The sequence below is a fragment of the Lethenteron reissneri genome, chromosome 32, assembly GCF_015708825.2.
Source record: "Lethenteron reissneri isolate LAM-NWPU_2019-01 chromosome 32, ASM1570882v1, whole genome shotgun sequence".
Lineage (NCBI taxonomy): Eukaryota > Metazoa > Chordata > Hyperoartia > Petromyzontiformes > Petromyzontidae > Lethenteron > Lethenteron reissneri.
In genome coordinates this window covers 9616628-9750312 of record NC_083810.1, presented here as the reverse complement: position 1 = coordinate 9750312, position 133685 = coordinate 9616628, and the positions used below count along the sequence as shown (strand labels likewise).

The following is a 133685-nucleotide window of genomic DNA, read 5'->3' as shown; positions in this document are numbered from 1 at the left end:
GGCTGACAACAGTTTCATCCAGCAGCGGACAGACCACGGCCGACGCTGATGATGCATGATGTTGGGCATGGTCGTCACTTGGAGGTGTTGATGTAGTCACTTGGAGGTTTTGTTGATGCTATTATTGGCGGAGTGGAGGCTATGACTTTGAAAGCACCAACGCGCGTTCCACCAGACATCAAACACACAGTTGCAATTACTGGCGAAACGTCACGGTACTCAGATTGTAAATGTTGTGGACTTGGCTCTCCAACACACCAGTGCGCTGTAACAGGAACGAATTGGCCACGTTCTGGTTACGTGACAACTCTAACTGCATATATTATCAGAGTTATGTTTTTGTTTGCATTATGGCCTGCAGGTATTGTGGTCTATGCAAACATGACTCCTTGTAAAAAAGGTGTCAGTTTTGTTGCCAGATAGAAGGGTGAAAAAATCAATGATCATATTTTTTACTGGCAAATGAGGTTCCAATGGTGATTGGCTGTGTCGGGTGGTCGCGGGTTTAACGAAACATTAATATATTTACGCGATCTAACAAAAAATACCTGTATTATGGATACACAGTTCTGCTGCTGCTGTTGTTTTTTGTTTCCTTATGAGATGTAATAACAATTACACTTCACACGGGAAGGACATTGTGCGCTTGTGCCACTGCACTATAAATAAATAGTGAATAGATAGTGCAAGTGGGGTACAGTGGCGAGGGCGCCACGGTGGCTAGGAGATGTTAACTACCTCGCCTGGTATGCAGGAGGTCGTGGGTGCGATCCCGACCCTGACGCCTGCTGTATATTTGGAGTTTGCGTGTCTCTCTCTCATCATCATCACGGTGGCTAGGAGATGTTAACTACCTCGCCTGGTATACAGGAGGTCGTGGGTGCGATCCCGACCCTGACGCCTGCTGTATATTTGGAGTTTGTGTGTGTCTCTCTCATCATCATCACGGTGGCTAGGAGATGTTAACTACCTCGCCTGGTATGCAGGAGGTCGTGGGTTCGATCCCGACCCTGACGCCTGCTGTATATTTGGAGTTTGTGTGTCTCTCTCTCATCATCATCACGGTGGCTAGGAGATGTTAACTACCCCGCCTGGTATGCAGGAGGTCGTGGGTGCGATCTCGACCCTGACGCCTGCTGTAAATTTGGAGTTTGCGTGTCTCTCTCTCATCATCATAACGGTGGCTAGGAGATGTTAACTACCTCGCCTGGTATGCAGGAGGTCGTGGGTGCGATCCCGACCCTGACGCCTGCTGTCTATTTAGAGTTTGCGTGTCTCTCTCTCATCATCATCACGGTGGCTAGGAGATGTTAACTACCTCGCCTGGTATGCAGGAGGTCGTGGGTTCGATCCCGACCCTGACGCCTGCTGTATATTTGGAGTTTGTGTGTCTCTCTCTCATCATCATCACGGTGGCTAGGAGATGTTAACTACCTCGCCTGGTATGCAGGAGGTCGTGGGTTCGATCCCGACCCTGACGCCTGCTGTATATTTGGAGTTTGCGTGTCTCTCTCTCATCATCATCACGGTGGCTAGGAGATGTTAACTACCTCGCCTGGTATGCAGGAGGTCGTGGGTTCGATCCCGACCCTGACGCCTGCTGTATATTTGGAGTTTGCGTGTCTCTCTCTCATCATCATCATGGTGGCTAGGAGATGTTAACTACCTCGCCTGGTATGCAGGAGGTCGTGGGTGCGATCCCGACCCTGACGCCTGCTGTCTATTTAGAGTTTGCGTGTCCCTCTCTCATCATCGTCACGGTGGCTAGGAGATGTTAACTACCTCGCCTGGTATGCAGGAGGTCGTGAGTTCGATCCAGACCCTGACGCCTGCTGTAAATTTGGAGTTTGCGTGTCTCTCTCTCATCATCATAACGGTGGCTAGGAGATGTTAACTACCTCGCCTGGTGTGCAGGAGGTCTTGGGTTCGATCCCGACCCTGACGCCAGCTGCTGTATATTTAGAGTTTGCGTGTCTCTCTCATCATCATCACGGTGGCTAGGAGATGTTAACTACCTCGCCCGGTATGCAGGAGGTCATGGGTTCGATCCCGACCCTGACGCCTGCTGTATATTTGGAGTTTGCGTGTCTCTCTCTCATCATCATCACGGTGGCTAGGAGATGTTAACTACCTCGCCTGGTATGCAGGAGGTCATGGGTTCGATCCCGACCCTGACGCCTGCTGTATATTTGGAGTTTGCGTGTCTCTCTCTCATCATCATCACGGTGGCTAGGAGATGTTAACTACCTCGCCTGGTGTGCAGGAGGTCTTGGGTTCGATCCCGACCCTGACGCCTGCTGTCTATTTAGAGTTTGCGTGTCCCTCTCTCATCATCGTCACGGTGGCTAGGAGATGTTAACTACCTCGCCTGGTATGCAGGAGGTCGTGAGTTCGATCCAGACCCTGACGCCTGCTGTAAATTTGGAGTTTGCGTGTCTCTCTCTCATCATCATAACGGTGGCTAGGAGATGTTAACTACCTCGCCTGGTGTGCAGGAGGTCTTGGGTTCGATCCCGACCCTGACGCCTGCTGTATATTTGGAGTTTGTGTGTCTCTCTCTCATCATCATCACGGTGGCTAGGAGATGTTAACTACCTCGCCTGGTATGCAGGAGGTCGTGGGTTCGATCCCGACCCTGACGCCTGCTGTCTATTTAGAGTTTGCGTGTCCCTCTCTCATCATCGTCACGGTGGCTAGGAGATGTTAACTACCTCGCCTGGTATGCAGGAGGTCGTGAGTTCGATCCAGACCCTGACGCCTGCTGTAAATTTGGAGTTTGCGTGTCTCTCTCTCATCATCATAACGGTGGCTAGGAGATGTTAACTACCTCGCCTGGTGTGCAGGAGGTCTTGGGTTCGATCCCGACCCTGACGCCTGCTGTCTATTTAGACTTTGCGTGTGTCTCTCCCCGTGGTCGCGTGGATTCTTCTCCGGGCCCACCGGTTTTTCCCACCACATTTAGAAACAACATCACGCGTTTAGAGTTGCTTTGGCTGATTGTTAAGCAAGCCTTCTCAAGCCACTCGGATTTACACTGAAAAGCGAATCGCTCATCAGTAGATTTAGCCAAACGTGTATCAATGCAGACCCTTTGGAAGATGTCTCGAGACTCTATGAGGCCTTCCTGGGTCAACAGGCCTTGTTAATGAATAAATAAATGCGTGCTTTTTGGAAACGAAGTTAATATATTTGGCTGCTATAAATGTCCGCACGATAAGCCACTTTGTTGAGCTATCATTTGTGCCCAGGGCTGTTTTAAAAAAATATATAAAGCTCAGTGGGCCTCACCTGGTAAAATGGATAAAACAAATGTGTTGAGTAGTTTCATAGTTTAAATTAACACGATGGTGGAGAGGCAGATAAGGGAAGCGCTGCATCAGGCTTGCCTTTCATCTCCGCCCTTTTAAGAATTGGCTCCCACTTTCCGTGGTGTGAGAAATTCCTTATTTTGTTGTTTTAGCAAAATGCAGTTTGACTCCTCTTTTAATAGATGGATGTTATTCGATTGAAATCTTTACTTTGGTGTTTTAGTTAGTATTTGTATGTGTTTACTATATATTTGCATTATATTATACCAGGTTTCTTTTGGTGTTTTGCTGTTCGGTGGGTTTTTTTTGGCTGTGCCCTGTAGAAAGAAAACAAAATATATTCATTATGATGAAAATGAATGGGACCTCCCCTGCCAGCACCAAAATATGAGAATATGTCGATGCTCACCCCGAGCTCTCATTACTCTGATAGTGCATTGTATTTGTGCTGTGCGCCTTTTGGCGTCCTCTGGTCTAACACCGTTTGAGACGAGGCTCAAAAGAAAGCTGTCTCTGGTGTGGACCAATCAGTTTCAAAGACAATGCAGATACTATCAGATTATGTTTTTTGTTTGCATTCTGACCACAAGTATTGTGGTTAATGCAGACATGATTCCTTGTAAAAGGTTTGTTTTGTTGCCAGAAAAAAGAGGAAAAACCCTATTCTCAGATGATAATGAAATTAGGAACGAGTACAACGATGATTGGGGGAGGTGGGGGCGGCAGGGGGAGGGGAGGGGGCAGGGGGGTGTCTGATTGGCGCAATCAGATCCCTGGATGAATTGCACTTCATACGTGCAAATTTTCATTATTGCATTCGATTACAAGGCCACATTTTTCATGGATTTTTTTTCCAGCAACCTCATCTCCCCCTGTGTCCCATCTCTCCCTCTCCCTCTGTGTCCCATCTCCCTCCCCTTCCTCTCCCCAGTGTTCCACGTCTAACTCACCCATCTCCCCCAGTGTCCCACGTCTCTCTCACCCATCTCCCCCAGTGTCCCATGTCTCCCTCACCCATCTCCCCAGTGTCCCATGTCTCCCTCACCATCTCTCCCAGTGTCCCACGTCTCTCTCACCCATCTCCCCAGTGTCCCATGTCTCCCTCACATCTCTCCAGTGTCCCACGTCTCCCTCACCATCTCCCCCAGCGTCCCACGTCTCCCTCACCCATCTCCCCCAGTGTCCCCACGTCTCCCTCACCCATCTCCCCCAGTGTCCCACGTCTCCCTCACCCATCTCCCCCAGTGTCCCACGTCTCCCTCACCCATCTCCCCCAGTGTCCCATGTCTCCCTCACCATCTCCCCCAGTGTCCCACGTCTTCCTCACCCATCTCCCCCCCAGTGTCCCACAGTCGTCTCCCTCACCCATCTCCCCCAGTGTCCCACGTCTCCCTCACCCATCTCCCCCAGTGTCCCACGTCTCCCTCACCCATCTCCCCCAGTGTCCCATGTCTCCCTCACCATCTCCCCCAGTGTCCCACGTCTCCTCACCATCTCCCCCAGTGTCCCACGTCTCCCTCACCATCTCCCCCAGTGTCCCACGTCTCCCTCACCCATCTCCCCCAGTGTCCCATGTCTCCCTCACCATCTCCCCCAGTGTCCCACGTCTCCCTCACCATCTCCCCCAGTGTCCCATGTCTCCCTCACCATCTCCCCCTAGTCTCTCCCTCTCCTCTGTGTCGCACGCCTCCCCCCTTCCTACCCGCCTGCTCCCCGACCCCGAAAATCAGGGGAAGTTTGGATGGGAGGGTAGCGTGTGGCGAGTCTCTGCAGTGGCTGCCACCGTCAAGCTCATGATGATAACGATAATGACGACGACGGCGATGATGATTTATGATAACGATGATGACAACGACGATCACGATTATTCATAACCACGATGACAACGACAATGGTGACCGCAGTGGTCACGCTGACAATGTTGATGATCGTGACGATTATCATCATCATCATGATAACGATCGTGATCTCTGCATGATCCAGCAAGCCTGTCATCACCAAACCTTTGCGTTAGGTAATGAGGCGTGCACAGTAGCACCTGCCCACACCAAACTTAATTGAATAGGGCTGGCGATGATGATGGCGGTGGTGATGATGATGATGCCATTGTCACAATGACATTCACTCTCCTTTTAAAGGCTGCATGCGACGGCTTCTGCCAAACCCCGGGGGCGAATTCCTCCGGCTGCCAAAGTCGGCGTTCTGATCACAGCCATCATCACGCCGCGATGTTTGCACGAACGCCCCCATCTATTGCATCCCCTCTGGCGGTACGCAACAAAACAACACTTTCCCCACCAGCCTGTTAGGGTTATACGGGGGATCATTGTGAACTTTGATGACAATGATGCACCAGCACTGGGCTCCCACCAGATCAGCTCCCCTGGGAAGCTGAGAGGGCTCAGTTCGGGCGTCAGGAGGGGCTCGTTAGCAGACCGCGGCGGCTCCCCCCCAAACAGGCGAAGCGGTCGAGTGAAGCGTTCTGTTCGGAGTTGTCAGCGCGCGCGCGCGCGCGTCTCGTGTGCGCGCGCTGCTTGCCACGTGCCCGGCGAGGGAAGAGACGGAACAGGCGCGGGCACTCTTCTTTGGGCGCTTCCACCGTCGTCTCTTCACGAGTAGAAGCGAATTAAGCCCCTTGCCGTTGTGCAGCACGGCTGCCTCTCGCGTCCGTTTCGCGTGCCAGCACGCACGCGCGCGCGTGCCTGTGTTTGGGGGGGAGCGGTAGTGCATCGGTTAGCGCTACGCTGCCCTACGAACCCGGCGACCCGGGTTCAATTCCCGCTCATGGCCAACACCCAGTGACGGTTATTTTAACCGATCCTGGGCCTCCCCTAAATGAGTACCCGGTGCGATGTGTAAACATCGCCGTTGGGGATACAAAGGCGGCCGGGCGTGGTGTTGGCCACCCACCCCCTCGTGCTGTGCCGACCTTCATAGTTGCTCGCTAACAGCACTTGCCCCAACAGTCTGTTACAGGCTACACGGGGGATCTTTGTATTTGTTAAGCCAAAATGTGGGGGAGTGGTGGCGCAGCGGTTAGCGCACCGTACTGAAAATCAAGCACCCCCCCCAACCCGAGTTCGATTCTCATTCAATGCTAACATCAGTAGCGAATATCTTAACCGCATCATGGGCCTCCTCCAGGTCGACTCAGCCTTAAACGAGTACTGGCACTGCAATGTAAAATATCAGCGCTGGCGAGACGAGAGCTGACCCAGGCGTGGGTGCTGTCCCACACTGCTGCCTTCAAGGGCAGGTCGGTGATCGCCAATAGCGCTTACCCCCTTGTGCAGCTTGCTTTGGGTTACACCGGGGGATCTCTCTGTCTTTTGCGTGTTTACCGCACTTCAGACGCGCACGCGCAAACTCCCTCGCGGGCGCAGTAATTTATGCAAGCGTTCTCATTTCGATGCCAAAGGGTTTATTTTTTTTCTTTCTCTCTTTCACTCTTCCAGATTTCATCTTGCGGGGCTCACATCTCAATTCTGGTCTCATTGGCTTTTAACTGTCGCCTTTGATGTACGCTGCGGTGTAATTAGATTTTTCGTTTTCCCGAGGTCCTCGCAGCGAAGTCTGTGTGCGTGCACGTTATGCAACATTTTATACCCACCACCTCCCCCAAATAAATACATAATTCAGCCCTCGTAATTATTTCGTAATACCCTCGCTTTGATGAGGACACAATGAGGAATCGTCGTCGTCGGCGGCGACAGCTCTGATATATCCACTGCTTGACGGATCCCACTCAAGCTGTGAGCGTGGTGACTGTGCACGCGGCTGCCTCTGATCCACTGCCACTCTGTGGAGGCAACAGCAGCAGCAGCAGCAGCGAGGGTTAGTGGATCACCACCGCACACACAGATGTTGCGAACACTCCCTGCCCGTGGGCGTCGAGGAGGTGGCCGTACCCCTGGCTCACCCGGGAGTGGACTCTTCGACATCCGTGTATTGCATCTGAAACAAGTCCAACGTGCATACGAACGGGGATAGAGTGTTGCTCCCTCGCGCAAGGCAATGGTTTTCTCGGGGTGCACCGCTTTCCTCCCCCCCCCCCCCCCCCGTGAATAATAAACACAACTCATCTTTAATCGACTGAAAACGTAAAAAGAAACGCAATATAATGGAATCCTCCTGAAACAGATTCCTACAAAATGAGTGTGACATTCCTGGATAATTAGGTGAATCATCTTTATTGTGATTATACATCTCTCACGGTCTTGCGGAGCAATCGTTAATCGAGCTCCTGCTGCACGCGAGCCGATCGGATGACTCCATCTCCACAGTGGACGTGCTCTCGTATGTATGTGTATGTATGTTGAACTTCTTTCGCACCGTACGTAGCCAACCGTCCTAATCGGAGGTGCGGTGGAAGGACAATTAAACTAAATACAAAAGCAGTTCTAAAAAAATTGTCTTCAATGTAGATTTAAAAGTCCACAGTCTCCAGTAACGTCCGAATATAAAATACAGGGTGCTTCAAAAAAATGTTAACGCTTACATGGGACTATCGTTTTTAATGAAAAAATAACTGATAATACACTGTAACATGATAACAAATGTACGTTAATAGCCTTCAAAAAGTCACAGAGTCTCCACTCGTCCGCCACCATTGTCAACGCACGCCTGGAAATTTCGCCAGGTGGTCTCCAAATCCTGAAGGCGCATTTCTCGTGGTAACGATTGCAAATTCTCAGAAGTGTTAAAAACATTTTTAAGCACCCTGTATTATCTCAACCGATCCTGGGTGTGTTTGCCATTTTATTTTCAAGCTGGCATCACGGCTCGTGGTCTTCTTCAGGTGGCATGGCCTGCAAAAAAATCCCTAAAGTATGTATTTATTTGTATACTCAAAACATTATACGCGGCACTGTGATTACAATAAATCCATGAAAGTATAATGTTGGCAATTAAAACCAGAGCTTCATCACCGTGTGGATTTACTCCCAGTTACGTGCGGAAATTAAAACAGTTTTGTTCGTGTTGAAGCGCATTTCCCTTTGCAAGTCGTAATATGTCACGTTTTAAAAAAATCCGCGTTTTTAAATAACTGGGGGTGGAGAGCAGTGACGTGTTTATTGGCATCGGCCACTGAGTGGTTGGCGGTGAAGAGTTAAGGGGGGCGGGGAGGGGGATTGAATCTAAGAGGGGGGAAGGGGGGGGGCAATAAGCAAGGGCGGTGAGGGGGGCAAGGCAAATACCCTCACTCCCAATTCCCAACCCCGAACATTGTTGACACCAGATAACACACTTTTTTGGTTTTTTTTTAGTAACGTAGGGGCGCTATGGAGAAAAAAAGGTCTTGGGATTTCTGGACCACCCCTGCCTCCCCCTTGCATGGGAAGTTTCTCGATCAGTCTCAGGCTCTGCAAACAATGCCCCCCCCCCCCCAGTAGTGTAACAAGTGTGTGGACAGGGGGTGCCTTGCCCCCCCCCCCCCATCCTGGTGGCCAAAGCTACGAGTTGGGGCTTCCTTGACAACCACAATTAGAGATGGTTTCAACAACAGTGTCAAAGAACAAAAAAATTAACCCGTAAAAACAAATCTTAACTTTTTTTCACTATAAATCCTTTATATGCGTGGCATCGGTTTTATTTTATTATTCATTTCTGTTTTTCTTGAGTAAGAGTTTCATTTTTATCACATTGGTATTTTAAATTAAACATGAAAAAAATTCCTAAAAAGTGGAAAATTTTCGAAATTTTTTAACGAAAATACATTGTCACACACAACGAGTCTGTGTGAAAAATGTCAGCTCGATTGGATCACGGGAAATGGGTTAAAAAACGACCGAAAGATTTGCACGGTCGTAAGCGCGCAAGCAAGCAAGCAAGTGAAGTTAATATAAGTATAACCCGTAAAAACAAAGTTTTTCACTATAAATCCTTTATATGCGTGGCGGCTAGAGTCCTCTCGTCCTCTGGCTTGAGATGGCTGCCACCTATGGGTCAGATGATTGTCTGCCAGTATTAAGCAATTGGTAATTAAATATTTAATTTGTTTTCCCTAAACAGTGTAAAATTTTGGAAAAAGATTTTCACGAACATTAATTGTCTCGCACAACGAGTCTGTGTGCAAAATGTCAGCTCGATTGGATCACGGGAAGTGGGTTAAAAAACGACCGAAAGATTTGCACGGTCGTAAGCAAGCAAGCACGCAAGCAAGCAAGCAAGCGAACTTAATATAAAGGATTTAATAAAGGATTTTAAAAAAACTGGCTTCAAACGCGGTTCAATTTTTTTTTATTCACTTGGTAGTGGCTGCATTTTGCGAAGACGGAGCGACCCTACAGCGTTAAATGTTTGCGATTGTGAGCGCAACCTGGCCGAACGCTTCCACCAGGATATACTGGACTTTGAACGCCGCTACCAAGGACAGTATAATGAGAACATGATGGGAAACTACATTTGGGGATTGATTCGTGAAAGCGATTTACAGTATAATCGTAAATCTCGAAAAACTACTCACTTCGAAATCTTTGTAGTCATTTTTGTATTACTTTAGTATGAATACATGTACATTTTTATTAATATGTTGTTGTTTTTTTGACTTTGTGAACGAAAAGACACAAATTCGCCCGTTTTCTCATTGTAAATAGGTAAATTTCAAAATACCACTGTCCTGGTCACAAAAGCAAAGTTTGTGGGGAATAATAGCCATTTTCTATACTTTTTCGGCATAAGCAATTACGAAATAACACTTACTACCCAGGAACAATAAAATTGTTACAGTGTTATCAGTAGTGTAGTAACTACATTATTAGTAGTTACACTGGTAATGTAGTTATTACGCCACTGATAATGTATCTTCTTGATTCTTTCGGTAAAGTTACGGAAAAGGGAAATAATAAAATAATAAAAATAAAACATTATAAAAAATTCTCACAACGTTTCGGCCACAATGCAAGCAGCCGTCCTCAGGTGAAGACCAGGTCTGTCGGGGAGACAGCGTCTGACTTTACCGAAAGAACCAAGAAGATGAATCCCTGCAGTCACGAAAGCTTTAAATCGAAACTGATCATGTAGTTACTACGCCCCCATCCCCCATGCCACCCCCATGTGTCCCTGTCCCAGGCGCGCGCTGTTTGTCTGCTGATGTGGCCACGACACGAGGCAGCCGCAGTGCCGGATAAAGCTGTTGTGGAGAATGTAGCATGTGATGTTATAACGGGGCCCTAAATAAAAAAAAAACACGTAAATATTACACGAATTGTTTTACTTGCATAGTAAAGTAATTGTATTTTTTTAATTTGCTATACAGGCCAGATAATACGACAAATCGTTAACCTTAAATACCCAGTCTTCGTAAAAGTTGAAGGCGGTATAGTACTATAGTAATAGAGCAAATGCAGAATCGCTGAACCGGAATTGATAGCTTTAACGCATTTAGCGCAGAGTCCTTGAAAGTGCGGGGCCCGTAGCATTATGTAGCTCCTCTTGCTACTGGGATAATCCGGTACTGGGCAGGCGAAGTTACGGGAGACGAAGCCAATGAGGCTTGCCAAGGAACGACAAAGCCATTGGCGACAATCACCCCCCCCCCCCTTCGTTATTTTTATTCCATCAATGAGCGCGCAGTCGTCCATCGCTTGCCGTTCAAACTGCAGGCGGCAAGAGAAGGCGCTGTGGTGCGCCTAATGGGTGGGTGGTGGGGTGGTAAGCACGCATTGCCGGTGCTTATTGTGAAATTGAACCCATAATCAAGGGAGATTAAAGTTTACATTAGGGGAATGTCCGTGTCCAGACACTGGGCCGAATGCTCAGAGATGGCTTTGTGTCTAATCTAGATGAATTAAAACAACTAACGACTCCTTTTAACGTACCTACTCGAGTACATGATTCAAGATTCGTTTGTGTCGATCGATACATTCATTGATCAATTGGAAGAGCGGCGTGCGATCTACGTTGATAGCGCTGGTATGGAAAAAACATACGTGCAGCACGTGGACGCAGACACACACACACAAGACAGACCCACACACACACAAGACACACACACAGACAAGACACACACACAAGACAGACCCGCACACACACACAAGATAGACCCACACACACACACAAGACACACACAAGACACACACACAAGACACACACACACACGACAGACCCACACACACAGACAAGACACACACACAAGACATACACACACAAGACACACACACACAAGACACACACACAAGACAGACCCACACACACACAAGACAGACACACACACGACAGACACACACACAAGACAGACCCACACACACACAAGACAGACCCACACACACACACAGACAACACACACACAAGACAGACCCACACACACACAGACAAGACACACACAAGACACACACACAAGACACACACACACACACGACAGACCCACACACACACACAAGACAGACCCACACACACACACAACACACACACACACACACACAAGACACACACACACAAGACACACACACAAGACACACACACACACACAAGACACACACAAGACAGACCCGCACACACACACAAGACAGACCCACACACACAAGACAGACACACACACACAGAGACAAGACACACACACACAAGACAGACCCCCACACACACAAGACAGACACACACACACACAAGACAGACACACACACAAGACAGACAAACACACACAAGACAGACCCACACACACACAAGACAGACCCACACACACACACAAGACAGACCCACACACACACAGACAAGACACACACAAGACACACACACAGACAAGACACACACACGCGCGCGCGTGAACTTCACGCCAAGAGGCAGGCACCGTGACTCCTTCAAGGCAGTGAATGGCTCCCGCCTTGCCCCATTAACGTTGGGAGCGGCTCTCTCGCAGCGTGAAATGTGCCTTCTTATTCAAACAAACAGCCTCTCGGATGCGACAAGAGGAGACGCACCACGCACACCACACACAGACAGGGAGGGGGCAGAAATGTTTTACACAAATCTCGTGCGCTCTGCGGAGTGCCGGCGATGTATTTAAGGACACTGCCCAGGGGACTAAAAGCGGCAAATAAAAAACAATGTCCATAATCGGGTTTTTAGTTTGTGTCGTTAAACCCGACACCACCCGACGATTGAAACCAATAAACCTCAACGCCATCATTTTTGGAGGCCCAATAAAAAATCCATTTTAATTTGACTGCATTTGTTACATGTGTCAGATTATTAGCACTTGTAGAGCATAATTAGAATTTACATCACCCACTCAGTCACTGACATCCCCATGCACTGGATATGTAATACCGGGGCTAGGCGGTGTGCTGCAGAGAAAAACATCCATAAGAGATTTTTATGGATCAGATCGCGTAAATATAAATGCGTCGTTAAACCCGCCAACACTCGACACAGCCAACTAGTAAGGTTTGTCACGTAAACAGAACGTGGCCAATTCGTTACTAGTACAGCACAGGCGTGTTGGAGAGGAAATCCACAACATTTACAATATGAGTACGACGTCTCGCAGTAATTACATCCGGCATCATCAGGCGACAGCCAGATATGTGGAGAAGTCCTCCCGTTTCGTTCCTTAAATAGAAGCGTAGATGTGATGATTGCACTTGTGAGCCCTTCGCGTACGAAGTGGGGGGGGGGGGGGGTTAATAAATGCATATACATTACAGTGAGTATTCTTAAAATAAACATATCTGCTCACAATTTTATTTCGATTTAAAGCTTTCATGACTGCAGGAATTCATCTTCTTGGTTCTTTCGGTAAAGTCACGTAGAAGGGAAATAATAAAATAATGAAGATAAAACATAAATAAAAATTCTCACGACGTTTCGGCCACAACACAAGCAGCCGTCCTCAGGTGAAGAAACAGAGCTGTCGGAATTTTTTATTTTATTATGTTTCTTTTTATTATTTTATTATTTCCCTTCTACGTGATATTACCGAAAGAACCAAGAAGATGCTCACAATTACTTTCTTTTTTTAATTCTTCTTCTTATTGAAGATGCGACCGTCCTATTATTCTGCCACTGCTTGCTGTGTCGGTTGTTGTATACCGACGACTTTGGACATCAATGGCACTGCCTTCGAGTTAACAGTGCAAAAGTAACGAGCGGTTCGCCGCGCTATCTGTGCCCGTCACGACACCGCTTTTGATATCCAGCCACGGCCGATATCATCACGGTGACGAGAGTGCGTGAACAGCGGTGCGGATACCTCTCTGCGCGCCGCGAAACTTATTCACAACAAGGTGAGCTGGAATAAACGGGCACGCCATCGAACATTTGGCAGCTCAGCCATCGATCAAAGACGACGGTCACAGCGCATCACGCTGCGCTTTCAGACGCCCCTTCTGCGGCCGTCTGGAACGCTCTTCCTCCCGACATTAGGACGCCGCTGCGAGCTGCGCACTTTAAAATAGTCTCGAGTGAAAACTTTATTTCTTTAGAACTGAGTTTTTTGTGTTTAGTTTCTCGTCCATTTGCCTCCCCCCGCACCTGAAATGAGCGTGGTTGGCTCCGTACCGCGCGGAAGAAGCTCGGCATGCATCCTGGCACACGGCGCGCCCAGCCGCACTCCCGCTGTCTGATGTTCGTACGATTGCGAGGCACGGAGAGGCACTTATTATATAGCATGGCAATGTAATGGAGCACTTCACTCGCGTTTTCCCCGGCCGCTCGCTGTGTGGTGCCCGTGGCTCTGCACGACCGCTCTCTGTGCTCGTTGCAGAGGTCCCCACTGCTCCTTGCAGACATCCCATTTGAAGGTTTATAAGATGCGCCGTCACACTTGAGCTGGTAATGTTGATGCGATACGCACAGCCCTCTCTCGTTTGGATCAAGTCACCCGGGGTGGAACGAAGGATTTGCGAGGGCACGCGGGAGGAGGTGAAGGTGGGGGGTGAGAAATAGGGGGTATTGGGGGGTAGAGAGCAGGTGAGGGAAGCTTTGGAGAGGGGGGAGAGTGGAAGAAAAGTGAATCCGTGTCTGATAAAAAAAAAGAAACCCGCTTTTCCAAGAGGATTTATAAACCCTCATCTGAAAATGAAATGCACATTTGGTGAAGGCGAGCCCCTGTGTGGTTAAAGCTTAATAGAGTTTTGTTGTTGTTGGTGTTGTGGGTTAGATCGCGTAAATATAAATGTGTCGTTAAACCCGCCACCACCCGACACAGCCACTCAGTAAGGTTTGTCACGTAAACGGGTTCAACGGGACATTTATATTTACACGATCTCACCCAAAAACCTCTATTATGGATAATACTGGGCGCGAAAGCCTCGTCCGTGTTAGACTGGTTAAACCTTTTTGATTTAAAGCTTTCGTGACTGCAGCAATTAATATTCTTGGTTCTTTCGGTAAAGTCACGTAGAAGGGAAATAATAAAATAAAAGCATTTCTTGCTGTGGATTTCACACCTGATGATGATTGCTTGTGTTGCAGTCGAAACGTCGTGAGAATTTCATTGTTTAATATTTTTATTATTTTATTATTTCCCTTCTACGTGACTTTACCGAAAGAACCAAGAATATGGTTAAACCTTGTTTCTTCAAACGTATGCAGAGGCTCGACGTAGTGTTAACAAATGTCAAGCATTTGTATTATACATCAATTCGACGCGTGTGTGTGTGTGTTAATGCTTATGAAACGCGTAATTACCCTTCAAGAATCCTTTGTGATTTTTTTCGTTTTACACATATTTGTAATCTGTTACTTTTATGAAGTTCTTCTTGGTTTTATTTTTATTATTTTATTACTTCCCTTCTACGTGACTTTACCGAAAGAACCAAGAAGATGAATCCCTGCAGTCAGGAAAGCTTTAAATCGAAATGTAATATTTTATTATGTTTTATTTTTATTATTTTATTACTTCCCTTCTACGTGACTTTACCGAAAGAACCAAGAAGATGAATCCCTGCAGTCACGAAAGCTTTAAATCGAAATGTAATATTTTATTATGTTTTATTTTTATTATTTTATTACTTCTCTTCTACGTGACTTTACCGAAAGAACCAAGAAGATGAATCCCTGCAGTCGCGAAAGCTTTAAATCGAAATTTAATGAAGTTCTCATTACAACTACCTCGGATTCAATTCACCCTTGGGGAAGTGAGGCGGCTGGTTCACGGCAACTTCGGCTGGCCGTCGCTGGGTACAGCCTCGCAGCACGTGGGACTGGGTATCGGCAAAAAACGGCATCAGTCTTCTGCTCGTTCTATAAAGGACAGGGGTGGCCCTTTTGAGGTCACGCTCTATTTCATTCGCAGAATCCTCCGTTTTAGTTGCAGCCTGAAAATTCGCGTTGCCGCGTAGCGTTAATGTATTTCGTGTTCGTGCTGTGTTTGTGTGTTTGTGTGTGTAATTCGGCATTTCCCATTTGCGGCACTCTGAGTGTGTGTGTGTGTGGCCGTGCGCGACAAGTTCGCTGCACGATTGACGAGAACTCGACGTATTGCACGTTCCATTGTAACGCCTCATATTCAATCACTTTTTAAATCCTTTATATTAAGTTCATTTGCTTGCTTGCTTGCGCGCTTACGACCGTGCAAATCTTTCGGTCGTTTTTTAACCCACTTCCCGTGATCCAATCGAGCTGACATTTTGCACACGGACTCGTTGTGCGTGACAATTTATTTTCGTGAAAATTTGTTTCCTAAATTTTCCACTTTTTAGGAATTTTTTTTTTCATATTTAATTAAAAATACCAATGTGATAAAAATGAAACTCTTACTCAAGAAAAACAGAAATGAATAATAAAATAAAACCGATGCCACGCATATAAAGGATTTATAGTGAAAAACTTTGTTTTTACGGGTTAATTTTTTGCATCGTGCTCTCTGATTTCCATTCTCGTTCTTTTCCTAATAGTTCTACATAGTTCTACGGAGATAGAAAATAAAAAAAATCCCTCTCTTTTCTCTCCGCCTGATGAAGACCGCTTATTGTTGCGATCGAAACGTCGTGGGTTTTTTGCTTTTATTTTGAATTTTATTTTTTATCTACGTGACTTTACCGAAAGAACCAAAGAAAACAGTTCCAAGTCTTCATTTTTTGTTTGACATTTCCATCCCATTTCACGTCACGCCTTTTTTGCTGCTGTGGTTTGAAACGGTTTCTTCCCCACGACTGCTGGTGTCACTTCATCGCCAGTTGTTCTCCTTCAGTTCCTCTCCTGCCAACTGTTCTCCTGCTGTTGCTGCTGCTGCTACACAAGCATAGCTATCAACCCACACGGTTTACCCACCCCTATTCTTCTACAGGGAAATCGAGTTTTCAGGTCCATACGGCGCACAGCCGTTTAAATACGGGCAAGAAAATGTGTTTGTCTCTTTCTTTGTGTTTCTCCCTTGCGATGGGACATTGTAGATGAACGTTGAGATGTATAAGAGGCACGGGGTGACCAATACGGTCTGAATTGGTCTGTAATACGGTAGGGCACTGAGAAGGGGTTGACAGGTATGTCGTGGTGAGTGTAGGGGTGAGTGTACTCGTGGTGAGTGTAGTGGTGAGTGTGCTAGTGGTGAGTGTACTAGTGATGAGTGCAGTGGTGAGTGTACTAGTGGTGAGTTTCGTGGTGAGGTCACTAGTGATGAGTGTGGTAGTGGTGATTGTCTACGTGTTTGTGTTTCTCCCTTGCGATGGGACTTTGCAGAATGAACGTTGAGAATTACAAGTGGCACGGGGTGACACCAATACGGTCTGAATTGGTCTGTAATAAGGTAGGGCACTGAGAAGGGGTTGACATGGTATGCAGAAGCCACCCATGTCTACAGCAAGCGGTTGGGAGAGAGTCGAAAATGTGTGAGCCCTGCAGCTGCTCTCACCACTGGTAACATTGACAAGCCCTCTTCTTGGTTCTTTCGGCAAAGTCACGTAGAAGGGAAGTAATAAAATAATAAAAATAAAACATAATACAATTATTCTCACGACGTGTCGGCCACAACGCAAGCAGCCGTCCTCAGGTGAAGACCAGGTCTGTCGGGGAAACCTGGTCTTCACCTGAGGACGCTGTCTCCCCGACAGACCTGGTCTTCACCTGAGGACGCTGTCTCCCCGACAGACCTGGTCTTCACCTGAGGACGGCTGCTTACGTTGTGGCCGAAACGTCGTGAGAATTATTTTATTATTTTTATTTGTATTATTGTATTACTTCCCTTCTACGTGACTTTACCGAAAGAACCAAGAAGATGAATCCCTGCAGTCACGAAAGCTTTAAATCGGAAAATTGACAAGCCCGTTAAGCCACTTACTCCAAGATCTCTCTTTTTGGTCTTTTAGTCCATGGGCTGGAGCAGAATTGGGGGGTAGCGCCGGAGGTCGCAAAAGGTGAGGAGTGCTGCGGTGTCTAAGCGTCTAATACGAGTGGATCATTTCAATGGATTATCAAATACAGGTAATCCACATTTCGAATGGTTGTCACAAAATCTGTTGTAATTGTCCACGTCAAGATAACGACAATAAAAAACATAGAGGCCAGAGAGGGAGGGACATCTGTGACCTCTCTGTTTATTTGCTCTGAGGAAGGATTGTTGCCCAAAACGTCGGCTATTATAGATATTTTTTTCAAGGTCGTGCTATTGACGAATATCATGAGTTTTTTTTTATAAGCTTATGATCGGCGTTGCCTTCTCTTTGGCATGTGTTTAAGTATAATTCGCAATGCGCAACCCTGTAATTAGTTCCTGACGAGAGACATCTCTGACAGTCTGCGGGTTTGTCCATGAGAATCAGAGCATCTCATTTGAAATTTCCCCATTTGGGCCCTTCCATGGCGATTGGTTCCTAGATTCTTCATTTTAAAAGGCGTTCACTATTTTTACGACCCTGCTGGCTGAAATTTTTTTCAGATATTCTTAGGTTTTTTTCGGTAAAGTCACGTAGGTAAAAAATTAAATTAAAATTAATAAAAGTAAAATAAAATAAAAATAAAAAATCACGACGTTTCCGAGGCAACATAAGCTTGTGTTGCCTCCGAAACGTCGTGATTTTTATTTTATTTAACTTTTATTAATTTAAATTTTTTTACCTACGTGACTTTACCGAAAAAACCTAAGAATATGAATCCTTGCAGTCACGAAAGCTTCAAATCTAGAATTTTTTCAGATGTTTACTGTGTGCCATGCAGTTGGACGTGTGCATTTCCTCATTACCTAGTTTAGATGGTCGCATGCCCAGGTGTGTCTATTAGCTCATTACCGCGTTGAAACGGCCTCACGACCAGGTGTGCCTATTACCCCCGTTGGATATCTATCGTCTTCAAACGATGCGGCCAACAAGTCGTGGAGGATGGTGTGGATTCTAGATTTGAAGCTTTTGTGACTGCAAGGATTCATACTCTTAGGTTTTTTAGGTAAAGTCACGTAGGTACAAAATTAAATTAATAAAAGTAATAATAGGAGTAAAATAATAAATCATGACGTTTCGGAGGCAACATATGTCTCCGTCATCGGGTGGGACCGTCACAGCTAGATTTACTGTATCAAGTGAGGTAAAAATTCCAAGATACAAGTTCTTAAATACAAGTTAAGGGGGGGAGGAGGGGGGCAGGGGCTTATCTGAATGTGGTAGCCAATGAATGGAACGTATGCGGGGGGTGTGGATGTGATGGGGCCACATTGATCATCTGCTGCTGCTGCTGCTCATCGTCAAGCTGCGTGCGTCTGCTTTTCTGTCACTTTCACATTCATTCCCACCATTTGTGTTCCTCGTAATTTTGGAAATGTCAGTAATTTCAGCGCCAGAGGTCCGTGAGCCCAAAAGGAAGGGCGAGTGAGGTGTCACCAGTCCTGTCCTAATCACCCCGAGCCCTGCCCGCGTGTGGACGTTTTTATTTTTTTGGGGTAGATATGGGAGCGTCACACTCGGTTGAACGTTACCCGCGAGTGAAAAGGTTTCCATTTTTCAAACGGATGAAATTGCTTCATTTTCTCACCTCGCTTAGACCAATTACTTTCCAATTTATTTCTCTCGGTTCTGTCTCCAGGTCTAAAAGGTTCGAGTTCACTTGTTGTATATAAAGGTCACGTGCGCCAGCGTCTTGCTCAAATCAGGCGGCCATTATCGTGACAGTTCGATCCATAACTGCTGCGGACGAAGGGCTGTGATTCTATATTATTGACCATGGGGGTGTCGTCAAACCGGACCATACTTCGCCACACTGGTCCATGGGGGTTGGCGAACGATACCCACCTGACCTCAGGAACCCAGCACGAGCACACAGGGAGCCCCCCCGCCCCCCCCACCCCCCCCCGCCCCCCTCACCCCCGCCCCCCTCACCCCCACCCCCCTCACCCCCACCCCCCTCACTCCCGCCCCCCTCACCCCCGCCCCCCTCACTCCCGCCCCCCTCACCCCCGCCCCCCTCACCCCCGCCCCCCTCACCCCCGCCCCCCTCACCCCCACCCCCCTCACTCCCACCCCCCTCACCCCCACCCCCCTCACTCCCATCCCCCTCACCCCCGCCCCCCTCACCCCCACCCCCCTCACCCCCGCCCCCCTCACTCCCGCCCCCCTCACCCCCGCCCCCCTCACCCCCGCCCCCCTCACCCCCACCCCCCTCACTCCCACCCCCCTCACCCCCACCCCCCTCACTCCCATCCCCCTCACCCCCGCCCCCCTCACCCCCACCCCCCTCACCCCCGCCCCCCTCACTCCCGCCCCCCTCACCCCCGCCCCCCTCACCCCCGCCCCCCTCACCGCCACCCCCCTCACCCCCACCCCCCTCACCCCCGCCCCCCTCACCCCCACCCCCCTCACCCCCACCCCCCTCACTCCCACCCCCCTCACCCCCACCCCCCTCACTCCCACCCCCTTCACTCCCGCCCCCCTCCCCCCACCCCCCTCACTCCCCCCCCTCACCCCCACCCCCCTCACTCCCACCCCCTCACCCCCGCCCCTCATCCCCTCCTCAATTAGTTTGGTAAAACAAAGTGTGGGTAACTCACTGCCAGTTGAAATAATAATAATAATCAGAATGTATACTTTCATTTTATCGCGTAATTCATGCTCGTAGCACGTCCCGTAAAGCTGTACATTAATGCATAGCCTTTAACCCGTCCAAGGACGGGTGTATTGCAGTAAATCTGAAACTTGCAAGCGAAAAGCACAGACCTTGACATGATATTCATTGCATCAATTCGTGTGCACTTTGTAAGGGCGCGGTGACACAGACTTAGCTCATTTAAAGGTTATAATCCCTTGTTCATCACAACGTCCTTTTTACTTCTATGTCTCAACAGCGTTACGGAGATCGCGTGACGTGAGGGTTCTCTGCCTTTGTAGTGAGGGTTGTGAGTTGACGCCGAGGAGGGGGTAGGAGGCGCCTCGCCCCCCATGTGGAGTGACGTCAGCCACTAATTATTATGAATGGATGGGGGGCTGTTCGATGTGGAGTGACGCCACCTGCTCATGATTATTAATGAGGGGGGGGGTCCATGTGGAGTGACGCAACCTGTTCATGATTATTAATGAGGGGGGCTGTCCGACGTGGAGTGACGTCACGCACGGGACACACAGACATTCTTGGCTCATTATAGTATTAATGATAAGGGCCAAATCCCATATATAGCCACTACCTTGCAAATGAAACCCCTACTTTTCGATTTAAAGCTTTCGTGACTGCAGGGATCCATCTTCTTGGTTCTTTCGGTAAAGTCACGTAGAAGGGAAGTAATAAAATAATAAAAATAAAACATAATACAATATATTATTTTATTTTATTATGTTTTATTTTTATTATTTTATTACTTTCCTTCTACGTGACTTTACCGAAAGAACCAAGAAGATGAATCCCTACTACCAAGCAAAATCTAAAGTTAATAAACAAATAAAGAAACTGAACCATAGTGCAGGTTTCTTAAATCTGCCCTCCCACATCCCCGACCACCTCTGTGCACCCATCAGTCTCAATCGGCGGTGCACCGCAGTCGATTGGCGTGTCGCGTGTGGGGTGAAGCGTGGTTACTCCCATCTCTTTCAAGGCAAATGACCAGTGTGCAAGTGGAGGCCAAATACCCAAATACCCCCAGAGGAACTCTCTAAAGCAGTGGTTCTTAATCTGGGGTGTACGCACCCCCTGGGGGTGCGAGATGCCCTTTCTGGGGGTGCGGGACATGGGCAGATTTTTTTTTGAAGGCAAATAATCGAAAACACAAATTAAGCAGGGGCACGTAAGTACAACTACTTTGTTGAATCAAATCCTATGTATAACATTATACACTTTTCTTGGTTCTTTCGGTAAAGTCACGTAGAAGGGAAATAATAAAATAAAATAAATATATTTTTTCCTTTCTACGTGACTTAACCGAAAGAACCAAGAATACGAATCCCTGCAGTCACGAAAGCTTTCAATCAAAATAATACATTTTGTAACGATTGAGGACCAAAGGGGGTGCAATGCTGCAGGGAAGGTTAAGAACCACTGCTCTAGAGAGGCCCCTCCAGAGTGGAGGCCCATCCACCAGCAGTGGCTTGAGCAAAAAATTTCAGGGCTGCGCCTGTCCTTTTTTCGACAGCAGAGGACCCCCCCCCCCCCCCACCAATCTACTGTAATAACAAGTCAAATAGCATACTGCCTCTACAGCCGCACCCAACAGCTGTAGCTGTAATTGATTTAACTTATTAGTTTTGAGTGGCTATAATGTATAAATATCACAAGGTGAGCCATCTGCCATCACCTGCCTTTCCAAATTGTCGTCAGCAGCAGCATCGCGCCGTTGACTTGGATTACGCGCACCCTGACTGCTTAGTACAGAGACACCCCGTAGGAGCTCACTTGAGCCAATCGGAGAACTGGATTTACATTTTTCATGCGGCGCCTCCATAATAATAATTAATATCAACTTGCAGCGTGCTGCCACCTCATGGTATTCACTCGCTCTCGTAGCTAGAGAGAGAGAGAGAACGACTCGGAGGGGCGACAAGGACACACGGACGAGCGGGAAGGGCAGCAGCAGCAAACAAACGGTGAGCTGGAGCAACCAACAATTGCCCGAGCTCTGCAGTTCCTCTATATACCAAGGTGGTATCGGTGAATTCATGAGTGTTTAAGTCGTTGGAGGAAACCGGAGCACCGGGAGGGAACCCACACGTGGCGAGGGGAGTAACACTTTATCCCCATCCAGACGGAACAGGTGGAGTCCACATTTTACTACGCCGCCTACTCCTGGCGAGCCAGGGTATTGCACCTTGATGGCCACGGGAAGGGAGTTTGACGACATTTGTGTGATCAACCAACCCTCATGTAATCACACGATCTCATTGGTCAGCCTCCTCGTTGTTGGCCACAGCACGGGAGGCCAATTAGTACGCAGTTAGATATTGACGATTCGGTTCGTAACCATTCAGCCCCACGCTCTCCAAATCACTGGACTGCCCTGACTCTGGATCACAATTCGATTTTAAGAATTACAAAAAAAAATGTTTACATCGTTCGCACACCCCTTGCCACCCTTGGAAAAAAAAAGTTAACAAACGGATCAAACGCCGCGGTGTGAGATGTTGCGGCCTCTTAAGTGGCTGCCGAGGGTGACGTGAATCCATTGCATGCGACACACAAATAAAACACATTGTTACGCGCGTGATTCAATGCGTGCATCGTCCGTCATGAGCTCCGGAATCGATATTAATTGAGGGATCAATGCATTGTTCCATCCCTCTTCATCATCCCTCCTCTCTTAACAGAGTTCAATGCACACGGTTCATATTTTTGGAACAGAAATAATGTGTTCATTTGCAGCGCGGAGTATGCCAATTAAATTTTCTCCCGCATTAATATTACAAGGCCACTGTTATATTGCCGGCCGTGGTAAGAACTGAAGACCGATGATGACCCGGATTTGGTTATGGAAAAAAACCTGCAATTTAGTCGATTGCCCATGTCAAATGTAATTTGTGAAAATTGCAATTAAAACAACACAATTATAACGGTCTTCAGACAGTACCGTGGCCGTTTGTTGTTCACGCACGCACGTGAACAAATACGCTTCGGTGGCGAGGGTTGATAGATCACACCGATTTTTGTGGGATTTCCGAACCCCCCACTGGGCTGCAGAGATGACATCACAGCGAATGGGTCCATGAGCCCCATCTGGGCGGAACTATTGAGTATTATCCCTTTGCAAGCGTGGTGGATTTTTGTTTTGTTGTTTCCCGGTTGTTGCCAATCGAAGCAAAGCAACTCCGTGTTTAAGAAAAAATGGAAGTGGACAAACATCCCGATGTAGCAGGAACCTGAAAATTCGCGAGGCTTTCCTGGATTAACGGACTATGTCTTCGTTATTAATAACCAGCAGTGGGCTTTGCAACTACCTTTCAGCTTTAGAGTTACACTGCATGAGAGTACAATTATCTGGTTCATTAATGATGGCGATCGCATAATTTTTTTACACATTTAGCACGAGAATTGGAGAAATGTAGGACTTCAGGTTGACCCTGCCCTATGATTGAAACCAATAAACCTCAAAGCCATCATTTTTGGAGGCCCAATTAAAAATCTATATTAATTTGACTGTATTTGTTCCATATATCAGCTTTTTAGCACTTGTAGAGCATAATTAGAATTTACATCACCCACTCAGTCACTGACACCTCCATGCACTGGATATGTAATACCGGGGCTAGGCGGTGTGCAGCAGAGCAAAACATCCATAATACAGATTTTTTTTGTGGGGTTAGATCCCCTAAATATGAATGTAAGGTTTGTCACGTAAACAAAACGTGCCAAATTCGTTACTAGTACAGCACACCGGTGTGTTGGAGAGCAAATCCACAACATTTACAATCTTGAACAACACACCGTTGCACTGTTCTTATATGCTTCATGCGTCTATGCCGCCCGCCGCCTTTCAACAGCCCACGCTGGTCATCGTGGTGACCCTCTCCAACTCGCAAGGGTCGCGTCGGGGAGGCTCTCATCCAGCAGCGGACTGAGCAAAGGGTGGCACGTGCACAACGTCCCGCGGCGAGATTCCCGGCGCTTGCCTGCCGACGCATCCAAGGTGGGCAAGGCACCTGAGAGGCAGTGGTGGATTATCCCAGTAGTAGCAAAAGTAGCTACAGATGCTACGGGCCCCGCACTTTCAAGGGCCCCGCGCTAAACGCTTTCAAGCTATCGATTCCGGTTCAGTGATTCTGCACTTGCTCTATTACTATAGTACTATACCGCCTTCAACTTTTACGAACGACTGGATGTTTAAGGTTAGAGATTTGTCGTATTGTCTGGCTGTGTAGCAAATGAAAAAATACAATTACTTTACTAGGCAAGTAAAAAAAATTGTGTTTTAATATTCATGTTTTTTTTATTCAGGACCCCTTTATAACATATGCTACAGGCCCCGCACTAGCTTAATCCGGCACTGCCTGAGAGGTAAACTTTTCCCGGGTTGATGGACGTGAAATATTACGGTCGCAGATACGTCCACGTCTATCGGAGCGCCGGCGTGAAATGAGCGCCTGGGCAGATGTGAAGTGCCAAAAAAACTCGACACGGACGATCTGTCAACATTACCCGGCGCGACGAGTTGAGCGCACGCGGGGCGAGTCTCGGTTGACGGTAAAAAAAAAACATCTCAGCACGGCCCACTTTCAGTGCCGGATGAACCTGGTGCGAGGCCTGTAGCATATGTTATAAAGGAGCCCTGAATTTAAAAAAATTGAAATATTAAAACGCACATTTTTTACTTGCATAGTAAAGTAATTGTATTTTTCATTTGCTATACAGCCAGAGAATACGACAAATCGCAAACCTTTAACAAAAGTTGAAGGCGGTATAGTACTATAGTAATAGAGCAAGTGCAGAATCACCGAACCGGAATCGATAGCTTGAAAGCGTTTAGCGGGGGGCACCTTGAAAGTGTGGGGCCCGTAGCTACGACATATGTAGCCACTACATATGTAGTAGTAGCTACATATGTAGCTACTACTACATATATAACTACATATGTAGCTATTCGTGCTACTGGGTTTATCCGGCACTGGCGACTTTTCCATGCCCGCCGCATGTTAAACCGGCAGCCGGTCGCGGTGCCCTGCCGCGCACTTTTCTATCGGCCTTTATGTCGCGCTCCACTCGAAAGGCGAAATTATTTTGTTCGCTCATGATGTAGACCGCGTGTTTGTAAGTGTTTTGCGCGAGATTTAGAACAGCGTGAGACTTTGGGATGGCCGTGCCGCCATAGCCCAGGTTGTTTATAAAAGATTTGGCTTTTTTTACATTTTTCACATTAAAGCTTATACTTGTTGATATTGCCGTGAAAATGTCTGTCTTCTAGGACATCATTATACGTCGCATTTTAGACGCTGGGTCGGGACACATTTACAGGCGCTGTCCCATACACAGACTGGCCCCACATCATTCGAATTTCCAGAGACGAGTGCTACTCCAATGCTTACTGTGAGCATGGAGACATGTTGACCTGAGCATTACTTCACATGTATAAATATCCTCGATAAATATCCTTTGTAAACATCCATTAATTAACCCATGGGCTGAGAAACCTCTTGTCTCGATAAGATAAATTGCTGTCGGCTGTACAGTCAATCGTGTTGAATTCTTTATTTGTTTTCAGTAATCGCTTACAATTAAGCGCCTCCGATTAGCATGGTTGGCTAACGTACGTTGCGAAAGATGTTCAACATACACGTGCGTACATACATCCGTGGTGTTACCCACGTTGTACCCATGAGTGGGACAGAGGCAATGGGATGAAGGGGGAAGGAGGATCTCAGAGCCTTGACGCTTGCACACAAGCACCGTAGAAGCTTGTAGTAGTGCACGGCAAGAGAGAATTGTAGCTGTGGTCCGGGCGGGATAGGAGGTTGTGATGTGGGTGGAGGAGAATAGGGGATCAAGACGGGCATTGGAGTGACACCCAGAGGTCAGTAATCAAGGGGAAGCCAGATGACACTGCAAGAGATGCTCTTGCAGGACATATGAACCGTGGAACAAGAGACAGACTCAAAGCCACATGGTTGTGATGATGAGACTGTGAGAGCGATTCTTGGAGGTCAGATGTTGACTTCGCAACAAAGACAAGATCTATCAGAGGGAGTGAGGGAAGTGATGGCGAGGTATGGGGGCATCAACTGCATTGGTCCAGAAGACCTCTTTGACCGGACGTGCCTTTCACTACAATTCATATGAGACCTTTAGGCTGAGTCAACATAGGGGAGAGCCCATTCAATACCAAATTATGTCAGAAAACACTGAGTTTGTGAGTCCAGGGATTGGTGACCACTAGGCATGTAATGATGCATTGATGTAATCGGTTATAATTGATTCCTACACTTGGTATCATACGTGGCGAGAATCGATTATTCGCATTGCCTACGTGCGATATGTGAATGTTAGAATTACGCCGACTGAAGGAACTACAAGGTAGAAAATCAGACCAACAAAATATATGAGGAAATATAAACGACACAAAAATGTAATAGATTGTTAAATCCGACCACGACCCAGAATTGTTACAATTCATCGAATGGTCGTAACATTAACAAACATGAGGATATAATAATTATCATCTCAATTTCGAATCAGTGAATAATATTCCATTTTACATCGAATCTACCTGAATATAGGAATGGAAACCAATCAATCCTTACGTACGTGATTCTAATGCGTTTATTTTGAAGTTAACAATCGATGTCAAATGATTAATCGACGCATCAGTATGCCCCATGACTAACCAACAGCAAAGGCAACGATCCCCCGTATCGTCTTAATAGGCTGTTGGGGCTAGTGCTGTTAGCAAAGACCTATTAAGGCTGGCATGGCACACAAAGGCCAGCGCCATACCCAGCCACCTTTGTCTCCCCCAGTGCTGATGTTTGCACATTTCAACAGGTACTAATTTTAAGGCTGAGTCGACATAGGGGAGGCCCACCTCCGTGCTAATATGGAGTCAACCGTGGTAATCGGTAGCCAACCGATTAGCACGGTTGGCTACGTACAGTGCGAAAGAAGTTCTACATACGTACGTGCCCAAGACCGTGTCATATATATATTAGCCGTGGCAGGGAATCGAACTCGGGTCAGCAGGCTCGTAGCGCCATGCGCTAACCCAGTGATCCACCACCACCACCACGACACATTATTGTATTGTGTGACCCATCAAGATTGAATTGTGATTTTTCGACGTCTTTTTTGTTCAACACAAAGGGACACATTTTTCATAAAAGTTGTGTGGGTAAAACACAATGGGCATGGGTTCGCTGCCCCGCGTAGATCGATCACGCGTGCTCACAATTTCCCATCCATATATTCGCAGTCACGAAGCCAATTTTCTCAAGACATATAATTCTGTGGTGGGTGGTGGTGGTGTTGGGTGGGGGGTGGGGTGAGCGGAGAAGTGGGGATCTGTACAAAACAGTGGGAAAGGAACCCTAGGATGGAGAGATGAAGAGAGACAGACACAGCCGGATGAGCAAACAGAGGAGACAGATACGGAGTCAGACACGGGGACAAACGCACCGACACACATGGAGATATCCAGAGGCTGAGACATGCATATAACCATGGAGAGAAAGAGAAACAGAGATGGATGGAGCTCAGCGAGTGAGATATGAAGGCATCGGAGACAGGCATAGAAATACACAGATACAAAAGCATTCAGACATGGGCATAGAGAGACAAAGCCGCAAAGAAAGCCATGCAGAGGGATATGTAGACAACCAAATAAACATATAGACACAGATACAAAAAGAACGACAGACAGACATAGAAGCCTCGAACAATTCATAGAGACCAGGAGAGAGACGTGCAGAGAAGAGGATAAGCCAGAGGCAGAGACACAGACAAAACGGCAGTGAGAAAGACAGACGTGGAGAGACAGAAAGAGAGGGGTGTGGAGTGCTTCGTGAAGTGGCTTAACGGGACGGATTAACCCCGAGACCCCCTCATATTTTGTAGGCCCTACTTTAGGCGCTCCATTCCACATTGAAGTTACAGCCTCTCAGAAATGTTTGGCCTTTGAAATACGATGAAACACACATCCCTCACTTTGCCGCGCCTCGAAGCGAGGAATGTTTCGTTTGTTCAAAGGAATGAGTGTGGCGAACGATTTATGCGCAATGCATTTACGTCGAGTCAAACACATTCGTAAATTTTACACGGGTAAACAAAAACAAAGTTTGATGACTTCATATACATATTTTTGTCCAATTATGTAATTCATACTTCGACCCTTCCCTCGTTTTCGCCTTGGGCACCCTCAAACTCTTAATACGGCCCTGGTTGCATAGCATGGTTTGAATATACTCTGGTGCACGGGATGTAACTGGGAGCCCGACCAAAGCTCATAATTCTAGATTTGAAGCTTTCGTGACTGCGAGGATTCACAACAAAGGCTCATTCCTAACAGCGTGCTTCAGCCGCACAGAACCTCACAAAAATAATATCCAGGGCCTACTTTGGCTCCTCCCACCCTCAACCAGTATATATACAAATACTGTTTCCTTGGTATTTCTCTCACTTGATACAGCTATCGTGCTGTGACGGTTCCACCTGAAGACGGAAGCTTGTGTTGCCTCCGAAGCGTCGTGATTTATTTATTATTATTTATTTTACTTTTATTAATTTTAATTTTTTTACCTACGTGACTTTACCGAAAAAACCTAAGAAAAAGCTCATAATATCGAGCTGGAAGGGAATGGGCCTTGGTGCAGTTGCACCGCCTACACTCCTCAATAGCCACGCCACTGCTGACGAAGTAAAGGGGGGGGGCGCAGGGAGGGGGGGCGAGTGATGATGAAGGGTAGGTGCTGGTGGTGGCTGGGGGGACTGTTGGGCAACTATTAAACAATGTCAGCGAGTGAAATACAAGTGCACGCAGTGCACGGTAATTGCACAGGTCCCGCGGTGATTTATAGGAGAGAATGAGCGGCGCACATTACACAGTCACGCACCCTCCACCATTCGAGGCTCGCAGACATTTTCGGGTCAAGTGTTTCCTGGCTAGCAAGCACCCATTCAAGAAAGTGGCACTGCAGCGATAAAATTTGTTATGGAAAAAATGTATCGATGCAAATATCCACACGAAAATATTACGAAAAAATCCACTTAATAAACATTGCAGGGCAGTGGAACATGCGTGTCATGGAATCCCTGAAAAATATACTTTTCACAGGAATTCTGAAAAACCCTGGCAATGGCTTATTTATTATTTTACATAGTAGGGGCGGAGGGGGTCGCACTTTCCCATACACTTTGCTGGGATCGGCGTTTGTTGCATGACAGTCAGAGTTGCTGTATTTTAGCTGTGTCTCAGAGCTTGGGATTGCCGGATTAAGTGCAACGTCTATAACTTAATTGCTTTGTGAAGCAGCCACTGGTGACGAAGCTGAGACGATAAACTTCCTGGCCTGGAGAACCCCGTTTCAGCGAGGGTAGCTGCCCGCAACTCAAACTCAGGACCTCAGTGCTTAAATCTATCTGTGTGGAGCTCTGAGTGTGACCTCCACCCTCCCTTGTATGCAATGTGGGTTTTCTCTGGGAACTCCGGCTTCTTTCCATGTGTACAAAAAAAAATCCCCGTCATTAATGGAATTGGCCAAACATCCCAGCGAGACACACAGATAGTAACAAAGACAAGGGGACACAGACATAGATAGAGAGACGGGGAAACAAGACAGAGGCTGAAACACAAATAGATACAGAGAGCGACTGATACAGAGAGGAGGAGAGACACGGATATTTTAAAATCACGGTTGCTGAGCACAGGGCACAAACGCCCAAATTTACAAGCGGCCAGCAACAAGCAGCACTCCGAAGGTGTAACAGATAAACATTAATACATGAAATAAGATTTAGCCTCACACGGAGGGCATGTGCACACATCGACAAAGACCCCCCTTAACATGCTGGGAAATTGCTGTTAGCGAGCACCTATGTAGGCGTTGTGTTCGTGGGAAGATTAGGTTTGGGCTAGGATTAGGGTCGGGGTAGGATTAGGGTTGCAGTAGGATTTAGGGGTCTGGTCAGTGCAAGGGGTAGGGATAGGGGGGCACGGTTAATGTTAAGAGTCGCCAGAATTGTGACTTGCAATCGTGGCTGACAAATCTCCCGATGAAGCTGGTGGTTGTTGTTGTTGTGTAATCACCAGCGAAACTTCACAGTACTCGAATTGTAAACGTTGTGGGTTTACTCCTCGCCAAAACACACCTGGAGTGCTGAAGTAGTAACTAATTTACTGACAAACTTTACTAATTGGCTGTGTCGGGTGGTGGCGGGTTAACAACACATGTAGTGCACACACACACACATTCATGTGCACACACACACACACACCCACGTACACACACACACGTGCACACACAGACACACCCACGTCCACACACTTCATTGCGTACACACACCCACGTGCACACACACACCCACGTGCACACACACCCATGTGAACGCACACACACACACACGTGCACACACACCCACGTGCACAGACACACCCACGTGCACACACACACACACACCCACGTGCACACACACACACGTCCACACATACTTCATTGCGTACACACACGTACACACACACACCCACGTGCACACACACATTACGTACACACACACCCACGTGCACACACCCTTCATTGCATACACACACACCCACGTGCACACACACATTGCGTACACACACAAACACACCCACGTGCACAAACACTCCATTGCGCGCTCGCTCTGCATGTCCGCCCGGTGGCCACGGTTGCTAGGAGACTAATTGGATGTCCGGGTGAATGCCGAGGGAGGTGAGGACGCCGAGCGGAAGGACATTAATCGATTAATTGCAATCACCCCGCGCGGACGAGCCGCGTTCCGTAGCATTACCCCCCAACACGGACACAGACCACGCACCCGACTGCTCCCATCGACACGACCACTTCCCCTAACACATAAAAAACACAATATCCCCACTAACGCCTCCGCTAATACTGCTCCTATCAATAGCACCGACATTATCCCGAACACTAAAAAAGACGTGAACACTACCAAAAACACTATCACCCTTTACACTAACACTATCCTTTACACTTCCTAACACTTTCCCTACAACTAAAACTACCCTTAATATTAGCAATACAATTCACCCCACCCCATCAGAATCAGTCTTTATTCATACTGGAGGAATCCGATCAACTCTACAGCTCTTTTCCTATCTCTAATCCTCATACTACCCCCAACTCGACCTCGAACACAGGATAACAAGTGTAGCACTACGAGGCAACCTGTCCCTTTCCAGGGATGTACAGCAAGTAGGTTGTTCCATCTTGATTTGAGGCTTTCGTGACTGCAGGAATCCATACTTTTTGGTTCTTTCGGTAAATTCACGTAGGTAGAAAAAAACCTGCTTAAGTAGGCGCATACTTCAGCAGTTTTTCTTGCTGTGGTTGTCCCACCTGATGACGATTGCTTGTGTTGCGATCGAAACGTCGTGATCTATTATTTTTCTACCTACGTGACTTTACCGAAAGAACCAAAGAGTAAGTAGGTTGTTATGTATTTGTGTATGTTTGAGTGTAATTCCATAATCAGCAGCAGCACCCTGTCCCTATCCAGGGATGTAGAGCAAGTAGGTTGTTGTTATGTATTTGTGTATGTTGGAGTGTAGTCCCATAATCATCAAGAGCACCAGCACCATCACAAGTCTCATGAGAATCCCCGTACAATTGAAAGTTCTTGGTCTTAGGAGAGAATGGTTACTGTTGTAGACACGTGAATTGTTTTCAATACACGCTGAAAATCAGCACGCTAGATTAGCCAGTGTGTGTCAGTGTCATAATCAAATTACTCACTTGTATTATTATTCAGAATAAGAAGGCACAGACGAACAGCTTTTTAAAATTACCATTACAAATACAGTAGTTTATTTTGCAAGTGCTTTGACATTAGTCGCTTAGCAAATTTAAAACGCGGTTAGTTTCACTGTTTCCCCAACTTTCGATTTAAAGCTTTCGTGACTGCAGGGATTCATCTTCTTGGTTCTTTCGGTAAAGTCACGTAGAAGGGAAGTAATAAAATAATAATCTTTTATTTTATTATGTTTTATTTTCATTATTTTATTACTTCCCTTCTACTTGACTTTACCGAAAGAACCAAGAAGATGTTTCCCCAACCTCAGATTTCCCAACACGTTCATCGTGTTCATGCGAAGCCGGCAGCCTACGCCTCAGTTTGGTGGAACGTCAGAGGCTCCTGATCGTGAGATTGTAAATTCAAATCTTCATCAGGGCCAAACAACTGCCATCATCATCATCATCTTCTTCGCTAACAATGGAATTGGTCAAATGAGTGCCAGCAAGTTAGACTGCACCACTTTGTGCCAAGTCAACTGTGGCTGCCTTGTGGACCATACTTTCCCATGCCATAGTAATGTAGAATTGGCCTCAGAATGCCAACAGCGATGAGTGCCACTTGAACCTATGTAAACGATACGTACTTAGAAATGCGAGTGTGCTAGGGCAGCACGCGTCGCTAGAAGCGACGATGGCCGGCGGCTGAGACTAACGACGGAGTCACAGCCAAAGGAGGGAGCATGCCCCCGAGAGGACGTCTCACCGTGGAGATGGAGCGATGAGATCGCCTCATGTCCTGTTGTTACAGACGAATTGTTTTGCATCACGAGACCAACGGGGTTGGCCGACATCTTGGGGAGGCCTTCATCCAGCCGCGGATTAAACAGGGCTGATTGTGGCGGTGAAACGTAACAATTACAACTCACAACGATCTGTATAAACGTGATTTGAATGAGGCAGTCAGCATTAAGTATCGGTGGCCACGTTAACCCATGGAAAGATTCTTTCAAACAGACTCCTCAAGTCTGGTGGCACCTTCCTGCATCTCCTGTTAAACTGCTCTTCCATGCATGCACACACACACACGCAGCTGTGTATCACCACATAGCTCTACTATCGAGAGCAGCAGTGGCACGATGGTCCGCACTGTGATCCTAGTGACTTGAGTGCGATTCCTAGCCACAGACAATATCAGTGGCAAGTGGTACCAGAAGTTGCCCTGGGCTTCCCATAGGTCGACTCAGCTTTAAATGAGTTCTGGGCGGAGTCAGTAAAAGCACGAGGAATGGTGAGACAAAGGTGGCCAAGCGCGGTGATGGCCGCAGTGCTCAATTGTGACGATGAAGAGCTGCCGACTGACAGCCCTTGCCCCCTCTTCTTGGTTCTTTCGGTAAAGTCACGTGACTTTACCGAAAGAACCAAGAAGATGAATCCCTGCAGTCACGAAAGCTTTAAATCGAAAGCCCTTGCCCCATCAATCTGTGTGTGCAAGACACAGTCAAGAGGGGAACAGAAAGCCACCTAGGATAGGAGGGCACCCAAAGCCACACCCTCGGAACTGCATAAGATGAATGAGACATCAGAGCTGACCTCGGAGACCAGATGTCAACTTGGAGACCAGATGTCAACTTGGAGACCAGATGTCAACTTGGAGACCAGATGTCAACTTGGAGACCAGATGCTTCAATATCTGAAGGCAGGAAAGGCTGAAAAGTGCAAAACTTGTAGTCCAGCGATTTTGGAGGAAAGGTTCTATAAAACTCCTAAACCCGATGGGCTGTAATCTGGCTTAGACTCCAGTACAGCAAGAGGCTCTGCGTATACATCTGTGCACATCTTTGGGTTCTATCCTGTTGTACGTGCGGTGGGTATTCTCCAAGCGCTTCAAGTTTTCTCCAACAGACAAAACACTCCTTTTTAAAGGCATTTGGTCAAACATTCCGATGCAGGTTGCTCATGTAAAAAAAAGCCTTTAGACTCGGTCAGAATTGTTATTGTCACATTACAGTATTATTGCAAAGAAGTGACGGCGAGATGTGGTGGCACGATGGATTTCTAAAACCAGAAACTCCTACGTAGTCACCCTGAGGATCTGCCTCTGAATAGGAATGGATGAGGGGTGGGGCAGGGTGCAGACCAGGGCTGTTGTTCATAAGTGGGGAGGTTCACTGGCATGGCGTCATTGGCATGGGGCCCTGGTACGAGGAATGATATTGCGGCCCTCTGTCCAATTTCCCTCCTCATATTAGCTCACCGCCTGGGCCCTTTTGGCATGTAGAGCCCGGTGCAATTGCATCGCCTGCACCCTCAATAGCTACTACACCACTAGGAAGGGCAACATGCCTCTCCCCCTCCTCTCCCCCGCCCCACTTCCTAGTTAATCTACTGGTCCCGAATCGTATCCTTACTGTTGTAGGGGTAAGTACCTTTAAATCGGCCCCTATCTGGGGGGAGATTTAGTCAAGAGGTTACGGCTGGGCCGAGAAATGTTGTGCACACGCGGAATGTATTCCTCCCCTCTGTGACTCCTGTTCTTTGTGTTCAGTCATGAAAGAAAAAAAACAACCAAGGGCAACACATGCCCCACTTGGTCCCCTCCTTCTGCCCGACGGGAGTTCACCGCACGCAGGTGGCTCCACTCGTGGCACCGTGGAGCATCAGGCAGGCGGAGAGGTGATCTTCGGCGAGCGTGCTCCGGTAGCGTTCCCGTACGCACGACTCGCCCGCGCCGGATTCCAGCAACCCGCACACCTCTCCGAACAGCTCGGGCCCCAGCGCGTCTGTTAAGTGGGGGAAACAAGGCGATGGAGCACGCAGTCAGTGCAAAGACCGCACGCCCGGGTGGCCGGGCAGCCAGATCGGTAACCAATCGACCGGATTGGCAACGGTCGACCGAACAAGCAACCTGATGGCCAGACACGACTAGTCAGCCAGACAGGCAACCATTTCACTAAGACTCGACAAACAGCTAGTCAGCCAAACATGCCATCTGATGACCAGACAGGCAACCATTCAACCATATACACAACTAGTCAGCCAGACAGAAAATCATTCAACCAAGGGCATACCTAGTCAGCCACAGAGGCAACCGGTCAACCGTGGGCACAATGCACGACGCACCACAGAGTGAATGAATGCCATGCCCCACAATGTAAATTAATGAATGAGACCACAGTATACGCCAAGTCCCCGTGCGTGAACAGCGCGTGGTCCACGCACGACCGCGACGCGGCGCGTTAATCGTGAACGACGCCGCGCCCTGGCGAGCCGGCGAACGAATGACGCGTCGCCTAACGCGAAGGAAAGACGAGCGGGCGGAAACCCGTCTCCCGGGCATCAGCTCGGAGGCGACACGACACAGCTCATTACCACCTGCCCAATCAATGTTCCGCGCTCGGTGACCCGCTGCGTCCTCCGTGACCGCGGCGAGGCTTTGCTTGCTTGCTTTTTTTTAAGGTTTGCCTTTTCGAGTTTAATTAATTCATTACTTTGTATCCTTTCCGCTCCGGTTTTGTTAATGCGTAAATCGCGACCCCCCCCCCCACGTCCCATCCATCACGGCCGCGCAGAACTCCAGACATCGATCCGCGAGCGCTGAGCCTTCCAAACATTGATTCGGCTAAAATACGAGGGGGTGGGGGGGGGGGGGGGTGGGAGGCATGGGGGGGGGGGGAAAGGGGATTAAAAAAGTTTTATCTTGACCGAAATGAAAAATCATATTCAGAGTAACTTGGTTTAGGTCAGCTCGAAAGCTAAAAACGTGCCCTGTGACTGGTATTGAGCAAACATCCCAATGCTGAAAAATCACCTGCAAGTTACGTGCAAAATGAGAATTACAGATAGCAACATCGCCACCATTACTGTGAAAATTTGGCACGACGCTCCTGAGTCGTGAGACTCGGCGAGGCCTTCCTGGCGAAACAAGCTTAACAACAATGAAATAGGTAAACGGTTAAGACAGAATAAGGAATTATTCTTCGTCTTCTTCGTATGGCTGACGTTGATGTAGAACTATAATTTTACGTTGAGGTGGTTGAGCCAGATGATCGTTTCAGGAGTGATGGAGCATATCTTTGGAATAACAAATGAAGACGTAAGAAGGAACTTGAAAATGGGACGACGACTGTAGAGAATTGAAGATTGTGAGCCGCCATGGTGCGGCCATGTTGAAAGATTGGCACCAAACAGGAATCCAGCAATGGTAGAGGACGACTAATACAAAGATGGACTGATGGAGTGGAGGAGGCACCAGATCGGAGAGGTATGACATGGAAACATCAGCAGCAGGTGAGATATTACGAATTTGGCAATTTGACACCAACACACAATGGCCTACACTTTTCAAATAACGTCACTGGAGTACAGTATTTAAAATCCATTATTATGGTTAGTACACCCACAGTATTAACCAGAGCGGTCTGCCGGATTCAAACCGTGAACCTCTGCAACGATTGGCGAACGCACTATCACTAGGCCACGTCACCACCCCATGGTCAGTGGAAAACCACCCGTGCTTTGAGGGCTCTATGATGGCTCGACTCGGATGTGCCAGTGGAAAAGGAGTATTATGTATGTATGTTGAACTTATTTCGCACCGTACGTAGCCAACCGCGCTAATCGTATTAGCTGCATAACGCATACATGGCTTCGACGTGTTGGTGCACGCCGATGATTCAGCGCGTTGTAGGCGAGGGTTAGTAGATCGCATCGGGAGTTGCTAGATTCCCAAACCCACTGGGCACTGAGTTGGCCATGAAACAGGCGGTACAGCAAGTGGGTTTGTGAGCCCACTCTCTGCTTGTACGCGTAGTGGGTTTTCTCTGGGTACTCTGGAGTCCTCCTACATTGGAATCGGTCAAAGGTAACAATGCAGGGCCCTATTGAAGTAGAGCCTTGAGACTCAAATTCGGCATTCCCGGCTAAATGAAGCGCATTTCTCGAAGATGATTGTACAATTCCTGCTCTCGTATTACAAATGATGTGCACACAGAGTTACCATTCTGAGCTCATGTATCACTTTGGGCAGGAAATGCACGTCACTTCTGTTGAGATATAATCATTCGTTTATGCTGTAGAGCCTCGCGGAATCTCAAGACTATTTAAGGAGGGTCCTGCATTGGGGATGAACACTCAAAAGAGCGAACTTATGGGTTTCACAAACCAACTTGCCGTACCGCCATCTCCTTGCCACCTCACGGCCAAAGTGGATTTAAGTCACCAATTTACACGATCCACCAACTCTTGCCTCCCAAATCGCCACATCACAAGCGTGCGGCCCCCACCCCGCCAGCTCATCACCTATGTGTCCACCCACAAGAGCAAATGTAGCAAGTGCCACCACCACCATCATCACCGCCGCCACCACCACCACCAGCCCCACACACCAACAGCCGGCTCTGCTGCAATTTCGCCACATTTGATACATCGCCTTAATTTCCTGCGGCGTCGTATTGATAGACACCTGAATCGATGTCCGAGTGTATCTGGGCGCAAATCCAATTATTTTGACTGATATGTTTTGCCCGCAGTCAATGCGATGCAACTCAATACGTGAGTCGGAGCCGGCGACGTTGCACCGCTGCGGGATCCACGGGCCCGTGTAAACACAACGGCGACGACAACAACAACAACAGTGACGACCAGGACACACACGGGGGGTGGGAGAGGAATGATATAACGTCGCCCGCAGGACCGTTCGTTTTTTTCACGGGCTAAAATGAAATCGAGACACGCGACGCCTCCGTTGGTGTGACATCCGCACGCGTCCCAGCAGAAGTTCCTCGTGGAAGAAAGAAAAAATCCGACTCGTTTTTGGAAGGCAAATATTGCCTCACTACTAGCCTCACCCGAGAGATTTCAACACATCATTACAATTCAGAGTCACGGTGCGATGCAAGTACTGCATATATGTTCTCTCGAGTCTCGCTTTTACCATCACGTTTGTATTGTTTACGGTTAAATTAGCTTATCCCGTAAGTTGACATGTAATGTGATCGTATCGTTTGCAGTGGCTATAATTTGCTTACATTGAGAATAATAGTTTGTTTTATGCTCACAATATCACGCATGCTCTCCGAGAGTAAGAACCGATTCTTATTGGTGAATGGGCGCATCCTTAGATGCTTACAGTTTAGCGCAAAATAAGACACCCGTGGCCAGAGCTGCGAGATCAAGCGGAGTCTGTTGTTGTCACTGTTTCCTATTGTCAGGGTTCTCGAAGACTTTTATCTTGACTTTGTGGGTGAAGCCACTTCACCGTGTGTCTAATAACAGCAGCCTTGCGTTGCATGCTGCTCTCTAGTTTATGCTAAACACCATTTCTTGGACACTTTAACTACTTATAAAACCTCTGTCAAACCACTGCTGTATTAAGGCCTCCCCATGTCATGCCAGTCATGATCATACATTGATCATTGTCGGTTGGTGGAGGGGGGAAGGCTCAGGGCCGGTGCAGATATCACTCCACACTTTCTTTATCTGTGGCCAGAAATCAAACTGAGGTTACTGGGTTCATAGCGCAGTGCATAAACCACTGCACCACCGCTCCACCAACATTATCAATAACCTGCCTATCTTCGCCCTACCAGCGCTGATGATTACGTAACACACCACGTACACTTTTATGGTTGAGTCAACCTAGAGGTGGCCCAGGAATGGTTCAGATATAATTTGCCACTGACGCTAGCCACGGCTGGGAGTTTAATTCAGTTCGGCGGGTTTGTCGTGAAAGGCGCGCTAGCCCACTGAGTCACCGCTCCCCTCTCACAGACGAACATTTTCATTTTCTCGTCTCACTCTCTGACCCGCACGTCAATCTGCGATCAGTAGCCACGTTGAGCCCTCTCGCGTGCAAAATGAAAGGTGAAGCGTTCTTACTGACAGCATCAACCTTCGCACATAAACGTGTTCAGTAGCAGGCAAGTAGAAAGGCACCGAGTCATAGATTACGTCCAATGTTTACACTCCCAATACACAATCGAATTTGCGAATTATCTGCAGGCGACATTTGCTAATTTTTTACGTTTGGGCGAGCGGAGCGAATGGGGTTATAAATAAATAGACAAAGCAAATGATGATACAAAAAGAATGAAGCAAGACGGTTAAAACGAGATGAAAATCTATTCACTCATTTCAAATCACACACCAAAATCTTGACAAATCTGGCCCGTTGTGGCACTTACACAGAGATCAGCGCTTTATAACTCAGTGGGCCTTACCAGGTAACGTAAAAAATAGTTTAGTTTAACAGCAGAATCTGTTTGTGCCCCAGGGTGCTGGAGCAGGAGACATCTCCCCCACCTCAGTCCTCTTCCACGATACGCGTCTCTCCGTACTTAACGGGAATTCAGTTTCCCATTGCCATCGCTCGGTTGCGTCACTTGACTTTGGAAGTTCGATGGGGGGGGGGGGGGGGGGGGGAGGAGCGAGCTGACTCGTGAGTTACCGGTGCGATACGGGAGGGCTTAATCTTTGTCAGCTGGGGAAAAAATAGGAAGATGAAATGAAAAACAGCCCAATTAAACGGCACTTGATCAAGGTAGTATTGTTTATATTGTTGGTATTAAAATGATAATGCAGGTTTTAGTAAATTGTTGTGGCTCCCTCTGGCATTCCAAACTAAATTAAACTATATTTATTCGACCTGGTAAGGCCCACTGAGCTATATAGCTCTTTTTTTCAGAAGCGACCTGGCCACAAATGACAACTCAACGAAGTGGCTTATCACGTGGAAATGAACAGCAGCCAGATACTCTAAATACACGCTGATTATAAATGCGGAGGGGAAAAAACCGAAGGACCCGGAGAAAAACCCACGCGACCACGGGCAGAACAAGCAAACTTCAAATATACAGCAGGTGTCAGCGTCGGGATCGAACCCACGACCTCCTGTTTGGGATGTTGGGTCAATTCCACTGATGACAGCTTGAAGGAAAGCGGAGTGCCTGCGAGGTGCTGGGGTGATTCCGAATTCCGCAACAGATTGAAGCAATAACCATCTGTCGTGCTGCCATTGCATTTGGTAAAGCAGACAAACTCTGCACCGTGAGCTCCTGCATACCAGGCGAGGGAGATAACATCTCTCCACCGTGACGCCTTGGACACAGCTAACGTTGACTCCTCCACCGCCCACGTCATGTAAATCCAGCCCTGGGTACGAACCTTGTAACCCCCCCCACCGCATTCCCCTCCACCCACCATTTATTTGTCATAAGGTGAAGTTTGCGATTCAAGAATGTATTATTTTTTGTCACATTTGCTCATCTCGTTTGTACTGTTTGTGATTGTTTTGACCTTTTTGAAATGTTTTCTTCATTATGCATCTCTCGAAAGAATAAAAACCTGAGACATTCGTGGAAGGCGCCTTACAAATGAATGTAAATTATTATAATTGTTACTTGATTTCAAGGGCTGTATTGATTATGCATCATTCATTCACGATAACGTGGTGTGTCATTCAATATAAAGTGTTGTGTACCGTAGTGGAAACAATGCCAGTGAACACGCAACAAACTTTATGAAGCAGAGATGAACAAAAGGAATAATTTTGCCAATGGATATCCATTATTAACCCTACGAAGCGTGTATCGTATCGCGTCTATGAGAACCGTTTTTCTATTCATATATCTTTTATTTAATGGGTTTGTGTGATCGCGCCAACCACTAGAGGCTGCTACATTAACGACAATGTAGAAAACAAAAAATCGAGTGGTAAATGTCGACCTCGGAATCGCAAAAATTAATAGAATCACCGAAAGGGCCGAGGAGAAAAGCAAGTAAATCATTACACACCGATTCCATAACCGGGAGCAGACTGTGCATTCACTGAAGGCCCCCGTGTGTACATACCGTGTGTGTAACGCAACAGAGGGCATCGGATTTATATCCAAAAACGGTACACGGGGGACCCCGAGTCACGATTGCATCCACGGATACAGACGCCCGGTGCGTCTTTAATGGGAAGGGACGGCGTCGCGAACGAACGCTCTTGGCATCGCCCTCCCGAGCGAGACGCGCACCACCACCACCCCACCCCCCCAACAAAAAAAAGAAGTGTCCTGCAGCTTCGTCCCGTTAACAGAGGCTGCCGCCGCTGCCACTGCTGCCGTCACGTCCGCTTGACACGCTCAATTGATTGCGGGTCATCAAATTAGGCGTTTGTTATTGCTATTGATTCGGTCCCAAATTGAGATTCGTGGCGTGCGGAAAAAAATATATATTGCGCGCGCGTGCGTTCAGGGAGGCGCGCATCAAAAAACGCACACGCGCGTGGGGAAACGCGCGAATGAGAGTTCAAAGGAAGATGTGACCCAAGAAAAACACAAACGCCTCTTGTCTTGCACCTACATAATTAGGCTCTGTGTCTTGATCTATCTCACGTGCGCTTAAAGCTTCACTAGAAATAAACCCACGAGCGCTGGTCATTTCACAGACTCGAGCCCTACTCTTAACCCTGAGCAACCAACCAACCGGCTACTAATACCAGCAACTCCCTCTGACCTGAAGGCCTGTGTTCTTAGTCACTCGGTTACAGCTCAGCTCAGGCATGGCTCTGGCTCTTGTGAGCTGGCTCAGAGCCACACCTAACTTGATCCAGCTGTAAGCATTGCCACAGCCGTGCTCAGGATTTCCCCACGAGCTGAACCTCTAACAGAGCCGTGGCTGAGCCGCTCAATGTGTGTTCCAAATCAAACTGAGTGGGCTCCAGGCTGGGCCACGACTAAGCAAACGAACCATCATAAGCCTGCTCCTAAACCTATCTCCAGTGCTGGCCAATGCCATTTTACCTCTCTATTCTATTTACAGCTCATCCCTGGGGGTCATCATTTCAGCGGATGACTCGTGTTCCACTACACGTGTATATAACTCAATTCGATCAATGTCGTCAATTCCGTGTCCTTTATTTAAACCAGGTGAGAGTCCATCGGAAATCCAATCTCCCTTTATTGCCGTGGCCGCATCCGCGATGGCGGGATGGTCAGCCCGCACGTCCTTAGGCCCGTCTTCTGTGATGGCGTCGATGGTTCGAGTCCCGCTGCTGACGATGGAAAGTGTACACAGAGAATGGTCAATTTCGCTTCCTGCCATGAACACGATCATTAAAAAGTCTGTGTGTGTGACTTCAGATTTGTTTTAAACATATATTAGAGCATTTTTCATAACTGATGCCATAACTAGACTTCCAACACGGCGTAACTAAAGTATCTACCCAGCATGCTGTGCTGGCCATGGGGGTTGTTTGATCATACTTTACCTCGCTGGTCAGTGTACGTTGGTGAAGGGGATGGGTCGGCCAAATTTTATTAATATATTATTTAGGAAAATTGTATGGTATGTCCAGTTAGCCTAATGGGGTGAACAAAATTGTCCAAATGAGGTGGATAAAACAGAAAGCAATACAAAGAACATGGTTTTAAAAAGAGAGAAAATAGCACTGGTTAAGCACCGATTTCTTGAGTTAAAACCAAAACAACTCTTTATAGATTGCGGGACTAGTGGGAAATTGGCGGAGTGAATTGTCGCACATGGCTACTGCCCTACACGCACTTGAGCATGGATACACTTTTCAACTTCATTTACCAAGGGGAACCACTTCATCTTACACCTGGGCAATGCTAAGTCCCTAACAGTCCCTTCACTGGCCTGCACATCCCATAATGGTGACATTCAAAATCCCGACATAAAAAAAAAAGGCCGTAAAAAAATGTGCCCGCCCGGCCTCCCCACGTCGTCTCGTTTGTATGCGCGCGCGCGAAGGCGGTGGCTGGCAGATGTCAGATTTTCATTTGCACCGTCCGCCGAATCCCGTGGCAGGGTTAACCGTTTAAAATGGCACACGGGCCATTTCCAATGTCCTTCAGCGCTCGCCGTTATATTTCATCTCTTTTTTTTGTTGTTGTTGGTTAAAGCGGGCCACCGCCAGCGGCGGATGAAGTTCCAGTCCGTGGGGGCACGGTAAGTGACTCACGCGGCTTTGTTTTGGCGGTGGTGCCACCTCCACCTAGGGTTGCCACCTGCGTCCTAGTTTCACCAGGACGTTCTCTTTTAGAGTTAGCTCTTCCTCCCGTAAGTCTTCCCGGGGAGATTACAGCTCCCGGCTTATGTCAGTTGCCAAATAATGCAACACTCGAAGGCAACACATTTACATGCGGTTTATCTATCTCTCTCTCTCTCCTCTTGCGCTATTGCGACATATTCATGTCCCCATGATATGTTTCGGTCTTTTGTACCACAGAGGAGGCGACCAAACCTCGAGTGCTCCCTCGCCCACCATCACTCGTGCGCGTATTCATGCTCGCTCAGAGCCATAGGTAGAGTGCTCTGGAAGAAATACGTGAATTTTTTTCCCGTGAATAACAGACCGGGATGGCATGGTCAACCATTTGATGTCGATACCAGCTTCCAGGTGGTAAATATACATATATACAACGAGCGTGAAGGATGTTGGTGTCGCGTCGTAAGTCGTGATACACATTTTTCACAATGCAATTCCCCATCTTGACGGCAGTCGACCCAGGAGGTACAGGGCCCACCTTAATGGTCACCATCTCAACTACTGTCACCGTCCGATCATACTCAGCTTTTAATTATAAAATGTCCATTCGAGGTGTGTGTGTGTGTGACATTGGACTAGGATACAAATTAAAACAAAACACCCTAACGCTCCTGTCGACCCTACCCCACTGGTTCAGGGTTGTGACACATGGGTGAGAATGTACACATTTTAACATGTCCCTTTTAAATTGATTAATTCGACCTTGAAGATAATAAGGCCAAAATGGATGTGTTTGTCCTATTTAATGATCACTATAGGAGCCGTGCGCTGTGATAACTGACAAACCCTTATCATTCCACTGCTGGTGAAGTCCTCCCCACGGCCGTGTGAGTCTTGGGGGTTGTTTGACCATACTTCACCACACTGGTCCGAGAAAGACGACATTTTTCACTCACCCCGCACACGAACGCTCCTCAAACACCAGCTCAACCGTCGCACGCGCTCAAACAAAAGACAAAGATCCCCCGTACAGCCTTAACAGACTGTTGGGGCAAGTGCTGTTAACGAGCACCTATGAAGGCCGGAACGATACACGAGGCGGTGGGTGGCCAACACCACGCCCGGCCGCCTTTGTCTCCCCAGTGGCGATGTTTACGCACCGCACCAGGTACTCATTTGATGCTGAGTCGACCTCAAACACACGCACGCACACGCGCTCGCCCCTTCCCTACCACCGCTCGTCCTCCCGTCTCCCTCGAGCCCCGAGCATTTGTTTTATTTCCACTGAACCATAATAATCCGGACACGCTTCAGGGGGCGTCTGATGGGCGCCCGGGGGTGGGGAGAGGTTGTGGCGGTGGTGGCGGTGGTGGTTAAAAGGGCGAGTGACGGGGCCACGCGGAGCCGAGCCTTGCAAAGTAGCCGGCGCGCGCCGCCGCCGCCATCCGCTCCTCATAATCCTTCCCGACTGTTTTTTTTTTTAAAACCCCCGCACAGCCAAGAGCGCAGCGGGCACGCCGCAGACACGGGCAGCCGTTGCGTATTAGCTCCCTTCACATCACATTAAAATGCTTGTCGCAGTTAATAAGGCTCTCATAATCATCATTATCGCCATCATTAGCATCAAAGTCACTTTCACCACCCCCCTCTCTAGCCCCCCAACCATAATCTCTCGCTCTTCCCCTCGAGGCCATGTCGGGTGCAGGCTAAGTGGGTTGCTGCGCCTCTGCGCAGGACGACCGCCGCCGGGTCGTCTGAGGATTTGGAGGGTGTCTGGAACTCGCCTGGGGCGCTACACGAGTTATCTGTAATTGCGAATGAATTTGTGCAAACACGTGTTTAAAGAGGTGCCTGCTGATTTAAAGTTTAGTCACACGTGTTGGGAGAGGAAGCGGTGGGCCCGTGGGTGGGTAGTTGTCATAATCCGGCGGGGCTTATATTAGTACCGCATGAAACTAGCCCGATGCCATCATTCGTCTGCTCTGTAGAGCCTCCAAAATGAGGAGTCTTCAAAAAGGCTTTGGTATTGATGCTCCCCTTGTAAATATCCCTATGAAGCTCCGGTATTTTATAATACAAAACAGCAGCCCTTTTGTCAATCCGTCACACAATGAGAGCCTTCCCGCGTAGGGTACAGACCATGCGGGCTCTTTGAGTGCGGGTTGATTGCATGCAGGGAGCATATTCATGGGAGGCTCAGTACGGGACAACAATGGATTTTGCCGCACTCTCCTCTGCTGCCGACAGCGTAGCCCCTACCGCCGCCGCCTGTAACCCCCTGCGCTCCTTGCACGGAGGGTCGCTTCCTTGGGCCACTCGTCAGGTGGAAAAAAAAGAGACGACCATGTCGGCAGGGTGACGGCACCAAGATGCGAGCGCACAGAGCGGGGGAGGGAGAGGGGGGCGATGGGTACCGCTCTTGTTCTACTTTGGCGTCTGCTCACAACTGAAGTGACGAGGATGAATGCGAAAGTGGTGGTGCCCCCATGGCAGAGAGGCTAAAAGGAAGTCACGACTCAGGTGGCTGGGACACGTCGGCGAGAGTCAACGGATGCCAGTACCTATCTCAGGCAAAGCTGAAAGAAATTAGACTCGGATAACTAGGACGTGTTATATAAGGAGAGGAAAGAGGACACTGGAAGAAAGCAAGGGTGATGAACACGGAAGCACCAGCGCGGAGACTGAAATGGAGGGACTAGAATGATAATTGGTTTTTTACCCTTCTATCTGGCAACAAAACTGACACCTTTTTACAAGGAGTCATGTTTGCATAGACCACAATACCTGCAGTCATAATGCAAACAAAAAACATAACTCTGATAATGTGCACTGTCCTTGAAGTTGATTGGTCCACACCCGAGACAGCTTTCCTTAGAGCCTAGTCTCACATGGGTTGGACTAGATGACGCCAAAAAGAATGAGTTAGTTGTCAGCGGTGAGCCAGGATATGAATGACTGTGAAGTGGACGTGGAGATGATGGCCCAGTATAGGAGTGAGTGGAGAAAGAGGAGCAGGAAGAGCAGATCCCAGCATTGAGTGGGGAATATCCAAGAACAAGAAGAGAGGATTTGATATCTCACGCAGTCTCTGCTTGAACGCACATGGAGGTCTTGCGCTGAAACCCACGCGATTCACGTGCAGAGGGGTTATGGGTCTGGGTGGAGATGCGTGGAGTGACAACAGATACTATGCACGGCAGGTTGCTGCGGGGGTGGGGGGGAGGGGGTTTCCTTCTTCATTTTATTTTTTGTAAATCGCTTGAGCCAGCCGGTTCCTATTTAATAAGACAAAGATAATCCGATGGAATAACTGAACACGGGTCGAGTGTCAACGACAGGGCAATACTCTGCGGGGAGAAGCGTGGGTGTGGGAAAATAAAATAAAGATGACGACGATGAAACGGATTCGTTCGTGTAAGCGGAGGTTCGGTTAAAGGGGTGCGCTGGCCTCAGCGGTAATTGCAGCTGTCGCGTCGGCGTTTCTTGAGCAGCGCTGAAGACGCAGCCGAATTTAAATGACTGTGAGAATTTAAACCAAAACAACAACAAGGCAGTCAATACTTGGGCTGATAGGAATTTATCAGGACACATATTGGCATGCGTCACTCCATCACGGGGGATAGTGGTGGTGGGAGGAGGGGCGGGAGGGAGGGAGGGAGGGAGCGAGGGAGGGAGGGAGAGGATGAGGTGACTTCTCGCCCATGTCCCTCGCGGGTTTTCCAATCTCCACATTGATTCTCCATGCGACGATCGGATTGGGGCGCAAAATTACGCACGCGCGTGCATTTTACTCAAGGAAAGCAATACGTGGGGAGGAAAGGCGCTTGCAGCTGCAGGGCAGGAGTACATTCATTAACAATTGCATTTTTTGGGAAATTAATGCACCTTTTATTTAAGCCTCCTGATGCTAATTCGGCCATTGGGGGGGGTTTGTTTGACCATACTTTGCCAGAGCTGGTCAGTGTGCGAGTTGATGAAAGTGGGTGCCCAGGACCGGTTCAGATAACAACAACGTACATTTATAACGTTGCAGGAGGGAATGGAAGGGAGCGAGAAAGGGAAGGAGGAAAAGGAATCCAACGGCACGGGGTTGAAAATCATTCATATTGAGGAGAGACTTGAAAGCAAAGAGAGAGAGGGGACCAGGCGGAGTTGCCTTGGGGCTGGGAGTTCCAGAGGGCGGGGGGGGGGGCACAGCACCACTCGCCACTGATGTTAGCCGTGGTCGGGTATCCAACTCTGGTCACCAGAATTTGTGCGGTAAGTCCAACAGACTCTGGCTGGCACACACCTGTGATTCAGGAGAAACAGAAGACTGGGCATCAGACTTTGATGATGGAACAAGCGGGAGATCGAGAAAGGTCTGACACGTACATTTCATCCGGCTTTGCCTCATTCCGTATTCTTTAGCTCGGCTGCTGGGCCAGTCAATTGCACTTGTGAAGTGAACGGACCTATTACTTTATGAGCGGCAGAATCACAGTCAATTACGCTGTTTTAGAGACAAAGTGCTAATGACTTTCTGAGGCTTTTTCTAATTTCGTACTCGGCTGCTGCGCTCGTGCCCACGGAGTGTGAGGAGGGCTGATGATGATGTTCAACTTTTTCTGCCACAAGTTTCCAGCCTTTGGGAGTGAAACTAAACCGCGAGCCCGAAAAGGCAATTAAGCCAAAATCGCAATGGGGGGGGGGGGGGGGCGCAGACAAAAGAAAAGCGAGCAGAGACTACGAACGGCGCAGACTCAGACCGAGATTCACTCCGCGAAACCGAGCGCTGGAAATAAAGGTGCAAATGAATCGAACGACGACAAAACAAAGAGTCCCGAGGGGCAACACCCCGGAAAAGCCCCCCCCCCCACCCCCGAGGATACGACGATGTACAGTTTTTGCAACTGCGTTGAAGATCGTGCGTAACAAAAAAATATTTAGAAAAACAGCCGCGTGCCACGCGAAACGGAGCGCGACACTCGAAGTGCCACTTTAAATTTAACGTGCGCCCAATAAATAATGATCTTTGTTACCCGCCTTTAATTAAAATTCATGACACCGTCGTCGCAGTAATTTTTCGCCGTTTGCTCAGGTTGCTCATTCGCCCATCGCGGGGTGAGGGCGACTTTTGCCTTGCGGAAGGAGGAGACGGGCAGGGATGGGAGGAGGTAGAGGAGAGACAGGAGGCAGGGAAAGTAAGCAGTAATTAAAAAAAATTAGCGGAGAGAGATGGATAAAAAAAGTGACAACAGAAGGCAAACTAATGAATGCAATTATGGGCAATATGTTGAAATTATAGAGAACACAGAGAAGATGTGCAAAAGTGCACACCGGGTACGTGAGAGAGATAACAATGATTGATCATCCCTCGTATTAAACCGGCCGACCCATTTGATTACATTAAAAAAATCATCATAACTCTCTCGCCAGATTCATAATTTCTCATTAATGACCCCATAAACATTTGCATTTTATTTAGAAGATGGCATTTTCCATTTGAACGGATGTAACTGGAGAACAACCTGCAAAGGAGGTCCATGACGTATCAATCAAGTCGCCATAACTAGTTTGCAACCATTTGCATCTGTTGGGTTTTTACCAGTGCAATGTTACGTGCTTTATTTAACCAGATGTGTGCAGAAATGGGTTTCGTTATACGTTTTAAAGGGGTTACTTGGTTAAATCATACAAAAGGTAAGTGGGAACTGCATTTGTAGTGGCACAAAAAAACACATCATCTTGATGACTAACATCAGTTAATAAGAGACGAAATATACGCAAAGGTAATGTGTAATATTTTGGTCAGGAATGGAACAGTGACCTGAGTTTGATTCCTGACCACGGTGAGCATCAATGGCCAGTGATATCTGTACTGTTCCTGGGTGCCCCCAGACCAGCATGGTCAAGTATGGTCAAACAACCCCCACTACTGACACGCCATAGTGGGGAGGCTTTCATCCAGTAGTGGATTGACAAACGACTGTAAACTAATGTTTGGGCAGTGTCCCATCTTCAGAGTGGAGAGAAAGGGCGGCGAGATTTACTGGCTTCAAATTGCAGTCCCCCAACTCATAGTGTGGCCTCCAACTACAATTTATAGTTGAGGGGCACAATTCACACGTTTTGGCTTATCTTTGGCAGATCGATTATAAAAAAAAACGCACGGTGCAAAGTGGATATACCCTGTGAAGCGTGCTCCATCCTATTCACATCTCCAGATGATTAGATCATATTATGCAGATGAAGAAAGAGCAAGCTGGAGTGCCTTGGGAAAACTGAACTTGGTTATGAAAGTCAAAGTACCAGTGTGCCTCAACAAAAAGTACTTAATCACTGCACGTTACTTTATAAATTCGAACTATACGTAGCAATCATCGCCCCCTATCAGCAGACAAATGCCCCAGGTCACACCTGCAGATGACCCATCCCGGTCTCCTGAGTTCTCACCTGGTTAAACAAAATAAACTTGAAACCTACAATGACACAGTAGATCAGAAATGTAGACATTTGCAAAGAAACGTATTTTTAATTACACGTTGAAAGCACGTGATACTTAGTGACGCTGCATTTGGCGGTGGTGCACATGCACAAATAACAAAACAACTCAACTCAACACACTCATCGCTGACACTGACTGAGAAAGAAAACGTATATCATAGGTGACAATTTGGGCATTGGGCCTTCTTCATAGCACACACAGAGAAGCCAGGGTTTGTCTCCACTCCTATGTTTGACCATACTTCACCACGAAGCTGCCTTAATCTTGATAATTGTTTTTTTACCTTTTTATCTGGCAACAAAACTGACACCTTTTTTTACAAGGAGTCATGTTTGCATAGACCACAATACCTACAGTCGTAATGCAAACAAGAAACATAACTCTGATAATATATGCACTGTCCTTGAAATTGATTGGTCCACACCCGAGACAGCTTTCCTTAGAGCCTAGTCTCACATGGTGTTGGACCAGATGACGCCAAAAGGCATACATTATCAGAGTTATGTTTTTTGTTTGCATTACGAATGCAGGTATTGTGGTCTATGCAAACATGACTCCTTGTAAAAAAAAAAGGTGTCAGTTTTGTTGCCAGATAAAAGGGTAAAAAAACCAATTATCATATTTTTTCTTCTGGCAAATGAGGTTCCAATGGTGCCTTAATCTTGCTCTAAGGCAGCTTCGCGGTGAAGTATGGTCAAACAAGCCCTATAAACGACACAGCGTGGTAAGTCCTCCAATCGGCAGCAGATACAAATGAGTACCACTTTGTGGGGAAGTCATCAGTGGTTGTCCAATGGATAGGGTCATCTTGCCATAGAAATGTGGAATGTCCACTTCTGGCTGTAAAGATGAGCAATGCCTCAATGCTTATTTGAGTAGGAAAGCGCTTTAAATTATGCTGATAAATTTGTTTTTATTATTTTACCGGCTAAAAATGTTTTTTTTACTTAAGCTTTATTTTCAACATCACCATAAAGCCAGCAAATTCAAGGAAATACAAAAGGCGAAAAGCTGACATTCGGAGAGATTCGGGTTCAATATAAAAGTAATAAAAAGGAAGTAATGTGTGGCACAGCTCCCTAAATGACATTAGATCCACAGCAGATACTGGAGTCAGCCGCAACCTCTGGGTTCGGGAGAAAAAAAAAATCCACACTTTGCTTTTACAATATTTAGAAAATGGATTTTAATAATGAATGCATTAATTTTGCATTGTACATTGGTTTTCATTTTTGTTCCGCTCTCCCTACCCAATTCAGCACCGCAGCAGTAAATATTTTATGTTGTGGAGTGGCAGCAAAATAAATGAGGAAAAAATTACATTTGTGCTCAGTTATTTATATATATTTTTATTTAAAATCCAAATTTATTTTTGTTCCCTTTAGCAGATCCCATTGTGTCTTGCCACTCATCCTTGAAAAACAGAGGGTGGGGTGAAGACGGGTGGTGGTGGTGGGGGGGGCGATGTGGGGTGGAAGGGAGGCGGCGGTGGGGGGTGTGGGGGCGGGGGAGGAAGGGGAGGGGTATTTCGTTTTTGTTGTTCGCCTTTTGTTGAGGACGGCGTGAACGGGACGGAGGATTCGTCACAAACGGGAAGACAATAAGAGACCGAGGTCACGGGAGAATTTTCAGAAGTGAGCGCGAAAGCAATAAAGTCATCAAGCAGAATCCATTCCCATCTGCTGTCGCCTAAAGACATGACATGCGTTTAAATTATGAAAGCACCGGCACCATTACGATACTCTGGGGGTATTTTTTTTCAAGACATTATTACATATTGCATTGTCTGGACATGCCCGGAGGCTTGTTTATAAGAAGAACTGCTGTGAGTAAAGGTAATTTGTACAAAAGCAATGTAAAAATAAAGCATTAAAAAGAGAAAATCGCCTGTTGAGATGACAATGCCGAGAAGACTACAATAGCTCATGCTCGGATGAAATAATCTGCTGTAATATCACCCAGGACTGAGAGTGCCATACAAAACAATCGACGACGGCTCTTTTTTTTGTTGTTTTCAAAATGCTTCAAATTCGTGCAAAATTGCAGGACGAGGAGAATAAAGAGGCAATTACGGCCGACACAAAGTCGGAAGACTGTGAACAAGGCTCCGTTATACACGGCGGGACTCCCGAGCCTGCCTGTCTGCCTGCCATTCAGCCTGCCTGCCTGCCTGAACAAGCCGATTCGTGGCTCGGGGCAATTGTCCTGTCCCTTTCGGAGGCTCCCTAATTGCAATGTAACGTCAGATCGGAGCGACAAGCATCGAGGAGTGGCTTACCAGCGGGGATGTGGGGGGGGGGGGGCTCAGCGCTGTCCCTCAGACAGCCAGGGCAGAGGGAAATGAGACGAGAAAGAGGAGGAAGGGGGTGGGGGGCACCAACATGTCTGTGTCCGGTAATTTGACGAAAGCTACCCGGGCGCAATTGAGGTCGGCGAAATCCATCAGGAGCGACGGCTCGTAATGCAGAAGCCCACGCAACACTTAGTGTTGAACTGATGGGCGCGTTAAGCGATGCTGACCTATTCCAGACGCGCCGTGAAGTACATTCTTGCGAGAAACGTCCTCCAAATGTGTTCGCAAGGAACATACTGTGCACGTGCGGTTGAGGCTAAGCATATGACCGTGCCGGTCTATTTTAGAAATAAATTACCTGCAACTACATTTTTTTAAGTTGATGTTGCTTTCAACCTCCAGTGATGGTGAAATGGAGGCCTCTCATTGGCGATACAATGCGCAGTGTAATTTGTATATTTACTGCATGCGTGGTCATGATACAGCTCATTTGGTAGACCGGCATGTTTTAAAGCATTGTCATCATAATCATCAGCCCTCTGCGGTTGAGAACATGAACACAACCTGGTGTGCAACACCTCTCTTGGTGGGACATCAATAATGATGTCGTCTTTAATAATGAGGCTGGTGCCCACCATAAGAACATGGAATTTCCAACACTGGCTGAGGACCACCAACATATTGATGTCCCGCAAACCTCCGATTAGGACGGTTGCCAATACTCACATACAATACTCACATACGTGAGTATTGGCAAACACTTGTTTGAGCCTTGTAACACTTAGACATTTTGCCTATGACTAAATCATGTAAATAATAATAATGACAAGGTCTACAGTGCCGTAACATGGCAAGCAAGCCATGGCATTGGCGCTGAACAAATGAGGTAAACATTAAGCAACAGTCTTTGATCCATTCCAGTGAGAATGTAATGTCACGTCACTTGTGGCTATTGACAAGGCGAGCAGGTTTGAGTGAGATTCTGAATGGCGGCAGCTACTCGGACATTCAGACGTGCGGGGGCAAGGACCGTTGCAGGCACGTGGGCCGGCAACTGCAAATAGGCGATCGCTGAACATTGCTAGGAACATGCAAGTCAACGTGCGCCCGGTCTCATCGGATTTTGAAAGCCGAGCTAACGTGGTTCGTGCTTGGATAGGTGACCACTAGGGATGTCCAGGTGTTGTGACCAGGATATGGTAATGTTGAGTGTTGCCCACCTCGTGTAATGCACAGGCGGGTTTTCTCTGCAAAATGGCCATCGATGAAGCTGTAAAATAAGTATAACCCGTAAAAACAAAGTTTTTCACTATAAATCCTTTATATGCGTGGCGGCTAGAGTCCTCTCGTCCTCTGGCTTGAGATGGCTGCCACCTATGGGTCAGACGATTGTGTGCCAGCATTAACCAATTGGTAAGTAAATATTTAAAAAAAATTCCTAAACAGTGTAAAATTTTGGAAAAAAATTTTCACGAAAATTCATTGTCACGCACAACGAGTCTGTGTGCAAAATGTCAGCTCCATTGGATCACGGGAAGTGGGTTAAAAAACGACCGAAAGATTTGCACGGTCCTAAGCAAGCAAGCAAGCGAATTTAATATAAAGGATTTTAAAAATGCTCAATTCAAGGCGCTACTGAAAAAAGAGTCTTGATAATAGGCGAGGCTTTTCTTGGGTTAAGTTATTGACTTCTGAGATACATTGTTATTTGTTGGCAAGTGCCCATTTCAGCTTGTATACTTTGATATTTAGTTTTTTTACATCTCCACATTTGTTAATGAAAAATAAATTGACAAGCGTGTCATGAAACTTCATGAACTATTTCTTGTTGCCCATTCATGTTAGCAAAGGCATAAAAATGTAAAGGTGCCAAAACTTCTAACGTCCTTTGAGCTTGTTAGAACTTTAGTAGCGATCACATTTTAAATCAATGAATAAATGCTCACCATCTGTGCCACAGGGGAAGGGCGCCGATTATTATTGACCCGCACGACTGCGCACTTAATAACCAAAACCCGTCGGATTTCACACATCTCACTTCGCAGGCAGGCGGGCATATATCTCTAATCTCAAGTCATTTAAAATAAACTGAGATGCTGGAGGTGGCTCGCTCAGGGGTCAGAGTGATGTGCCGGGACTGCTGGAATATTGCACGCTTCAAAGCTGGATTTCGGTTGCCTCTGATTAAAAAATAGTTCTCACCTGTTCGCTAATGACCTCAGCCCAGTCACTGATGAGTATTTTTTTTAAACATCACGTAACATTTGGTTTTGCACTTGATTTGGATAAATTGCAATGAAAAATATTGTTTTTACTTTCTGTAAAAAAAATATCTGTTTAAACTAAACTATTTTTTATTTCACCAGGTAAGGGGCCGTCCATAAATGACGTCACGCGATTTTGGATGATTTTTTACCCCCCCCCCCTCGTCACACGGCATCACAAAAAGTCAGACCCCCCCTCAAATATGACGTCACAAAGCTCTGCCCCCCCCCCCAAATAAAACATGCTTCAAATCGCTGTAAACTATTGTCATTGTAGTGCGTATTTAATGTGGCACTGTACTCTGATGTTGTAGGAGAAAATATGTATCAAAAAGTCTATTTAATTAATTAGAACGTGTTGTCCATATTTATTTAAAGTTGCGCATTTTGATGTGACGTCACATTTCTCAACCCCCCCCCCCCCTCGTCACACATCGTCACAAATGTCTGACCCCCCCCCCCCAGGTGCGTGACGTCATTTATGGACGGCCCCTAAGGCCCACTGAGCTATACAGCTCTTTTTCAGAAGCGACCTGGCCACAAATGATAGCTCAACGAAGTGGCTCGTCATGCGGAAATTTATCGCAGCCAAATTACTCTAAACGTATGTTGATTCTAAATGTGGAGGATGCGGAGAAAAATTAATGTCACCGCGGTGAGAGAGAAAGACACACAAACTCCACATATAGAGGGCATCAGGGTTGGGATCGAACCCACGACCTCCTGTATACCAGATGAGGTAGTTAACATCTGGCCACTATGGCACCCACAGTAACAGGTTGCATGGAAAGGTACCACCCACTACTCTGTGGACCAGGCATCACTGCAAAGAAGTCAGAGGTAGCTTTGTGACATCTACTTCAGTGGGTTTTTCTCGTCTGGAAAAAGGTTGCATCACTCTGCTAAAGTTTCAAATAAACGTTGTCTCATGACGTGACACCGATAGGACCATTCAGATAAAATTGTGGAAAAGGACTCAGAATATTTAATGGTTTTAAAATTACAAAATAACTGAGATGTGGCAAGGGCTGAATGACCTATAGTCTGTGTGCTGTTGAGTGACTGGTGAAGGAGAGAACAGATGAAATTTGGTGATATTTTGGCTCATTAGGGGTTCTGTACTGGTGCAGTGTTATAACCGGATCGCCAATAGTTCACGAGTGTGGCTGTGTATGGGGAGCAGCAGTGGAGCGGTTAGCGTGCTCTGCTACGAACCCATCGATCTGAGTTCGATTCCCGCTCACAGCCAACACCGGTGACAATGATCGGAGCTGGTCTTTGACCTCCCATAGGTCGACTCAGCCTCAAATGAGTACCTGGTGTGGTGTGAAAACGTCACCAATGGAGAGACAAAGGCGGCCAGGCGTGGTGCTGACCAACCAACCCCCTTCATGTGCCGTGCCGGCCTACAAAGGTGCCCGCTAACAGCACTTGCCCCGATAGTCTGCTGAGGCTATATGGGGGATCTTTGTCTTTTGTGTTAGAGGTTATGGTTGGCAGCTATAGCAGTGATGCATGCAGTGCGATACAATCAGTCATCTGAGTTTAGATTTTTGAACATGATAACCATTCGGCGAGTAGCCATGCGTCGTCTCATCGATTAAAACCGATTCGTGCGATCATAATACATACTTCCAACCGAGCACCGCACGATCTATGCAAATGATATGCAACATCTAAATCAATGCTAATGTTACCATTTAGGCAAACAAAACAGCACAGACAACACAAATACAAACAGGAAGCAATATAAGCGAGATGACAACTCATTGACTAGCTTAATAAACATCACCGCTACCAGCTGTTATCTAACACCGGTCTGATGCTCCCCTAGGTGGACTCAAACCAAAATAAATACCTGGTGCAGTGTGAGATTAGTAATTGCGTGAGAAAGTTAGGTAGGCCTGTTGCGGCGCTGGCCATACCACAGCAACAGCAGCCGCCATTCGCCACTAAGTGGCGGTTATGTCACCACAGCGATTGTGCCAGGCTAGGTGCACTTTTAGGCCATGCGTCAAAGACTCACTGACAGGAGGTCAGGAGACAGGTCCAGGCTCCATGGTTTGACTTACAGGTGGCACTACCTGTGCTCCCTTCTGTGCTAACTTGCTGTGTTTTAGCCGCCCGGCGCTCTACTCATTGTTGTGAGCGTCACTCCGTCTGCCCTCCGCTGTTGTTGCAGGTCGATTTCCGCCAACTGCCCATTAGCGTACTTCATGAGCCTCCTCCACAGAGGCCGATCTTTAAATGGCTGGTACCAGTCTTTGGCAAGGCCTCTCAGCTCCACATCCTCCTGTATCGCATTAGTCCACCTCTTCTGTCGCCTGTTTAACCCCCTCTATTCAGCCAGACAGAAGCTGCTTGGGATTGCAACACCATATTCATAGTCACATCACGAATAGGTGCTGACTAACATCACTTACACAAACATGCTCAAATCTTTGTCACTGGAGTTTTACAAAAGCCAAAGTATAAAAGTGGAAGTCCCCAGCAACAAAATAATGTCGATCACCATTGAAAAAAAAAACATACTTAATCTTGATTTAAAAACATGGTTAAAAACATTTGGTGATACTGTGTTGGCAGTAGTGCACAAGAACGAATAACAAAAACAACTCAATACATTCGTCAATAACAGTGCCTTAAAATAAATATATATATAATAGGCGACATTGTAGTACACAGAAAGGCCATTAACAGCCTCTCTATGTGCCGTGAATAAGAAGGGCCATTGCTTGAAACGTCGGCTATTGTATACATCTCCTTCTTAAAGCAGTGTTATTGACGTGATGAGTAGTTTTTTTGTGAAATAAAGAAGATCAAGGTATAGCAGAACACAGCCATTGCAACATTTCACAGCCAAAATCACGTTATTTGTGCTGTGCTGACAACTGTGTATTACATCCTGTAAAAGCAAACTCTCTCGACCAGCATAAAACTATTGCGGGGGTGGAGGGGTGGTGCAGCGGTTATCAAACTGTACTGTGAACCCATTGAGCCTAAGTTGGATTGCCGACTATGGCTAACATGAGTGGTCAGTGATATCTTCACCGGTCACCTTCGCCGGCTCACACCGAGCAGTGCGGTGTAGTACGATCAAACATCCCGGCAGTGGAATTGACATATACCTCTTCTTGGTTCTTTCGGTAAAGTCACGTAGAAGGGAAATAATAAAATAATAAAAATAAAACATAATAAAATAATCTCACGACGTTTCGGCCACAATGCAAGCAGCACTCCTCAGGTGAAGAACAGGTCTGTCAGAAAGACAGCGTCATTCAGACAGACCTGTTCTTCACCTGAGGATGGCAGGGATTTATCTTCTTGGTTCTTTCGGTAAAGTCACGTAGAAGGGAAATAATAAAATAATAAAACATAATAAAATAATTCTCACGACGTTTCGGCCACAACGCAAGCAGCCTTCCTCGGGTGAAGACCAGTTCTGTCGGAAAGACAGCGTCATTCAGACAGACCTGTTCTTCACCTGAGGATGGCTGCTTGCGTTGTGGCCGAAACGTCGTCCTCAGGTGAAGAACAGGTCTGTCGGAAAGACAGCGTCATTCAGACAGACCTGTTCTTCACCTGAGGATGGCTGCTTGCGTTGTGGCCGAAACGTCGTGAGAATTATTTTATAATGTTTTATTTTTATTATTTTATTATTTCCCTTCTACGTGACTTTACCGAAAGAACCAAGAAGACGAATCCCTGCAGTCACGAAAGCTTTAAAGTGACATATACCTGTCAAATATAACTGCTATACTATAAAGGTTTTATGTGCCAGGGAAACATATTTTTGGAACAGGGCCCGCCGACGTTTCAAGCCATCATCCTTTATCACAGACACCCCTCCTGTATCAGCACCGGCTGTCAGAATACTGCCAGAGTCACCGTGATCTGAGAGCACAAAAGCCACATCAGCACACCTACGTGTGCCAAGGGGGGTCTACGGAGAGCTTCGTGCAAAAGCAGTCGGCTTTGTCGTGCCTGCATTTATTTCGCTGCGATTGCAATCGCGCTTCCCTCCGAGCTGTCAATTAGGCTGACAGCGTTGGGTGTTTTTTATTTCCTTTTTATACCGCAGATATTCTCGTCTTTCCGCCTTTTGTTGTTGTTGTTACTTGCCCTTGCTGCCGTCTCTGACACGCGTGCGCAAAATGCGGCCGGGTAAGATCGGGAGTAAATTAAGTGGTTTTTGTTGTTGCTTTCTTCTTCTTCCTCGTCCAATTATGCTGTGATTGTGCTATGAGCAACATGTCTCGGGATGAATACATTTCTGTAAGGAACTCTCGAGAAAAAAGCGGCGTAACATTGTGCCGTTTTGGGAAATGGTCTTTGGAGGATGACATCAACAAAACATACTTCTTCGGTCCATTCAATGGCCTCCCTTGTCCACGCTAGGTGGTGCATATTTTCATATGCTCTGCTATAAATGTGTTTGTCGCACGCCACTCAAACCATAAGGTAAGTAGTCCTCGGTGCTGGAATTCGTAGATGACAGTGACAAATCGGCGCGGCGATCATCGAACTGCACTAACGAATCCAGCGACCAGAGTTCAATTCCCGGCCGTGGCCAACATCGGTAGCGAGTGATGTTGGAACCAGTCCTGGGCTTCTCTGTCTCTCGCCAGCCCACACTAGCGTGGTTATGAATTGGTCAAACAAACCCCATGACCGCCTTGACACTCACAAAGGGCCGTAAATATACATTATTTTTGTATTTAGTGACAGACCAAACTAAACTTATGGGACACTTTTGCCATTATGAAGATAGAAATACTGATATAAAGCTTTCGTGACTGCAGGGATTCATCTTCTTGGTTCTTTCGCTAAAGTCATGCAGAAGGGAAATAATAAAATAATAAAAATAAAACATAATAAAATGCAATTCTCACGACGTTTCGGCCACAACGCAAGCAGCCGTCCTCAGGTGAAGAACAGGTCTGTCGGAAAGACAGACCTGTTTAACCCGGGCTATAAATGTCTTGGTGTTTGCATTGTCCTTGTGCTGTTCAACTTTTGGCAGCCTTTGGTCGAGCACTGATGAGACAAAGCCATACAAGAGGCTGTCTCTGATGTGGGCCATTTAGTTTAAACGACAGTGCATACATTAAACTACGTAACACAATTTTTGTTCCTGGGTAGTAAGTGTTATTTCGTAATTGCTTATGCCTAAAAAGTATAGCAAATGGCTATTATTCCCCACAAACTTTGCTCAGCACTGAATCCATCTGGAATGTTCTGGAAAATAGGTACATTTCAAAATATCACTGTCCTGGTCACAAAAGCAAAGTTTTTGTGGGAATAATAGCAATTTTCTGTACTTTTGAGGCATAAGCAATTAGTAAATAACACTTACTACCCAGGAACAAAATAAATTGTGACACAGTGTTATCAAAGCATATTTGTTTTTTGCATTTTTTTACAAGTATGTGTGGTTAATGCAGACTTTATGCCTTGTAATAGATGTCTATTTCTTAATTGAACATCTTGTATTCATGCCAGAAAGGCTAAAGCCTTTTTTATGATTCAAACTAAACCTAATGGCGTTTTTAATGTTTTTACTGGGCTATGATCGTCTACTCATTTGACTTTAAAAAACTCAGTTTAACCAAGGTCAGCGAAAACCCAAATTCGAATTCTTGACAATGGCAGCTCATCGCACTGACACAGACCTCTGAGCCAGACAACCACCTTTGTGTGTTTTTTTACTTATCCACGCATATGGAAGGCACATGCTGGCTCTGCACACATTAAACATAGATTGAATGTCTCTCTCCTTTCCTCCGCATTGATGTTTGGTTCTGGTGCTGGCTGTCTGAGATGTCAGCTCAGCAAAACCTTCCCTGGATGCAAAGGGCATCACGTGAAGCAACGCACACTTGCAATCCAAGCTTTGGATTATACAAACTAAAATGGCAGCAGTTTTAATGTTTCGAATAGTTGAAACCAGTTTTTTTCATCTTTCGAATAGACCTGTACTTTTCTTAAAGTCAGTGTATCTTCTTGGTTCTTTCGGTAAAGTCACGTAGAAGGGAAGTAATAAAATAATAAAAATAAAACATAATAAAATAAAATAATTCTCACGACGTTTCGGCTACAACGCAAGCAGCCGTCTTCAGGTGAAGAATGAGACAATGCCAAGCTAGGAGCTTATATATAAGCTGCGTTGGAGGTGGAAGAAAGAGCGCCTTAACAAAAGAATGTGCATATGAAGAGGAATTTAGCATATTCATGGAAAATGCGTAGGAGGTGGGCGGGGGGGTTTCAAAGTCATATTATGCCCATGCATTATGCAGGATCAACAGCACCAAGGGGGGGTGCAGGGATTAGCAGTAACAAAGGAAAGGAATGTTAATGATATGTAGCTGCAGTTACTCAACAACCACGTAGAAAACTAAAGTATAAACTACATAAAAACTAAAGTATAAATAGCATAGCACCATCAGTATACTTACTATACTCTACACTAAGCTGAGTTACTAACAGCAAGTAATACATTACAATTCTACGTCGTAAAAATTATATAATATGCTTCCATCTAAACTTTATTCTATTGCATCACACGAGCATATACCGTACTATATACTGCCAACATTAAATTATATACTGTATTGCTGTAAACCAACCTATATCTTATACATTTAATATAACACTATGTATTATTCTACCCACCCTAATGTGTGTCGAAATGGTTTATTACGTCCTTCCAATGATTGCTAAGCCAGAATCCATCTTCTCGGTTAAAATTGTCTATGTGTTTGTATATGTGGATCGCCTCATGAACGAATCTCTCATGATAGCCAGATGGCTTGCAGAGAACCTCTGTCTTGGAGAAGTCAATATCATGTGAACCCACTGAGTTGTAACAGTGATCTGCCACGGCTGAGGTGTTTGTCCTACCGTGTTTCAGGTCAGCTTTATGTTCACGGATGCGGTCCGAGACATGTCGTTTGGTTTCCCCAATGTAACTGCTACCACAGAGGCAACTTAGTTTGTAGATGCCAGGGTACTGTATGTCTGGAACCACATCTTTTACAGACGGTACCAGATCACGGATTTTATGTACTGTGTTGAATCGGACCTGGATCTTGTGTTTAATCAGGATTTTGGAGATCTTTTTTGTGACCCCAGCAATGTAGGGTAAGGTGATGGTCTTGAAAGGCTCCTCAACAGGATCCTTCTTGATGGTTGGAGTGATGGCTTTGCGGATTGTGTAGTCGGAGTAACCATTAGCCTTAAGAGCTTGGCGTACGTGTTTTGAGTTCACTGGCAATGTGTTCATGGTCGGAGATGCATTGGGCTCTATGATATAGAGTCTTGATGAGGGAATTCTTCTGGGATGGATGGTGGTGGGAATCCGGTTTTAGATAAGCATCCGTATGGGTGGCTTTCCTGTAGACAGAGTGGCTCACTGAACCATCAGGTCTCCTTTTGATTAGGACATCCAAAAAGGGTAGCTTGCCATCTTTTTCGACTTCCATGGTGAATCTGATGGCTGGGTGTATAGAGTTGATGTGGTCGAGAAATTGGTCTAGAGCAGCACGGCCATGTGGCCAGATGACAAAAGTGTCATCTACGTACCTCTTCCATAAGGTCGGGCGTAGAGTGGCAGTCTGGATGGCGTCCGTCTCAAATTTCTCCATGAAGATGTTGGCTACAACCGGAGATAGGGGGGAGCCCATTGGGGTGCCCTCAGTTTGCTTGTAGAAAGTTTCATTCCAGGTGAAGTATGTATTGGTTAAGCAGTGTCTCACCAGGGGGGGTACCCCAGCATTCAGTCCATGATGAACCAAGTCTTCAATGATTGCGATGGTATCAGGTACAGGAACCTTGGTGAATAAGGAAACCACATCAAAACTGACAAGCAGGTCGTCTGGGGACAGGGCAATCCCCTTGATTGTCGATACCAGATCAGTAGAGTTTAGTACCGCAGAGGTGGTTTTTCCAGTGAAAGGCCGTAGGATTTCAGACAAAAAACGAGCCAATTTATAGGTGGGGGAGTTGATAGTAGAGACAATGGGACGAAGAGGTGTATCTTCTTTATGTATCTTTGGCAAGCCGTATAATCTTGGTGGCCTGGCTGCAGAAGGTTTCAACGAGAACTGTTTGGTCTGATCAAATAATGCGGTTGAATCAGAAATGATTTTGTTGGTTTTAGTGACGAGGCTGTTGGTGGGGTCTCTTTTTATTTTTGTATAGCTGCCATCGTTGAGTAGTTCTTGAATTTTGTTGTTGTATTCTATTTTGTCCATGATGACAGTGGCATTACCTTTGTCGGCTGAGAGGATGACAATGTCATCCCTCTTTTTTAATTGAGCTAATTCAAAACGCTCATCTTTGCTGATGTTGCTAGCTGGCATCTTAGCGTTTTTGAGGGTTGCAGAGATTTCAGATCTGAAATCTCTGCGATCTGAAATCTCTGCAACCCTCAAAAACGCTAAGATGCCAGCTAGCAACATCAGCAAAGATGAGCGTTTTGAATTAGCTCAATTAAAAAAGAGGGATGACATTGTCATCCTCTCAGCCGACAAAGGCAATGCCACTGTCATCATGGACAAAATAGAATACAACAACAAAATTCAAGAACTACTCAACGATGGCAGCTATACAAAAATAAAAAGAGACCCCACCAACAGCCTCGTCACTAAAACCAACAAAATCATTTCTGATTCAACCGCATTATTTGATCAGACCAAACAGTTCTCGTTGAAACCTTCTGCAGCCAGGCCACCAAGATTATACGGCTTGCCAAAGATACATAAAGAAGATACACCTCTTCGTCCCATTGTCTCTACTATCAACTCCCCCACCTATAAATTGGCTCGTTTTTTGTCTGAAATCCTACGGCCTTTCACTGGAAAAACCACCTCTGCGGTACTAAACTCTACTGACCTGGTATCGACAATCAAGGGGATTGCCCTGTCCCCAGACGACCTGCTTGTCAGTTTTGATGTGGTTTCCTTATTCACCAAGGTTCCTGTACCTGATACCATCGCAATCATTGAAGACTTGGTTCATCATGGACTGAATGCTGGGGTACCCCCCCTGGTGAGACACTGCTTAACCAATACATACTTCACCTGGAATGAAACTTTCTACAAGCAAACTGAGGGCACCCCAATGGGCTCCCCCCTATCTCTGGTTGTAGCCAACATCTTCATGGAGAAATTTGAGACGGACGCCATCCAGACTGCCACTCTACGCCCGACCTTATGGAAGAGGTACGTAGACGACACTTTTGTCATCTGGCCACATGGCCGTGCTGCTCTAGACCAATTTCTCGACCACATCAACTCTATACACCCAGCCATCAGATTCACCATGGAAGTCAAAAAAGATGGCAAGCTACCCTTTTTGGATGTCCTAATCAAAAGGAGACCTGATGGTTCAGTGAGCCACTCTGTCTACAGGAAAGCCACCCATACGGATGCTTATCTAAAACCGGATTCCCACCACCATCCATCCCAGAAGAATTCCCTCATCAAGACTCTATATCATAGAGCCCAATGCATCTCCGACCATGAACACATTGCCAGTGAACTCAAAACACGTACGCCAAGCTCTTAAGGCTAATGGTTACTCCGACTACACAATCCGCAAAGCCATCACTCCAACCATCAAGAAGGATCCTGTTGAGGAGCCTTTCAAGACCATCACCTTACCCTACATTGCTGGGGTCACAAAAAAGATCTCCAAAATCCTGATTAAACACAAGATCCAGGTCCGATTCAACACAGTACATAAAATCCGTGATCTGGTACCGTCTGTAAAAGATGTGGTTCCAGACATACAGTACCCTGGCATCTACAAACTAAGTTGCCTCTGTGGTAGCAGTTACATTGGGGAAACCAAACGACATGTCTCGGACCGCATCCGTGAACATAAAGCTGACCTGAAACACGGTAGGACAAACACCTCAGCCGTGGCAGATCACTGTTACAACTCAGTGGGCTCACATGATATTGACTTCTCCAAGACAGAGGTTCTCTGCAAGCCATCTGGCTATCATGAGAGATTCGTTCATGAGGCGATCCACATATACAAACACAGAGACAATTTTAACCGAGAAGATGGATTCTGGCTTAGCAATCATTGGAAGGACGTAATAAACCATTTCGACACACATTATGGTGGGTAGAATAATACATAGTGTTATATTAAATGTATAAGATATAGGTTGGTTTACAGCAATACAGTATATAATTTAATGTTGGCAGTATATAGTACGGTATATGCTCGTGTGATGCAATAGAATAAAGTTTAGATGGAAGCATATTATATAATTTTTACGACGTAGAATTGTAATGTATTACTTGCTGTTAGTAACTCAGCTTAGTGTAGAGTATAGTAAGTATACTGATGGTGCTATGCTATTTATACTTTAGTTTTTATGTAGTTTATACTTTAGTTTTCTACGTGGTTGTTGAGTAACTGCAGCTACATATCATTAACATTCCTTTCCTTTGTTACTGCTAATCCCTGCACCCCCCCCTTGGTGCTGTTGATCCTGCATAATGCATGGACATAATATGACTTTGAAACCCCCCCCCGCCCACCTCCTACGCATTTTCCATGAATATGCTAAATTCCTCTTCATATGCACATTCTTTTGTTAAGGCGCTCTTTCTTCCACCTCCAACGCAGCTTATATATAAGCTCCTAGCTTGGCATTGTCTCATTCTTCACCTGAAGACGGCTGCTTGCGTTGTAGCCGAAACGTCGTGAGAATTATTTTATTTTATTATGTTTTATTTTTATTATTTTATTACTTCCCTTCTACGTGACTTTACCGAAAGAACCAAGAAGATGAATCCCTGCAGTCACGAAAGCTTTAAATCGAAAATTAAAGTCAGTGTAGTTAAGTAAAATATGCATTTTTGTACCAGGCTGGCTTTTTAACAGAACTCATAGGATGGCTTTTTATGAGACACATTCTATCCCATAAAAAAATGAAATACCAATGCCGTTTTTAAATAAGAATTTTTTAATGATGGTTCAATCAGGGGGGAGGAGGGGGGGTTGTTTGACCATACGTCATCACTCTGATCAATGCGGGATGATAACAGGTGGCGGGGGGAGGAGAAGGGGGACGGGGTAGGACAGGTTCAGATATCACTCACCACTAATATTAACCATCACTTGGAATCAAACTCAGGTCAAATGTGTCATCAATTACTCTGATTTGTGGACAGAGAATTCAGTAGAGAAAACGCGACCTCTCAGCGCCGAGTGTGAGCGAGCTGTTCTCACGTCAGGGCTTTTTCTCCGTGAACTCTGTTTTTTCTCCCACATGCACACCACATTCTCAAACAAGCCATTGGTACAACAGCTGAGCGGCGGTGGCGCCCGCCTATAATCCGACACTGTGCGGGCAAGCATTGGTGGATCACTGCACAGATGTTGTGAAACTCCCTTGACACGGCTGGACGTCGAGATGCCATGAGAATGTGCTTCAGCAAGTGTTGACTCCACCTGTTCCATTTGTATGGGATAGAGCGTTTCCCCCTTGCACGTGTAGTCTTTCTCCAGGTGCTGCAGTATCCTCCCACATGTTAACACTCAATAGTTGGCCGAAATTACCTTCATATATCGAGCAACACAGAGCTTGCGCAATTGTTGTTGCCTGGCTTGCCTCCCTGGATGCCTTTCCCGCTTGTCTGTGATTCCTCACACACCTCTCTCTTCAAGAGTGAACGAGTACCGTGTGCCGTGTTACAAGTTATAATTATTCTTCAAAGTTGGATCCTCCTCAAGTAGTATTGAGACTCTGTGAGGCTATGCTTTGTAAATAAATAATGACGAAAACAAATAATAGGCTTGTAACACTACTCAATGACCTGCCAAGAATCTTGGTAGTGATTCAAGAATTGATTATGTGGTCCAAAGTAGTTACTCTAGTAGCTGCTAAAGTAATGAGAATTACAGCGAATATTAACTGAATATAATCCATTCCGACATCCACAATTCGATGCATTATTCAAGAACATTCAAATAGATTTAAGGAGTTAACAGATGCATCATTACACTTCCACCTACAATTATTTTTTTAAGTGCAAAATAAATGTAGTTATGCTTAATTACCTAGGTCACACGAAATGTAAAAGATCATTGGATTTGTACACATACAGCATATTGGTACATTTTTCTCATAATTTCTTACTAATGCAGACTATTTACAACAGGGATGTGAATTACAATCCGAGTAACATTTGCGTGTCAATTTCCACCGACCGTCATCCATATTTCTTAGCGCACGTTAAGAAATTGGTAGCCAAGTTACAGATAATTCGAGCGTAGAATTGAAGAAAAGGGGGTTTGGGGGAGGGGGAAACCCAACAATAATGGAAACCCCGCGAATTAAATGAAGAAATTGAATTTCGGTGGCAGCTAAAAAGGAAAGGCTCGCGTTTTTAATGTACCTGTCTGCTTGACAGCAAAGCTATTCATCAAAAAGGGATTTTGAGGCGCGTTGTGATGGTGTGCAGCCTGCTCCCGTGCCTCTCGGAGCTCAGCGATTTGGAGAAACGATTTAATTTGCAGCCAGCCGCCCTCCCCGAGCCGATTTGCCCGCAACGCCAGAGTTTTGTGTCTCCCCCTTCCTCCAACGCCTCCTCTGCCTCCACCTCGTCCTGTCTCCCTCACGGTCGCGTAATTGACTGTGTCACAGGAGAAGGGTCACGGTGGGCCCTGACCCTCCTCACTCCACCGAGTCGGCGAGCTCTTGATGAGCCACCGTCGCTAGCGGTGAACGCTTGCCACCCATGGCCAGTGAGTGGGTTCAGGCGAGGCCTCCACGATATGCCACGGCGGAAGGAAATGTTGGACGCTTTCTCTCAGCCGAAGCCGACACCTCCCAGGATAAAAAAGTGCTGCCCCTGTCCGTCCCTCACCACCCCCATCCTCGATTCCTCTCGATGTGCTATCTGGGATTTGACAAAGTACTGCTCACTGGTGCCACGATGGAAACCAAGCAGACGTTTAGCTTTCATCGTAAAGGTCCATCGTGGGCCCAGCAGCTCTACAAAGAGTTACTCGTTATTTTTCAATATAAAGTTCAGTGTCGGTTCAGCTCTGGTTTATATTTATTCTTCGCTGGCTGTTTTTAATATCTTGCGGTTATCGGCAGTGTTCATACAAAAACAGTCAGAGGTCGCAGTTCCTTCGCATAATGTGCCCACAAACTTAATATTCCCTGATAAGATGAACGCCTAGATACGGTGAGGAAGAAGAGGCTGTACGTCCATGACCTTGTGCACGAACCTCAACTTCGCACGACAGAATGTGGGCATTACTTCAAAGGTGTGGTAGAGAAATTTTCTCATTTAACATCTCAAACCACTTCCCTTTTGAATAAACATGTAATCTGGTTTACTGTTTTTATTAAGATTTTTGTCAATTACCATTCCATTTCAATCACTGGGACATTTTCCCACTTTCGGTCAAACACCGCCGAGCATCTTAGCTGCACTGACTGATCCATCGGAAACATGGGAACTGACAAAGACATTGAAGCAAAATCTCAAAAGTGAAAAAAGCAGCGTGGAAAGGTGCATGCTTGGAATTACACTAATGCAAAACAGAGACAAGGCATTGGCTGTGAGTGGGCATGGGCATGACATATCACGAGAAGGGATGAGGGCTGATTTCAAACAAACAAAACTAACTTTTTTATTTTATTTTACCCAGGTAAGGCCCACTGAGCTATATAGCTCTTTTTCAGAAGCGACCTGACCACAAATGATAGCTCAACGAAGTGGCTTGTCAAGTGGACATTGCCAGCAGCTAAATGCTCGAAACGCGTGATGACGTTGATTCTAAATGTGGGGGGGGGGGGGGAAACCGGAGGACCTGGAGAAAAAATCCACATGGCCACGAAGAGAACATACAAACTCAAAATATACAGTAGGCATCAGGGTCGGGATTGAGCCCACGGCCTCCTGTAAACCAGATGAGGTAGTTAACATCTGGCCACCATGGCACCCACGGTGACAGGTTGCATGGACAGGTACCACCCACTACTCTGTGGACCAGGCATCACTGCAAAGAAGTCAGAGGTAGCGTTGTGACATCTACTTCAGTGGGGTTTTCTCTTCTGGAAAAAGGTTGCATCACTCTGCTAAAGTTTCAAATGAACGTTGTCTCATGATGTGCCACCGATAGGACCATTCAGATAGAATTGGGGAAAAGGACACAGACTATTTAATGGCCACGAAGAGAACATACAAACTCCAAATATATAGTAGGCATCAGGGTAGGGATCGAGCCCACGACCTCCTGTATACTAGGCGAGGTAGTTAACATCTCCCCACTGTGGCACCCATGGTGGAGACTCGTGACATAATGACAGCCAAAGGAAGAAACACGCCCGAGAGTATGACGATTTTGGAGAGTAAGCGATGAAATCAGCACTCATGCAGGAGCTGGACAGATTTTAGCATCGCGCGGCCATGAAAGAAGACGCTGACTTGGGAAGGCCTTCTTCCAGCAGTAGAAATATTTATGGTTGACGACGACAACGATGATGATGACGACCACCATGTGCGTGTCTATGAGGCCCAACCGAGTGGCGTGTCTCTTACAGGCAGACACAGCCCGCATAAACAAAGAGCTATTGTCTTGCAAGGGCCCCTCGCCGCACAAAGAGGGCACTGGAGGGGAATATCTTTGACGTGGCGACATCGCGTTCCTAACTTTAGCACGCGCGTCGGTCACTCCTGTCACCGCAATGCGCCACGGTGGTGAGATGTTAATTCCCTCGCCTGGAATGCAGGAGTTTGTGGGTTTGATCGCAACCCCTGATGCCTGCTGTATATTTGGAATAGGCGTGCTCTCCCCATGGTCACGTGGATTTTTCTTCGGGTCCTCCGGTTTTTCCCTCCACATTTAGAAACGTGCGTTTAGAGTATTTGGCTGCTGTCAATTTTCTCATGATGATGACAAGCCACTTCGTTGAGCAATCATTTGTGATAGCCAGGTCGCTTCTGAAAAAAACAACTATACAGCTCAGGGAGCCTTACGTGGTAAAATAAACAAAAATAGTTTGTTTCGTTTAATTATACCCTTACTGTCACGCTGCGTGACACCCCTCCCCACGTCACGCTGTGTGACCCCCCCCCCCACGTCACGCAGCGTGACCCCCCCCCCCACGTCACGCAGCATGACCCCCCCCCACGTTACGCTGTGACCCCTCCCCACGTCACGCAGCGTGACCCCCCCACGTTACGCTGTGACCCCTCCCCACGTCACGCAGTGTGACCCCCCCACGTACCGCTGTGACCCCCCCCCCCCCCACGTGTCACGCCGCTTGCTGCACCATTCCGAGCAAGCCTGCCGTTGCTTATTTGTGGGCCACGACGAGACGCGGAGGGGGGGAACAACAATGATTTGCTATTATATCAAACGTTCGTGGCGTCCCATCGTCGGCGGCGCGACATCGTCGTACGCCGTGCCCGGGGGGCGTGGGAGACGAAAGTCAAAATCGAGATGCGGGCGGTGAGGGGGGACAGGAAGGAAAGAGAAATGCAACAATCAAGGACCCCCCCCCCCACGCACAATCCGCTGTGTCAAATGGACACTTAATGCCTCTGCTCTTTCTGCCATTATGTGTACTTGTTTGTAATTATATATGTTTTCATTGTTTACTTGGTAAAGTGCTGCAGTCACTTAACATATACGGCCTTTCGAGAATAAAAAATGACTTATGAAGGATTATTCTTAACCGCCGCTTTTATTCTCGTGCCTAAAATACACTTTTGGTTCCTCTGTATTTATTTTTGAAGCCAAAATCGCAGTTTATTCCCTTTTACATAATCGTAATCCTCGTAGCAGTAGACTCTGGCATGCTTTTTTGAAAGCAGATTGTCTGTCAGGACACAAGTCATGAGCACACGCAAGTGGAACGGCGAAGACGATGGACAAATCAAGTGGGAAGGACACTGTATTATACCGGCAGAAGATAACACAATGCAATTACAATTGCACAATATGTATACACAAGCCATGCAAATGCAACTGCATCTCAAAATGCAGGACAAAGAGGGAACATTTTGTATTTATTTTGCAATTTATTGTTCGCTTTTCAATACCCCCCTACCCTCCCCCACCACCAATTGCGCTCTAAGTGCATCGTGATGAGACGAAGAAAATTACAATTCATAATTCTCGCAGTGTGCAGTGTATCTTGTGTTGTCTTCAGCCATCCTCAATCCGAGGGTTGTCCGCACCATGGGCAATCCTTCGCCACTGACTTCTGTCTTCCATTATCCTCACTGTCTGTTCCAGCGTGAGCCTCGTCCATGCTCTGATGGTATCTATCCACGTCATCCTTGGCCTTCCTCGCGCACGTGAACCGGGTATTGTTCCTTGCACAATCTGCTTTTACAAACGAGTTCCATTTTTTCTCATAACATGACCATAGTAGGCTAAGCTTTCTTGATTGTATCACCTCTAACCAGTGGCGGCTCCTGCAAAATCTCTCAGGGGGGGCAAATGTCTGGATGATTGATAAGGATAAGGTCCACCCATGCAATGGATAAATTAACAGCTTAAGCATGTAAAGGCAACTTCACTACTTTAATATTAATGAAAAATAAAGTGACTCTTACAATACATCTCCTTATTTGTTTCTAAACTCACTATTATTACAATTCACTCAGTTTCTTTAATTAAAGATTTCACTTGGTGGCGACAAATAATATTGTTGACTGAAACATGCTTACGTATGATGACGTAAGCACGTTAGTGCGAGCCCTCCCGGAAGCCATAGAGAATGCATTGCAGCGCCCGCCGTTCGAAAAAAAACATCTTTGAATGTAAGTCTATGGGAACACTCTGGGCGATTCTCAGCCAGGGTGAAATCGTCCAAAAAGAGGCGGTACTCCACAGAACGTGACATGACGCTAATTGGACTATATCCAGAGGCACAGTAACGGCTAGCGTAACTCTGTGGTTGAATGAGATTTTGAATGTGATTGAAAAAGTCCCTTTCACACTTTGGTGGTGCGTCGGCCAATCGCCCTAATGAAGAAACCGCCCCTGCCTCTAACAGTTCTCTCGCAACACCAGCTTTCTCCAGAACCCATTCATTTGTTTTCTTTTCAGTCCACGATGCACGCGGTAATATCCGCCTGAGTCATTTAATTTTAAAGGCGTTTATTCGTGCCTCGTCATTCTTCTTGATTGTCCAACTTTCACAACCATACGTAGCAACTGGCCACACGATGGCATGCAGAAGTCTGATCTTTGCTCCAATGGGGATGCTGTGACTCCTCCAAATTGTCTTCAGGGATGACCCAATCGCCTTACTCAGTGTAGCTCGAATTTATTTTGAACACTTTGCATCTTCAGTGATAACCAAAGGTGTCCACTTGCTCCAGCTATCCAGATGTTGCAGGCTGCTCCATCACTGCCCATCACTTTGGTCTTGTCCACATTGATGAGGAGGTTAAACTTGTAACTGACCCAATCTAAGCGATGTGTCAACTCCTGCAGCTCCACCTCGGAACCGGCAAGCAAAATGTCATCGGCATACCGAAAGTTTGTGACCCGTCGCCCTCCAATGTGGATTCCTCATAAGAAACCATCAAGCGTCTCTCTCATTACCGTTTCAGCCAGGATGTTAAATAAGTACGGAGAAAGAAAATAAATCTCTGTCTAACTCCCTTTCTGGCACGGAACTATTCTGATAGTGTCCCCGCCACTTTGACTCTAGCAAGTTGTTCCTGATAAAAGTTTTGGCCAGTAAGTCAATCAGATGTAGCGGGAATCCCACGTCCGTCGTGGTCCGCCGGAGATCATCATGCGAGACCGAGTCAAACACTTTCTGAAATCCACAAAGCACGTGTATATATAATGGCCCATGATGTTCTCTTGCCTTGTGCATGAAGCTCCTGAGATTGGTGACTTGGTCTCTGGTCCCTCTCCCTTGCAGGAACCCAACTTGCTCGTCTGTAATCTCGTATTCTGTTTTTAAGCGGATCTGTTCCAGGATGATCCTAAGAAGGACTTTGCTAGCATGAGAAACCAGTGCTGTTGTCCTGTAATTTGTACTCTGTTTAGAATCATCCTTCTGCAGTGGGATGAATGTAGAGTATGTCCAATCCTCTGGCCATTCACCAGTTTCCCAGATTGCCACACATAGTCTGTGCATCCTGTCAAGTACCATCTCCCATCCTTCTTTAAAACAATTCCACAGCAACGTCATCTGGACTCGTAGATATAGGACTGACTGTCTGACGAATGGCTCAAGCAAGCTATGAATGAAGGGGAGGAGGCTCGCGCTCCTGGTAATCTCGTTCGAGACTTCCCCCCCCCCGCCCCACTCCATTATTATCATATAGGTCTTCACAATACTCTCGCCACCGCTGAACAATTTGTGAAGCTTCCGTGAGATTTTCCCCCAGTCGCATTTTGGATGCATTGCAGTCACGGTCGAAATTTCATTGTGATTGACCTGGCTGCCTGGAAAAGTTTCCTCTTGTTTCTTTTTCGGTTTGCTGCTTCCAGTTCCTCACACATACCATCCAACTGCTTCCGCTTATCCATTCGTAGCTTCCGCTAGTGCTTCGGCCTTCAACTCCTGATATTGTTTGAGGTATTTGCTCTTCGGTTTCCTTTTCTCTTCGATAAAGAAGAAGGTCTCATAAAAAAAATCCAGGTTTTCTGTCTCCTAGCCTTGATGGATCTGAGTGTTTCCTTCGTAACATCCAAGAGGACAGGTGTTGTGCTTTTCCAAAGCTCTTGAGGTGTTTCGTCCTCTTTCAACAACTCTAGAGCTTAAAACCTGTTAGCCACTTCTACCGTGTACTGTGCTGCTTTCTTCGTTAAGTTCCTCAAGGTTCAGTGGTGGGATATGACTTTGTCTTTATTCCTTCTTCAGTTTATAACTTTCAGGGCTGCCACCAACAAGTGATGGTCTAAGTCACAATCGGCCTCTAGATATGTTTTGAAGTTCATCAGGCTGGATTTCCATCGCTGTGCTATCACAATATAATCAATCTGATTTCTTGTTTGTCCATCTGGAGAGGTCCAGGTGCACAACCCACCTCGGATGATGCTTGAAGAATATATTGGCCAATACCAGGTCATGTTCTGAACAAAGATCCTGCAGTTTTTCACCAGCCTCATTGATCTCTCTGAGTCCATATGGTCCCACTACAGCTGTGAGTCAACACGGCTCCTTTCCCCTACTTTGGCATTGAAGTCGCCAATTACCAGTTACATGTCTCCTTTGGGAGTCCGTTTTAGTGCCCTGGACAGGTTTTGATAGAAGCCATCCTCTTCTTCCTCCTTGGCAGCTGGTGTAGGCCCATAGACTTGAATCAGAGTGATGTTTCGCGACTTAGCACTCAGTCACACAGCTATAATTCTGTCACTGATTGGTTCATATCCAATGAGGGATCCGGCAATTTTCCTGTGAATTCAAATGCCCCCCCCCCCCCCCCCGGACATGCCCTGCACATAGCGGCCAGAGTAAACGATGTCATGTCCCCCCAATGTTGTGAAATGTCCTTGACCTTCCCAGCGCACTTCAGACACTCCACACAAGTCCACTGCCAATCTATCTAACTCACGTCCAAGCAGCTGAACTTTACCAAGTTGCAGCATATTGCGAATATTCCATGTGCCCAGTCTCAGTTTCTTGTGCATCTGAAGCGGTTTGCATTGCCCTTGTGACAACATCAGTGTCCTTGTTTCCTTTCCATTGGTACATTTTCCAACCCTGCCCTGGTTACTCAGCAGGGATAGTGGACCTTGTTTAACCGGGCGACGTCTGAGTAAAAAAAAACGGCCATGGAATATGACACCGCAGAACTACTTCTGAAGTCGCTTCGGTAGAACTCTCAATGCGCATTAGGTGATGTGCATTTTGATGCTCCACAAAAGAGCGTTCGTCGCATGTCAATCAAATCTAACACTTTTCAGCTTCAGGACTGAAATGTGTCAAATTAAATTTAATGATGGGGTTTTTTTTGTGTGCAGTCACTGGTTAATGGAGACTTTTTCCAATGAGAAAACTTAGGGGAACATTAACTCAGAGGAGATACGGAGGAAGGATAGAGGCCAGAGATGAAAGATGACATTTTGGTAAAGGTGCAAATGGAGACTTCCCATAGAGGCACGGTCAGTCATAGGCAAAGGCTTATTTTTAATATATTCTAAAAAGTGTTTCCGTATAATTGCGTCGCAAGGATTTCTCAAATTTATATATTTAACTGTGACAGTCCAAGCAGAACCACTTGAAAGGGATTTTAAAAAGGCATTTAAATAAATAAATACTGAATGATCCATTGACCTTCTCCTGTGATTTGCGATGTTAGAAAAGTTAACATTAACTTTCCAGCACTGGTGGATACAAGATTTCTAGGCAGGGGAGCTGTTAATTTCCATAATGAGATTGTGAAATCGCCATATGGTATTGTACAATCACACAATCTTGGGCTATTACTGGGATCGTGATTAACGCACATTTCTTTAACAGTAGCACCCTGATTAGATTTGTCTTTAATTAGATATAATTCGTCACGTGTAGCTTTGTAATTAATGGTAAAAAATTAACAATTATTTTTAAATACAATGCATCAATAAAGGCCTCCCCCATGCCACGGGTGTTGTTCGACCATCATCCCACCGAGAAAGTGAGTGTGGGGTTTTTGAAGGGTGGTGGCTAGGAGTTGAACTCAAGCCATCGGGTTCATAATGCAGTATGCTAACCAATGCATCACCTCCCCCCCCCCTTCCTCATATGTACACAGCCATGCACATGGCTGTTCCAATATACAACGAAATTGCTCATCCAGTCACAAGGCCCTTAAAAAATGCATATTTCAATTACGGATTGTAAATCACACATTATTCTAGATACACGGGGCCGTACGTACATTGGTTGTGTTTTGTTAATCAAGCCCGTGCGAGGCTTATAATGCAATCATGAAATGCGGATTGCTTCGAGGGCCGAGCGACTGGATATGATCGTCCCCACCTCTAAGATCCCAGCGAGGATGCGACAGGAGCCGCGTCTCAGCCGCCACCGTCTCCCAAGGCAGCTGGCATGAAGGGACAACAAAATTCCCTCGGCTAAGCGTGGCACGTGTCACTCGCTGGTGTGTGTGCCCACAAGAGCGTTGCCCCCCCCCCGCCCAGCCCCCCCCCGTTAATATTTCGTGGCGTTTTGCCAACCCCGAGGGTTATTACGACAAAAAATCCCCCCCCCCCCCCGTGACACCTTAGGCGTGCAGCCAGCCACTTCACCTTAAGTGTTAACGTCATCTTCAATATTAATGTCACCATCGTGCAGGGGTGAGAGTAAGAGGTGAGGTTGAGTTATGAATGGCGCGATAATTGGTGTGTGTGTCTGTATGTGTTTGTGTGTATGTGTGTCTCTGCGTGTGTGTATGCAGGAGGGGTGGTGTAGCGGCTAGCGCGCTGCGCTACGAACCTGGCTACGCGGGTTCGATTCCCGCTCGCGGCCAACACCAGTGACGATTATCTGAACTGGTCCTGGGCCTCCCTTAGGTTGACTCAGCCTCAATTGAAAACCTGGCTGCGGTGTGTAAACATCGCCACTGGGTAGACAAACGCAGCCGGGCATGGTCCTGGTTACCCACCCGCGAACAGCACTCACCCCAAATGTCTGTTGAGGCTACACTGGGATCTTTGTCTTTGTATAATTTTTTGTTGTTAAATTAAGAATATCCATAATTATGTTATTGGGTGTGTGTGTGAATTGTTTGTGTATAGGGAACAGCGAGTGCGTGTAGTTGGTTAGCACACTGCATTACAGTCCTCAAAAACTCTGTGTGGTTCCAGGCCACAGCTGACACCAGTGATGATTATCTAAACCAGTCGTGGGCCTTCCCGAGGTATGATTCAGCCATATATGAGTATTGTAACGGGTGCAGTCAGTGCATGATCATTCGCAATGGGAATTGAATGTGGGTGGGTGGGTGTGGTGAAAGCCACACAGCTCGGCGAACAACACTTGTGCCCACAGCGTGTCAAGATAAACAATCGATCTTTGTCCAGAAATGTGTTTTGTGTGAGAGAAAGAAGCGGACCTGTATTTAGGTCGCAGTTTTAATCTGGTCGTGCACACGTGTGTGTGAATCGTGGGGAGCGGTAGTGTAGCGGTTAGCATGCCGCGCTACGAACCTGGCGCCCCGAGTTCGATTCCTGCTCACGGACAACACCGGCGACGATAATCTGAACTGGTCATGGGCCTCCCCTAGGTCGACTCAGCCTCAAATTAGTACCTAGTGCGATGTGTAAACATTGCCACTAGGGAAACAAAGGCGGCCGGGCGTGGTGCTAGCCACCCACCCCCTCGTGTGCCATTCCGGCCTTCATAGGTGCTCGCGAACAGCACCTGCCCCAACAGTCTGTTACAGGCTATAATGGGAATCTTTGTCTTTATGTTCGTCGTGGTGATACAGAGGTGAGCGGACTACGTCATAATTGCGGTGACCCAGGGACAACCAGGCCTGGGCCACTTTAGGAGCACAAACTGCACTGTGAGAAGAATTACAGAGCAGTGGCAACAGCAGTACCTGTCTCCTACTTTACTCACAGACACACCACAATCAACCACTCTCAAGTAAACAGCATCCGCTCTCCGGCATCAACCTTTGAGGCTCCCTCCTGGAAAAGCCCCTCAAGCAAACCCCATTTCTTGGGCCCCTCCTGGCGAAGGCCCCTAGTGAGCCCCCTGCCCAGGGGTCCACTCCTAGAAAAGCATCCAAGCGAGCCCCCTTTATAGGGGTCCACTCCCGGCAGAGCCTCCAAGCGAACGCCATTCCTATCCCCGAGTCTCAACAACAACTTTCGACCTGATGCCTCCATGAGACCTTCTCATATCCACCAACGAGGTTCTCTAGCTCAGAAGTCCGGGTGGTGGACAGGGTCAGCCAACGCAACTCTCACAGCCGCTAAAATCCCCCGCAGGGATCTATGCTATGTGGCTACAAGTTCTAATGAGTTTGTTTTTAGGTAATTCCCCAGAGATAAGAAAAATATATATCGTGGAGCCTCTGTTTAAGTTACATTTCTGCTTTCTTTGTTCTCCCAATGATATTCCGGTTGCGCTACCAGTGTCAAGTCATGAAACAAACACATTTTCCATTCAGAACTCTTTCAGCGAGCAGCAACACCGCCTTGCTGTGTTGCTGCTCGCTGTGTTTGTCGCGTGGCAATCAAACATACAATGGTGTGGTTCTCAAGACATGGAATCGAGTTGAGTAACGAGTGAAAATCCCAACTGGCTCAGAGCAAATCTTTTATATCCCCTGCAGAAAACATTTTGACGGTTGTCATTTATTTTCGCAGCTCATTGCCGGGTGTCGTGAGATAAAACCCATGGCAGGAATTACTCTTCCCCCCCCCCCCTTCAATTTTTTCACGTCTTTTTTTTTAAATTGCCACGTGTACGCAAATCAGTTTCGTGTCGATTAGCTTCCACCGCACCTCCGATTAGCACGGATGGCCACGTGCGGTGCGAAAGAAGTCCCAACGCATGTCATGAGACAAAGTGTTCACGTGGGAATTTCCCAGAGCAATGGGTAAGCACGTGTTACCAAACGGTCAGAATAACCAGGCTAAACAGAACTACTTCTGAGATTACCTCGTCATTTATTAGCGCACTAAAAAGGTACCGCTCTTCTATGTGTTCTGCTGTGCAGAAATGTTTGTTGCGTGGCAGTCAAACCGATCATTTAAACCTTCGTGCAAGAATGATCGCAATTCAGTGACAAACCAAATAAGCATATATATATGGCTGCGATGGTGGGTTTGGTGTGCGGTCAATCATGACCAGGGTTGAGAAAGGCCCCGTTTACTCATGAGTGGCTGAAACTCAAATTCAAATCCAGGATCTCAGCGACGGCATTTCAGAGCTCTGACACAGCATCATCATCCCCCTCCCGCCCCCCAAAGCCACATGGACAGCCCTAGGTGCCCGTTAAATCTTTGTGCGCTGAGCAATTTATCTACAATCGGCCGACGATTGCCGCCTCGCAGCAACAATCGTGCGCCCACTTCCATTACCAACAAACGGCATCATTGCCGGTCATATATCAAGGTGCATTTACAAGCAGCTGCAAAACTCACTCTTATATTGAGCCGTTAAAAAAAAAATGAGTCAGAAAAGCGTAAATGTTTGATGCCCACGTTTGAACGCATCTCAAATGGGGATCATACGTAAAAGCCTACAAACATTTAACCCATGAGCTTTGGGAGGGGATGGCTTTGTTTCCACCCCTTCCCTGATCCCAGGAAAGCTTGAGTTTCCAGCTAACGTCAATGTGGTTGTTATAGCTGAATGGATTTCCACATGCTCGGGCGAAAACTCCGCAAAGGTATGCAACGTTCCCACGGACAAGGGAAGCAACGTTGCCCGATTTGCCAAGTGGACAAGTGGACGATGGCAGCCGTACTGGTGCCAAGCCTGTACCAGCGGGGCTGCAGGGCTCACTAACGTGGGGCCATGTGGCTCCTCTTACCAAAGGGAGTTGCATACTTCGACCACCGTGCCCAATACTTGGACCGCACTTGTAATGTCACAGGATCAACAGGAAAATGGCACGAGTGGTCAGTGGTGTACCGAGCGTACTTAATCTTCTTTCCAATGTTTTGCTTGGGACAGCTTAAACCTAACCCAGGCATACATTAAACTTTGTTCACATTTTTTTTTTAGATTCTTACAATAGCTTCCATCCAGTCGTACGGGGAAGCTCTTGAAGCAATAGGACAACAAACAAGTTGATGTGGCTGGTGGTTCAGAGGTCAGCATGCTTGAGCTTGGCACCACTGAGGTGCTGGGTTAAAATCCAGGAAGCTACCTGTTACTAGACCAGGATCTCGAGTGCAGTGAGTGGATGATCCCAGTCCGGTCACCAATGGTTCTGCAATAAATGTTGCTTCTCACGCAAGGAGCAATTCTCTCTAGAGCAGGGTGGGTGGGAAAGTACTGCACCCCAACTGCTTTGACCAGACGGCAATTGAAGAGTTCTCGCGGGTAGGCAGCTCTGTGTTATCCGCTTTTGTGGGCCATTCTCTCACACGAAGAAGTTTCAAACCCCTGCTTCGTCTCGTCAGTTGACACCGATAGCACAACTAGGATACAACTGGGGGGGAAATATTTTGGTTTTATGATGAAAGGAAAACAAGAAGGCCATACTGGACTATTATTTTGGAATGGTCCTCACAGCTTGGGTGTGCTATGCCAGTGGTTATGTGAATGTAGCATGAGGCAGCGTCAGTACACGTGCTTTAAATGCCATGGAAAAAAACACAAGCCTGCGTACGAGACCGTGGCAAAGCTGACAGTAGACCCTCGAAGGACTTGAAGCAAAAGCCTGTGTGGAAAGTGATTGATGAATGGAAAAATATATTCGCCTAATTGTCAGCGGCGTATGTAAAACAAAATCAAAGGGAAATGTCAATAAACGCATTGTTTTTATCATACAATTGAAACTTTTTTTTTATTCTCCAGAAAAGGACACGCTTTCCGACATGGACACAAGCACGCACAATCCGATTCAAATAATTTTTCGTGATTTGCTTTGAATCGGATTGTGCGTGATGATTATAATCACCATCAGCAGCAGCTCAGGTATACCCTTGTCCTGCGAAATACACCCACCCTACTCAATCTCCTTCACGCCACTTAAGCAGCAACGCCCTCGCAAAGTCTCGGAACAGTGAGGACCGACAAATGGACGATGGACAAGCCAACGAACGGATGGACAGATGTACGGATGGACGGTCGGCTGGAATGGCCAGAGGCGGACGTACAAGCCACTGGCATTGGCGAGCAGTGGCAACAAGGGCGAAGCAAGGACATCCCGGCCCGGACCTCGCATTATAAATCCACGCGCTGACACTTTTGTGGCCGTGCGTCACGCTGGGGTGTTAGAGAGGTAGCGCCCGCCGGCCAGGAGGAGGAGGAGGGGGGGGGAGGGAGTAATCGGCGAATGCAGCGTGGGCGAAAGTCGTTAGCCATGACAATGAGGCGCCGTTGAGAAGGAGGAGCAGCATCCGCATGTGGGAGTGATGCGTGTAATTTCCACGGACGGGGGGGGGGGTGGGGGTGGGAGCAGGTTGGAGGAGGGAGTCTTGCGTCTGGGGTTCTCGGGTCACGGCTCGTCGGCGAGCCGGCGCGATGTCACGTAGTGCGATTGTCGCACACAATGCCCTTGTCGACCGACGAAAATGCGCGCGACGCTTTCGGACAGGATAAGCGGTTGCAATTTTTACAACAAAGTTGGGTAATTTTTTCGTCATTGCATTTTTTTTGCGCGCCGCAAAAGGGCGGGTTGCATTATGCGACCATCTCGATGCACGCAGGATGAGAACCAATTAGCCGCGCGTCAGCAGTAACTTTAAGCGCGGCTTGTGCTGCCGAGCGCCGACGCAGCACGTGAGCTGGAACTGATGGCTCGTGCAAAAAGAGTAAAGGGAAAATAATTCAATTGTGGCAGCTCCAATACACAACTGGGAACATCGTGCTAATGGTATAATTAAAATTTTCAATTACCGGATGCAGTAAAATATCGGCCCGATCGGTGTGCAAGTCCGGCATGCGATGGAATTTTTTAGCAGTGGAATTCCAGCGAAAAAAACCCAGCAAGGGTTGCTTGTGGACCGCGTGCCATGACGCTAACACGGGATTCCGCTACACCCAGACGCACGCGATCCATCACACCGGGTGCGCTGGGACACACACCTCACATCGGCAGTAGGGCCCACAGCATCGCAACCTCAAAGCTTCCCCACTGCCCGCTATGATGAGACACTCGGGGGCTGGAGAAACACCAGAGTGAACTCCACCTGCCAAGACTTGATTTACTCAGCAAGCAATAGTCAGATGTTGCTTGTGGAATTTTGCATGGAGTTCAAAAAGTAAAAAAATTGGACAGACAGTAGAAAGGCACATCGGATAGTTGAGGTGTCTTTGGGATGAATGATGAATGTTTGTATGGGAGATGCAATAGCTCAGTGATTAGCACACTGTGTTAAAAATGTTGGAGATCTGAGTTTGAATCCTGGCCATGGCAAACACCATTGGCGGGTGGCATCTGAACTGGTCCTGGGCCGCCCTTCACAAATTATGACTAAAATGCATTTAGAGAACCCCCACGACCGTCAAGGTATGGGGGAGGCCTCCATCCAGCATTGAACTGAAATGGGCTATAAACTATAAACATTATTTATTATTTTGACTGTTACTATTATTAATCCAAGGCCTTTATTTAATACACATGGAATCCTCTACAACAACAAAAAACCCCGATAAAGATCAACAAACCCATGACCAATGCTAAAAGAGATAACGTTGTTTTTGGGAGAGTGAGAGAGAGAAATATTTTTATTTCATTCACAGCAACATCTGAAAACCACAAACTTTATTTTTTTTCTAGGCGGTTTTTGTATCGGTCCGAGCGGCACGCGCACCGAAAGATTTAGCGGCCCCCGTGGGGCAGTAAGTCCGAAGTGCTCCGTGGACAGCGAGCGCTGAAAGCCACATTCATCAGCCGACCCTCACGGTCGATCGGCAGCCAAGCGAAGGTTAAACCCCTTCCTTTAGACGCGGGCTCGGGACATTAGCGCCATTTCAGCTGACCGAGAGGCCCGACCAAAAAATAAAAGTTAATCCACAGGATTAATTATTCATGGGAGCTCCGTTGTAATTTGGATCGCCGTTTTTTTTACTCACCCCCCCGCCCCCCCCCCCCCCCCCCCCACAATTGAAAACGTTTCCACTTCGACCACGTTGGAAATTGTTTTGTTTTCGCAGGGCGCCGTTTTATCACATTCGCGTTTTGGGTGCGAGCCAGTGGTATAGCACCATTGGCATAGACCCTGGTGCAAGGAATGAAATGTGCCCCCCCCCCCCCCGCCTGTCAAATTCCCCCCTCCCCTCTTCGTAATCCAGTACCTGAGCTACTCTGGCCTGTGTGCAGTGGCACCGCCTGCGCATGCGACGGCTGCACCACTTATCTGAACTGAAAAAGTCAAATATGCAGCCCAGCAATTACTTGCTCATGCCGTGACTGCCAGAAAAGGCCTCTGCTACAGAGAGTGCGAGAGAGAGATTTTTGTCTGCACTTCAACGCTGGCCAGACACACTTCACCCCGCCGACAGAGCAAATTGTGTAAGTTAAGAGGAGCAAACAAAAACTAATCGGGTTGTTTCATGGGAATAAGCACAGAGTGCGACAATTCAGGGACCCCGATCTAAGTGGGTTCGGGTCAAGGACTCACGCAGGCAAGGCCTCTAATTGTGCCCGGACAAAAAAGCTGAGAATATTACTCTTACGGATGACAGTGGACTCCTTCCTCATGTAATTATTCAGCCTGTTTGTATATTATTATAATTATATTCATTTTAATTCCAAGTAGGGAGCAAGCCCTTGTAAATTATTCATCATGGGGCGGGGAAGGTTGGGGGGGGAGAGACAGAGGGCGACATCAAAACCGTTTGGCGTGGGATGAAAAGCAATTAATGTTACGCCGCTACGGGTTGGGATGCATTTTTCATTTTCACAAATATACCCTTCTGCTAGTTTAGTGCTGAGACACTTTCTATGAGCTCAACTTATTATTTAAACACAGGCAACCGATTGCATTGATATATAATGAGATGCATATGCACACCCACACACAAACGCGCACAGGGACAACATTGTTGTCTTGTTAAACTAATTAAAGATGGAGAAAATGTTTATTGATTAATTTACTACCGTTCCCACCATGGTGAAATTTAAATGTCAAACAAGAGAGCGATAACTTAATTTTCATACAAACGTGTGTATGGCTTCATGCACTAAATTACGCTTTGTATAATCGGAGTTTGCATCTGACATTAACGCGATAATTGTCAGGTCCTTTGACCTCCTGTAAGTATACATTATCTGTGAATCTGTGCGTGCAGTTTGCTTAAGATCAAATTAAACTGTTAGTCTTTATTATTGCTCGCAGGGGGAGAACAATTCATTCTGACACTGGCTGTGGTTGCTCCGAGGAGGAGACATGTTTTTTTTTTCAAACCTTTCAACGCAGCTCCGAGGAAATTAAATTTATGGAATCGGGTACAGTTTAATTGGTGACAAAGCTGTCAATTTACACCGTATAAATTTGCATGCGTATTTTATTTGTCGTTTAAACGTGTCCACGGGCAGCGATGGCTTGTAAAGCCGTTTCAAAGAAGCGGAAGATTAATGACATAATATCAGTCGCAAAGGACCCCGCAGTCCAACATTAACCCTGATGCCCCTGGGCATTAATTCAATCTCTTTACCTGCTCTCCCCTCTGCCACGATGGCGAGATGTTAACTACCTTGCATGGTCTACAGGAGGCCGTCGGTTCGATCCCGACACTGACGCCTGCTGTATATTTGGAGTTTGCGTGTCTCTCTCCCAGTGGTCGCGTGGATTTTTCTTCGGGTCCTCCGGTTTTTCCCCATCCACATTTAGAATGAACGTGCGTTTAGAGTATTTGGCTGCTGTAAATTTACATGTGATAAGCCACTTCGTTGTGCTATCATTTGTGGCCAGGTCGCTTCTGAAAAAAATCTGTATTAGGTCAGTGTGCCTTATACCTGGTAAAATAAGAAAAAATTGTTGAAAAAATTAGGAACTTTGGACATCGCCGAGAGAACTGAGCCGAGCGGCGTACACTGGCACACCGGGAAAAACAAAGTGTGCGGCTGCTCGCTTGTGGTAATCTGACGGCCGAGTCAGCGTCCAGAGAGCGATGCAGGTGAACAGGTTAATGCATTTGGAAGGGCGGGGCGTAAATACTGCACAGCGGCTGCAGTTAAGGGTGATTCCACCCGCATGGCGCTGCCCACGAGGCCCCCGATGCGAGAGAATATACGGTCACCCGCTCGAAAACCCGGCTCCCCCACTGGGAACGTATATTCCTTCCAGCTAAGAAAGAAATATTCGAGAATATTGGTGCTTGGGAAAATCCAATATAAATAACCATGAGTAACGAATGTTATTCAAACCAATATTCTTGAAGATGAGTTCCCCTTCCAAAAGATTTGTACCCATTTTTTTTGGTAAGTAACCCTAACCCTCGACCCCCCCCCCTCCACCCACGCGACATGCCGCTCGACTGTGGTGGACTCACTCACACTGCAGGGTGAACAGTGGCGAGGGAGAGGGTGTAAGAAACCTGCCCGATTGTTCGACGGCAACGTCGGGAGATCCAACCGACGACTTGCGGATTGCACGTCCGGCATGCCGACCATCACACCGCGGCGGCAGCAGCAGCATCTCGTGCACCTTTCATTCTTTTGTAACAAATTAATCCTGGACCCTGACCCTTAGAAGGAACAAAGGCGTCACTGGTAGGAGCAATTATTACTTCCACCTCGGAATAAAACAAATATTTGCCGAACATTTGTGTGTGGGGGAGCAGATATTCAGGGGATGAATATGAGTCTCCACCGGCAAATGTATGCCGCAGTCTCCCATAGATGGTTAGCCGCATTGTCCCGGTGCAGGGCGTGGACAGCACACGGTGTCTCCAATTTGACTTTGAAGAGACCACCGGCAAGCTTTGGTTCAGCACGGGGATCCTTAATGACATTGATTTTAGCTAAAAACCCGATCGGCGAGCACTGAGAGAGACCCGCCGTCTGGAGGTTAATGCTCGCTTAAACAAAGACTCTGAATGTTTGCCGGGTTGTTCTGCATAGCGGGCGAGAAAAGAATTTGGATCTGGCAATTAGGCAGTGTTTGATTGGCCTTAAGCAAGCGACATGGTCGATCCTTCACGGAGTACGTGCTTCAAGAGACAGGAGATGGGATGGAAAGCAAAACATGTCTGCAACAATAATTAGTGATAATAGAGATTTTTGAGTAAGAGCATGTAAATATAAATGTGTCGTTAAACCCGCCACCATCCGATACAGCCAATTAGTAAGGGTTGTCACGTAAACAGAACTTGCCATTTCGTTACTAATACAGCACACCGGTGTGTTGGAGAGCAAATCCACAACATTTATAATTTGAGTACGACGTTTCGTCAGTAATAACAACTAGCATCATTAGGCAGACAGCCAGATTTGCCTATGTGTTAAAAGCCTTCATGTTAAATCATTCACTGTGTAACAAAATAAATGTGTTCCTGGGTAGTGTTGTTTCCTAATTGCTTATGCATCAAAAGTACAGCAAATGGCTATTATTCCCCAAAAACTTTGCTTTTGTGACCAGGACAGTGATATTTTGAAATGTACCTTTTTTCAATGAGAAAACGTGTGCTTTTGTGTCTTTCGTTCACATAAAGTCCTGGTCACAAAAGCAAAGTTTGTGGGGAATAATAGCCATTTTCTATACTTTTTAGGAATAAGCAATAAAAAAATAACACTTATTACCCAGGAACAAAAATTGTGTTACATAGTGATAATTATAATCAGTGAGATGAACCGCTCACCATTTATCAATGTACCTCCAATTACACAAAAATAGCATTCGTTTTGGGAAAATTTACATTTTGGGTGACAATGAACGCCTGTGTACAAAATTAAACTTTCTACTCCGTTTGCTAAACTGCTGTGCTGTCTTTAGAGATGCACGTTCAAAATAAAAAAAGAATAAATCTCACGGAGCCCTACATGATGGTAATTAAAGTTTGTTAATTAAAACCAGATTAGAAACCATAACTTAAATGCGGAAATTAATGTGTTTTCATGCACGGTACAACCTACTTAATAAATGTTGCTATGAGTTGTATAAGTCGTTCTCTGAAATCTAATCAACAGCCATTGACTATCTACTGCTGGATGAAGACCTCCCAAAGCTACCATCATATATAATTTAGACCTAGATTTGAAGCTTTCGTGACTGCAAGGATTGATACTCTTCTGGCTACCATCAAAGGTTTGTACACGAAGCCATCCAGATATACAAACACAGACATAACTTCAACCGTGATGATGGGTACAAACTGAGTAATCATTGGAAAGATGTTATTAACCATGTAAAAAAGATTTAACTACACATATTTGGACCATCTTATTTGACAGATACTATTCTACTTTACCAAGTGTTGACATCCCCAGCGTTTAACAGTACTGCTGTTTTTGTATTTGGATTGTCAGCCAACACCGGGTTACAACCCCAAGTGCACCTATTGTTCTCTTTTAGCCCCGCCCACCCCTCAAACACGTTCCATTCATTGGCTACCACATTCAGATAAGCCCCTCACCCTTAACTTGTATTTAAGAGCTTGTCTCTTGGAATTTTGCCTCACTTGATACAATAAATTTAGCTGTGACGGTCCCACCTGATGACGGAGACTTGTGTTGCCTCCGAAACGTCGTGATTTATTCTTTTATTTCTATTATTATTTATTTTTTATCTATTTTTACCTACGTGACTTTACCGAAAAAACCTAAGAGTAATAATTTAGACCCTTAAGTGTGAATGTTTTGAAACAAATAGCTCCTTTCAACAATGTGTTCTTGGTTATTCAATATGATTTTGAAGCTTTGTTAATGATAAAAAAAAATACTTTTAAAACAATGTAAGACTTGTTCAACATCAAGCAGCACCAACATCACTGCACCGATGTTATATTACGGCATCGCAAGTGAAATCATCAATAGCATGCCACGGAGCCACGAAGCCACGCATGATTGGACTCTAAAGTCTTCTTGTTCTTATAAAAACTCGTTTAAGGACGTGAGCTAATAGGTGTTTATTTTTCGTTGGGACCGAGTCTTGCTTTACATGGGAGGAATGGTGCATGAAAGATTTCTGTCCGCGACACTCACAAACAACACAGCTTCCACACACGTGCTTCACAGAGGAGATGTCTGATAGTGCCAGGGGGAGGGGGCGGTGGAGTGGGGGGGTCTGAGAGAGGGGGGGGGGGGATTTATTCATTGAAATAATGCTACTTAAACAGGGATGAGAATTTAAAACAATATCAATAACAACTCTACTACTACTATGACTACTACACTTTTCGAAAAAAAACTGTCGTCTCCTGGCGCAAGCCTCTCGTTTAAGGACGCGGGCTAATAGGTGTTTATTTTTCGTTGGGGTCGAGTCTTGGCTTTACATGGGAGGAATGGTGCATGAAAGATTCTTGTCCGCGACAAGCACTCACAAACAACACAGCTTCCACACACGAGCTTCACAGTGGAGATGTCTGATAATGCCAGGGGGAGGGGGCGGTGGAGTGGGGGGTTTGGGAGAGGGGGGGGGGAGATTTATACATTGAAATGCTACTTAAACAGGGATGAGAATTAAAAACATTAATATCAATAACAACTCTACTACTACTATGACTACTACACTTTTTGACAAAAACTGCCGTCTCCTCGCGCAAGCCTCGCGCGCCGGCCCTGAGCTGGATAGCCACTCCCGTGTGTGCCACTTTCGAGGGAGGACAGAGCCTCACAGTCAGACCCGCATGCAAACAGTGGGCTCAAGATGCCCTCTTTTTCCCCCCGTTTTCCTTTCTCTTTTCAGTCTCGACGATCGATACATCTCGCTGTAATCTCCCCATTTGGCCAGCCTCCTTTCGGCAAGAGCTGCTTCCTTTTCAAAGTATATTGACCGACAAAATAATTTAGAGGTTTTTTTTTTGTACAAAATTTCTTTTGTAAACTCTTTGTTCCTCCCGTATTATTGTCACAGTTTGCGATTCCTTGTCGTCGGTAACCTACAAGATAGGAGCGTGGACAGGGATGTTGCCGAGAGCGATGGAAAACGAGCCCGCGTGTGTCACTCGCACGCATGTCAAAAGGAACACGATGTCTGAAGCGAGTAATTGAATTCGCGCGGTCATTTGAGCGCCAAAATACCCCCGTGGAAATATTTGCTGGCAAAACAATAAAACATACGGACGAAAGCAAACACAGAACGTGCCACGCTTACCGCAAAATGCGCTGACGTCAAATTATAGCTTTTACCGATTCTGACCATCATCATCCCATTGTAAGCTTTGCAATGTTTTTGTTGCATAGGATGGCCCAGATGCCTTGTGACTCACAACTGATTGACCCCCTAACATTGCTTTCCTTTGCATATACATTTTTCAATAAGCTTTCCTTAAAAATATTACGTTTTTAGAGAGTGAAATGGGGGTTAAAAAGACATCTGGACCACCCGGTACATATGACAAGAACGCTTATTCGCGACAGCCGACCGAACTCACTCACCCACCCACCCTCCCTCATCCCCGTCCTGTCTTCCTCCCACACTCAAAGACTCCACACTCCACGCAGGGCTTGGATCTTCTCGACAGGTCGCACAATTATCTTCGACATCCACATCGTTTCACACGCGCCTTTCTCCCAAAAACAGGTCAATATATGGACGGGCGGACAACACGCAGCGACACGCATGCAGTTTGCCCAATCATGTAATGCGTAAAAAAGCAAATAAAAGAGCTTAGATTAGCCTCTGCTTTCCTTCACTGGCCTCCAGCGTGTTGCCTTTCATCACGAAGAAATAAGCACCCTGATTTGACGCGATCCCAGAACGTTATCTGGTTCCCCGTGTTCTTTTTCCTTTTGCAAATTATGTCTATTTGAATAACATTCACAAATAGGATGGATACAAATGCATACGTCCTCCCAAAAAAACCACGTCCTACACACGAAATGGGACGTGTAATTATATTTTTGGGGATAAATGCATTTAGAGCAGAGTTAATATATTTAAATGTGAAATAAGCTATGCATGCGCTGGCTGAGTGTTCAGCTCATTCTACGATGAACCTGCTGACCTGAGTATGATTCCCAGCTGTGGCCAACGCGAGAGGCAAGTGACATCCAAATGGGTTCTGGGTGCTCCATTCAGCAAATCACACTGACCAGCGTGGCGAAGTATGGTCAAACAACCCCAGTGGCTAAACACGGTGTGGGGGAAGCAATGATCCACCAGTGGATTCGCAAAAGGATACATTTATTTATTATAGGCTATATGTGAGGGATTGTATCCAATCACAGACAGTTCTAATTGAGATGCTACTGCAAAAGACGATACATTAATGACAGTACACAAGTCAAGTAATGGCCATTAAAGAGAAACATTTCCAATCTTTTGAAAACGGTAAAAGTAACGCAACTTATTCAAATAAAAAACAGGGAAATTTGATGCGACATTTCGCCTACATCTCAACAGACACTCAGCGTACTTATTCTGCTGAAGAAAAAAACCGAGAAGAGCCCACGTGTGAGCGGCTCACGAGATGAAAAGTCTTGAGGGTGCGGGGGGGGGGTGGTTACTTTCCTGCCTCTCTTTTTGGCGTCGGCCGATTAGCATTCTGAGTGGATCGCAAAGCACAAACTGCGCCGGCGACGACGTAAATAACATGAAGGACGCCAACCACACGCCGCCTTGAGCAACATCCGTTGAAACCCCCTTCCCCCCCCCCCATGCCTTTGCTCCCTTCTCACGAGCGAGGGATACAGCGGTAGTTTGAGTCGTGATATGTGGTTGGCAGGTGTGGGTGTGAAAATGCATCTTGGCGAGGCCCTAGGTTTCCACCAAAATTTACTTTGTGTAAAAATGTAAATAAGCACTGTACAGGTCTATGGCCCATTTTCTCAATGCGCTGCTGGATGAGGCCTTCCCCGACACCACGCGGTTTTGTGGGCGGGGGGGGGGGAGGTTATTTGGCCATACTTCACCACGCTGGTCAGTGCGGGTCGCTGAAGGCGGGTGGCATAGGCGAGGGAGCATAAAGTAATGGTACAACAATCGACTTTTCTGTACTGCCCTATGTTGCCCGCAACCCCGCATCCTATAACACCATGCGTGGGCGTTGACCATCCAGATGAAATGAAACAACATACAAATATGATGGTACTAAAGTATTTTTTTTTGTTATTTTTGTTTGTTAATAATCACCCCATTGGTGACAATTCATCTAATCGCTGGGAGATAATAATTTCATAAACTATCCGTTCCCAGTTCAGGTGTTGCCTTCTCATTTGCATGCTTTGGAGTTATCCACACACACTCTGGATTCCTCCCACACACATACACACAAAATCACTCACAAAGAAATTGACCCAATCATGTTTAAACAGGGCCCTCTTGAAAAAAAAGTCTTATTGCTCAATCATGCTCTCCTGGATAAATAGTTAACCGGATGAAAAAAACTCGTTAAAAATTAAATCGGGTAAATATCTCAATGCAGACCCCTCCTGTATAAGTCTTGAGATGCAGTATCTTGCCTGGATAAATAGAGGACATTTCTATGATGTAAAAAACAAAGCAGTTGTACAGGTACGTAACCTCTAACCTGTGTGTCCAGGGATGTCTGACACACGTTTGAAACTTTGTCTTTTTTTTTTAAACCCTCTTCTTGTGATGATCATCAAACATGCTCTAGTTAGAGGTGGCACTGGAGTGACAAGGCAGGTGTATTACGGTGGCCACTTGTCCGGCCTTGTCCCATACATTCCGGAAATTGGCATATCAGTATTCGGGTGGCATCAATTGATTTGTACCAAGATCTTGGTGATATTGTGTTTAACGTTATCACAGTATAATGCCCAGTTTCGATTGAGCTGGGCTGACTGAGAAATATGCCCGGGTTTGGTCTAAAGTGAACCCTCAGAAGGTGTGGCCTGCACAAACAAAACAAAGATCCCCTGTATAACCTTAAACAGACTGTTGGGGCAAGTGCTGTTAGCGAGCACCTATGAAGGCCAGAAGGGTCCACCAGGGGGTGGGTGGCCAGCACCACGCCCGACTGACTCTGCCTCCCCAGTGGCGATGTTTACACGCTGCACCAGGTACTCATTTGAAGCTGAGTCGACCTAAGGAAGGCCCAGGACCAGTTCAGATAATCGTCACTGGTGTTGGCCATTAGCAGGAATCGAACCCGGTCCGCCGGGTTCGTAGCGCAGCACGCTAACCGCCGGCCTATACAACGCGTGCACACACACACATATGCCCAGCTGCCTTTGTCTGTCTCAACCTTCATTCTTACGGTGACGACGCCTCCAACAAAATAGAACTCGCGTGAGGGCGCCTTAGAACATTATCTACCGGTTCACCTACCGATGCAGTGCTGTCGTAGAACCCGCAGGTTGTTTGTCTGAGAGCAGACCTCGTCGTTATCGCCTCCCTCCTTCCCCCCGTCGCCGTGGGCGAACGCGGCCACGCTCCTGTCGCCGCCGCCGGCCTCGGTGGCGCCCACGGCCGAGCGGGCGCAGCTCACCGCCAGCTCAAGCTGCTCATCGTCGTCATCGTCGCACTCTTCAAAATCGTCCGCGTATTCGACCGCCTCCTCGCAGCTGCCTGGTGGGGTTTTGGGTGGAAATGAAGAGCGACGTCGTGACCAAGTGATTCTGTCGCGATGTGGAACCATCGTCAGAGCCGACACAGAAACCCTGACTTACCTGTGATAGAGAAACTTCATCTCCTCTGATATTCAATGCCTCGTCACACCCGATAGATAACTCTTGACCCATGAAATACAGAACCCACATCTGATCTGATACAGAATTATTGACCCATCTCATACATAACACTCATCTCATCTGTAACATAATTCTTAACTCAAACTGATATCAAACCCTTATCTCATCAGATAAAGAACCCTTGACCAAAATAACACTGAACCTTTGGCCCATCCTATAGAGAAATATTAGCCTCTATGATACAGAACCCACATCTCATCCAATATAGAAATCGTGGCCTATGCAATACAGAGCCTACATATCATCTGATAAAGAGCCATAATCCCATCTGGTATAAAACCCAAATCCCATGACTCAGCCAATACAAAACTCTTACCTCATCCGATATATGAATATAATCTTATCAATACAGAACTTTAATCTCATCCGATACAGGACCATTTACCTATTTGGTGCTGAGCTTATGATTTGGGAGGGTCATAGCGTAAACGCCAATTTCGGCTCATAGTAAAAACACAACAAATGTCAAGAAAAAGTATGCACTTTGCAAGATGTCACAAAATTGTAACCTGCATGATTTATCGCTGCACGAGTGACTTTAACCACTCACGCAATTCCTAAAATTCAACCGACATCAAGAGAGAAAAATATTTTTGTTAAATTGTGACTATGAAATGATTACCATACCTAAGCTGAACATACTGCTAATTTTGCACAACGCATAATTAAGTTTCTTTGCTAAATTAAAAGATCTATGTATATATACTCGTAGACACACACACATATAACGGCAGCACACACACGCACAACACTTATAGATATTAAATGATTATCTTATGCAGGCGACTCATTAATCAGGGACTGTGTTTCCAAGCCACCAGGGCCTACCGATTAATCTTCATCAATTACCGTCGTGCGTGTTTATTTTTATCGTGCTCCGCACACTTTCCCCTTAGGTGAGACGCGTTATTTCTATTAGCAAACATTGCATACGATTATACCTGCCAAGCACCATCACACACACGCACATGCACAGCGCGCGTTCCTGACTTCATTTCTGTGCTCTAATGACCGCTTCATCCGCAGGATTTTCTGCCGTTGTTTACACCCAAGGATACCCTTGGGACCACAAAAAAAAACATTTTGTTCCTGCAATGGACTTAACACGGACCGTGCTAAAAAAGGAAAGGATTTGAGTGATTGATTGCCACGTTAGGCAGTAACCTGGTGGGGGGGGTAAGTTTCCCCCAAACAGTGCCGTTTAATTTTCTTTCCTCCAACCCACAACTGCCAGTGTACTCGTGGATTCATCCAATTAATATACATATTATCATCGTCTTTATCACTTCATAATCAATATCATCATTATCATATCCATCAATACCATCATAATTATCACCGTCTTCATCGTCGTCATCGTCATCAACATCATCATCAATACCATGAATATCATCATGGTGATCATTGCTGTCCGTATGATTGTCATCGTCACTGTCATGCTTCTGGGCTCTCTAAAATAAGCACCACTTGGAGAGACTGCACAACTTGGCGTGGGGGGTGGGCAGTGGTGGTGGTTGAAAGCGAAACGAACGTGTAAATTTCCACACAGTGGCTCGTTTTGCTCACCGGGGACCCAGCACTCGTTTGAGCGAAGGTGATACCAGCGCGGAGTCCGTTCATGAATTTCCCTGCAGCCCCCCCCATCCCCCTCGGCTCCCCGACCCCGACCCCCACGGGGGTACGCAGAACAACACGCTAAACGTGCAGCGTAACACCAAGAAACAAATAACGAGAATAAATGTACAAAGCCTTACTCTGCACTTTGTTAGTGATCAGAGGGATAGCGTCCCCACCAGCTGGGAACTTGTTTTATGATTGGATTGTAAATTCGCGGCTGCAATATCCGCAAAGGCAAGCGCACGGATTAGGCTGAGACATCTCACGCTAACCTCTGGATAACACGCACGATAGAATCGGAAGATGACTACCTCTTTATCTGTGTACCTACTGATGTATGTAACCACATACCTCGCTGGATATCTGACAACATTCCTACCTGCCTAGCCCATTACCTATATTCCTTCCCTACCTATCTATATCCATACCTACCTGCCCACTTACATACTAATTCACATAACCAGATGGATACCGACCCACCCACCTACCTACACGATTAACTAACACCTACTTACCAACTTACCCCTGTATCTGCATACCTATCTAATTAAACACCTACCTACTTACCCATAAATCTATCTGGCTAAGTAACCACCGACCTACTTATTTGCTTCCGTGCCTACCCACTCACCTACCTACAAACCTGCCTACCTACTCTACCCACCTACCTGATCACCTATTAACCTGTAAACCTGCCTACCCACACACATACCTATTAACCCACCGACATACTTATAACCGACCTACATACTTATCTACCTATCCATGCAACCAACTACATACCTACCTATGCACCCACATAATTAACAAAAAAAAACCCATCCGCCCTACTACTTACCTATAAACCTATCAACCGATATTCCTACACAGCTCCATAATCTATACCAGCCTACCGAACGTAAGCCATTTCAGGCATGGAACGCCAACATCAAGCAACATAAGGAAGAAAAAGAGCAAATGCCAGATGGGACAATGCGCTCTTAAACAAGCGAGCGAGGGTGCAAACGCCATCTGTAGCATCTGCAAATCTGAACTAAAATGAAATTGTCCCTGCGGCTCCTCTCCAGTGTCGTCTTATTAAGCCTTGCTTAAAGCAACACGGCAGTCCCAAAAAATGAACAACTCTTATCTCAACAGCAGCCACACACACACACACGCGCAGGCTGTGTCCCGGGCTATCCCGTACAAGTTTGAACGTTTCCTTGCAAGTAGATTTAATAAATGTGCTCATGTGATATCAGCACACTGATGAATAGAGAAAGTAAACCAAACAGCTGTACAACATCACCAGGGCATACCACTAGACGAGAAATCTTTCCTCTCGCTAACGAAGCTTTGACATCTGACAGCCCAGGCGCACGCAGCCCTAGGTACATATCTACAAGTCTCCTGAGCCACAGTGTTCGCTTCGCATTTTAAATGATGAGTCAGCTGACGCCATTGTAGACGCGGTTCTCTTCCACGTTAATAGCATGAAATCTACGCAATTATTTATTTATTTTAACACACAGAAAGCTTTATTTTACAATGCCCATGGCATTTCTGCAGAATCTCAGCTCGGGCCTCGGTGTGATAAATTCTATTAGCAAGCGTGCAACAACAACAACTACAACAAAAAGCACCGCGCACAAGTAGGCGGGCTAGCGGCAATGCAACACTAACACCGGGGACACCTTTAAAAGGCCACGCTGACACGACGCGCCTCTGAATGCATTTCGAGTTAAAGGTGGCCGAGGGAAGAAGTAAAGAGGGAGGGAAAAAAATATATTGAGCATTAATAATAATCAAACGAATAAGAGATTAAGGTGGACACGAGAGCACAAAGATGGGATGGACGGCAGGAGAGAACCCAATGTGGACGCCGTGGCATTATGGCCCTGATGGCGTGACAGTCTTATGCAAAGTACAACCCCGCAGAACCATTTTCCCATTTTATCGTCGAGAAAAGGCACGGGCATTAATCACCGAGACATTGGACCGCACAAATCTAATGTAAAAAAGTACTTTAAGCTTTGCCAAGGCGCGGCGCCATTAGATAAAGCGTGGTTCCGGACCACAGCTCATGTCTAAAGGTATTAAAGCACTCATCGGTTAAAGAATGTGGTGGTAAATTTGCTCGTTGGTCGAGGCAGCTCAGGCTTGGACGAAAAACATTACATCTGTCTGGCCTCAGTCCAAGGAAACAAGGAAGCAAAATGAATTTCTGCGCCTTCGCTTGCACACTGACAGCCAACTATCTTGTGGCGACGCAAGATAACGCAGGTCGGATAGATAGATATATAAATAATTAACACCTGCCAGCGGTGGTGGCATCAAATGAAAGTCGGTCACGAGGGCTGTCGCGGCGAAAGCTAAAGCCGTCCCTCGCACCGTCGCTGCAATAAGGAGCGGGGCAGCGTTATCTGCAAGTCCTTTATTTCCAATTATTTTTTTTTCTCTCTCTCTCAGTTGCAAAAGGTCAGTTTGAGCCAATTGTTTGGTAAAACCAGCGCTGATTTTCATCTTAAACCAATAAGGCTCATCTCTCGCCGGCCCCTGCGCCGCCGCGGAGACATCTCTCCAACGTCGCTCGTCTGCACCGACACGCCGAGATAAGTCCTCTCGTGGATCCGAGTGAAAATGCCAAGCTTCAACTTCCCATAATTGGGTGCCACAAAGCCGGGACTCGCTCCGCAAATCTGCGCACAAAGCACCGCTAATCCAACGTAACATTTACATTGGTAACCTGCGCGGAAGGGGAGGGGGGGGTTTATTGGAGGCCGCCATCATCAGGAGTTAAAAGCTCAAGGATCTTCGCTTCCGTTGTCTGCCCCTTCCCACTGTCAGCTACTCGGGTGGTGGGCCGGGATTGTGTTTGTGTTTTCTCCCATGGAAATAAATGTTACCTCATATTGAAGAAAGAATGAGTTGCGTATCTCGATTGACTGAGTTTTTTTTCTGACACTGGCTATTGGCAGCTTATTGTGTGTGTGTGGACCGCACAAAAGCCCAGGGTGAACAAAAAAACGAACAAATATGAATGTCAAAAAGTGCAGAATACACGGCTTACGTAATAATTGCAAAAAAAATATAGATAACAAGAATTATTTCTACCTTTGTGCAATGAAGTGTCTTGCTGTTACATTTGCATAGCCATTCCACAAATCGAAAGTTGCAAGCCCAATTTCGCTGAGATATAGAAGCTCTTTTTCGTGACATTCCGCAAATACATTTCTACTCTTATCGAGCCCCCGTCACTGTCGCCTTGGCCGCTGCCACCCCAGCCCCCGGCCCGAACCCTCACCCTCCAGCTCCTCAGGGACGTCGTCTCCGAGCTGTGCATCGTCCACCTCGACCACCTCCTCATCGACCGACGAGACGGGGCTCCTCTTCCCCGGAGTGCTGCCCTCGTCGCTGAAATCGTCGGAGTAGTCGCTGGGCTCCGGGGACGAGCCGTGCCTCCCAGGATCCTAGGGGGAGCAGTGTATTTGGACGTTTTAAAATTAACCCGTAAAAACAAAGTTTTTCACTATAAATCCTTTATATGCGTGGCATCGGTTTTATTTTATTATTCATTTCTGTTTTTCTTGAGTAAGAGTTTCATTTTGATCACATTGGTATTTTTAATTAAATATGAAAAAAAAAATCCTAAAATGTGGAAAATTTTGGAAAAAAATGTTCACGAAAATAAATTGTCACGCACAACGAGTCTGTGTGCAAAATGTCAGCTCGATTGGATCACGGGAAGTGGGTGAAAAAACGACCGAAAGATTTGCACGGTCGTAAGCGCGCAAGCAAGCAAGTGAACTTAATATAAAGGATTTTTAAAAAACCACAGGGCTTGACGTGGCCTGTGGTTGCTCAGGGGTCAGAGACACTGAGATTGTGAGTTCGAATCCTGGCTTTGAGTACCAGAAAAAAATATATACATTTGATTGCCGTGCGAAGAACATTCCCCCTGTGGAATAAATCATATAAATAAGGTACGTCACTTGTTGAAAACATCTCCATCGTTGTGTGAAATGTGCTTTAATTGGTCATACTCTAACCGGTTTATACACTACTCTGCGAGAGCCCCAAATGAACACTGTCTCATGGCATGAGGCTAACAGCAAAAGCATAATACGATTGGGAAATGACAAAATGTAAAAGCGAAAGGCTGCCTGCCACTATTTTAACTCCGAAAATCCCAGCAATAAGCCACTAAAAGAGTAGATTGAAAAAATAAAATGAATTGCTTCTTTAATGTCTAATCCCATTCAATTTGGCAAACTGGACCCTAAGTTTCATCCCAGGGACAGGAGCTGTTGCATGAATGCCTTTGAACGTAATAATGAGAAAGTGCCCCGCTCACCTTTAAGGGCTCGCCCGCAAACACTAATAGCACGGAGAGCAATTTCCTGGAAAAAAATAATTCCCGACGTAAATAAATAATCCAAGCCCTGTTATTATGTTTTGCTTGTTGTCTTTGTTGTCTCATTCCCAATTTAATTCCAACTGTGGTATTGGCATCATGTCATGAGACCAAGAATCAATTTCCAAACTCTCAGAGAGTGGCGCATCGATCCACGTTCGAGGCCGATCTGTGGAAGGTGATGTTATAAAACTGCTTGTGAGGTCCCTTCAAGTTGTCTCTTATCCTATTTAGAGAGTGGCCACGCCATTGGCACTCAACATAAATTAAGTTCTCAGAGCTGATGTTGTTTTGCCAAATAAAGTGAATTAACCGATTTTAACATGATGAGTTGATTCATGTGTTATTAGGCTGAGGCCATAAATGCAACACTTGCCAATCAGATCTGTGTATGATGGAAAAAATCCCATCGTAACACAACAAAAGTGCAGGCTGAAAAAAGCATGCGTTTCAAATAAGATGCAACAATGAATAAAACGCAGCCTTTTGCACATATGCAATTACCATCGGCAAAACCTGAATAAATTTATTGTAGTCATCATGTCTTAGATCACCACGAAAATCAGTCACCAGTTGGTTACATTCGATCAAATGCGACTGATGGTGACCAAAGATAAGAGGACCACAATGCACATATTCAGGGAAACGTTGATAGTTCCTGGCATAATGCACAAATAAATGCGTGCTTTTTATACATTGTTGAGTCTGGTTTCAAACACTTGAGAACCCAGTTTAATCACAGGCAGCTGAAACCCGTGTGATGGGCTCAGTGATATAATACCCTAGCCACTGAACCACCTCTGCATGCATATTTAAATCTTCGATTTAAGAAGATGAGAATATTTTCGTGATGACGGAAATCTGTGATATTTGCTTTGAAGGAACAGACGTTATTATGATATTTTAACAATCCGGTTGCAGGTAACGTGCACGTTTGGGGGTTACAGTTAAGATAATTAGATGTAGCGATGCGTTTCCGCATTATGCAGAGCGCATTGCCCGACATTCGCTTTTAAGGGCAAAATCTGCACAAAGTTTCGTTTCCAAGCTTCAACGGCAAAAAAAAAATGCATTAGAAGACATTTTAACCAAAATACATTCCTGCTTCACGGCACTTTGGGGACGTTTCGCCATTCAACCGCTTCGCATTCCGAACAATCTGTAACTAAAGTTTTTTGTTTTTCCCCCAAGTCTCTTTTATCGTAGAGGTAGTGCATGTCTCTACAGTGGCCTCACACGTGCCTTTTAAAAAGTTGGCACGGGGTCGCCAACGCTATATTCGTGGTCGGAGCACTGAGCCAGCACAGGCAACCGAAATCCCAGTCTCCCACCTGACATTAGGACTGAGTTTTCTCATGCGCGGCGAGTTTTATGCTTTCAGCCCGGTCACCAATGACTGCACAAAAATAAAAACCATCATATAAATTTGCTTTTTCGCTCAATTGGGGATGGCCCAGCTCTAGGGTATATATATATCAAATGATTGATGCGTGGTAAATCTTTCCTGCGACAGCACGTATGAAGTGGCGAGGGGGCAACAGACGATACAGTGGAAAGAGTTTTGTGGTTTCTCTTCCAGGGCCGTTCCCGAGTGTAACACGATGGATGCATTGCTTAGTGTTAGTAGTTGCCTGAATCTACACTCATTCCCATGGTGACTGACTCGTAAAATGAATCATAGTTGCGTATACATTTCAGCATTATTACATAATGAATAGAAGAACCAAACTGGGATATTACATTTTGCCAGGTATAGTGGCAACATGGCTGTGATCTAATACCTGAGAGATGAGGTTAGTGGATTGCACACTGTTTATTTAAGTGTCTTTAATTTACCTTGGGAAGCTTCACCGCATCCCATATATATATAGTATAGCCATCACAAAAAGCATTATTATCATACAATTGATCAATGTTCTTCTTGGTTCTTTCGGTAAAGTCACGTAAAAGGGAAATAATAAAATAATAAAAATAAAACATTATTTCCCTTCTACGTGACTTTACCGAAAGAACCAAGAAGATGAATCCCTGCAGTCACGAAAGCTTTAAATCGAAATTTAATTGATCAATGGTGAGAACCACACCTGCACATCACATGCAGCCACTGGGAATTGAGCCAGCCCGAAAAGTGAACACGGGCAAGAGGGCTCAGTCTGAATTTCCAAGGTAGCCTTCGTGGACCATGCCAATACCAACTGGCCTGGGCAGCCTGCTTAAAGTGGGCCCTGTGGCTGCATTTAAGAAGAGAGATGCATGATTTCACCCAGACTGTTGTACCGTCATGGAGTCAACGCGGAAGACAGAATTTCTGAAGGGTGGTATTTTTTTAGGAGTCGGGCCCATGGAACTGCTGCGTCATCTGTTAAAAAGAGCTTTATAGCTCATCACATTCCTCCAATATAAATAAATATTCATATTATTCTCGAAACGAGTCATGCTGGGACCGTTTTTGTAACAACACAGCACGGCCTGGGTGCGCTCAGCAATGGCCATGGAAACGTAGCAGCAGGTTCGCACCTCCCCAGGTGAGGACCGCTCCTCTTCATCTTCCTCTTCACTTGCCTCGTGGAGATTCCCGGGGAGGCCGGGGGGAGCCGACTTGGCCCTAGGGTCGAAGCCGCCACAGACGTCACCGTCGCCGCTGCCGTGCGAGCCCTTGCTCGCGGCGAGCCCGTCGCCCGCCAGCGGGGAGCACGACGACTTGCTCCGCACGGCGTCCACGCAGCCGCTGTGATCCGAGCGCGACGCCCTGCCGTGAAACACGAGTGATCACCGTTGTCGTCGTCGCCCGGTAAAAAGGGTAAATTACCTTACCTTACCGAGGCCTATCACTACGGCGCCTCGTGCCAGTTACTGATAAAGAGGGGAACTGCGAGTGTAGTAGCCCTCTCTGCCTGCAGGGTACGCGATGTCATGGAAAGGGTCCCTAGGGGAGCATGGTTCTGGTGGCTGGCAGAGAGGGGGCATCTGAGGACGTAGCAGCCCAGTTGGCTGGCAAGGGCACGTGACAGGACAGGGTAGGGATGTGGGCCAAAGGTGACAGAAGGGACACGTGGTGTAGGGCCCAGAACCTTCTGGTGAGTTCCAGAAGAGGGCGTGGCCGAGGGCGGAGCCAAGGGGGGCATAAAAGGGAGGTGCGGGGCCACATCGGGGCTGTCTGCTGGAATGGAACCCGCCGTGCTCCGTCTTCTCCTCCGTCTCCGGTCTTCGTGCTCGGCATCGTGGGTCAGGCAGTGTGCCGACTGACCTGACCCGTTTATATAGCTACCCCGTGGTGGTTACCGTTTATGTAGTTGTCCCGTTGTGATTACTGGTTATGTAGTTACCCCGTTGTGGTCGTAGAATAAACGTGTTGCCTCCTGAATTAGTGTGTCTCTCAAGTGAACCTACTACCCCTGTTAATATGTAATGGGTTAATGTGACTTCTGCACCACTAGAGGCTGCTACATTCACCCACAAGAGAAAACATCTATTTTTAAATCGAACCATGACCCTGAATTGTGACAATTCATTTCATCACAATGAAGGTGAACTGTTTTGAGTCCCAAATCTATATTATGCTCTTAATATAATACGTGCGTTTGACACGCAATGACCTGCCCTTGTGAACTATGTTCATTGCAATACAATTACAATGCAATTTAGATTCCTACAGCATCCAAATGGGACCACACATCGGGAGGCTGCGTATTTATTTTTACGCAAGAGAGAAAGAGATTGTCAGCATATGGGCTGAGCAAAAACAAAATGAAGGATTTGAGCCTCAACTTGAACAGGGGCAGGCGGGTTGACAGCACAGAGTACAAAGATACAATTTGGAATTATGTTGGATCTAAATGTAACCACATCTCAAGACGCTGCACAAAAACAGTGAGCACGTTTATATAGCAATAGAGAGACAGTCACAGACAGAGGTAAAGAGGAAGGCATTGCCACGTGGGATTCAATCTACCTATGCTTATAACCATGCCTCTGATAACCAGAGACATCTCAAAAGCAAACGTGGCCCTGTGCACACACAGTGTGGGGAGGAAAAACAGCACTGATGATAAGATGCCGTGTTACACAATTTATAGAAACAGAGAAAAAAAGAGAGGCACGGACACATGGAGTGAGATGGGCACAGGAAAAGACAGAGAGAGACAGGGGGGGGGGGGGGGGGGGGAGAGACGCAGAGGCAGGTGAAGAGAGAAAGACGTGGAAATAGACGTGCAAAAATACAAACACAGTGACAGTGAGACATTCACAGAGAGACACAGAGAGCTTTGCTGGCCCATACAAAAGTGGGAGATGTGTGGAGGAGCATTTGTTACACACACCGACACGTGCAGGTGGCACTGCAAACACGCAACAATAACATGTAGAAAGCCACAAAATAATCCAATCGGCAAAACACAAACACGACACAAACAGAAATTCCGGTGCAACGCACTCGCTCCCGCGCACTAAACACACTCGCTCCCGCACACTAAACCGTACGCTACCTGTGTGCCCGTCCAGCCCGTCGGTCTTCACACTCCCGCACAAAGAGACGCAGGTGGCGCTGCGCGTACGGCGAGGCCAGCACGGCACTGGCGCCCGGCCGGTCCTCTGGGCTGCGGCTCAGCAGCAGCGCCACCAGCGCACGCACGTCACACGAGTAGCTCTCGTCCAGCGGGTCTGGCTCGCCGCGCATTATCTTGTAGAAGAGGCTGTGGCGGGTGAGCGGGTACCTCCAATTAGCACGGTTGGCTACATACGGTCCGAACAAAGTTCAAGACAATACAATACCCGCTATTCGCTTCCAAGTGACGGTGACGTCTCCACGGCGCCTATGCCAAGCCAGGTGCACTTTGAGGCAACGTCAAGTGTCGAAGGCTCGCTGACAAGAGGTTATGAGACAGACCCAGGTGCCATGGGTTGACTGACTGAGATGACTGGCACATGCACCAGCTGTGCCCCCTACTGTGCCAACTTGCTGCATTTTAGCCGCCCGGCGCTCCGCTCATCGTTGTGTCACTTCTCTCCCCCCCGTTATTGTTGGAGGGCGATTGCCTCCAACTGACCAGTAGCATCCTTCATGAGCCTCCTCCATAGAAAAAAAGTTAAACATACATACATATGTACCAGCGCACAAGTAACGCCGACTTTGACAGAAAGTCCACAAAGGCGATGTTGAAGACTCAGAGCTGGCCAGAGTTGTTGGTCTCATTTCCCACAAAATTCGAACCAAAATGGCAACACGACTTGGTATTAATTAAACAAGTGGCGTTACCAAGATTTTGCAAAGGTACTCAAATATGAGTTGGGTTGGTCTTTCCAAATAAGTTATTCTGAATAAGACCTGTGCAGTAGGAATTCAAAGGTAAACATCTGATAGCTGACGAAATTAAATGTTCAGCGTTAAAATGTTTACATTAAATATAAAATTAAAATGTTCCTGTTGTCTACGCGACAATTTTTATCGTAACAGATTTTGTGACGTACAGTATTTCCTCTCTCCTTCCGAATACGGAAGCAGTGAATAAGTGAACGAGGCAAATCTTGACAAAAGACTCGTTGTTGACGGACATTTTCGGACACCAGAACAGCCTTTCCTTTTAAAGACGAGGCCTGTCCCGGTCAAAAACCGAGTTCCTTTTCCAAACTGAACCACGGCCCGCCGTCGCGCACACCTGATTATGTTGTTGGCTTCAAAGGCAGGTCTCAGGGCGCACAGCTCGTACAGGAGGCAGCCGAGAGCCCACACGTCCGACTTGGAGCTGTAGGGCAGGTCTTGGCACATCTCCGGGCTCAGGTAGTACGGCGTTCCCACGCACGTCACCGCCATGTCAAGGGTCCCCTCCATGGCTTTCGAGATTCCAAAATCACCGACCTTCGGGGGGTGGGGGGCCCACCGGTCGGCGAGCAAACCGATCGCCGGGAGGATGAATTAATGCGCGAGCGCGGGGGGCATGCAACACTGTAGATAAAGAGGTGGATGGGCACACGGCTGGTCACATGGACGAATGGTTAGATGGATGGTCCACGTACATTGCTATATCGATAAATATGTGTGTGTGTATATAAAGACATAACGTAACGACAGTTGTTCAATGTTACTTTGTATGTGTGTGGTATTGCCGAACGATAGCGGAGAACTTAGTGCACTGCGCTATGAACCAGGTGACCTGAGTGATACTCCCTCTCACGGCCAATATCGGTGGCAAATATCTGAACCAGGACTTGGCTTCCCCTAGGTGGACTTGACCTCAAATTAGTTCCTGCTGCAATGTGTAGATGTCGGCACGACGAAAGCAAAGGCAGCAAGAGTGGTGTTGGTCACACCATATTCTCATTGCAAGCCTTACTAGGAGCTCACTAACAGTGCTTTTTTAAAAGCATTAGTAGGCTATATGGGTGTCCTTTGTCTTTGGCATTTCCTATGTCAGTACCCTTTATTGACTTTGTTCTTTCAATGATTGTCGTACTAACCAACTATACATCAATCTGTATTGAGCAGAAAATCAAACAAAATGCAACCAAAAAATAAGACTGTACCAACATTGTTAAATTGATGAAAATTTGCCATTATTTTAACTCAATTCGAAATAAGCACTTTCTTTGAGTCTTGTGCCCATAATTAATCACAAACCTACACGAGCTAGTAAATAAAATTACTAATATAATAAAAGCCAAGAATGTGTGTCCTGCGCGTGACGTCACTCCACATGCCGCACCCCTCATTAATAATCATGAGCGGGTCATTATTTTCAATTCAATATTTCAGATTAACTGCCATATACACACGTCCTTGGACGGGCTATAGGCGAGTATTCATATAAATACCAACAAAAAATGCCACGCAATGCTAATAGAATGCGTCTGAGAGGACGTTCTTCAAAGAGACAAAGCGACGAAATCAGTTCGTGTGTAGGTGATAGGTGTAATCTTTCATCCAGCAGTGGATTGATCATGGCTTATGATGATGATGATGAATAATGGTGATGATGAATATTACAAATCCGTCTTTTGCACCGTATTGTATGCTGTTGCCCACAGTATCGGCTTACCTGCTGGCATTTCATTTTGAGTACATACCTTGCCATTGAGACTCAATGAAGTTAAACACCTTGTTTAAACAAAAGTGACAATCGGGAATACCCATAGGTCAACAGGGGATAATAAATGGCATTGGCTTTAATATGCCTGACAGTGAATGGGCAAAACAAAATGTTACCTAGTTATTTGTACTTATATCGGGAGTTCTTTCTTCTTTGTGGTGCAGGGCTTAAGTAGGTTTGTATCACTCCACTGTGTCTTCTTTGCAAGCATAGCTTGAGGAGGCACCTCCAAAACTCTCTTAGCCTGCGATCTTCCTACTGACTGCACGTAGTGAGTTTGGGGCATTTGCGGATGCTATCTGCCGACCATCGTTTGTGGACCGGTTACATTTTTTCTCACCAAAGAATTACAAAAGCTGAAAAACCCCTGGCTCACGTCCCACAAAGTGAGACAGTGCTACAGCATTAGCGGCAACGATTTAAGAAATGCTGGCCGCTAATTATATTTTTACTTTACATCTTGGTATGCATTAATAATTGCTTTAATAAGATGTCCCAGCGTAAGCATTTTTTGCCATTTCTGCTTTTAATTGCAGCCACTGGAGCAATTCGCTACCGCTCTCGCTGCGCGTGCTCCCAGAATGAATTATGACATTACACCAATTATTAAAGCAACAGATATTGCCGCCGCATTAACTCGCCAAAAACAAAAACCCAAAGCGATTGGCGTGTTCCAGTTCCTCGGGCAGGCGTATGCAAAAACACCCACGCGACTGAAATCCACTTTGAATGTGCAATACGCATTTTATTATTTACATCTTTACTTACAGCAGGCCCCCGAGTAATGGGAAGCCCCTCGCTCCCGTACGCATGAAATACCCACCGGGTGAACCCATCGTCCCGGGTAATTCAACCCTGCGCGCGAGGCGAACCGGCGCGTATTCGGCGCCTTGTCCGCGCTCTGCTCATACTTCGCACATCGATTGGACTTCTCACTCCGCATCCGATTCTCCATCCCCTCCGGCCCTTGCTCATAAAATGAGATACTGTATTTAATTTAGAGGGGTGTACGTTGTCCTAAATGAGATTTTTTTTTTATGAGACCAGTGGCAAGCTGACCATGCGCGCTCACTGATGATGTGACTCGTGGGTGTATTGTCACCTTTTCTTGCATGGCCCTATAAATGTAAAATGTCTCACACTGCAGTAAGTGTGTTCTAACATTCGGGTGTTTTATTTTATTTGTTAGAGGTATCCAGATGGCTCAGAGAACAGAGCACTGAGTCGGCACCACTGAGGTCCTGTGGTTCGCAACCGGATTTTGGCCACTTGCAATTAAATATGGTTCCCTAGTATGGTAAATTGATGGTCTCAGCCTGGTCACCAATTATTGCACACAAAAAACCATCACATATTTTTCTCAATACCAGCTCCAAGAATGAAAAAAATGCATGGCTTGCCTGTCGTGCGACAAACATTACTCTCACGTGGCAGGGCGAATGAGAAAATGTCCCGCTATACTTTGTGGTCTGCATGTCACTAAAGGGACCTCAAATTTAGGTCTGTGATATCCGCTTCCGTGAGCCCTTCTCTAAGAAACTGTTTCCCACTGCTCTTTAAGACAACTAAAACGACACTTTGTCTCACGACACAGAGAGCACTATTGGGGTGGAATTGGGACAACATTTTACGGGGGGGGGGGGGGGGGGGGGGGGGAGTTGGGTAAAATACACCACAACAGGCTTTACAGCATCCTGCTGGCCACGCATGCAATTCAGTAATGAGAATGTTGCACACTGCGTGCGAGCTCTTTTAATTAAAACTGTCTGACTAATCCACGGCGCTCACTAATCCAAATGATTGCCTTGGACCCTAAAACCTGCAGATTACCAAGGGGTTACTGTTATTGGTTTATTTCTGAAATAGATTTTTCTAGTACATATGGAAAAATGCGTCACTAAATACATGGCCCCAATAAATACAAAAGCCGTTTAAAAAGTAATAAGTAAAAAAAAAACGAAATCTGCAAAATGCAGATGTTAACCGAGCTACAGAAAATCTGGAATCGTTCGTCGGAAAGCTACCCCGCCTAGTTCTCTTGCATGAAGCCTTGATAAATCCACTGCTGGATGACGATCTCCCCACACCGTAGCAATCCCTCACGGTCGTGCGATGCAATCATCTATCCAGCACTGGGTTCTCACAACCACTGAAATCCTGGGTTTGAATCCAGGCAGCTACCCACGATTAAACCGGGTCCTCAAATGCATTATCATCATTTACACCGCGCCCCCAATGTGGAACATCTCGAAGTGCCAAGTGCAGTGAGTTGACAGTGTCAGACGAGTCACCAATGATGCACAAAATAAATCAAAACACATTCAATTTGAGCTTTCAGTGACATAATTCCAGCTCTGAGCATTAAATAAATACATTCTTGGTGGGATTGTCATTCGACACACATCTCAGGAAAGTGCAATGTCCATCGTGTGGATAAGTGGCTGCTAGAAGGGACCTCAAACGTAGTTCTGTGATATCACCTTCCATCGGCCATTCTCTCACACTGCTCTGTGAGAAATCGGAATTGATTCGTGATCTCATGGCACAGTTGACATTAAATTGGGAATAAGACCAATAAAACCCCTAATATAACAGGACTTGGATTATTTATGTAGGTCTGGAGTTTTTATCCCAGGAAATTTCTCTCCATGCTATTAGTATTTGTGGGTGAGCCAAAGGTGAGCAGGGCACTTTGATATTATTATTATTATTTTCCAGGGCATGAATACACCTTGTGACATTATGGCAATAGAGCAATCGGAATAATAGTGGTATAAAAAATACCTTTTATTTTTAAGGATACAACACAATATCTCACGGTCATGCTCTCCGTCACACAATGAGTGTATTGTACGTTCACGCACATAAGCAAAGTTGTATTTAAAACTAAAAGCAAGGAATAACTTAATTGCCAGTTGTGTTCAGGCACCCATGAAAAATAAATACCCATATGTCCCTTGTGCTTTAATCTTGCTTTATAAATGTCTACTACGAATCATATTTTGTATTCTCTCTCGAGTTCCAAAACTCAAACAATACCTCAGTGGGAGGCATTAATCAAGCTGATCTGTCTGCCTCTGTCGGGGTCTTTTACACAAAACATTTAAGTCTCGCAAGAGACAGAAAGAAATATCTGAGAGATACCTTGACCGTGCCAGCCTTGGTGAGGAACACATTTGAGGTCTTGATGTCACGGTGCAGGATCTTGAGAGAGTGGATGTACTGCACAGCCATGCACACCTGTACGAACCACTGCATGACCTGTACCATGGAAGAGCATCTTCAGATGTAGTTGCACTTCAGATGATACATACATCCAATTGTATTGTAATGACAGCACAGACATATATGTCTACATTCTATGTAGCTAATGCTTTTGTTTGATTATTTTACAGCTTTACTCAAACAGAGCTATGTATAATTCTGTGTATAATGACATCACAGGTAGGCACAGATTTATATAAATTTATTACATTCGTTTTTGTTATGATCTGTTTACATCATCTTTATTTCAGGAGAGCCCTGCACTGGGATTTTTGGCCAATTATGTTCATGAGCATTTGACATACAGGAGGTAAGCAGAGGAAAAAGAGATACACCAAAAACTTAAATTCCAAACATATGGCACAGGAACCCAATTTCTGTACTGCCATCGTGATGTTGTGGCTACTACGGCTGCTATTGCTGCTGATGATGCTCCTGCCACTGTTGCTGCTTCTGAAGATGATGTCAATTTAATAATGGTACTGCTGCTGATGATCATCATTTGGTACTGCTGAAGATGATGATGATAATACTATTGCTACTAGTTATGCTGCTGCTATTCTACTGCTGCGGTTGCTGGCAAAGTTGATCATGATATTGATGCTGCTGATTACAACGACGACATACCTGTCTTTCGGCGATGAACTGGCCAGCCTCACGCGCCCTCCGAACTCTGTCCTCCAGTGACCCGCCATCGCAGTACTCCAGCACCATGTACAGGCTCTCGGCTGCATCTTCTCCTGCTCTTCCGCCATCTCCTCCACCTCCTCTTCCATTGTCGCACGCGAAGAAGTGCTCGAGGCACGCCACCACGTTGGGGTGGCGCAGCCGCCGCAGCAGCTCGGCCTCGCGCAGCACCGTCTCCCGCGACCGCCCACGCCGCCACGGCTCCACGGGCACAAGCTTGAGGGCGAGGAGGCGACGCGCGCCGGCCGAGTCTCGCACGAGCAGCACCTCCCCACTCGCGCCACGGCCCAGCACCGACACCCGCTCGTAGCGATCCATCGCCACCGCGCTATGACGTCGATGACGGTTCTGCGGCCGATGCCACAGCCGCCACCGCCGATGAAGCCGCCACCGCCATTGTCTCGGATCGTGGCTCGTGCGAGATCTGCTGTGATAAATGTCCGATTAATGGTTTGGTGTGTGCGCGTGTATCTGTATCGATATCATCGTGAGCCATTGTTGTCTTTCTTCGACGCTTGTGATAAGGAAATGGAATTACAAGTCACTTGTCAATGTTTCTTGTCCATGTTTAGAAGTCAAAGGACCAGAATATATCTAAATGAAAGTTCGTATTCGTCCATTTTTTTAGCAAAAATGGATCGATGCCTTCCATTAATAACAGGGCAAATCCTCAAAAAACATTAGTTATGCCTTGACTGTGCCAGTTGTATATGGGGCCCATTGTTGGTGCTGGGCGCTGTTGCTTTGTCCCGGGCTGTTCCACAGTGTTGTCATCCTCGCAGTGGCTTTTGGCTGTCCATCGAAGAAAGACGGTCACTGCATCGCGTGCTTTCAGACGCGCTTCTGCGGCTGTCTAGAACGCTCTTCCTTCCGATATTAGGAAGCCACTGGAGCTATGCACTCTTAAATCGAGATTGAAAACGCATTTCTTTAGAGCTGCTTTCTGTGTTTAGTTTGTTGTCCGATTAGCACGTTTGGCTACATACGGTGGGAAAGAAGCTCAAAATACGTACGTACATTTTTCTCTCTGCTCTCTCCGATGCTTCCCTGCCCTCACCCCAGCTGCCTTAATGTAGTTCCTGTACAATGTCTGGAGATGCAGCTGCATGCATTACAACGCAATATAAATTGTTGATGTTGTTATGATTTTCGTTGGCCATTGCTGTCATTTCTCCAAGATGGGAATCTGACCAAAAGAATCTCACTGCTCAAATGAGCAATGAGGCATTGCTCATAATCATCATACTGCAGTGGAAATTTCACATTGACTACCCAAGCCAATTGATAGTGAAGATACCAAATCAGGCAGAGAAGGGGGTCTGTGGGAGACACCCACCTGCAAGGTAATGAGGTCCCCGTACAAACCAGTATGGTATGACTTCTGACAGTTTTGTGTACATGTACAGCCTTTGTTTGTTAATACACTGCTGGATAAAGGCTGCCCACGCCACGCGGGTCGTGGTGCTTATTGATCATACTCCACCATGCTGGTCAGTGTGGATTAGCGAAGGTGGGGAGCACAGCTGTTGGCACATAGTACAATACTACATAGTACAAAACTACTACTACATCACCTTCTTCATGCATTGTGATGACCCATCCAAGCACTGTCTAGGCTCAACTCCGCTAAGCTTCCCTGAACACTTCATTATAGGCTGTACAATGTCCTGGTCTTTTTCCCAGGAACACCTCAGTGACTCTCAAGGTGATTATTTTTTTGAGGAGGGGTTTTGCATGGAATATTTTTCGAGTTTGCTTTTGGGGTATTTTTTAAATGTTCATTTAAGAATGAACTGGAGCACCCGAAGAAAGCCCACATATATGAGGGTACAGCACTCACCTCTCGGCCACACAGACAGAACCTGACAGTAACCTACTTGCTGCACTGCCTCCTCCAAGCGTCATCTCGCACGTGACGGCCCGATCTCTATTTGATCCACCAACCACGTTGCTATACTACATTGACATACTTCAATGCATTGTCACCACTCAGTTGAGCTCATCCGTCTACAGTCCTGAGCCAGTGGTGGAAATTCCACATTTCTATGGCGAGGGTAAAGAGTATGCTCCTCGTTTGTGATTTACCAGTGATATATTAGGCATCGCTTCTTGAATGGAAGGTCTAAAGATAAATACGTGCTTATGCACACTTACAATGCATAATTATACCTTTAGCAAACCACGGTTCATTACACAGTACATATGAATGCACCGGTGGAGCGGTGGCTCAGTGGTGACATCTGAACAGGGTGCCTGGGGTGTAGGTTGGTATAGGGCAGCGGTCGGGAACCTATGGCTCGCGAGCCATATATGGCTCTTCCAGTGACGGCATATGGCTCCCAGACAATTTTGAGTTGAAAAAAAAAATCAGTTTGGAACTGATTTAAAAATACTTAAATACATTTCACGGGTCACGCCTGCATGAAGCTCAACCTCACCACGTATGAACCAGACTACAAGGCCATCAGCAAAACCATGCAGAACCAGAAGTCGCATTAAAAGTAAGACATATTTAATTTATTATACGTTAAAAATACTATATGGCTCTCAATGAAATATATTTAGAAATATTTGGCTTTTATGGCTCTCCCAGTCAAAAAGGTTCCCGACCCCTGCTGTAGGGGGTCTACACCAACCTACAAGTGACCAGCGCGGTGAAGTATGGTCAAATACCCCCCGACCCCACACCACCACGACCGATGCCGACGCAGACTGACAACAACAAACAAACAATAGGGGAGAGGGGTGGCTGTCATTGACGAATGGTATAGCTATATTCTTTGGTTCTTTCGGTAAAGTCACGTAGTTATAAAATAAAATGAATGGTAGATCACTAAGGTGACGAAGACTCGTGCCCGTCAAGCCCGAGACCATAACCACAAGTCGACTTCTCTCCCCCCACCCCAAACTAGTACGCGATTTATCGACCCACGACCGAGGTAGGAATGCGAACATTGACCCTCACGTCGGATTTAGCGAATAAAAATACGCAAAACGCGCGTTACGTGAACAGCCGCGACCTCGCGAGCTTCATCATAAACAATCTAATTTGTACAAAATACCAAAAATAAATGCGTAAACTGCCGCAGTAGTAGTAAATGTGAGAACTCGCTTGCGGGATGAGGGGTGGGAGAGGGTTGTGTTTACCTTCATCGGCCGCGGAGAATTCAATAAATATTTAGGGGTTTTGTGTTGTTAAAAGCCTCCGTGAGCCAAACCGAAACAAACGCTTATGACTTCACAGTCAAAACGGCGCGTTAAATAACTGCTCGGCGTGCGTGCGTGTTCCTGTTGTTGTTGTTCTTGTTGTTGTTCTTGTTGTTGTTGGTAAACACAGAGGCGGAGATGCTGTCGAGAATTCTGGCGTGCTCCGTTCGAGGACGCCGACACGCGGTCGCTAGGCAACTCTGGTCCCTCCAACGGACCGTTCCGGGTGAGAAAAACGAAATCCCGCCCCTTCCTCGGCCATTATTCGGTTCTGACTCTGGCACGCAAGAAGCATCCACCCACCCAGCCACGCTCACTCACCCACCCACCCACCCAAGCTCACTCACCCACCCACCCACCCAAGCTCACTCACCCACCCAAGCTCACTCACTCACCCACCCTCACTCACCCACCCACCCAAGCTCACCCACCCACCCAAGCTCACCCACCCAAGCTCACCCACCCACGCTCACTCACTCACCCACCCAAGCTCACCCACCCACCCAAACTCATCCACCCACCCACCCACGCTCACTCACCCAAGCTCACCCACCCACCCACGCTCACCCACCCACCCACTCACCCAAGCTCACTCACCCACCCACCCACTCACCCAAGCTCACTCACCCACCCAAGCTCACTCACTCACCCACCCTCGCTCACCCACCCACCCACCCACGCTCACTCACTCACCCACCCAAGCTCACCCACCCACCCAAACTCATCCACCCACCCACCCACGCTCACTCACCCAAGCTCACTCACTCACCCACCCACCCAAGCTCACCCATTCACCCAAGCTCACTCACTCACCCAGCCAAGCTCACCCACCCACCCACCCAAGCTCACTCACCCACCCACTCACCCAAGCTCACTCACCCACCCAAGCTCACTCACTCACCCACCCTCACTCACCCACCCACCCAAGCTCACCCACCCAAGCTCACCCACCCAAGCTCACCCACACACCCACCCACGCTCACTCACTCACCCACCCAAGCTCACCCACCCACCCAAACTCATCCACCCACCCACCCACGCTCACTCACCCAAGCTCACTCACTCACCCACCCACCCAAGCTCACTCACCCACCCACCCAAGCTCACTCACTCACCCAGCCAAGCTCACCCACCCAAGCTCACTCACCCACCCACTTACCCAAGCTCACTCACCCACCCAAGCTCACTCACTCACCCACCCTCACTCACCCACCCACCCAAGCTCACCCACCCACCCAAGCTCACTCACCCACCCACGCTCACCCACTCACCCACCCAAGCTCACCCACCCACCCAAACTCATCCACCCACCCACGCTCACTCACCCAAGCTCACTCACCCACCCACCCACCCAAGCTCACCCACCCACCCAAGCTCACTCACTCTCTGTTCTTCTACTAAGATATCTCTCCCTCTCTTTTCTTCCTCCTCCTCATCCTCCTCTGGTTAAATCTCCGTGATAGAACAAAACTCAACAGATTCGTCAATAACGCTGTGGCCTTTAAAAGAAGAAGACACGTTAGAATGTGCGACGTTTTGGGCAAATGTCCCTTCGACATAAGGGGCCGTCCATAAATGACGTCACCCGATTTTGGACGATTTTTGACCCCCCCCTTCGTCACACGGCGTCACAAAAAGTCAGACCCCCCCCCCTCAAATATGACGTCACAAAGCTCTGCCCCCCCCCCCCCCCCAAAAAAAAAACATGCTTCAAACCGCTATAAACTATTGTCATTGTAGTGCGTATTTAATGTGGCGCTGCACTCTGATGTTGTAGGAGAAAACATCAAAAAGTCTATTTAATAACGTGTTGTCCATATTTACATATTTATTTAAAGTTGCGCATTTTGATGTGACGTCACATTTCTCACCCCCCCCCCCCTCGTCACACATCGTCACAAATGTCTGACCCCCCCCCCCCCTAGGTGCGTGACGTCATTTATCGACGGCCCCTAATAAGTCGTAGACACTGGCAAAAAAGACGTTCGCCTATTTTATATATATGAGATTATTTCGATATTTTTTTTTGCTGCTATAAATGTCCACATGATAAAACCACTTTGTTCGGCGATCATTTGCGACCAGGTCGCTTCTGAAAAATAAGTTAATGCTTTCAATAAGCTTTACCTGGTAAGATAAAAAAATAAATATAGTTTCGTTTTATGTGTATATTTTAAGTGATTTGTTTACCTTTCTATACTTTGCACTCCTAACGTGTGTTTTTGTATTGTTATCGTAACGTTCTGACCCGACCCTTACTGGATATCTGTGAAAAAGAGCTCTGTGTAGCTTCATCTGATTCCTCCAGTATAAATAAATACCGTATTCTGTTTTTTTTTTTGCTTTGAAGGCCACACACCCAGTGTTTAGGTTTTTGTTTGAATGGTGCTCAGTACACCACTGCCAACGCAGCAACGGAAGCATAATCATCCGACAATTTGTCTAGTAAATAACAGGTAATGCACCTATATTTTACCCGATGACATCTAATTGAGACAGCATGTCTCTTTAGCATTGAAGATACATGGACGTCTGAACGTAATTGTATAATGGGGTTCTTATACACTTTGTGACGGTGGAGTGCCCTTGCCAAATATAACTGGCAACCCATCATATGTAATTGGGTTAACGAGCATGATTTCCTGATCCAAAGGGCCAAAACCAGTCCAGGGCTTACTTGCTTTAACAAATGCTGCTGAATAATACTCATAAAGGCCCAATTGGCTGATGGACTCAAACAACATATAATGTGTATTTGGAGAAATGAATAAAAGTCTGTGTTTATTCTGCGTATTGCCCATAATGCTCCACAAAGGTGCATAACAAGTATATATTGCACAGTAGGGCCCAGTGCTTGGTCGTATGTGATGTCAATGCCACTTAAATGATCATTGTGAGCTGTTGTCTATCCTCTGTTGGATGAAAGCCTCTTTACACGCTATGACCATTCCTCGTTATCCTGTAATGCTGTGATCCGTCTCTCTCCTGTGCATGAACTGATATTATTGCCTCGTGTCTGGAGTGGTCATTCTCTTCTTTGGCTGCCATTTTGTCAATCAACCATCATCTCTTTGAGCGATTTGTTCTACCCAAGCACAATGACTTTTCTCAACAATCGATTTGATGATGGCTCTGATTTTGTGTTTGTTCCCTCATCCGCGTAGAGTTGCCAACTTTTTTTTTTGCAGATCAAACCCAGACATTTCTCAGTCAGCCTAAGTATTTTTTTAAACTGCAGTTTAATGGTAGAAAGTTCCACACGATACCTGTACCAGATCTCGGTACAAATCAATTGCTGCCACCTGAACACAGTAGCCAATTCCTGGCATGGTGGCAACAACCCTACATCCATGTGTCTTGGTGCGGTGTATACGAGGAGATTACATTCAGCATCGCCCATCTCTTGGTCACACTTTGCAGCCCTACGCCTATAACATCAGGACAGCCCTGATAGCCACCGATCCAAGTACGAAGCAAGCTATACCTTGCTTATATTCCAAGATCTGATAAGATCGGGCACATTTATGGTGATTTGATCGTCGTAAATACGTGGCAGATAATTAGCGGGGAGATAAATCAATCGCTGCGAGAAATGAAGTGGCTGGGAGTTTATTCATTTTCCTTTGGTCCTCTCACTGCACCAACATTGGCAAAAAGTCTCGTCGCTGTAGGAAGGCTGCTCAACGGCGGGGGATGATGGGAGATTAATTGATCAATGTTTTTTTCAATACCCCCAGCTTAAATGTGACCACCCCTCCTCCCCCCCCAAGCTCCCACACCGACATCTCCTCCCTTCCTTTCTTCCCGCTCCCTTGATCTCTCGCGGGGGGCTCGGACGCGGAGCTGTGCGTTTGGCTTTCACGGCTCGGCTGGATGCTTCAGGCTACGAGGCTCAAACCGAGCGGCACAAATGGGGCTCTGTGCTCGCGCGCTGGGTTCTCGGTCGCCTTCATTGTGGCCGACGGCTGATGCGATGGCTTTCTGGTGCGCGCCCCTTTTTCTCGAGAGATTTACTGCCCAATGCTTAGGTAGGGGGTGTCCAGAGGTGGCCCTTTGTGGGGGGAGGAAGGGAGGGGATGGACAGCCTGTGACAAGGATGTACATTTTCGAGGTTGAAGGCACCATTCCTCACCACGGCGACAATCACTGCTATTCTAATCCCCGGATGGCGTTTGATTGGGCAGTCGTGGATCGTATGCCACGTAAACAGAGAGTCCATCCGTCGAGTGCCACAGATTCGCGTGGCAAATTTGAAAATTATACCCTGTAACTCTATAGGTTGAGTTAATTGAACAGGCCGATGTAACTGTGCTAGTACCAAAGTCAACCATTCAGGTGGAAAGTTAAATCTCGACGGCCTTTCACCTTTTGTTTTACAAAAGAGAATCGAAATGATCATTATACTACTATACGCAATCCAAAATTGAAGATCACGACTAAAGCCACTGCAGCCACCACACTTGGCCAGCACTCCAAAGTAGTTACTGTGATTCTGATTTACAGACCAACTCACTTAAGACATGCTTATTCATTGATTTTTTTAAAGATTCGTTCAATCCCCGAAATGACATCTCATCAGCCTTGATGATTGATATCTTCTTGGTGGCATTCGTTCAGACAAGGTCACCTTGAACAGATTTCAACTGCTCAGTCTCATCATCGGCAACAATGTACTGGAGCTTCATAAACCGACAGCCAGCTCAGACCTCACACCAGCAAAAAAAAAACATTGCATGCAATGGATTTGCGCCAGCGTGCACGACCTGTTAAAACGTTTCGAATGAAACTTCTCTGCCTCTCCACCCCCCCCCCCCCTACGATGCACGCATGCCTCCAATTAGCCTCCTCTGCAGCAGCCAAGGTCCTCATTCCTCCAGTTTGACTTCTTGTGGCATTAGTAGCTGCAGCCCCCCCCCCCCTCTCTACCTTTATCGCCCTTTTGATGCGCTACCGGCAGGAGTGCGGTAGCCTGCTGAAGCAATATCCGACATTATTGCCACCCTACTCTGCTCTAACTTAAGCTGCATGTGTATGATATTGGCACGATGATACGTAACCGCGTTATGGCCCATCCACTTCTAGCTTTCCCCACTGTGAACATGGCAGAAATAGCCACCTCTTTGAATAACTGCTTCAATCAATGGTGCCCTTCTCATAGGCCGCTGTGTGTGTGGTGCGCACGATAATACACTTGCGGCGGAAATTAGTTCCTTTTAAATGTGTACGCTTTGTACAGGCATGCCTGCGTAACGGACATGCAGTATATTGCACAAGCACAACAAATATGAAGGGTTTGATCATGTTCTGGCTATTTAAAAAGGCCAATGAATACCATTGAACGCATTTTAATAGCAGTCAAAAAAAGAATGCTCGGGTATTCGTAAATCCACTGTTGAACGACTTTCCCATGCCATGTCAGTCATGAGAAATTGTTTGACCATACCTCACCGCACAGGTCAGCTCAGGTTCAGATGTCACTCACCGCTACTGGTTGGTACTCGAACTCACGTGACCGAGTTGATAACCACTGTGCCCAACCTTTCACCACAAAAACCCCTAAAACAAATTCCACATTTTACGACAGTACATTACGGCTGTTTTCATGCTGCTCTGCTCATGTATTTTTTATCTCACACACTCATCCTTTAAATCCAAATAAATTGATCAAGTGATCTCTGCTTATAGGGTTATATACAATGTCATATATCAACAACATTTTATTACAAACACCGCGAGAGACAGCTTGCGTGTCGTTTATCACGTCGCAATAATATTTTTTCATTTGAAAAACTCTCCACCGTTTATAGGCCTGGTGATAGCACAGTGATTAAGAATATTACGTGACTTCTATTTAACTATATAAACATGTGGCATGGGGTTTTCACACAGCTGTGTTGTGTGCATAGAGTTTATAATATCATCTTCTTTGGCAGCGTGGCATGTTTTTTTCACTCGAACAGATTTTTAACATTGCTTTGCATTATGCAAACAATTACATTCAAAAGTTAATTAGCTTTGCCCATTGATCCAATCAATATAAGGTATGTGCATATTAATCGTGTGCATAGCTAGAACAATTGTTCATGCTGAAATCTGTGGCATAATAGCCAAGGGCAATTTATTATACGTTCAGTGGATTACATTACAGTAAACGTTACCATATTTTCAATGTTCGATAATCGTTTCATTGTAATGACTGGGCAAAAATCCATTGCATCAATCCACATTCACCCATTGTTGCTAATATAAAAATATTCACACATATCTGTTACAAAAACGATATCAGCTGTAACAAAATTTGTTAGTGAATATATGTATATTAACTACGCTGATTACAAAATATATTTAAATATATGACTTTAGAGTTCAATTGAACGAATTACAAATTGCAATTTGCTGGCAAATACGCAGCAAACATGATCATCATTACCGCGATGTGCAATCCCATTTAATAACGCATTAATAATGATAAGATCAGTCCCTTATTTCATCCTTGCGAGAGAAATTGAATAATATATCTCAATTGCCTCTCCTCTGGCGCAGATAAGGAAAATTGATTGAAGCAAATAATATAAACAAAAGCTAAAAAAATTATCCATTTATGACACCACCATTCCATAATATTCTCTTTCATCCCCCCCCCCCCCCCTCAAAAAAAATCTATACTCAATATAAATTGCAACTGCCCACCACCACCACGATGATGATATTTCTCGCTGGGCAGCACTCGCTCGCGGGACAGCTTCTTGCTGCCTCGGTGGGCAAACATCGAGCACCGCTGGACAGCAGATGATAGCCGAGCATGAGAGAGAAGCACACGGGTGGGGTAGCGGACGGGCGAATACTGAACGGCTGTCAGTCTCTCTCATCTCCCCGTGGAGTTTGTGTGTAGGCTGTAGCTCTCCCTCTCCCCACCCAGTGGGTCGCGTGGATTTGTCTCCGTGTTCTCCGGTGTTTCCCGCACCACCGCCTCCACAGAGTAGAATCGGCGTCACGCGTTTCGAGTCGATTTGGCTGCCGTGATAAGCCCCCAACTTCGTTGAGCTATCATTTGTGGCCAGGTCGCAAGTGGCCACCGTGGTGATGATTCGACGAGATCAACTCGTGGACTGCTATCTCGTGAGGCCGTGAGAGGGCGGATGTCGACAGCTCAAGGGGGGGCTCCTTCATCCAGCAGTGGATCGTGCAGAAGTAGTCGCGCTTCGTCCACTGCACTGCAAACGTATCGACAGGTTTCATTCCTGGCCGGGGGGGAGGGCACCTCCAGTTGCCATTGGTCTCTAAACCCGGCTTGGGTCTCCTCCAAACGAGTCCCGGGTACGATGTTGAAACGTCGTCACTCTGGAAAGAAAAGCGGCCGGGCGTGGTGCTGGCCACTCACCCCCCTCGTGTGCCACAGCGCCGGCCTCAACAGGTGCTCGCTAACAGCACTTTGCCACGAGAGTGTATCAGGCTTGGCTGTGTGTGTACAAGTGTTTCAGGGAGCGGTGGTGTAGCGGTTAGCACCCCTAAGTCGATTCAGCCTCAAACGATTACCTGGTGCGATTCTGTAAACATTGTCACTGGGGAGACAAAGACGGTCGGGCGTGGTGTTGGCCACCCACCTCCTCACGTGCCGTGCCGGCCTTCGTAGGTGCTCGCTAACAGCACTTGCCCCAATCGAAGGGGGGTGGGGGAGGATATTTATCTTTGTACATGTCTGTTGGTGTGTGTGGGTTATATGTGCATGTGTGTGCGGGCTGTGTATTGACGCATGGCTTTTATGCCCCATGAATTGATCAATTAAACGCGTCAGGGTCACACTCGGCGCCGCACGGCGTGGCCGCACATGCCACGATTCACCATGATTTGTAGCGTGGGGTTCTCATTTTAAAGACATCAATCGTGGGCTCTTACTTTTTTTCTCTCAAGGGCCTTGACAGCTCATGAATACATACATTATACAGTTTACACCTGCACCGTGTGTGCACGTCTCCGTGAGTGCTTTGAGTGCCTCGTGTATGTGTGTGTGTTTTGTGCGCGACACGCTTGTGCATTTATAATAGACTACTTTATGTCAACTAATATGGTCGTGACTGTGCTGGCTTTAAACAACCATGTACAAAGCAAAACTACTTTAATGACATATCTTCGGGAAAGGCAATTTCTCTTTGTCGTAGTTTACGAAGAAGACAATGTAATTGAACCGTTGATTGCCTTGTGGTTGTGTATGATAATATTGGAGATTATTAGGCTGCCACAATTTGTTCATGAAGCCATTCAGATATATAAACACAGACACAACTTCAACCGAGAGGATGGGTACAAACTGAGCAACCATTGTAAGGACGTTATTAACCAGGTAAAGTCTTAACTGACTGTGATGTTTCCATCCTACCTGCCTATGTCAGCTGTTATTTCATGCTAATCTCTCACATTAACATCATGCTAATCTCTCACATTAACAAAGCCACTTCCGTGCCCATGTCCAGGAGGTCGCTCTCCTCCTATCTTACAGTTACATGCTAATTTCTCACATTAACATCACTAGCCCCGGCCACTTCTTTATGACCCTTGGGCGACACCCATTTCAAACCTTTTAAAACAGTCTGCCTCATCAGCAGACCATGCTTTCCCACCTGATGACGGATGCTTGTGTTGCGCCCGAAACGTCGTGATTTATTTTATTTTCTACCTACGTGACTTTACCGAAAGAACCAAAGAGTATGGATTCCTGCAGTCACGAAAGCTTCAAGTCAAGACTTAATATTTTGAAGTTACAAAGATTCTACAGCTCAAATTCTGAAGTGGAACATCTCAAGATGCAACCATCGTGCATAGATAAACGGCAATTGTTCACACACAATTTAAAAATTTTCATAGATTTTCAGCTTTCCATATCTCAGGAGATATAATTTCTTTGTTTTTATCTCTGTGACTTCTATGAGCATCTTCATATATCAAATTAGTCTGGCATACGAGCTTAGCTATAATAATAAAAATTAGTGTTACCTTTTGTTTAAGCTACTGAAATAATGTCGAGATTCATTATCTCTTCAACAAGCTGGACACGAATATATATAATTAACATTCAAAAAAGTCATTATTTTTTTAAGGAGTTATGTAATGATTCTGGCAATTGTCACGATTCGGGGTCGCGATTCGTTTTAAGAATCACTAGATTTGTCCTGGCATTATGATAAAATTATAGTTTATGGTGGCCAGAGTGGTCATGTGAACATGAAAAATAGCATCAGCCATGATCTATCCACTGCTGGATGACGGCCAACGGAGAATATTAGGCTGCCATAATTTTGTTGCGTGATAATTTGTGACCAGGTCACTTCTGAAAAAAGTGGGCTTTACCTGCTAAAATAAAAAATAGCTTAATTTTCAAATAGTTTTAGTTTAGAGGACGACCACTGCTCCATCTCGCGTGTGTCCTCTCCATTGGCTACCACTCCGTCACTACCCTCAACCAAAGGCCACCAGCCTCTTCCTGCCACGAATTCTGGCCAAGCTCAATTGCTCTTCTCAACCCATACAACACCGTGTCTCTAATAAATGTGTATTTGCTCAATTCAGTGTACGTGCTGTAAACATATGAGATTATGGTAATGATAATTGTTTTTTTACCCTTTTATCTGGCAACAAAACTGGCACCTTTTTTACAAGGAGTCATGTTTGCATAGACCACAATACCTGCAGTCATAATGCAAACAAAAAACATAACTCTGATAATGTATGCACTGTCCTTGAAGTTGATTGGTCCACACCCGAGACAGCTTTCCTTAGAGCCTAGTCTCACTTGGTGTTGGACCAGATGACGCCAAAAAGGTGTCAGTTTTGTTGCCAAATAAAAGGGTAAAAAAACAATTATCATATTTTTCTACTGGCAAATGAGGTTCCAATGGTGTCAATTATGGTAATGGTTTGATCAACGCATTGTTAGATGCGGTGGCGTAATGTTAACTACCTCGCCTGGTATACAGGAGGTTGTGGGTTTAATCCCGACACTGACGCCTGTATATGTGGAGTTTGCCTCTTCTCCCTGTGGTCGTGTGGATTTTTCTCCAGGTCCTCCGGTTTTTCACTCCACATTTACAAACACGCATTTACAGTATTTGGCCACTATAAATTCCCATGTGATAAGCCACTTCGTTGAGCTACTTGTGGTCAGGTCGTTTCTGAACTAGAGCTATATTGCGTCGTGGGCCTTACATGGTAAAATAAGAAATAGTTTAGTTTTAATAACAATGTAAAGTAAAGGTGCAACCCTGCAATTGCTTGCTCGCAGTATTACCAATTGGAAGGGCCTCTGGAGGGAACTTTGGCCTACTCTTCCATGCTGCCCAGATGTCTCGGAAGAGGTGTGACGTTTCACATTTGACCCCACCACAACACGCGTCATGCCAATCGACTAACTGGCCTACCCGTTGATTGCCGTGGTAAACGATGTACTTGTGATAGTAAAAAAAAAATCGGCATTCAGTCTGTAAGCCGGCACAATGCAATGGGGCCCACTGTAGTGAGGGATGGTGTCGCGAGGTCTTTAACAACCACTGCACAGCAGATGGCACCGCATCGGCAATTCCCTACAGAAATTAACAGGGGCAGTAGCAGAAACCAAACCATCGAGACTGTTCAAGTTGACCCCATGGCAGGTGCACTCACTGCTGGGAAATATCTATTTTTTGTTAAATGCTGCCACCCCTATTAAGATATTGTCACATAGCATTACTGCATATGGTTGGTGCCAACGAGAATGATTTTTCATAATGGGCCTGAAATTAGGTCAGCGTGTCTATTTCATTTTTTGGGGGGGAGGAGGGGGGTTATTGTTCCGCGGTTTATTGTTTCATAAAACTTTTTTGACTGACCCTTTTTTATGTACAGACGCGCACAAGCACGTGCGTGTCTTTGCGTGTGCGCGTGTGTGTCCTCGCGTGTGCGTACGGTCACATCTCTGTGCCCGTGAAGAATAATGTGTTCTATACTGTTCACACAGCATGTGGTATAATACTTGCTTCTCTGTGGAAATACAAATCTAATTGGGCCCAGGAGCAGAAGGAGCCAAGAATGTCTGTAGGGATTTTATATATATATAATAAAATAAAAAACGAAAAACATTCCCAATTTAACCGTGAATTGGACAATACACCTCCACATATTTTGCTGACAGCTCGGGTATACCGTATATATAGACGTATATTTATATCTGTTCAAGTTTACGAAAAAATAAAGAAATGAAAACCACAACATGATAGAATTAAAGTACGCTGAGAAATAAATATGCGTTAAATGTTGATTTAACATTTTGGAAAGGTGCTCTCGATTTCTCTGCGGACTGCGGTTACCTCGTGATGAAATCTGAGCGATTGTCATGTCCAAATATTTGTGATCTAATGTTTGGTTTAAATATATATGTATTTTTGTACTTAAATATTTGTCCCCCCCTCCCCCCCTGTTTTATTACTTCATGTAATAGGGTCAGGGCTTATAAACAAGGGTTTGTAAATTTTGTGAGGATGTCTCTGGCACATTTACATTTCTTCTATCAGTTTTTTGCTACCCCTTCCCCTTGTGTGGGACACCGCGGTGGCGAAGACATTTTACCTTCCTTGCCTGGTACGTAGGAGGCCGTATGGTTCGATCCCGGACCATAACGATTCCTGTGCTGTTTGTGGAATCCGCGTGTTCTATATTCCTCGTGGTGGTCGTGTGGTTTTTTTTTCTATCTTTGGTCATCCGGTTCTTGCCCTCCAAATTTATTTGGCCGCTACTAAAAAAACAATCCCACGTAAGATGACGATGTAAGCCCCTTCGACGAGCGATCATCATGTGTGGCCAGGCCACCTCTGAAAACGTGCTCATGGCCGAGTGGGCTTTGCCTGGTAAATCAAGTCGCTCAGTGTGGCGAACCTTTCTCCAAACCCAGAGACATTCCTCTGCGTGGCTCTCTTGCCCCCCCTGAAGGATTGAGACGAGCTACAATCTGTGTTTCGCTCTCCACCACCGAAGCCTTAATTAAAGCAGTCCTGTCAAACCGAGTCACCAGCGACTAATTAACGAGTTAATTAGGATCGCCGTTTTAATTGCCGAGTGCATTAATTTGCGCATTGCAGAAACCACCGATGCAGCAACTAATGCTAATATTACATGCAAACTTTTTTGTATGGCTTATCAAACATATATTTAATGGGGAATTTGCAATGGACAAGCTGTTGTGTACCGGCTAGATTTATATGCAAGTGCACACACACACACAGGGCTACGTGGAGAGAGCAGTACAGATCCTAGCATGTGCGAGTTAACATGTTAATATCACAGCATTCCCTACCGGCAACGCAAAAACGCCACAGACGCGCGTAATTGATGTAATCGTGTATTGTAACATTTAATTTGAAAATAAAAAAGGCAATGGCCTCGTTAAAAAGAAAAAAAAATGGAACTTCGTAAAAAAACAAATACATTTTCAGACGTTTGACATTTCACTGCTTGGTGAAGGTCTGGCCGTGACACGTTAGTAATTAGGGTTGCTTGCCCATACTTTACCACCGGCTGCAGAGGCGAATCTAGAACCCAGCCCATCGGAGGGGCAGTCCTCGATATATTAAGCGTTTTTGTTTTAAAGGCCCTATTTAATAAATGTATAATTTAAACATAAATCATTCAATGTATATTTTCTCTGGTAAGTATTTTATAAAATATCACATTTCAGCGTCTTAATGAGGGGCAGTGGGGTGGGGGTAGGGGGCCATTGACCCATCACCTAGGACCAGGTCAGATTCCACTCAGCAACTGATCGTTTTGACCGTGGGCCAGGAATTGAACTCAGGTCGCCGGGTTCAATCGCAGAGTGTTCACCATAAGTGCCACCGCTCGCACCACCTTTTCGAAATAAACCGAACTTCATGTAGGTCAGTGCCATCTCATGGCTTTAGAATCGTGTTCTTAACCCTGCATGACCACCTCGTCTTTGTATGACAAGATTAGGGTCTGTGGGTACGTATATATATGTGTGTGTGAGCACAGCATATGGGTCTGTGTAACTTCAAATGTGTTGGATTTTTTTGCACCTTTCCGCCTCCAGGGAATGATTAATTTTAGTGGGGGGGGGGGGGGTAGCTCGACCGCATTATGCCGGTTTCATGAGCTCCAGGGGACCCTTGGTCAAGGTCATAGTCGATCAAATGATTGCCTTGTCCCTCTCCACGTACACACCGACACTCACAGACTCACACAGATAGATACGTGCGTACACACACCGATACACCGCGAGAACACGCAGGCACACTCTAATGAGTAGTACACACACCGAAACACGACTGACACACACACACAGATGCATACGCTGACATACGCACAAATACGCACCAAGACAAAGATCCCCCCTTATAGCCTAAGCACACTTTTGGGGGCAAGTGCCGTTAGCGAGCACCTATGAAGGCTGACACGTCACACGAGGGGGTGGTGTAGCCGAAACCACGCCCAGCCACCTTTGTCTCCCCAGTGATGAAGTTTTTTAGACACCGCACCAGGCACTGATTTAAGGCTGAGTCGACCTAGCCGAGGCACAGTACCAGTTCAGAAATGCATCGCCCGTGTTGGCCGTAAGCGGGAATCGAACTCTGGCCGCCGGGTTTGTACCGCGGTGCGCTAACCGTTGCACTCCCGCTCTTCCACCCACGTGCGAACAGACACACAAGGAGAGCCTCACTCACGGACACGTGCGAACACGGTTGTGCGACACATTTTCAGGAGCACAATCTTCGCTCTCCGCAGGTGAACAGCGAAGGTTGTGCCCCAGACAGCACCCGTACAACGCATCTGTGTCAAACGCCACCGCCGCGACCATGCACGCCTCGGGCTTTCACATCATCGCCCGCTATTAAGCCTCCGATTTTATTATTTTTTTGCTACATTAAAAGTGCCCTTTTACCGTGCACCTGTTGTTTTTTTGTACACTTTATTATAATTAACTCTGTCAAACACATCGTCATTATCTGTTGGCATTAATTAGCAATTACCGCGCTGCCCCCCCCCCCCCCGCGCACATTTTGGGTACATTTGTGCAGGGCCCCATATTAGAATTAGCTTTAATTAAGAGAAGCAAATATAGATTAATCTGAGCGGCCACTAAAAGCCAGCGGTCAATTCATAAAAATCTGGACTCGCATTAAGAGAAGGCAGCACATTAACAGCGGTGGATTTTAACTTTCCCCTCCCCACTCATTTACCTTTTCACCTTCTTTCTCTCTCAGTCTGCCGGAGAGCGGGCGTAGTAGGATGCAGTTATTCGCGCTTTGGTCCATTGTCTGGTTCGGGTGGTCGCAATCACACTGCTGGTTGTATTTAATTCTCCACTTATGGAGGAGGTGTGGGCGCAGCGACCCGTTGCGTGTTCCGAAGCGGTTGATGGATCACTGTAGTTTTCTCGGCAGATCAAAGTCGTGCGGAGCAATGATGCTTTTATTTGGAACCTCCCCAGAACTCCACAGTGTTCGCCAGCGGTATTCAGTTGACCCCACGCCATCCAATTGTCTCGCGCGATCCCAGATTGGGGTTTCCGGGATTTCAAACGAGTTCCTGGAGGGTCGAGCAGGTCTTGGTGTCACGGTAGGTGTACACTTCCTCGGAATTTTTCCCAGTTGGTTCGATGTCGCGGCATCCCGGCGGAGGTTTGCTGACGTATTGTTGACTAGAGCCGGTAGCCACTATGTGGGAGTGCGTTTCAGTGCGCCCGGTATTGTTCGAAGGACGCTTTTGTTTTGACGTCCAATTTCTTTGTGTGGTTGCTTGATGCCCAGACTGGTGCGCAGTACTCAGCGGTATAGCACGCGAGTGCGAGGGAGGCCGTGCGGAGAGTTTTGGTGGCCGCTCCCCACCTTGTACCGGCCACTTTGCGTATCAGAACCCTTCTGCTTTTTGTTTTGTCAAACCTTTTTCTATGTGCTTTTTTAAATGTGACGCTTTTGTCTCATGTAATGCCCAAGTACTTGGGATATGGGTCGTTTTTGACACGGTTACCACAGAAAGTCACTTCCAACAGGGCATTTATGCCACGGTCGTTGAGATGGCGAATTGAGACCAGCTCAACAATCGTGACAAATCATGAATTTGCAACGAACCCATTTCGTCGTGGCGGTAATGCTCCCGAGTGCGTTCTCTCCTTGGCTGCCACTCCATCGTTGTTCTCACCCACGCCGGTCATCGTCCGTCACAGCGACGTATCCTGGATGGATTCGGGCGTAGTCTCCACCTTCGGAAATAGCCTTCTAACACGGACAAGTCTTCTGTTTGTGTCTCACTAATGGACGTCAGGTTTGTTCCCTGAGTAGCCATTGCTATGTCGTCCGCATAGACAAATTTGCGGGATGATGTCTTTGGCAGGTCGCTGGTGAGAATGCTAAACAGGATCGGAGCCAGTACTAATCCCTGAGGTAAGCCGTCGGTGACACTTTTTTGTGCGGATTGTGTTACGGGAAAGGTGTACCCGGAAGTTTTGTTTGCCCAGCATCGTTGTTGAGCAGATTCAGTATTGAACGGCACTGATGATGGGCGCTGCCTTGAGTGGGAGCCCATGTCTTCAGACGGTGTCATAGGCGGATGAAAGGTCTATCATGGCGGTACCAGTTTCTTTGCTTTCGCTGGAATCCAGCTTCGATGTAGCCGGTGAGGGAAAGGTCATGCTTGTTCGACGGGCAGGCGTGGCTCAACTGTGGGCGCGATGCGTGCGAGCAGCGTGTGCTCCATCAATTTGTATACCGTCGGTAGCAGTGAGATGGGCCTGTAACTTGAGGCCTGATCTTCTGGCTTTCCAGGTTTCAGCAGGGCGACGACTTTTGCTCCCTTCCAGGCTCTGGGGATTGTGCCGCTTAAATGGACGGTGGCAAACAATGGCCAGTAGCAAGTCTTGGCCGATAGGTTCCAAGTTCTTGAGGAATTCGGGATAGATGGTGTTGTTGCCTGCGGCTTGTTTAGATTTGATGGCCTGTAGTGTGTCAACGATTTCTTCCCTTGACAACAGAAGGGAGAATGTGGAGCTTGTTAGTCGGCTCATTACAGTTGCAGTGAGATCTTGTTTGTGCTGCTTGTTTATTGCGGCTTTTGTGCAGGCGAGGAGGTGAGAGGCAATTTGGTTGACGGTGACTTGCAGCACCTTTTTTATAGGTGGTACGCTGGCGCCAAGATGGTGAACGAGATTCCACGCTTTGCGGCTGAAGTGTGCAAAGTTAATCTCCTCAACTGTTTCTCGCCATCGCTGTTGTCAGGCCGAATTTAGAGCTTCTAAGAGTGCTGACGCTTTTGTCTCATCGCCAGTTCTTTTGAACGCTTTCAGGAGTTCATGACTCTCCAGATTCCAGCATGGAATGTGTCACTTTCGGTGGCCTCTGGGGATGTTGTTGGTGACTGCTTTGATGATGGCGGTGACAAAAATGTTGTAGTTATGCGGCACTGGATCGATGGTTTGCAGCGCTATTTCTGATTCGGCCTGGAAGGCCGACTAGTTCAGCTTCAAGAAGTTCCAGCGAGCAACTGGTTTGGATGTGATCGTCCGAATTTGAAGCCCAATCTGAATCACTTGCTGGTCGGCGTTGGCTTCTGGGGTACGGTCCTCGGATTTTACTCGTTGCGGAGAGTGGGAGGCCACGGTGATCTTTGGACACAAAGCAGAGATCTGGATTGTACTCCCATTGCCATCGAGCAGAGTGGAAACTGACTCTCTGTTTTGGGTCGAAAAGCAGATGCAAATCATTTATGCATAACCAGTTGGTGAGTTGATCTCCTGCTTCGTCGTTGGTGGAGTAGCCCCATTGCGTGTGGTGGCTGTTAAAGTCACCCACGTATACTGATGGAAGAGCTGCAATCATTGGAGTTGGCCAGGGACTATTCGGTGATTTGTACACGTTTGGCACTTACACCTGGCCTATTCTGATGGCAATAGCCGATGTTTCATTGGTGATGATTTCTTCTGTCACCTCATAATCTATAAGGCCTTGCTTCATGTAAGTGGCGAGGCCGTATTTCGGATAGTTGACGCCGGAAATTATGTCATATCCGTTGATTTTATAGTTCGTGATTCGATTATCTTCGGCGTGGGTTTCCTGGAGTACAACAACGTCGATGTGTTCATGATGCAAACACTTGGCGAGCACCTCATACTTTGCACGTGAGAGGCCTTCCACGTTTAGTTGATACACTCGTAATGCAGATCCCACTCTTCTTTGGCTGATCTTTTGGCCCTTAAAAGGACCCTTTTTTGGACAGGATTTACACGTTACTTGAAATCGAAAATATACACGATTTCCAGAAAGGCCCAAGTGATGGTATTAGTCGTGCGATGAGGCACTTTACAGGCGGGCCGCGAGAAGGCTACCATCTCCCACCCTAATTGGCAGTGCACGAATTAAACTCGCCACCATACCCAGGGCCGGATGAAGGTTTTTGTAGGCCCTAGGCACTTCTGTTTCGTAGGCCTTCGGTGAGAACTTTCTGCAGTTGGTGCTGCTGCTGCCCCATCTTACTGCTACCGCCGCTGCCACTCGCTCAAGCTGATAAAAAAAACTGTCTTCAATCAACCATAAGACAACAACGCTTGTATTCCCTTGCACTACACTCTCTTGAGAATGAGATTGTGCGACAAACACCATTTTAAAGATGTTATTGCTATTTTTGCAATGAACAAATCTCGAAAAGTTCATCTCCAGTGTTAATTTCTCTCACCTTATGAAAAATAACGATTGCCATTGACATGACTCTGCCTCTTTGTATCTACACTGTGCTTATCCTTGCTATATAAATATATTTATTCCAGAAGATATCTCGTCTTCTTGGTTCTTTCAGTAAAGTCAAATAGAAGGGAAATAATAAAATAATAAAAATAAAACATAATAAAATAATATTCTCACGACGTTTCGGCCACAACGCAAGCAGCCGTCCTCAGGTGTTTTATTTTTTTATTTTATTATTTCCCTTCTACGTGACTTTACCGAAAGAACCAAGAAGATGAATCCCTGCAGTCACGAAAGCTTTCAATCGAAATTGAAGATATCTTGGTTACATTTTTTATCATTCAAACAAAAAGACATGGTCAACATTTTCTTTCGTAGGCCCTTTAGTTTTCATAGGCCCGACGTTACGGCCCTGACCATAGCAGCACGGAGTTCATGAGTCAACCCATTGATATAATTGCTCGTAGTAATAGGTTTTTACCCTTTCAACTGGTACAAAACTGACACCTTTATACAAGGGATCATGTTTGCAATAACCACAACAAGCAGTCAAAATGCAAACAAAAAGAAACAACTCTGATAATGATAATGATATGCACTGTCCTTGAAGTTGATTGGTCCACACCCGAGACAGATTTTCTTAAAGCCAAAAGGCGTAAGTACGCCTTTTGGCGTCATCTGGTCCAACACCAATGGAGACTAGGCTCTAAGAAAAGCTGTCTCGAGTGTGGACCAATCAACTTCAAGGACAGTGCATATCATTATCAGAGTTATTTCTTTTTGTTTGCATTTTGACTGCTTGTGTTGTGGTTATTGCAAACATGATCCCTTGTATAAAGGTGTCAGTTTTGTACCAGTTGAAAGGGTAAAACCCTATTACTATATTTTGCCACTGGTAAAGGAGGTCTCTAGTGATAATTTCTCGTAGTTACAACAATGTATTTGCTTGCCACTGAAAAGCCACCCTGATTCTCAAGAGTTGTTTTGCTTTTAAAGATTTTCCTCTGCAGAATGTTTGGTCGATTTGATGTTTGGTCGATTTGGGTTTGTTTTTGAGGTGGCAGGGAGCAGGCCGGGGGTGGGTGGGTGCGTTGGTCATGTGTGGGAGGAATTTTAGTACTCGGAGGAATAATTCACACGAGCGAGTGCATATGAATAAAACAACTAATCCAGGCGGAATGGTCAACAACCTACTTGCTGTACTCAACACACTCGTCAACAACACTGTGGCCTTCAAATAAAATAAAATATGTTTCAGGCTCTAGTCCTTCTTCATGGGCTATTAAAGAATATAAATACAGTTTAGGAATTTTTTTTCAACCACATAACATTAGCATGGTGAAGTCTTTGAATCATATCTTTTTTTTTTCTTTGGTCAAGGGTTAAAGTTTGCACAGAGTATCTCAGCATCAACACCATGTTGAGATATGTGCTATGAAAAAGGGCCATTGCCCGAAACTTCGCCAATTATATGTTTTCCCTTTTAAGGCCACAGTGTTTGTTGTCGACGAGTGTGTAGACTTTGTTGTTATTGTTGTTGTTCATTGTGCTTGTGCACCACCGCCAATGGAGCAGCAGCAACAGCATCACCACATAATTCGTTTTCCTTGGGTATCTTGACTGATATCTAGGAGTTACTGTATTGTATTGTCCTGCAGATGGGCATCCTGAGCACATGATGCCGCACGCATGAGACGTGCTATTATGTTACAATTATAATAATTATAATTTGGGATGCTCTGGCGGTGTATGGGTGAGAACAATCCAGAGGGCACCTGTTCGATCTCCCAGTGCAGCATTTGAAACGATGTGGTGCATGTCTCTTTAAATGCCACCCCCTCCCCCACCACCACCGCCTCTGCGAACTCAGAAACATAACACAGTGCAACGCAGTCGATCGGAATGTCGCGTGTGGTGAGGTGACGTGTGGGTATTCCCACCTCATTCAAGAATAGGCCCAAATCCTCTATAGAGGGGCATGAGCAAGCAGTTGCACATTTTCCCTTTGCTTTGACATTGTATTCATATTATTATCATCATGTTATGTATATATCTCCAATATAATATATTTAATTTGTATGTGGGTTAGTCTGTCACATCAGTAATTGTCATCTTACATAGTCAAGCAAGGTCTCATTTTGACCAGAAGTAACCAGGAGCCTATGGTATTGTTCAAAGTTCAAAGTTCATTTATTAGGTATAGCCCTGTGAGCCATTCGGCTCTTGAATCGGGTGCAACCGCAACAAACAAAAAACAAAAACATGAACAAGAAAATTTTGCTGTATGCACCGGTAGTACAATGGTTAGCGCGCTGCGCTACGAACCCGGTGACCCGAGTTCAATTCCCGCTCACGACCACCAACACCAGTGACGATTATCTGAATCGGTCTTGGGCTTCCTCCCCTAGGTCGACTCGGCCTCAAATTAGTACCTGGTGCGGTGTGTAAACATCGCCACCGGGGAGACGAAGAGGAGCGGGCGTGGTGCTGGCCACCCATCCCCTCGTGTACCGTGCCGGCCTTCATAGGTGCTCGCTAACAGCATTTGCCCCAACAGCCTGTTAAAGCTATATGGGGGATATTTGTGCCACCTTTTAACCCTTCAGTGAAGAACAAAAAATATGATTGGTAAACCTCACCATGATAATTTTATGGGGTTCTAGGAATATCTATAAATGGATTAGTCTAAAAACAACTTTAAGTGGAGAGTTTGAAATGCCACCCCGAGCGAGGCTTTGTGTCAGTTGCGCAATCCGATATCAACGAGGGAATATTGGCCTTGTTCGTCATCACCATGATCAATCCACTGCTCGATGAAGGCCTCCCCAAGCCGTCACCATCTTGCATGGTCCTGCGACGCAACAATCCACCTCGAGCATCCAGAAGACGGTAAAATAAATCACGAACTTGCAACGATCCCATTTCGCCACTCCGTTTCCACGGGGTCGTACTCCCGGGTGCGTTCCTTCCTCGGCTGCCACTCCATCGTTGTTCTCACCCACGCCGCTGGCCATCGTCCGTCACAGCGACGTATCTTGCCCAAGCCCGTCACAATTCTGACTTTAATTTGCTCTCATCCGTGAGCTCCTCTCTCCGTCACAATGTCATTCCAAGCGTGCATCTCCCCACGCTTGTCCTGCATGTATGTTGAACTTCATCTGTGCCGGACGCAGCCAACCGTGATAATCTTTTCGCACTTTAGATTTTTTTTTAATTCCAATTGCCTCATCAGTGTCCGTGTTGCTGCTCATCCACACGTGCATCGCAGCGGCGAGATCACACACGGTACAGACTCATCTGTTTTGAAATTAGCTACAACCGCAATGTGCATCGGAGGGAGTGCACGTTCTGTGTTTCGTGTGCAGGCACCGTGTCTCTGCCACTTCGCACTCGGCTGTACAAACAAAGACAAAGATCCCCCGTATAGCCTGTAACAGACTGTAGGGGCAAGTGCTGTTAGCGAGCACCTATGAAGGCCGGAACGGCACACGAGGGGGCGGGGTGGCCAGCACCACGCCCGGTCGCCTTTGTCTCTCGAGTGGCGATGTTTACACACCGCACCAGGTACTCATTTGCGGCTGAGTCCACCTAGGGGAGGTCCAGAACAGGTTCAGATATTCGTCCTGGGGATGCCGGGTTTGTAGCGCAGCACTCTAACCGCTACATTACCGCTCCCAACTAGGCTATACCGACACCCACACGGCAAGCCTCCACCACTGAAGGCTGCATGCGTTGCATTGTCAAGGTCAATGTGTGCCATGAACCGGGTATTAAGGAAATTCATCAGCCTTCTGGGGACGTGAGGCATCAATTTCCATGTACGTAGTAGTGACCGCTATACTCCTACGCTCATTCCCACACATACTTGCACCCCTTCCACCATCACGTACACATAAAGCACATACATAGCCACATAGACACGCATTTATATACACATGCATCACCCACACTAAATGAAGACCATGACAACGATCCCACTGTGTAGACTATATAGGCTGTTGGGGCATGTGATTATAACAAACACCTAATTGTATCACAATAATTTAATATTTGAAAGGTGCATTTCATCCGTAGATTACCAAATGGGCGTCACAGTGCACCAGACACTCATTTAAAGCTGAGTTGACATATGAGCAGTGACGAGGAATCAAACTCAGGTGGCCAGGTTCAGAGTGAA

General features: G+C 46.5%; 1 protein-coding gene across 6 annotated transcripts; it reads right to left on the bottom strand.

Annotated features, from left to right (window-relative positions):
* Positions 1 to 32110: 32110 nt before the first annotated feature.
* On the bottom strand, positions 32111 to 112006 carry LOC133350004 (uncharacterized). Of its 6 annotated transcripts, none has more exons than XM_061563944.1 (9): positions 111735 to 112005; positions 108528 to 109014; positions 107781 to 107897; positions 103209 to 103408; positions 102039 to 102245; positions 100072 to 100303; positions 96445 to 96610; positions 91123 to 91362; positions 32111 to 34836 (listed from the first exon to the last, which is right to left on the bottom strand). In XM_061563944.1, exons 2-9 carry the CDS (start codon positions 108903 to 108905, stop codon positions 34673 to 34675), a joined length of 1704 nt encoding a protein of 567 aa, XP_061419928.1. In that variant the 5' UTR covers positions 108906 to 109014; positions 111735 to 112005; the 3' UTR covers positions 32111 to 34672. The 6 variants fall into 6 exon arrangements, with proteins under 6 accessions (XP_061419928.1, XP_061419931.1, XP_061419930.1 ...); XM_061563947.1 differs by lacking the exon at positions 32111 to 34836 and adding an exon at positions 40294 to 42089; XM_061563946.1 differs by lacking the exon at positions 32111 to 34836 and adding an exon at positions 40296 to 42092 and having other exon boundaries at positions 111735 to 112004.
* Positions 112007 to 133685: the final 21679 nt, after the last annotated feature.

Bases quoted from the DNA above. Each gene is read 5' to 3' on its own strand.
- LOC133350004 (XM_061563942.1), bottom strand. From the start codon at position 108,905: ATGGATCGCTACGAGCGGGTGTCGGTGCTGGGCCGTGGCGCGAGTGGG. The intron at 100,304-102,038 runs GTAGCGTACGGT...GTTTCACGGCAG, and splicing joins CGGGCTGGACGGGCACACAG to GGCGTCGCGCTCGGATCACA. The intron at 91,363-96,444 runs GTGAGGGTTCGG...AAACCCCACCAG, and splicing joins CGTCCCTGAGGAGCTGGAGG to GCAGCTGCGAGGAGGCGGTC.